This window comes from Pogoniulus pusillus, chromosome 27 (genome assembly GCF_015220805.1).
Source record: "Pogoniulus pusillus isolate bPogPus1 chromosome 27, bPogPus1.pri, whole genome shotgun sequence".
NCBI classification, from domain to species: Eukaryota; Metazoa; Chordata; class Aves; order Piciformes; family Lybiidae; genus Pogoniulus; species Pogoniulus pusillus.
Window position 1 is genome coordinate 18,554,404 of NC_087290.1, and position 140,284 is coordinate 18,694,687.

The 140,284-nt window shown below is 50.2% G+C and overlaps 2 protein-coding genes across 3 annotated transcripts; both read left to right on the forward strand.

Moving 5' to 3' along the window:
- The first annotated feature begins 9,287 nt into the window (after nt 1–9,287).
- On the forward strand, nt 9,288–42,495 carry TBC1D15 (TBC1 domain family member 15). 2 transcript variants are annotated; one of them, XM_064165991.1, is made up of 17 exons: nt 9,288–9,491; nt 17,017–17,115; nt 17,374–17,448; nt 19,112–19,250; nt 20,303–20,513; nt 24,638–24,740; nt 26,599–26,796; nt 27,716–27,844; nt 29,554–29,657; nt 29,951–30,045; nt 30,983–31,099; nt 34,314–34,414; nt 35,071–35,170; nt 36,082–36,179; nt 39,241–39,357; nt 39,837–39,923; nt 41,079–42,495. In XM_064165991.1, exons 1-17 carry the CDS (start codon nt 9,468–9,470, stop codon nt 41,283–41,285), a joined length of 2,004 nt encoding a protein of 667 aa, XP_064022061.1. In that variant the 5' UTR covers nt 9,288–9,467; the 3' UTR covers nt 41,286–42,495. The 2 variants fall into 2 exon arrangements, with proteins under 2 accessions (XP_064022061.1, XP_064022062.1); XM_064165992.1 differs by lacking the exon at nt 9,288–9,491 and adding an exon at nt 11,347–11,364.
- Nucleotides 42,496–48,649: 6,154 nt separating this feature from the next.
- TPH2 (tryptophan hydroxylase 2) lies at nt 48,650–112,307 on the forward strand. Its single transcript, XM_064166270.1, has 11 exons — nt 48,650–48,754; nt 51,555–51,707; nt 53,940–54,123; nt 55,162–55,262; nt 59,269–59,336; nt 69,498–69,694; nt 71,755–71,890; nt 79,148–79,274; nt 104,786–104,881; nt 111,022–111,155; nt 111,802–112,307. Exons 1-11 carry the CDS (start codon nt 48,650–48,652, stop codon nt 111,974–111,976), a joined length of 1,476 nt encoding a protein of 491 aa, XP_064022340.1. The 3' UTR covers nt 111,977–112,307.
- The last annotated feature ends 27,977 nt before the right edge of the window (nt 112,308–140,284 follow it).

A 140,284-nucleotide genomic window follows, 5' to 3' on the forward strand; every position in this document is an offset into this window, starting at 1 on the left:
CTACACCAGAGCAGAGGTATTCTCTAGAACAGAGCTTTCTGCAAGAATTAATGCTAGGTGTTTAACATCCTGTGAGCTGCTTGGGTCGAGGTTGGAAGGGACCTCTGGACAGTCCAACCTACTTGCCAGAGCAGGAGCAGAGAATCCAGCACAGGTCACACAGGAACACATCCCGACAGGACTGGAAAGGCTCCAGAGAAGGAGACTCCACAGCCTCTCTGGGCAGCCTGTGCCAGGCCTCTCTCACCCTTACACTCAAGAACTTCTTCCTCATGTTGATATGGAACTTCCTGTGCTGCAGTTTCCATCCCTTGCCTGTCCCAGGGTGCAAATGGGAAGAGGCTGTTCCTTCCTTTTTGACCCCCAGCCCTCATCTATTTAATTCAGGTGTTATATTTGACTGAAGTAGCAGCAGAGTGGAGAAAGCAGCTTTCTGCCTGCGGCTCTAGGAGTTTTTCCTTAGTGTGTTGTGTGGTAGGGGCATTCTGTGTGACTTCTGTCAGCTACAAAACAAAGCCATGATGCTAACTCTCCAAGTCTGTTACAAACCTGAAACTCTTAATACTACAGGCTTGGATGAGGGTGAGGAATCTGACAGGTTAGTATGATTGGAAAAGGTTCAGTGTGGTGTTAACAGCTGATAAGAACAAATTCTTAATTCACTTTTCTAAGCATGAAAAAATACTCTGGAAACTTTCCTGCCTAATCTGCAGTTCAGTTGGACTTCATTTATGGAACTTAAAACTTGTGCTTAGCACATGTATTATCTTACAAAAGAATTACAGCTTCATTAAGTCAGGGAAGTTGGTTTCAAAGGTACAAGAGAAAACATTATGAATTGCTTAGTAAGACTTCAGCTATTCATTGCTTGTTGACGAAATGCAACAGTTGCAGGGAAGAGCATCTTGACTGAAGCTATCTGGAGTGTCCTTTGCATTAAGTGTATTCACTACAGGCTGGGGACAGTGGCTGAGAGCAGCCAGGAAGAAAGAGACCTGGGGGTGCTGGTAGACAGCAGCTGAACCTGAGCCAGCAGTGTGCCCAGGTAGCCGAGACAGCCAATGGCACCCTGGCCTGTATCAGGAATAGTGTGGCTAGGGAGGTTATTCTTCCCCTGTACTCGATGCTGGTCAGGCCACACCTTGAGTGCTGTGTCCAATTTTGGGCTCCATAATTCAAGAGAGATGTTGAGGTGCTGGAAGGAGTCCAGAGAAGGGTGACAAAGCTGGTGAGGGGCCTGGAACACAAACTCTGTGAGGAGAGGCTGAGGGAGCTGGGGTTGTTTAGCCTGGAGAAGAGGAGGCTCAGGGCAGAGCTCATTGCTGTCTACAACTACCTGAAGGGAGGCTGTAGCCAGGTGGGGTTGGGCTCTGCTGCCAGGCAAGCAGCAACAGAAGAAGGGGACACAGCCTCAAGTTGTCAGGGGAGGTCTAGGCTGGATGTCTGAAGGAAGTTCTTTGCCAGAGAGAGTGATTGGCATTGGAATGGGCTGCTCAGGGAGGTGGTGGAGTCTCTGTGCCTGGAGGTGTTCAAGGAAAGACTGGATGAGGCACTTAGTGCCATGGTTTGGTTGACTGGCCAGGGCTGGGTGCTAGGCTGGATTGGATGAGCTTGGAGTTCTCTTCCAACCTGGTTGATTCTCTGAAGCCTGGGGTTGTGTTTGAGCAGGATCTTACAGAATCACAGAACTATGAGGGCTGGAAGGGATCATCCCCTTCCAACCCCCTTGCCATGGGCAGGGACACCTCACACTAGATCAGGTTGCCCAGAGCCACATCCAGCCTGGCCTTAAAAACATCCAGGGATGAGGTTTCCACCACTGCCCTTGGCAACCTGTTCCAGGCTCTCAGATTGGATGTTAGAAAGAATTTGTTCAGCACTAGAGTGGTGAGTCCACCCATTTCTAGCTTTGTTCCATCCTCCCCAGTCCTATCACAACCTTGATGGCCTAAGAAATCCCTTCCCAGCTTTCTTATAGCCCCCTTCAGATACTGGAAGGCCACAATAAAGTCTCCTCAAAGCCTTCACCAGGCTGCAGAGTCCCAACTCTCTCAGCCTGTCCTCAGAGCAGAGCTGCTGCAGCCCTCTCAGAGTCTTAGTGGTCTCCTCTGCACTGGCTCCAATAGTTCCTGCTTGTGCTGGGGACTCCAGAACTGCACACAGTACTCAGCGTGGGGTCTGAAGAGAACAGAGTAAAGGGGCAGAATCCCCTCCCTTCTCAAAACCGCTCTTTGGCAGCCCAGTGCAGTTGGTGAAGGAGCAGCAGTTGCTGCTGTACCACATTTGCCAGGCTGAGGATGACCCCAGGTGCACTGTGCATGCTAATGCAGCAGCAAAACAAAGGCAGGCATGGAGCCAGGCCTCAGGACTGGGACTTTTCTGTCAGCTACAGTGTTTGTGTCCTGCTACTGTCTTGCCTCTACAATGACTGCTTGTGCAGGCTTCCCTAAGTGAAAATTGCTTTTCTTCTGATGCTGTAGATTTGTGAGTGACAACAGCAAGGAAAGGGGAGAATCAGGGCAAGATAAGAGTATTTGCATAGTTCCTGCCTTGGCTGTTCTCAGCTCTTTAATTTTCACTTTTAGAAGTCAGCAGCTGCACCTCCCAGCAGGAGGCTGGTAGGATGTTACCTGTTTGCTGAGAAGTTTGGTTTTGTGAAGGAGCTACAGTCTGAACAGCTTTCTAGAGTGAATGTAGCTCTTTCACAGTCTCAGTCTTTCCAAAGTCTCACCATCTCATTCAAGGGGCTATATGAAAAGGTGAGGAGCAAGTGTGCCTGCCTGTAGTTGGATTCTAAAATCAGTCTTGGGGTGAATGTTGGCAACAGCCAGAGGTTACTCTGATTGCAGTCTGCTCTTCCATTGCCTTCTGATGTGTCTCCAAATCCTCACCATATCACAGAACCATAGAGTTTGGAAGGGACCTCCAGAGATTAAGTCCAGTTCTCCTGCCAAAGCAGCATCACCTAGGGTAGTCCACTAAGGAATGCATCCAGGTGGGGTTGGAAAGTCTCCAGAGAAGGAGACTCCACAACCTCTCTGGGCAGCCTGCTCCAGGGCTCTGGTACACTTTGGAGGTCACTTCCAGCCCCTGACATTCTGTGACTTGAGGATTTCAGCTTGTCTTGGAAGTAGAGCAGTCTCTGAAGTGGATTATGATGGGCAGTGAAGGAATGAGGTACTACTGAAGAGCTGGGGCTCTTCAGCCTGGAGAAGAGAAGGCTTGGAGGAGACCTTGGAGTAGTCTTCCAGTGTCTGGAGCTGGGCTACAGGAGGGCTGGGGAGGGACTATTGACAAGGTCCTGTTTCCTGCTCCTTCCAGGGAATGCTGCCTGTCGGTGGAGCTGCAGAAGCGAGGGGATTGCTGCTGCTTGTCTTTTGCTCCCTGCATTCCCAGCTCTGGCAATACCAGGCTGTGCCAATCGGCAAACAGCTCGGGTTCTGTTTAGTCATCACTCTGGGACAGCTTCCAGCTCGTCTCTCTGGAGGCTGATGCAATCCTGAATTGCTCCTTGCAGGACAAATGCAATCCTGAATCTCTCCCTGCAGGACAAATGCAGAGTATTTCATGCTGGTATCTGCCCTGCTGTTTAAATATATATATCTATCTTTAAAAACCCTCTGCTTCAGTTGAGTAGAACAAAAGTACTGTGAAGTTGTGATCAGTATCACCAACCATAGGCTTGCAGTGTCTGAAGTGGGCTACAAGAAAGCTGGGGAAGGACTTTTTAGGGTGTTGGGTAGTGATAGGATTGGAGGGGAGACTGATGTTAGATGTTTCCTGGAGGTGTTTAAGAAAAGACTGGATGAGGCACTTGGTGTCATGGTCTGGTTGACAGGGCTGGGTGCTAGGTTGGACTGGAAGAGCTTGGAGGTCTCTTCCAACCTGCTTGATTCTATGTTAGGAAGAAGTTCTTCATCATGAGGGTGGTGAGAGACTGGAACAGGTTGCCCAGGGAGGTGGTGGAATCCTCATGCCTGGAGGTGTTCAAGGCCAGGCTGGATGAGGCTCTGGACAGCCTGATCTAGTGTGAGGCATCCCTGGGCATGGCAGGGGGGTTGGAGCTGGCTGATCCTCAAGGTCCCCTCCAGCCCTGACAATTCTGTGGTTCTGTGCTGGTCTAACCCTTCAGCAGAAGGCAGCCAAGCATGGACCATGACTGTACCATGCTCAGCTTGTCCAAGTGTTTTCATTTCTTCCTTAGTGGAATAAGTTAGCAAGGCTACCACAGCTTCAGTCCTCAGTGTATTCACTGAGGTAAAGACAGACAGTGAGAGAGAAAATCCTGCCTGGTCCCAGAGGCTACCTTTCTGCTGGTGAATGGTGCATAAGGAGCTGTGGCTTTGAGAGCCAGTGGCAATGCACAGCTTTCTCCCAGGTGCTTACGTCCTTTAAAACATATTTACATGCTGCTTGCTTGGAGTGGCTGTGCTGTAGGTCTGAAGACTAAGACCACACTGGCACTCACCCCTTAGGTGTTTACAGCCATTGCTGAGATCACTTCTCAGGCTGCTCCTCTCCCAGTATCACAGCTCCAGCTCCCTCAGGCTCTCCTCATAAGGAAGATGTTCAACTTCTGTAATCATTTTTGTGGCTGTGCACTGGGTTCTCTCAAGCAGTTCCCTGAGGTCCTTTTTGAGCTGGGAGATCCAGAACTGGATACAGCTGCAGCCTCAGCAGGGCAGAGGAGAGGGCCAGGAGAACTGTGATACTGTGATACTGTAACCTCCCTCCACCTACTAACCACAGCCCTTCTACTCCACCCCAGAATGGCATTGCCCCTCCTGTCCACCAGAGCACACTGCTGGCTCATGCCCATCCTTCCATCCACCAGCACTACCAAGTCCTTCTCCCCTTTGCTGCTCTCCATCAGGTCAGTCCCCAGCCTATCCTGCTCCCTGGGGTTGTTCTTTCCCAGGTGCACAACTCTACGTTTGCCCCCATTGAACTTCATTCTATTTCTCCCTGCCCTACTCTCAGCCTTAGTCTCTGAATGGCAGCACAAGTCTGCTGTGGCAGCCACTCCACCCAGCTTGGTGTCGTACAAATGACACCCATGAAGCACAGAATCAACCAGAATGGAAGAGACCTCCAAGATCATATACCTCTTGTACAAATGACATACAAAAGTTGCTTCCAACCTATTGTATCACAGAATCACAAACACATCCAGGCTGGCAAAGCCCCGCAGCAGCACCAAGTTGAACCTAGAACCCTGCTCCACAAGCTTCACCTTAACCCATAGCCCTAAGCACCACATGCAGGCCACCCTTAAACACATGCAGGGTGGGTGGATGTGATCATAATAATTTTTATGATCATAAGAAAAAATAAAGACTCTCTCCAGTTGAACTGATAGCCAAGAAAAAATCCACCCAGGTACAACCAACACAACAGACAAGGAAACAATGATGCACCATAGAGGTCAGCACTGTCAGTGGTGGTTTAATTTATCTGCTTGATACCAGTTCTGGGGGTTCCTTTTCGAGCAAAAGGGAGGACAGAGTACAGAAAATTAATGAGGCAGTCTGGCACACTTCTAAAGGAGCTTTTACCCTCCAAGGAGTTCAGCTTAAGGAAAATACCAACTTACTGTGTGCAAATTTTACCAGAGTCTAGCACTGAGTTCATGTGATATGGAAGCTGGAACCTTGGCAGTGGGAAACAATAGTCTCAGAATGAGGAAGGACATTTTATATCAGGCCCTAAAGAGGGGGAGAGTTAGTAGATTGACAGGAGGAATTAAGTGAGAGAGTTCAAATGACATGAGCTAGACAAATGACCTTTGCAAAAGCAAGCTGCAGGAGTCTGAACAGAAAAAATGGTGGTGTGGTGTTGGTCACAGTCAGCAAATTGAATGCTGCAAGGGAAAACAAAGCCATGTTTAGGTGTGTGGTTAGGCAGGGAAAGCTGTGTTTGGGTGCTGCTGTGCAAGAAAAAGTCTGCAAGGGAGCAGACAGTGAAAGACAGAATCCAGAGAGAGCTCTCACACTGAAGCATCAACTGAGCTGTAGGCCTTGGAGACAGATGGTTATTGATATTGAAAAGAGATGGGTGCCAAGAGAGTCTGGAGGCAGATAAAACCTCCTTGTCCATTAGCTGCCTGCAGATGCTAAAAAAAAGACTTAAATTTGGATCAGGATTAATGGGTGCAGTAGAAATAAAGCAGTGAGTCATGAGGTATCTATTTATTGACACAATTGCCTGCATAGGAAGGGAGGCTTTGGGTGAACGATCAAGTCCAAGAGATGGGAGGACTAGAATATGGCAGGCATAGAATCAGGCAGCGTCAGAAAGGACCACAAGGATCATCCAGTTCCAGTCCCCCTGCTGGGGGCAGGGACACCTCACACTAGAGCAGGCTGCCCACAGCCTCATCCAGCCTGGCCTTAAACACCTCCAGGCATGAGGCTTCCACCACCTCCCTGGGCAACCCCTTCCAGGCTTTCACCACTCTCATGCTGAAGAACTTCCTCCTAACATCCAGGCTAAATCTACCCATTTCCAGTTTTGTTCCATTCCCCCCAGTCCTATCACTCCGTGGCAGCCTAAAAAAGTCCCTCCCCAGCATTCTTGTAGCACCTTTGAGCTACTGAAAGGTCACAATAAGCTCCCCTGGGAGCCTTCTCCTCTCCAGACTGCACAGCCCCAACTGCCTCAGTCTCTCCTCACAGCAGAGCAGCTCCAGCCCTCTGCTCATCAGCCATGCTAGTGAGGAGAGCAGATTTTAAGGGGTCCACTGCAGAAAAGACAGTGAAGCTGAGATGGGAATCTTAATTCTGAGCTTCTCCTAGGAAAGGAACTTCAAACCCAAACTTGACAAAGCAGTTTCAGTGGAGTGCTAGAGTAAGAGTGTGCAATGGAACTAAGTCTTCTTAAGGGACTTAAGGGAGCTGAAAGACATAAAGGAAGTGGAAATAGGAATGGGATTACACACGGGTGTGCAACTGATGTATGATTATATTGCAAGGAGAAAGAAAGGAAGGAAAATTGTAAGAAATGGGAAGGATGAAAGTGAACACACAGGAGACCAAAGGCACTGAAAGCAGTGGGGGTGTGCCAGCTGGCAATGGCAATTTCAGCTCTCAGAGGAGTCCATTTCTGCTGATGCATTTGTAAAGTGCAGACTTCTTCCTTGCATTCACCATGGCATTCAGTGGTGCTCTTACTCCTCCAGAGAAAGGGATCACTCTCGTTGTGATGTCCATTTTTGCCACACTCATACAGCTTCCCAAGCTAGATACTACTACCAGGGCTTGTGCTCCAACTTCATGACTGTTTACATCCAGAGTCACAAGAGGCTCTCACAACTTCGAAGCAGACCAGGACACAGGTATTGAGACCTGCAAATCTGGTTTGCCATGGCAGATAACCTAGACATGTAAAATTTCAGTTTGAGAAGGCAGGAAGCAAATTATAATGCTATTATATGACAGAGGCAAAGAAAGAACCAATTATCTTTGCTCCTTCAGAGAGACAAATCACTTCCCTGTGAGCATCTCATTAATCTGTTTCAAGTAAACAGTTATTTGGGGATAATTTATTTGCTAGATATATTTTAGGATAACAAATGCCTTAAGAAGCACCTTTATTCATGGCTCTCAGCAGCATCACATGTAGCAGTGATTAAGTGAAAGCTGATTTGTTAGAATACCATGCACTATGTGCTTTGCCAGGTCCAGAAAACCAATCCAAACCTCTTGACCACCATCAGTAAGTTTGCAGGTGACACTAAGCTAGCAGCAGATCTGGATCTGCTGGAGGGTAGCAGAGCCCTGCAGAGGGACCTGGCCAGGCTGGATGGGTGGGCAGAGGCCAATGGGATGTAACTGAACAAGGCCAAGTGCAGGGTTCAACACTTTGGCCACAACAACCCCAAGTAGCACTACAGGCTGGGGACTGAGTGGCTGAGAGCAGCCAGGCAGAGAGGGCCCTGGGGGTGCTGGTAGAGAGGCAACAGTGTGCCCAGGTGGGCAGCAGAGCCAATGGCATCCTGGGCTGGCTCAGGAGCAGTGTGGGCAGCAGGACAAGGGAGGTTCTTCTGCCCCTGTGCTCAGCACTGCTCAGGCCACACCTTGAGTGCTGTGTCCAGTTCTGGGCTCCTCCATTCAAGAGAGATGTTGAGGTGCTGGAACGTGTCCAGAGAATGGTGATGAAGCTGGTGAGGGTCCTGGAGCACAGCCCTGTGAGGAGAGGCTGAGGGAGCTGGGGGTGTGCAGCCTGCAGCAGAGGAGGCTCAGGGCAGAGCTCATTGCTGTCTGCAGCTCCCTGCAGGGAGGCTGTAGCCAGGTGGGGTTGGGCTCTGCTGCCAGGCACCCAGCAACAGAAGGGGACACAGCCTCAAGCTGTGCCAGGGCAGGTTCAGGCTGGATGTTGTTAGGAAGTTGTTGTCAGAGAGAGTGATTGGCATTGGAATGGGCTGCCCAGGGAGGTGGTGAAGCCAATCCTGGCTGGGGCACTTAGTGCCATGGTCTGGTTGGTTGGCCAGGGCTGGCTGAGCTTGGAGGTCTCTTCCAACCTGCTTGATTCTGCAAAACGTTTTACCAACCACACAACAGAACTCTGTGTATTAATGGTCAGTATGTTTGGGATTTTTTCTTTATTTAATAAGGTATTTGGTGTTTTTTGTATCGGCCTCATTACAATTCTCAGATTCAAACCCACCCCTCTCAACCGTGCTCCCACTGGGTAAACGCTCCGCTGCTGCCTTGTCCTCCTCTCACGGCCTCCTGACTTCCACAGGCCTCTTTCACAGGTGGGCAGGACCGAGCAGCGATGTGCCTGTCAGGCACGGCCTGCCGCCCTTGCCGCCCGGCGCACGGGCACGCCGCGGGAACCGGCTAGGCGCGGCGGGAGCTGCGTGGGAAGGATTCGAAATGAGCCGGAGACGGCCCAAGACAACAAACCCGGGCGCCTTCGGGAGAGGAGGAAACAAAGCGACCGCTTCCTCCTCTGCCCTGCGCCGCGCCGCGCCGCCCCGCTGGGGGTGCTTGGGCGCCTGCGCCCCGGCCCTCAGCACCCGGCCCGGACACGGCTGTGCCGCGCGGGCTCTCTCCTCTCCCGCGGGCGGCGCCGTGCCGGGCTGCGCGGGCGGCAGTGTCCCCCGAGCGTGCCTGCGCGGGCGCCGAGGGGCTGATGCGACTCGTGGAGCGGCAGCGGATGTCCGCCCCAAGTGCGCCTGCGCCGGGCGCGGATGAGCTGACGAGGCCTGTGGAGCGGCGGCGGAGTGTCCCCCTCAAATGCGCCTGTGCCGGGCGCGCAGTGGCTGTCAGGGCCGGCTGCGGAGCGGCGGCAGTGTCCGCCCCAGTGCGCCTGCGCGGGTGCGGAGGGCTGGCAGGGCCGGCTGCGGAGCGGCGGCAGTGTCCGCCCCAGTGCGCCTGCGCGGGCGCGGAGTGCTGGCAGGGCCGGCTGCGGAGCGGCGCCAAGCACGTGAGCGGAGCAACGTCATCATAAACACTCGTAGCAACATGGCGGCGCCGCCGAGTGGCAAGGTAACGGGGCAGAGCTGGGCCTGGGTCGCGGCTGCTGTCCCCGCCGCTGGCGGGCCCTCCTTTGCCCGGCGCTGGGCTCGTTCCGTTGATGGGAGGTGTGGGAAGGGGTGACAGAGACCGTGCGTGGCTGGGCGGGGGCCTTATTCCCCCGCCGTGCGCAGGTGCGAGGTCTTCTCGTGGGGGCCCTTGCGGGCGCGGGCCGTGCCGCCTCCCAGCGGGTGTGGCGGCGGTGGGAAGCCGTGCGCCCTGCCGAGCTTCGCTCTGGAGCGGGTCGCGGCCGGCGGCTGGGGCTCGGGCCCTGTCTGGGGTCGGTGCGGTGGCACGGCTCGGCGCCTGCGGCCCGCTTGGCGTTCCACGCCGCCCCAGCTCGCCTCAGGGCTGCGCGGGGAGCTGACCCCAGTGGAGCAGGAGGCCGCTGTCCGTTGCAAGCGGACAGCCCCGCGGCAGGGGTTGGCCTGTGCAGAGCAGACTTAGGTGGAGAAATGTGGCTTGTCCCAGCTACGTGGCCGTCGGTTCCAGAGGTAGTCGTAGACGTTCGTGGCCTGAACGCTGATAGTGTGCGGGTAGCTGAGCCGGAGTGAGTAAAAAGCCCTGTCAGGTGACAGTTTCACAATGTCAAGGGTTTTGCGTGACACAGTCTTTGCCGAGTGTTCTTGAAAGAAAAGGTAGAGCTCGACTGGCATTTAGATACCTGCCCTGGTTCGAGATCACGGGAGGAAAGGTGTTGACAACACTCTTCGCCTCCCCCTGCAGCAAATCTGAGTTGTGTCTTCATGATTTTATTGTGGAAGTAGTTCTGTTGCTTGACTTTGTCTTCTGAAAGTGTTACTTTGCAATGCTGGGTGCCCAGGGGTGTGGATCCTTCAGGATTTAAAACGTCAGTGCAGCATCTGACTGTGTGTAGCCAAGATTAGCCTGTCATAGACTTCTCTTTTCCAGTCTATGGCAGCAAATAATTGTTTCAGCTCATCTTGCCTGTGAAACCATGTCATCAGTCGTGTCTGTGCTTCTCAGAGGATCCTGAGCAGTGTGTTTAGCTAGGAGAATCGGTAGAGACTTTGCTGGTGGTAGTTTACCGTATCCATTTCAGCTAGAACTGGTGGAGCGGACAATTTGTTCAGCAGGCAGTTTGCTCTCTCAGCCGCGTTGTTAAGTGCTGTGAAGTCGACGACTGCCGTACTGTCCTCCCAGCTGATTTTAGCCATGCACATCCAGTTCTTATGCATACAGAAAGAAGTTACTCTTCTGGTTTTGTCTGTACTAAGATCTGTTGGGTGATGGTTAACACTTTCTTATCAGCATCATCCTGAAGTTTCTCCTTAGAGCAGCTGTGTTATAGTATTTTATTTATGAGGCTGCAAGTATTGCATGTATTTACAAATTTACTGTATAGTCGTTGATTTTTTGGGGGGAGGGAAATCTTTTTGTCTCAGGCCAAATCTCTTAAGTTCTTGTTAAACTAAATCTGTTTCAGTTATTCCGCAGCCACCATACTAAGGCATCTTGTTAATGCAGGTTCTGATTTAGTAGTGTTCTTTGACGTGTCCCTTTTGATAAGTAGGAAAAAAAAAAGGCAGTTGTATGTTTTCAAACTTAATGAAGGGGCTGGGCTGCTTTGAAGATTCCCTGCTCTCATTAGGAGCAGCTTCATCCTCCTCTAGATCTTCCCACCTGTGCATTGCACTTCTGCTCGCTCGGATACTGTACTCATTTGATCTCTGTGATTTGATTTAGCAAGCTGAAGTTACACATAAAACTGTGTCCTTATTTTTTGGCTGAGTTTGGTCTGTGGAGCACACTGGATCACAAATCATTTGGATGGCAATGGGCTCACAAAGAAGAGAAACTTCACTGCAGGGAGAATGAACACTGTGTAAGTTGGTACAGACTCAGCATTCCCTCTCAAAGCCTTTTGCCAGCTATGGGTGTCCTAAATCAATTAACATTTTTCCTTCTGGTTCTGCAGTGTTGTAATGAAGTGTTTCAGGTGGTAGATTTCTGAAAGAGTAGTAGGCATTAGTTTGTGAGATGCTTTAGTCTCATTTGACAGATCTTATTATGTGGAAGTGATGTATTTTGATGTATTTATTCTTCAAAATACTATACCAAGTCAGTCCCCTGTAATGCACATGGCAATGTAGTAAGCAGTTGGTGTAGGCTGCGTTGTCTCATCTTTCCTGAAATCTTGTTCCAGCAAACCATATAAGGTTGTGGTTTCTGTTACGTTTCTACTTTGTTTGCCTTCCCTTTCTGTCACATTTTACTTTCCAGGCATCATTAGCTTCATCAGTAGCCTCACTGCTCTGCTGTTTTAACCTGCCTGTGATTTCTGCTCCTTGCATTAATGGGATAGAAGTTATAGATGCGATAACCTCGTGCAACTGCATTACTGCTTTACTTGCATTTTTGTCCTGTTTGGGGTAGGGGATTTTGTTGGTTTGTTTTTCCTTACTGCCTCATATCTCATCAGGTTCTTTTCAGTGTTTTTTTCTCTATATGGTTAACTCGGTTCTGGAAAACTTAAGTTCATGTTACTGAGTTCTAGAGTTGTGACTCACTCTTTATTAATGACCATCTGCACTAGAACCAAACTTCATTTTTTTGCCCTTACTTAGAGTTGCCTCTTTTTTTCCTGTGTGTAACTTGGCAGTAAGGTCTTGTGCCTTCAGTGGTTTCGGGCATACACACTCTGTTTGTTGCTTAGCCAGTGGCAGTTTATTTTCATTATTTTCAGAGCACTGACTCTGGACTGGCCCATATAACAGAAAACCGTGTTAGAAAATGAGGCAAAGGGGGAGAAACAAACTTCCATTTTAGCCTGTTGGTGGATGGGCTGTTATTACAGCTGATCTAAAGACAGTAGTGATTTTTGTTCTGTGCTCTTGGAGTTCAGAGTATCTTCAGCACGCAGACTGTTAGGTCTTTCTCAAATTACCAGCTGGCACATGGGCTGTCAGAGAAGTTATTTTTCACTGGCCTCTGCCCTTGCTCTTGAAGTTAAAGCTTCAGAGCTTTGAATGGCCAAACATCTGAGCTTCAGAACTCAGCTCAGATGTACAGCGAGCTTGGCAGTTAGGAAATGTTAGCACTGTAGCTGCTACTAAACTGTAAATGCTGTAGTGTTGAAGTGTGGCGCTCGGGCTGTGTGCTGGCTGTTGAGGTTTTGTTTGGTGCTTTTTCAATGTTTTTTTTTTTTACTGCCAAGACCAGCCAAGAGATTAAAAACTTGATGTGTTTAAATGAGCCTTGCATCTTTTGGGTAGTTTGTCAGCACAGACATGGCAGATTATTTTAGATGTGTGTATATTCCACAGTGTAAGCAATGTCTTGCTGTACCTTCTAATACTTAAGTTTGAGGGCACAGAGACTCCTGCACTATGCATTGTTGTACCCATTTTATTAAACACTTGATTTAGAATCTTCATTCTAACTTCTTCAGCTCTTGTAATTTACTATGTGCATAATCATAGTCCTTATCCTTTCTGAATATTTTTTCTTTGTAGATTTTTTTCTTTCTGAATAGAAGCCTCTGCTCTCCTTGGATTTGGTTAAGATTTCATTATGCTTGAGTGTAAAGCAGTTCAGTATCTGTATATTCTGTTTTGTATTCATTAAGGCTTTCTCTTGCAAAAACATTCACAGTAGTAGTGTGCAACCACCTCAAGCTCTTACTCTTGGTACCCTGAGTAGACTTGTATTTTCCTTTGCTCTGTTGTTATGATAAGTAGCAGAACTACTTTGTGATTCAAAAGATCTTCAGTGCACCTAAGGCAGAACTTGAAAAACTTACTTTGTCTCTCAGGGCTCAGTACTGGGGCCACTCCTGTTTAACGTGTTTCTCAATGATCTGGATAAGGGAATTGAGTTTGCAGATGACACCAAGTTGGGTAGAAGTGTTGATCTGCTTGAGAGTAGGGAAGCTCTGCAGACAGGTCTAGACATACTAGGTCAATGGGCCAAGGCCAGTTGTATGAGTTTCAGTAAGGCCAAGTGCTGTCTTCTGCACTTTGGCCACAACATCTCACAACAGTGCTAAGGTTTTGGGGAAGAGTGGCTGGAAAGCTGCTCAGCAGAGAAGGACCTGGGGATGTTGATTGATGGTGGCTGAGCACAGGCCAGAAGTGTGCCCAGGTGGCCAAGAAGGCTCATGGCATCCTGAGCTGTAACAGGAGTAGTGTGACAAATAGGACCAGGAAAGTGATTTTACCCTTGTACTTGGCACTGGTGAGGCCACATCTTGAGTACTGTGTTCAGTTTTGGGCTTCTCACTGAAAGAAGGTCATTGAGTGTGCCCAGAGCTGGGCAGCAGAGCTGGTGAAGGATCTAGAGGACAGGTCTTACGAGAAGCATCTGAGAGAATTGGAGTGGTTTAGCCCAGAGAAAAAGGGACTGAGGGGAAACATCACTACCTGAAAGAAGGTTGTAGAGAGGTGGTAGTTGGTCTGTTCAATCAAGTGATGGGGAGATGGTCTCAAGTTGTACCAGAGGAGGCTTAGGTAGCCTTAGGTAGCATTTCCTTCCTGAAAAGGTCATCAGGTGTTGAAATGCCTTGCCCAGGGCAGTGGTTGAGTCCCCGTTTCTGGAGGTATTTAAGTGTTTAGGGATATGGTTTAGTCAGGGACTTGTCAGTGTTAGGTTAATGATTGGACTTGATCTTAAAGGTCTTTGCTAATTGATGCAATTCTGTGCTGTGAAGGAAGCCGTTGTTATGTGGTTCCTGATCTTGGCAACTTTCTTGTATTTATCACAGCATGAAGAGGATTTGGGTTTATTTTTTCCCCTTGCTTAGAAAACTGGTATTTGTAAGACTCAAGATTAGCAGGGGACATCAAATTTTACAGTCTTGGGAAAAGGGTTTAGCCTTAGGCTCAGCAAACAAAAGTGACATGAGATTATGTATTTGTATTTTTATTGAAATTCAAATGCCAGAAGCTGTAGCATATCTTCTGTGGAGCAGATGATCACACTGGGGAAATAATGTTAGTTTGATGCTTTGTAGAGCACTCAGATGGACTGGTGTATGGTCATTGAGGGCAGACCATTGGTGTAGTAGGCACTTGGGTGTGCCCAGGGAAATTCATCAGTGGGTGTGTGAATAAGGTCTGGGGAAACCTCAGCTATTTGAGAGGGGGAGATGGAAATTAAAGCTGCCTAACACAGATTTTTGAGTTACAGTTCTTAATTAAAGTACAGTTCTAAACTAATTTCTTCTGAGGATATAAGGTCTCTCAGGACAACCATTGCCTAAATGAATTGATTTTGCTGGCCTGTAGTTGTTTTCTTAGTGTATTGCATCTTTTGTTCTGTTTGCCTTCTGTCAGAATCTGAAAATGAGATGCTGCACAGCTGCTGTATCTGTTGCTAATGTTTGCAGACAGACTTCTTTTTCCTTAATTTGTAGCCTGTGGAACATTCAGATTTTCTTACTCATTCACTTTCTTGTGGGCATGCCTGCTTGCTGCTTCAGCTGTTGAATCCACAGTGAGATCCTTTACCTGATTCTCTAATATGAGGCAAAAAATGAAGCAATTGCTATTGAAAGGCTGCTTAGAATCATGATTTGCACAGTGGAGACATCAGTTCCTTAATGACTCCAGAGCAGTGGTGCTGCAGGCTGCATCTACCAAGAGAAGTTGGATGGCATCTTGGCAGAGCAGTGCTGGTCCTTAGCTGTACTCTCTGACAGATAAGGGGAGCTGGATGAGAACACAGGGAGAGAGGATGAAGTGTCTGAAAGATGTGACTGCCTAGCTAGCTGGGAGATTTGCAGTGCTTCTCCAGTTCTCTTACCTCCTGCATTTGCCAGTTTATTGGTGTGTGATAAAGAGCAAGAGTATATAGGACTGATCAGTGCACATGCCTGGTGCCTAGCACAGGCACTGTAGGAAATACATGGGTGAGGAGGGCAGGACCAGTCTGTTCTGTGACCTACCTCGTTGTCTTTGGGTGCAGTGTTGCTGTCTTTCACTAGCGGGTAGCACAGGACTGTGAATTGCCATCACAAGGCAAGTCTGCTTGTGTTCTGGCATATGTTGTTGTTGACGTGGAATGCTGAAGGCCTTCTGCTCCTCCATATCCCTGGCAATAAAAAATTACAAGCTTTGCCTGTTGACTGCTTATTTTAAGCAGCACAATGAGCTAGATACATGAATTGTCTGTGCTGTGTCCTTTATGGTGTTAAGAATGATGCTATTTATTTATCAGAAAATGTTACTGGGACAACACTGAGGCTTCAGAAAGTTATTTTCTGCTGGATATGGAATATAAATGCTCAAACAGTTTTCCAGAACATTAACTAGCATATGCCATGGCATGTAAACTAAGCCTACATTCTGCTGCTGTTTTTTATAATAGATGAGTAGACAACTCTTGCTGCTTTCAGATTCCCTGAAGTCTGTGCTGTGGTTCCCTGTTTTTGCAGATCTCCTGTCAGTATATAAGAGTAAAGAGCTGATGGGAATAAGTTGTGGGTTTACCTTTGGCTTCCTGAGCACCTATTGCAAAAAAATCAAGCCAGATCCAGGTGGTATAGCATTTCCGAAAGTCCTCTCTTTTACAGACACCTAAACTTTGAAGCCTATTCTTGCTCTGATTTGTTTTTGCTATGTGAAAGCTCTGTATTCACAGACTCCATCAGACTTTGAGATCATCAAGTCCAACCTATTATGCAACATTACCTTCTCAACTAAATGGTGGCATCAAGTGCCACATCCAGTCTCTTCTGAAACACTTCCAGGGACAGAAGTGTCTCGTTAAGCTTACACACCTAAACTGTCAGATTGTCAGGATGAGCAGAGGGCTGAAGCACCTCTTCTGTGAGGACAGGCTGAGAGAGTTGGGATCGTTCAGTCTGGAGAAAAGAAGGTTCTGAAGAGATCTTACTGTGGCCTTCCAGTACCTGAAGTGGCCTACAAGAAGCTGGGGAGGGACTTTTGAGGGTGTGAGGTAATGATAGGACTGGGGGGAATGGAACAAAGCTGGAAATGGTGAGATTCAGACTGGATGTTAGGAAGAAGTTGTTCAGCATGATGGTGGTGAGACAGTGGAATAGGTTGCCCAGGGAGGAGGTAGAAGCCTCATCCCTGGATGTTTTTAAGGCCAGGCTGGATGTGTCTGTGGGCAACCTTATCTAGTGTGAGATGTCCCTGCCCATGGCAGGAGGATTGGAACTGGATGGTCCTTCCTGTCCCTTCCAGCCCTGACTGGTTCTAGGATTCTAAGAAGTTCTGCATCATGAGGGTGGTGAGACACTGGGACAGGTTGCCCAGGGAGATGGTGGAAGCCTCAGCTCTGGATGTGTTTAAGGCCAGGCTGGATGAGGCTTTGGACAGCCTGATCTAGTGTGAGATGGCCATGGCAGGGGGCTTGGAACTGGCTGATCCTTGAGCTCCCTTCCAGCCCTGACAATTGTGTGATTCCGTGAAGGTAGAGGTATTCACTTCAACTTATGTACGTGGGTTAAGTACTGCATGGGAGAGAAACAATTGAAAACTACTAATTTATGTCATTACCTGTTTTGTTTTAGGTTATATATGAGCAAGAAGGTGTCTTCATTCATTCATCCTGTGGAAAAAATGATGACCAGGACAACTTAATAGCAGGAACACTACGTGTCATAGAAAAGGTATTTGCATAATAAAGTTATGGGAGCTTCATATCTTTGTAAGGCACATAATGTGTTTGACACATCTTAAATGTCTTTTTAAGGATAGGATTTTGTAAGTGAAGAAAAAAAACACAACTGTTTTTGATGTGCTTTGCATCTTATATATATACACATAAAAATGTGTGTATATGTAAGTTGTGCCATAATCATACCTTGAGTAAATATGGAGATATGTACTTTGTGTAGTACTGATTTTTTTTAATGATTATGTTGTAGGAAAATGAAGTAATAGTAGACTGGAGACCACTGGATGATACTTTGGATACTTCTAATATCCTCTGCGCTGGAAAGGTCTGTTTGCTTGCTGTCAGTGTTCCTCATTCTGTGTCCCCAGAAATTTTGTTTTGTGTTAACCTGTAGGAAATATTTCTTCACTCCAAGGGTTGTCAGACAGTTGGAATTGTCTGCCCAGGGCAGTGGTGGAGTCACTGTCCCTGGAGGTGTTCAAACAGTTTGTGGACCTGGTGCTTAGGGACATGGTTCGGTGTTGACACTTCAGTGCTGGGTCAGGGGTTGGACTGGATGATCTTTGAGGTCTCTTCGAACCAGATGTATTCTGTGATCTCATAACTGAAAGCAAAATCTATTCGTGTGGTTATTTTTAATATTAATAGCTACATATAAGAATCATATCTGTGGGTGCAGCCCAGTTCAGGCTATCTGGATACATGTGTGGGTTACTGTATTTAGTTTCCCTTGGCTCATAGACAGAAGAGGACTAAATGAATAGTAAGGTCCAACTGAGTCTAAGTTTACCATGATCACTAGTCCTGTGTCCCCCCCATATCTACTGGACAGTAGTCTGCTAATGCACTCTTAATAGACTAAAACCAGACAGATACTGTTCTAATGCAAAGTAAAGTCTGGAGGAGTTCAAGATGCAGAGATACATGGTATTTAAGCAGCATTAAGAGAAAAGAAGAAAGATTGAAGTTTCACATTGATCTGAAAAGTTTGTGTTGGTAGAGCCTGTGCGAGAGGCTAGGAGTTCTGGGCTCCTAGGTTCAAGAGAGACAGGGATCTGCTGGAGAGGCTCCAACAACGAGCTAGGAGAATGATTAAGGGACTCGAACATTGCTTCTATAAAGAAAGACTGAGAGAACTGGGAAAAGTGTGGCCAGCAGGTCTGGGGAGATTCTTCTCCCCTTCTCCTCTGTCCTGCTGAGACCACACCTGCAATAATGTGACCAGTTTTGGGCTCCACAGTTCAAGAGAGACAGGGACCTGCTGGAGAGAGTTCAACTGAGAGCCACGAGGATGACTGGGAGACTTGAACGTCTCCCCTGTGAAGAGAGACTGAGAGCCCTGGGGATGGCTAGTCTGGAGAAGAGAAGGCTGAAAGGGGATCTGAGCAATGTCTATCAATATTTGAGGAGTGGGTGTCAAGTGGAGAGGGCCAAGCTCTTTTTGGTAGTGCACAGCAATAAGCCAAGGAGCAATGGATACAAACTGGAACAGAGTTTGTATCCAGCAATGGATACAAACTAGAACTGGATCCTTCTCTGGAACAGAGAAGGTTTCTGCTCCACAGGAAGAGAAACTTCTTTGGAGTGAGGGTGCCAGAGCCCTGGAGCAGGCTGCCCAGAGAGGTTGTGGAGTCTGTTTCTCTGGAGCCTTTCCAATCTCACCTGGATGCATACCTGTATGGATTCCCCTGGCTGATGCTGCTCTGGCAGGAGTGTTGCACTAGACGATCTATGAAGGTCCCTTCCAACCCTTAACATTCTCTGATTCAGTATTTTAGTACCATGTTGAATTTAAGTAAAACCTTTTCTTAGTCATCCATTCAGCCTTACTGTGTTGAACTGTATCATGTTTCTTAGGATTTTAATGCAGATTCTTATACTCTGTAAGGATGAAGATGCTTATTTTTCATGCTGAATGTGAGAAACTAGCTCAGTTTTCATGCCACATGTTTTTTAATAGAAACTTTGGGTGTTGTTTTTATCCTCAGGATTCCAGTTCTGTTGTGGAGTGGACTCAAACTCCTAAAGACAAATGTTCCCGAGGAGCAGACCGTCCAAGTAGTTATGAAGCAGAATGGGACATGGTCACCACAGTCTCTTTTAAAAAGAAACCTCATTCAAATGGAGGTACTTAAAAGACAAGTGTGGGATTTTTGCCTGTGTTGGTTTGCCTTGTGGGTTTTTTCTTTTATTTTTTTTTCTTTATGGTAATTTGTAACTGAAGAATTGCCTTCTAGGTACTGTAAAATGCATTTTATTGGGAATTGAAAAGCTGGGAGTCCTTTATAGTAAGAGGCAAATCTCTAGGTGTGGAAAAAAAATCAAATGACCATGGAATAGTTGCTGCCTACAAATCTCTCTTCTTTTTTTTTCCCTTTTAAATTGCTAGTGGCTTGTATTGAAAGTAAATGTTAGCTCTGACTGCTTACTGTGACAATTATTAGATGATATGGCAGTTTTGCATCTTGTATTCTTTCGAAGAAATGGAATTTGAAGTAGGTGTTGGCTAAAGAGAGGCAATTTTAGAAGTGGTTTACCACTCAAATATGTTTGCGTAGTGCAGCAGCAGTGGTAGGTGGAATGTACACTGAGGAGGTGCAAAGGTCTTTTCTGTATGGTCTTTTAGCAAGATGGCTTTATGCCTACGTCATCTCAATAGCGATGTGCATCTGGGTTGGGACACCTACCCTGGATGGGTTTAAAGGTTGTTTGGATCTAGTGCTTAGAGATGTGGTTTAAGGTGAATCTTGTAGAGTAGGGTTCTAGGTTGGACTTGGTGATCCTGCTGTCTACAGCTACCTGAAGGGAGGCTGTAGCCAGGTGGTGGTTGATCTCTTCTGACAGGCAACCAGAAACAGGACAAGGGGACACAGTCTCAAGCTGTGCCAGGGGAGGTTCAGGCTGGATGTTAGGAGGAAGTTCTTCACAGAGAGAGTTACTGGCATTGGAATGGGCTGCCTGGGGAGGTGGTGGAGTTGCCATTGCTGGAGGTGTTGAAGCAAAGCTTGTCTGGGGCACTTAGTGCCATGATCTAGTTGATTGGACAGGGCCGGGTGCTAGGTTGGATTGGATAATCTTAGAGGTCTTTTCCAACCTGGTTGATTCTGTGACCTCCAGGGATGGAAGTCAGAGTAAAAATTGTGCATGGTGGTTTGTTTTTTTTTCTTTTTGTCTTTAAGATACTGCAACTCATGCAAATGGAGAAAGCAAGTGGTCATTCCTGTTCAGTTTGACAGATCTGCAGTCAATCAAACAAAACAAAGAAGGCATGGGATGGTCTTACCTGGTGTTTTGTCTGAAAGATGATGTGAAGCTTCCAGCTCTTCACTTTCATCATGGAGACAGCAAACTATTGATTAAATGCCTTGAAAAGCATGTTGCACTGAATGAGTAAGTACCAGACAGTTCTCAGTTCTGGTTTAACATATGGATTTATTGGGTTGCTTTCTCAATTCTGCAATGAATTTCAGATTAATGGTTCCTGATATGTTTTATCTTCCCTTCCTTATTAGTATGAATCAATTGGCAAGGTGACTGAAACTGTAATTCTGCTTATGCATTTGGAATGGAGGTTGAAGTCTTAAGCTGTTGGATGAAAGCCTTTAGAAGCCAGTGTTACTAGCTCCCTAATACCTCACTGGCTCCCTCTAGTGGGGACAGAAGCTTCTCAGCATTCGGTGTAAAGTTAAATCCTTTTTCATGAACCATTTCTCTTAAACCTCTAGTTTGCAACATGGGATATTGATGTTAAAGCAGGAAGTTTACCTTTGCTCTAAAGTCTGTCATAGACATCTTTTTTCCCTCTGTTCCTACTACCTCAAAAGTTTTCTTCTCTAAGCTTCCTTCCTTCTTTCTCCTCCTCTGCCCTTCTCTAACACCACTGAATTAATTTGGGCAGTTGGTGAGGCAGGAGTTATAAAATATGTAGTTACTTACATTTCTGAAAAGCCCCACCCACAGACTATGTACAGACTAGTAAAATTTGGCTTCTAATGCAGTTGGGAAAGTCTTCCCAAGGATGCTTATAGGCAATTCAGTAACTTAGGGGAATCAGAAAATTGGAAAGGTTTAGCCACAAAATGGCTCTGCCCCACTTATAAATAGGCAGCCTGGAGCCCTGGAGAAAGTCTGATCTGCTCACAGTGGTGGAGTAGAAATTTTGAGGTAGTCCCTGGCTCCTTTACAGTAGTGTTGGAACTGCTCAGCCTCTTGATAGCTGTTGAGAGGCTTCCAGATCTTCCCAGGATCTAGCAGGATGCTGGGAAAGAGACAAACAATCTCTGACCTAATCCTTATTCCTCTTGGCACGGAGGCTTGCAGAGGTGCAGGCAGGATCTCTTGCAGATGTGCAGAGAGCACAGTGTCGGTGGCACTTCTCACCGTGTCGTGAGGCACTTAATGCCTTCTCCTGGGAAACTCGAGGTTTCCAGGTACTTCAAGCCCAAAACATCAGGGCTAAGCTGGTCTGAGGCACAAGGCAGACCAGAACACGTCCAAGCTGAGAGCAGTGAGGCAAAGCACCTCTGAGCAGAGCAGAACAGTGAGGCAGAGGCAGCACAAATGCTTGCAGCTTAGAATTATAGCATGGTTTAGGTTGGAAGTGACCTCAAAGATCATCCGGTTCCATCTCCCCACCATAGGCAGGGACACCTCCCACTAGAATAGACTGCTCAGGGCCTCAGCCAGCTTGGCCTCAAGCACGTCCAGGGAGGTTGTGGAGCACAGAATCACAGAATGGGATCTTGTCATCTTCGATCACAGTGTGTGCTTCTGTGCTCCACAACCTTCCTGGGCAACCTGTGCCAGAGTCTCACCACCCTCACTGCAAACAACTTCTTCCTAATGTGCAGTTGAAGTCTCCCCTCCCAGTTTACACCCATTCCTCCTTGTCCTGTCATTACAAGACCTTGTAAATTGCCCTCCATTTCTGTTATTTGCCTGAGTTTAATGGCTCCTTTGGCCACAGAGATTCACCAGTCAGAGTGGCATTTGCCACACTGGCCATATTAGGTGAAACCAGGGCTTGCTTAGCCTTATTTAGGCAAGACACTCACAAATGTTTAAACACCTGCTGGTGCCTGTTTATCACTTTGGGAAGGGACATAATGGCCCAAGCCTTTGTTTTCCTCCAGCCCATCAGCAGAAGGATATGTTTTAGACTTATCAGCCTTCCACCACAACCATTCTGTGTAGAATGTCACCTCATTGCTGACACTGGGACATGTGAAGTGACTGAACCTGAGCTTTAAAGGTGATGTGCTTCCTAGTTTGGCACTAGGCTAGTGCTGAGAAAACCCCATGTGTAAGGATGGCACTTCCTAACTGGCAGAACTCGTTTAAAGTATCTAGTTCACAAGCCTGTTTTGAGCACTGCTCAAGCAGCTGTTGATACTCAACTGCCTGTCCATATAGAATGCTTAATTAAAATGGAGAGATGGTACAAAGTTTTGTTCTTCAAGTAGAACATAATACATGACTCGGCCTTCACCCCTGTGCTGAGGTACAGTGGAAGCCAGTTGAGGTTCATTAATTGTTGCTGCCTCAAAACTACGACTGTGGTGTCTGGTGGCCTCAAAGTGAGATCTCTTGTTGCCTTTCATATCCGTCAGTGTTAATAGCCTCCTGTCCTGTTGGAATGGCAAAGAGATAAGTCTTATTAAAGTTCTTATCTTTGACTTCAATAACGTGGTAGCTGATGCAGGTAGTAATACAAATAAAGGTAATTCTTCTTTCAGGGGCTATAAACAGTGGCTTTAAACTTTGGGAGAGAGCAGTAGAGAGGTGTTTTAGAAGTCTGCGTGATGGATTAGGCAAATGGTAAAGTGTTTGGCCCTGCCTAGCTACCAACTCAGGCTTGAATGTCAACCTGGCTTCTTAGCTGTTCTTTCTTCTGTCGTCCTTTGAGCTGTTAAGTGGTGATTCCAGAAGCTGCTTAACAAATTGATGTATCTGTGCAGGGGGTGGGAGGGAGGGGTGAAAGATGAGAGCAAAAGAACAGGTTAAATACTAGGAGCAGCACAGCTCTCCTGTCTCTTACTGTTTTCATCTGCCTATGCAACCCTGTCAGAGAAGCAAATATTGCACTGAGGAATAAGAGTGTACAAGTGCAGTGAGTTAAGCCAAACTGGGTTTGTGTTCGTTTTCCTTTTGAAGTCTACACAGAAATACATTTGCAGGCCTCTGCCGTTCTGATTCACAAAACAGTGGCTCCTGTCGGGAGGGATCTTAGAGTTATTTTGGCAGTAGCTGTTGTAATACTCTTGGTTAGATATTTGTTTGCTTTCATCTGCTGAAAAGCAGTTTGCATTCCTTTTCATCTTTTCCAGGTAGCCTTGCTGTAATTTTTGCTAACTGGTAGAACAAAATTGCTTACCCATATATGGTGGCCTGGGCTCTTTTCACTTCCTCTGCTTCACTAAAGGACTTTCAGCATATGCTGTGCTGAGGCTGCCCATGTCTCGCCAGATTTCCTGTCCTGTGTCATCTCTCTGTGGTGTCAAACAGAAAACTGTAACTGAAGAAAACTTGCACCTCTGGGTGACAAAAGTTATCTGCCAGGGTAGCTTGTCAAAAATTGCTCGAAAGCATCCTGGCTTTTCAAAGAATGGAAGACTACAGTTCAGAGTGAAGATGGTGGTGACTAATCTTTTTGAAAAGAGCAGCATAGCAGAGAGGGACCTGACTGTGCTGGGTGACAGCCTACTGGGCATGAGCCAGCAGTGTGCCCAGCTGGCACAGAAGGCCAATGGTGTCTTGGCCTGTGTCAGGAGCAGTGTGGCAAGCAGCACCAGGGCTGTCATTCTGCCCTGCACTGGCACTGGAGAGGCCTCACCTGCAGCACTGTGTGCAGCTCTGGGCACTCACTGCAAGATAGGTCCTGAGGAGCTGGAGCGGGGCCAGAGGAGAGCAATGAGAGTGGGGAAGGGACTGGAGGAGAAAGCTACTGAGGGAGCTGGTCTGGGTTAGCCTGGAGAAGAGGAGACTCAAGGGGGACCTCAGCTCACTCTACAGCTACCTGAAGGGAAGGGGTAGTCACGTTGGGGGGGGGTCAGGCTCTTCTCCCAGACAAATTGTGACAGGCTAGGAGGACATGGCCTGAAGCTGTGCCAGGGAGGGTTAGGTTGGATGTTAGGACGCACTTCCTGATGGAAAGGGGAATTAAAGCCTGGAATGGACTGCTCAGGGAGGTGGTGGAGTCATTGTCCCTGGAGGTGTTTCAGGCAAGCATGTCTGTGGCACTCAGTGCCATGGTCTGGTTGCTGTGGTGGTGTTAGGTCCTAGGCTGGACTGAATGATCTCAGAGCTCTGTTCTGGCCTCAGTAATTCTGTGGCTCTGTGAAAATGGAGGTCCTGTTTTGTAGTGTATTAACTTGTGAACCTGTGCCTAGAGCTAAGAGCGGTCTTGCATCAAACTTGCTTTCTTTGCACAGAACCTGACATGTGACTTCCAAAGTCAGTAAATGTTCTGAAAAGATTTTCAAGAAAAAAATGCTCTTTTAACAATTTTGTTGCAGATCTTCACAGGATAAACGGATCCTTCTTGTGAACTCTCAGAACAAGTCTCTGTCTCAGTCTTTTGAAAATCTCTTTGATGAACCATCCTATGGCTTGTTACAAGTATGTATGCCTTTTGAATGGTTTTGTTCTGAAGCACAATGCACCTACCCTATCAGACAAATGTTTCCTCAATCTCTGTCCTTGCAAAAGGCATTCAGGATTAAGTGCAGGGTCCTGCATCTGGGTTGGGACAATCCCAGGCATCATTATAGGCTGCGGAGTGCCTGGCTTGAGAGCAGCCCTGAGGAAAAGGGCTTGGGAGGTGCTGGGGGAATGAGAAGCTCAGCATGAGTCAGCAGTGTGGACTTGCAGCCCAGAGACACAACCAGAGCCTGGGCTGCAGCAAGAGCAGGGTGGCCAGCAGGACAAGGGAAGTGATCCTCCCCCTCTACGCTGCTCTGGTGAGACCCCACCTGGAGTACTGCATTCTATTCTGGAGCCACTGTTACAAGAAGGATCTGAAGGTAGTGGAAGGTGTTCTTGGAGAAGGGCTGTGAGGACAGGCTGAGAGAGTTGGGGCTGTTCAATCTGGAGAATAGAAGGCTCTGAAGAGACCTTGTTGTGGCCTTGCAGTATCTGCAGGGGGCTACAGGAAAGCTGGGGAGGGACTTTTTAGGCTGTCAGGTAGTGATAAGGCTGGGGGGAATGGATCCAAGCTAGAGGAGGGGAGATTCACATTGGATATTAGGAAGGTGTTCAGCATGAAGGTGGAAGCCTCATCCTTGGATGTTTTTAAGGCCAGGCTGGATGTGGCTCCGGGCAACCTGATCTAGTGTGAGATGACCCTGCTCATGGCAGCGGGGTTGGAACTGTGTAATCCTTGAGGTCCCTTCCAACCCTGACAACTCTGTGGTTGTATTCTACAATGAATGCTTACCATGGAAAGCACATTTACTTAAAGATTGTTTTCTTTGTTCTGGTGATTTTTTGACTTTTCTTTGGTACTATTTCAAGCCTACTCAACTTAATTTTGATTCTATACATTTGGGTTCAGGTAGCTGTAGAAAGGAGAAAACATTTAGGAGTTACCAAAACACTACTTAGAATTTCCTAATATTCCCTGACTGAATATTCTTATCTTGATACTTTCAGACAGTTTTGAAGAGATGCTGGAAATACAGCAGCAAAAAGCACAATATTGTCTAAAAGAGCTGTTTTGGTTTTCCCTGCTAAAACTGCTTAGCATTTGGTGGAGTTTATGGACTCTATTAAAGTCAACAGCAAAATTCCCAGTGGCTTGAATGAGGCCAGTGGTTTGACTGGCCAGTTTGTTTAATTAAAGAAAGCCTTGCTGAGTGAATTACATTATCAAGTCAAGTTTTGTGTGAGGTTCCTAGCAGAGTTCATGATCATTCAGGAGTGTTTTTCCTGGGAAGGTAGAGAAGATTAGGAAGAAGTTCTTTACAGTGAGGGTGGTGAAACACTGGCACAGGTTGCCCAGGGAGGTTGTGGAGCACAGAATCACATAACGTGATCAAAATGATGTACTTCACAACCTCTCTGAAGGTGTTGAAGGCCAGGTTGGAGGAGGCCTTGAGCAACCTTTTCTAGTGGGAGGTGACCCTGCCTATGGCAGGGGATTAGAATTGGCTGAGCTCTGAAGTCCCTTCCAATCTAAACCATTCTAGAATTAAGCTAAGCATAAAGAAAACCTTGTGTGGCATTAATCACTGGAAATCAACTGGTGGTTCTGATCCATAGGTGAAGCTTACTGAGCACACTGCTCTCCAGTCTTGCAAATCAGTCAATGGTATTACCTCAACAGTTAAGATACTATTTTAATTGTAATTAATTTAATTCTGATCCATGAAACTTCACTAACTTTTGAGACTTGCACCACTTACCCTGCTCTTTTGCTTTCTGTGAGCACAAGAATTCCAAATAACTCCAATTCTACTTCTGTGCCTTGTTATAACAGAAATTGAAGAAGGATCCATACACAGTAACAATGGGAAGATTCTCTAAAGTCACCAACTACATCTTTGACAGCTTCCGTTCGAGCGACCCTTCACATCAGCGGCGCCCGCCCTCGGAGATGGCAGACTTCCTCAACGATGCCATCCCAGGGCTGAAGATCAATCAGCAGGAAGAGCCTGGATTTGAAGTCATCACACGGGTGAGTGTGTCACAGAATTAACCAGCTTGGAAAAGACCTCTGACATCATCAACCTATCACCTAATTAACCCATGGCACCAAGTGCCCATCCAGCCTCCTTTTAAACACCTCCATGGGTGGAGACTCCACCTCACTGGGCAGCCCATTCCAATGCCAGAAACTCTTGCTGTGAGGAACTTCTTCCTAACATCCAGTCTGCACCTGCCCTGGCACAGTTTGAGGCTTTGTCCTCTTGTTCTGTCCCTAGGTGCCTGGCAGAAGAGACCAGCTCCACCTCCTTGCTGGAGGGGAAATTGAAACTGGATGTTAGGATGAAGTTGTTTGCAGTGAGGGTGGTGAGACACTGGCACAGGTTGCCCAGGGAGGTTGTAGAGCACAAAATCACAATGTGATCAAAGATCCCATTCTGTGCTTCTGTGCTCCACAACCTCCCTGGAGGTGTTCAGGGCCAGGTTGCATGAAGCCTTGAGCGACCTCTTCTAGTGGGAGGTGTCTCTGCCTGTTGTGAGGGGTTGGAACTGGCTGAGCTTTGAGCTCCCTTTCAACCTAAACCATTCTATAATTCTCTTTTTCAAGAGGCATGGCATAATTACTGGAACCTTTTAGGTGTTATTCATCATACTGTTAATACTGGGTAGGGTTGGGGGATAGGTTGGACTGGATGATCTGGGAGGTCTCTTCCAACCTGGTTGATTCTATGACTCTATCTGTAGCTGTCCTCAGCACAGAGATCTGAAGATCTTATTTTGTTGCTAGCATGCACATCGCCCTAAATCTTTAGAGTTGTTGCCTGAGGTATGCACATGTGAAAATGTAGCCATACAGAGTATCAAACTGGCAAGCTTAGTGCTGCTTGTGCAGTTGTTTCCCTCTAGTGACTTTAAGTGAGGTTTGTATAAGATATTTGCTTCTGTTTCAGATCGATCTGGGGAGACAGCCTGAAGTTAGCAGAAGAGAGCCTGTGTCAGCTGAAGAATGGGCTAAGAATATGGATTCTGAAGGAAGAATTCTAGACGTGGACTATATAAAGCGCTCAATATTCAAAGGGGTAAATAGTTTGTCTCAAGTGGGCAGCATCTGTGGCTTCATTCTTCTTTCCTCCCCAAACCATGGTGTGCTCTTCTCCTTGTAATGCTTTGTGCAGGACTTCGAGCCTGTCATTATTATTGGAGAGACTTCATAAAGCACAGTTCTATGCTTCTTAAATACCTTGCAGTCTTGCAGCCATACAAAGTGCTCTGTGAGGAGTGGGATCCTCTATGAGTGGAGGAGCTGAGAACACAAATGCTTAAGTAATAAAGACTCATAGAATCAGTTGGGGTTGGTAGGAAGGTGTTACGTGATAGATTGGACTTGATGATCTTGGAGATCTTTTCCAACCTGGTTAATTCTGTGACTGTGTGATTCCGTGAACCACAAGGATCATCTAGTGCCAACCCTGCTGCCATGGGCAGGGACACCTCGCACTGGACCAGGCTGTCCAGAGCCTCGTCCAGCCTGGCCTTAGACACCTCCAGGGATGAGGCTTCCATCACCTCCCTGGGCAACCCCTGCCAGGACTCTCACCACCCTCACGCCAAAGAACTTCTTAATGTCCAGTGTGACTCTCCCCATTTCCAGCTCTGTTCCATTCCCCCCAGTCCTATCACTCTCTGACAGCCTGAAAAGTCCCTCCCCAGCTTTCTTGTAGTCCCTTTCAGATACTGCAAGGTCACAATAAGTTCTCCTGGGAGCCTTCTCTTCTCCAGACTGAGCAGACCCAACTCTCTCAGCCTGTCCTCATAGTAGAGGGGCTCCAGCCTTCTGATCATCCTTGTGGCCTCCTTCTGGGTGTGTTCTAGTCCTCAAGGTCAAGTTTGACAGCAGTTTGTAGTTTATCTATTTAAACAAAGATTTTTTTAATTTTGCTTCCTAAAATCTCTATCCATAAAGTGTTTATTGCAAGCTGTGAAGCAAAAAGGAAGAGAAATATTTGTAAAGTTTCTTTATTCTTTTTATTTTCTATGGCTGAATCCAACGCTTCTGGCACCAGGAGAGACCTCATAATGGCCCTCCAGTATCTGAGGGAGGCCTATAAGAAAGCTGGGGAGGGATTATTTGCACAGTCATGTACTGTTAAGGACAAGGGGCAATGGCTTTCAACCTAAGAGGTGTACATTTAGACTGAACATTAGGGCAGATTTCTTCACTATGAGGGTGGTGGAAAACTGGAACAGGTTGCCAAGGAATGTTGTGGAGGCCTCTTCACTGCAGACATTCTAGGGCTGGCTTCATAGCTCTCTGCAGCCTCACCTAGTTGAGGATATCCCTACTTACTGCTGAGGAGGTTGGAGTAGATGACCTCTAGATGGGCCTTCCAACTCAGTCCATTCTGTGATTCTGCAGTTTTTTGCTTCATGGGACTCTTCACAGGACCAGAGGCTGCTAGGGGTTGGAAGGGACTTCTGGAGATCTTCCGGTCCAACTCCTCTGACAGAGCAGGAGCAGAGAATCCAGCGCAGGTCACACAGGAACACATCCAGACAGCGCTGGAAAGGCTTCAGAGAAGGAGACTCCACAGCCTCTCTGGGATTTTCCTACAGTTTCCTTCCAGTGTGATACGTAGTTGGCAGGGAAGATTTGGCTACAACGTAAAGGGAACCTCACTTGTAAAGATTATCTTCTTACTTGAAGAAGCTTTGTATCACTAAAGGAAAGTTTCCCCAGGAAATGGAAGTAGTCTTTTATTAATGTTTCATATCTGTTTTTTTCCCTTAGGGTCTCTGCCATACTTTGAGAAAAGAGGCATGGAAGTTTCTTTTGGGATATTTTCCTTGGAACAGCACTAAAGAAGAGAGAGCAAACCTGCAGAAAAGGAAAACGTGAGTATGCTGGGGTTTGGGTTACAGAGGAACAAATCAAACCCTGCTTTTTATTTTCTTAAGGCATATAGTGATGTTGAAAGCTTTTTTTGAACATTTAAAAGACAGCTGCTAAAGATTATTGAATGCAGTGAAGTCTGTGAGGCTTGCTTAGAAATTATTTGCATGCTAAAGTTAAAATAAACAGGGTCTTACCCCATTTGTGGTAAGGACAAGTTGAATGAATGAACGAATGCTTTAAATAAATAAATAATTGAGCACCTTTCTGTTTCAAAATGATTTTTCTTCTTCAGGGATGAATATTTCAGGATGAAGCTGCAGTGGAAGTCTGTCAGTGAGGAACAGGAGAAGCGAAATTCAAGACTAAGAGATTATCGGAGCCTTATAGGTAAATGTAGATGCAGAAGCATACCCAAGTGTACAGATCACCCTTTTACAGCTGAGTGGAACTATGTGAGCAGGCACTAAAAGCTAACAGGTTGCCAATTTCCAAGGTGTCTGAACTTTGTTATATTATTAATACTGAAACTGTCTAAACCAGAGTAAGTCAGAGCCTGGCTGGGGTTCTTAGCTTCCTTAGCACTAAAAAGTTCTTTATTTCCTTACTTCATGATGTTTTGTGAATTAAAATAATGACACACCACAACAATGTGGATAAACATCCCAGGATGTTAGGGGCTGGAAGGGACCTCTGGAGAGCTTCCAGTCCAACCCCTCTGCCAGAGCAGGAGCAGGGAATCCAGCGCAGGTCACACAGGAACACATCCAAACAGGGCTGGAAAGGCTCCAGAGAAGGAAACTCCACAGCCTCTCTGGGCAGCCTGTGCCAGGGCTCTGGCACCCTTACACTCAAGGAGTTCTTCCTCCTGCTGAGCTGGAACTTCCTGTGCTGCAGTTTCCATCCCTTGCCCCTTGTCCTATGGCAGGGCACAAGTGAGCAGAGGCTGTCCCTGTCCCTTCCTTCCTGACCCCCAGCCTGTTAATAACCATTCATGGTCACCCTCAGTCTCCTCCAAGCAGCAGAGCCCCAGCTCCCTCAGTCTCTCCTCATAAGGAAGATATTCCACTCCCTAAGTAATTTTTGTGGCTCTGTGTTGGACCTTAGTTCCATGAGGTCCTTGAACAGAGGGGCTGAGAACTGGACACAAATACTTTTACTGCAGACAGGGAGGATTTTCTTTTGTTTAAAACACTCTTTTATTTTGAAGTGACATTCAGCTATGTAGTTGTTTGAAACACTTCAGAGTTTTGCAGCAGTGCTTGAGGAGGAAAGCAGCAGCCTAGAAACCATTCTGAATTCATCTGTTGCTGTCCTGTTTCCTTAGAAAAAGACGTCAACAGGACAGATCGGACAAACAAATTCTATGAGGGTGAAGATAATCCAGGACTGATTTTACTTCATGATATTTTGATGACCTATTGCATGTATGACTTTGACTTGGGTAAGTTGCATTCTTCTCAGTGTAAAAACCTGTTTAACATCTGCTGTGCAGCTTTCACAGAATCACAGAAATATCCAGGTTGGGCAAGATCCTCAGGATCACAGAGTCCAACCTATTACCCTACTCTACAAGATAATGTTAGGCTTGTTACTCAACTCCTATTGATTAGTGTGCTTTGTAAATGTCAAGATTCGTATTCTAATAATGTAGAGAACTTTGTTCAGTTTCTTAACCCTGTTTCTTGTTTTATCTGATGCCTCTCACAGGCATCTGAATCCATTAACTGAGTTGGGATTGGAAATTAAGTGGCACTTTGCCTCCACCATTGCCCTCCTTGTTGTTTGGTTGGGGTTTTTTTTAGCATTGAACAAGTTTGCTTTTCAGAGTTTTAAATGCATTTGAGTCCTTGGAGCTTGAGCTTTACATCCACTTTTAAGATGGATGTATCAATAAAAATGATACAGCAGTTGTCAGTGCTGTAATTAAAGCACAGCATGCTGAACCAGCTGTTTGTAGTGTGGGTGTTCTTAAGTGTAAGAAGCAGCTTTTAAAGTATTCATAGCACTCTGTCAGAACTCTCTTCAGCCTATGCATCTGTTGCAGAAGGAAAAGCAAAGAACATCTTCCTCTAATCACAGAATAAGCAATCATATAGTCAGTGTGGCTGGAAAAGGACTCTGAGATCAAGTCCAGCAGAGGACCTAACACCACCACATCAGCTAAACCATGACAGCAAGTGCCACACCCAATCTTTGCTAAAGATCTCCAAGGATGGTGACTCCACCACCTCCCTGGGCAGCCCATTCCAGGCTTTAATTCCCCTTTCCATCAGGAAGTGCTTCCTAACATCCAGTCTGACCCTCCCCTGGCATAGCTTCAGGCCTTGCCCTTCTGTCCTGGCACAAGTTGCCTGGCAGCAGAGCCTGACCCTCATTTGACTACAGCTTCCCTTCAGGTAGGTGTAGAGCTCAGGTCCCCCTTGAGTCTCTTCTTCTCCAGGCTAACCTAGCCCAGCTCCCTCAGCCTCTCCTCAGCAGCCTTCCCCTCCAGTCCCTTTCCCATTCTCGTTGCTCTCCTCTGGCCCTGTTCCAGCCCCTCAAGATCTGTCTTGCAGTGAGTGCCCAGAGCTGCACAGTGCTGGAGGTGAGGCCTCCCCAGTGCCAGAGCAGGGCAGAATGACAGCCCTGGAGGTGCTGGCCACACTGTTCCTGATACAGGCCAAGATACCACTGGCCTTCTGTGCCAGCTGGGCACACTGCTGGCTCAATTGAAACAAGCTTTATTCTTCAGGAGACATTTAAACTCTTGAGCAGAAATTCCTCTGCATTGATTTTTAATTTGCTGTATTGTGAAATGTGTGGGGAATAAAACATCTGCTCTCATTTGACCTTTTAATTATTTTACCTGAGTGTTGCCCTCATTTGGTTTTTCTCCATATTTTCAGAGTCATTGAGGCCAATCCTCTTTTCAGTTACTCAGTTACAATTACCTCGTTAAGAAATGGAATCAACCAAGCTTAGGTCTACCCAAGCAATCTCATGTCATGTTGAACCAGCCACTAATGGTAGACATGCACATAAATCATGCCCTCCCTTAGGAGGGGCAGCAGCAGTAGGGCAGCAGATAAGCTGACTTGAGCATCAGTGAAAAGCTAGATTGGAAGAGTCAGGAAGAGAGGAGAAAATGAGCTCTATAAATCCTTGTCCTCTCTTCTTATTTGTGCTGTTAATTGCAAATAAGCTGGCAGAAGCATTTGAAAAAGCTACAGAATTGTGAAAATGTTTTATATGCAACTAAACTGTGTTGGATAGTCTGGAGGTCAGACTCTCTAAAGAGAGATATTTTATTCTGATGCTAGATAGAATCATAAATCATAGAATCAGTCAGGGTTGGGAGAGACCACAAGGATCATCTAGTTCCAACCCCCCTGCCATAGGCAGGGACACCTCACTCTAGATCAGGCTGTCCAGAGCCTCATCCAGCCTGGCCTTAAACACCTCCAGGGATGAAGCTTCCATCACCTCCCTGGGCAGCCTGTTCCAGACTTTCGCCACCCTCCTGCTGAAGAACTTCTTCCTAACCTCCAGGCTTAATCTACCCATTTCCAGCTTTGTTCCATTTAGATACTCAAAAGCCACAATAAGGTCCCCTGGGAGCCTTCTCCTCTGCAGACTGAGCAGCCCCAACTGCCTCAGTCTATCCTCACAGGAGAGGTGCTCCAGCTTTTTCTTAGAAGGGATGTGAGTGCTTTTTAGGACCTAGGAATTTGATTCCCTGTTTCTGGGCATAGAAACCTAAAGGCACTTCCTTGAACCAGGTCTGGATATGTGTTTATTTCATGATTCTCAAGGAAGATTGTGTTGTTAATACCCTTAGAATCAGCCAGGCTGGAAGAGACCTCCAAGCTCATTCAGCCCAACCTAGCACCCAGCCCTGGCCAGTCAACCAGACCATGGCACTAAGTGCCCCAGCCAGTGTTGTTTTAACACCTTCAGGGTCAGTGACACCAGCACCCTCCTGGGCAGCCCATTCCAATTCTCCTGCAGTTTGAGCCTTTATTGTTGGCTCTTTGGTGATGTGGATGGTGTCTTGCTTGAGTGTATTTAAAACACCATCCAAGCAGAACAGTCCTTCCTGTCCTAAATACAGAAATTCTTAAAGCATATTCAATGCCTCTCCCTCCCCCCCCAAAAAAAAAAAAAGCAAGGTGAGGTGTGAAATGTCTCCATGAAAGCTTTTGTACCATCTGTTTCCCTGGGATTGAGACTCAACTGCTCTTCTTGAGACCTATTTGGAAAGCAAATCTTCAGCTGGGGTGGGGGAAAGAGGGAAGTCATGATAAGGTTTTAAATATGTGGAAGAAAGCAACCAATTACACATGGAGAAGATAATAAATATGAGCCTGTGATGGTGAAAGGTGTATTTTTTAAGCTTAAGTATCAATATATGCTTCTGAGCACTAAATGGGGACTGCTTTAGTTAGAAATGTGTTGTGCCAGCTCAGTTCCTCTGTAGTTTAACTACGAGACCAATGTGTTTTCTTTCATGTTCTCCTGAGCCTGGCAGAAAGAGCTGCTGGATCTTGGTAGATCTACTGGATGCTGGTGGTTATTAATACAAAAATGTCTCTAGTGGTGGTTGAGTTGGAAAATGATCTGCAGAAGCTTGGAATACCAATATTATTCCCCACCCACCACCTTTGTTCTCCCCCAAGGTTATGTCCAGGGGATGAGCGATTTGCTGTCGCCGGTCCTGTACGTCATGGAGAACGAAGTCGATGCCTTCTGGTGCTTTGTATCATACATGGATCAAATGGTAAAAGAAGGCTCTTTTAGATAAGCTGTGGATAGCATTTGGGCTTAATTTTCATTGGGTTTTAAATTCCTCTGCAGCAGTCATCCTCTGTTCAATGTCAGTGTGCTTGTTCTGCTTGACCAAGGTTATGGTGGGTTTGCAGTGCTGTTGCTGTGCAGTACAGACACATCTGGCTCCTTGGAAATTCCAAGGTAACTCGGAGCCATCACAGACAATTTTGTTTGAATCAGGAGCCCTCTAGCAGAAATTTGCTCAGGATAGTGGTTTCCTGTGATTTGCTAAATGCAATTTAGACCTCACACAAAGTGAAGCTTTGAAGGGTGGTGCGAGAATGGAAACAAAGTCGCCTGTTTGGTTGGAGTGCAGTGGTGCTGCGTGGAGATACAGAACATAGGCTGAGGTAAAATGCCATTTATTACATGCAGAAGTGTTGTTGGAAGAGACACAGGTCAGTGCTTCAGTTAAACCTTCCAGTAAAAGACTTCTCATTGGGTAGAAGTGCAGTTAAATATCCATATGTTGCGTATGCAAAGGATGAGAACCACTGTTGCAGTAATAAAACTTCATTTGGGCATTTACAGCTGGGTCAAAAGTATTTCTTTTTTCTTATCATTGAGTTAATAAAAATGACAGTGCTGTTACTTTCTTCCATCCAGCACCAGAATTTTGAAGAACAGATGCAAGGCATGAAGACACAACTAATTCAGCTGAGCACTCTGCTTCGTTTACTAGACAGTGGATTCTGCAGTTACTTAGGTAGGTGCATTGCTCACACACAGTAACTACAACAGCTTGCTGCATTCTCTGGGCATTGATATCCTCCCCAGTCTTGAGACATAATTCCTTTAGTCATTTTATACAAACACAGGACTTGTGGATGAATAACACCTAAAAGGTTCCAGTAATTATGCCATGCCTGTTGAAAAAGAGAATTATAGAATGGTTTAGGTTGGAAAGGAGCTTAAAGCTCAGCCAGTTCCAACCCCTCACCATAGGCATACACCTCCTGATAGAACAGGTTGCTCAAGACCTCATCCAACCTGGCCTTGAACACCTCCAGGGAGGTTGTGGAGCATAGAATGGGATCAAAGATCCCATTCTGTGCTTCTGTGCTCCACAACCTCCTTGGGCAACCTGTGCCAGTGTCTCACTATCCTCACTGCAAACAGCTTCTTCCTAACATCCACTTTCACTCTCCCCTCTGCCACTTCAAACCCATTCCTCCTCATCCTCTCATTACCAGACCTTGTAAATAGTCCCTCCCCAGTCCTCCTGGAGCTCCCTTCAGATCCTGCAAGGCCACTCCAAGCTCTCCTCCAAGCCTTCTCCAGGCTGCAGAGCCCCAACTCTCTCTGCCTGTCCTCATGGCAGAGCTGCTGCAGCCCTCTCAGCATCTTGGTGGCCTCCTCTGGACTGGCTCCAATAGTTCCATGCCCTTGTGCTGGGGACTCTGGAACTGCACCCAGTTTAAACCCTCTTCCACCTGAAATTCTCCTGCTACTGATTTTAGCTGTGTGGTATCCTCACAGTCTTTGATTCTTAAAAGAGGCTGCCAGCTTAAAAATCAGTGCTATGGGTCTGTACCTGTAAAGTGTGTTGGGTTTTCCCCCCCTTCTATTGTCCTCACTAAATCTGGTGTTTGTGAAATGTAACAATCTTATTCCTAGAATCTCAAGACTCAGGCTACCTTTATTTTTGCTTCCGATGGCTTCTTATCAGATTTAAAAGGGAGTTCAGCTTCCAGGACATCCTTCGACTCTGGGAGGTAAGGAGATCTTTCAGCACACAAACTCTTATCAGCCTTTGGACTTCAGAACAAAAAGCATGGCTCCTGGTTTTGTTTTTTTTAACCTGGATAAATGCAATGGGGTGAGGACATATTAGCACACCCTGACTATTCTGTGATTCTCTGTCTGTTAGATCTCTTCAGCCAAAACTAGAACTTGGGGAGTTAATGGAAACAAAATGCTTCAGAGCTGATGGGGGTAAAGTGGCTTTTTGAGAAAGGTTTGGACAGGATTCTTCAGATGTGGCTCTTAAGTGGAAGAAGTAAGGGGAGAGCAGCTTATGCTAGAAGTAATACCATTTATGTCTAATTCCTTGCTATTGATGGAATTAAATGCTTGGAAGGCAGGTTTCACTGAATCACAGAGTGTCAGGGGCTGGAAGGGACTTCCAAAACTCATCCAGTCTAACTCCCCTGCCAGAGCAGCATCACCTACAGCTGATCACACAGGAACACAGCCAGGTAGGCTTTGAATATCTCGAGAGGGAGACTCCACAGCTGCCCTGGGCAGCCTGTGCCAGGCTTCTGTCACAGCAAAGAAATTCTCCTCATGTTTCCATGGAACTTCCTATGCCTCAGCTCCCGCCTATTGCCCTTCATCCTGGCACTGAGCACCACCCAGCAGAGCCTGGCTCCAGCCTCCTGGCACTCACCTTTCCATTGTTTAGCCAGAACTATAACCAGGATGATGTCAGAGGATGAGCTTGATGATCACAGAATCAGTCAGGGTTGGAAGGGACCACAAGGATCAGCCAGTTCCAACCCCCCTGCCATGGCCAGGAATACCCTCCCCTAGATCAGGCTGCCCACAGCCTCATCCAGCCTGGCCTTAAACACCTCCAGGGACGGAGTCTCAACCACCTCCCTGGGCAACCCATTCCAGCCTCTCACCACTGTCATGATGAAGAACTTCCTCCTCACTCCTGTCACTCCATGAGAGCCTGAAAGGTCCCTCCCCAGCTTTTTTGTAGGCCCACTTCAGATAGTGAAAGGCCTACTACTGATGTAGCCTCATGATGTCAAATGCCATAATGTACAATATCAAAATCTGGAAGGTCTGCTAACTTCAGGGTAATGAAATCTGGTTGTGATTTAGATGGTCTTGAGATCAGATGGAGTAATTAATGTGGACTAACATTGACTGATCTTCAGTTCATTGTTCAAAGAGAATGGAGAAGCACATCAACAGCACAGCTTCCAGGTCTAAGATGCACTCAGCAAGAGCACCACTGCAATCTCCCAAATGGGAGTAAATGTTCAGGGGACTGGAATTTGGAATTTCTAGGACATAACATCACAGAGCTGTGCTAGGAAGCAGAAGGGTAGCGGAAAGAGAGGGACTCTAGTGCATAAAATTTGTACTGTATTGAAACCTAAGGTTTCTGATCTAATAAAAAATGATGCTGCTGTTCTATTGGCTTTTTCCACTAATGAGGAAGGAGTCACATAAAGAGGGGGAACAGTATTTAAAGCTGCCTAAAGTAAATCTTTTTTAGGCTTTTTGTCACCAGTTGGTGGAATTTAGTATCACAGAGTACTGAAGTGATGCTTGTGTTAACTGAAGAGGACTAAAGTTTATTCAGAAATGAGGGAACCAAAAGAATTCCCTCTTCCAAAGGATAAATTACAATGATGGGGCTGAACTTGAAGCTCTCCAAAGGTGCTTTCCAGCTCCTAACATCCTGTGATTTTGAGGAGGGGTGGGAAATCACAGTACTTTAAGGCCATTTGTTTTTAAATGGATGACAGCAGTATTTTTTCCGAGGTTTTAGTCCCAGGTAAGACTGTTCTTATCTCTTCTGCTGTATTGCATGCATGCAAAAAAGGAACATCCTGTGTTTCCAACTCTCCACTGTGATTTCTTCTGTCTTAGAAAGGTGACAGAAACCTATTCATGTGATAGTCGTGCAGGTTCCTTCTAGCATCTCATAATATGGTTTAGGTTGGAAGGGACCTCAAAGCTCATCCAGTTCCAATCTCTGCCATAAGCAGGGACACCTCCCACAAGAACAGGTCAATCAAGGCCTTGTCCAAGGCCACTGAACACCTCCAGGGAGGGAGCAGCCACAACCTCCCTGGGAAACCTGTGCCAATGTCTCACCCCCCTCACTGCAAACATCTTCTTCCTAACATCCACTTTCACTCTCCCTTCTGCCACTTCAAACCCATTCCTCCTCATCCTTTCATTACAAGACCTTGTCAGTAGTCCCTCCTGCAGCCCCTTTCAAATCCTGCAAGGCCACTCCAAGGTCTCCTCCAAGCCTTCTCTTCTCCAGGCTGCAGAGCCCAAACTCTCTCAGTCTGGGCTCAGAGCAGAGCTGCTGCAGCCCTCTCAGCATCTTGGTGGCCTCCTATTCTTGTCTGGAAAGTCTGTCATAAGTCTTGTCTCTACACAACAAAATTCTACCTGACTATGGACAGTGAATAGTTGCTAGCAACGATATGGCATTCAGCTCTCTTTTAGAGGTTGCGAACATTTGCCCAAGATAAAACTGGTTATTTATTATGTCCAATGATGTTGTGGAGGCAGGGAATTAATATGTGGCCGAGTCAGGAATTTTATACTCTGGACTGGCTCCAACACTTCCATGTCCTTCTTGTGCTGGGGGCTGCAGAACTGCCCCCAGGACTGCAGGTGGGGTGTGAGGAGAGCAGAGCCAAGGGGCGGAATCCCCTCCCTTGCCCTGTGCCCACACTGCTCTTGCTGCAGCCCAGCACAGGGTTGCTTCCCAGTGCAGGACTGCACATAGCCTTGTTGAACCTCATTAGGTTCCACTGTGCCCAGCACTCCAGTCAGGGCAGAGGGTGCAATGCAGAGCTACCTTCTCGGATTCCAATACCTCTCAGGATTTCATTTTGTTTTTTATATCTAATTTGTGTGGTAAAAGAAAAGAATTCATATAGCTGGAGAAGTACTTAGTTGCCTTCTAAATTGTACATTTAACCACTTGGCTTGAGGGCTTCCTTGTTTTCCAAGAGGTGCCTTTCTTTTCAGGCAAAAAGCAGAGGCATTTCCAAAGCACTTCTCCTATTTTAACAGGTCATGTGGACGGAATTGCCTTGCCAGAATTTTCATCTTCTCCTTTGTTGTGCCATCCTAGAATCTGAAAAGCAGCAAATAATGGACAAGCACTATGGCTTTAATGAAATATTAAAGGTACTCAATTCTTAATGCTTTATTTAAATACTGATTAACTTCTGGAAGTGTTTCATGTTAGGAAAAGAGCCTACAAGGCTCAAACGTGAGCTGCACGTCTGTCCTGTGTGCTTTCAGAGTGCTCATTTGATACCTGTGTTTAGTGACAAGATCATTAACAAATGGAAGTCTTTTCTCCCCCACGGACTACTGCTTAGTATGTTCAGAGAGGAAAAATGAAGTTTTGTCTTCTTATCTCTTTGGGGGTACCCAGGAGGGCCACATTGTCGCATTAGGAAGTATCACAGTTTTCTCCTGCAGCTCTTGGGTGCTGGTGCAAGGCAGCTCTTGGGCAATGCAGGGTTGTACTACCCATTTGTCAAAGCAAATAAAGCATATTCAGCACTTATTAACTTAAGGGGGAAGCTTGCAAGTTGATGCTTATTAGCTGTGTGTTTACCATTTATGACACTTACTATTCTTTGTGACTCTGGTTTTAGCATATTAATGAGCTGTCAATGAAAATCGATGTGGAATATATACTCTGCAAGGCAGAAGCAATTTCCATGCAGATGATGAATTGCAAGGTAAAGATACTTTGAGTGTAGCTGCTGTGAGCATTTCTAGACAGTGCAAGCGTGTTGTTGGCTGTAATTGTACATGGGTGACTTGAGAAATCTCTAAATGCCTGGTTCAAGGTAAAGGATGTGCTGTGGCTCTGCAGCAGATACCTTCTTAAGAGTCTGTAAGCAAGAGTCAGTGATTTTGTTGAGTGATATTGCTCACTGGGGTAAGCTGGGTTGTGCTTTTGGCTGTGATTTCTTAACTCATACTAGGTCACCAGTACAGAGCCACAGAATTGTCAGGGCTGGAAGGGACCTCAAGGATCAGCCAGTTCCAATCCCCCTGCCATGCCCAGGGACACCTCACACTAGATCAGGTTGTCCAGAGTCCCATCCAGCCTGGCCTTAAACACCTCCAGGGATGAGGCTTCCACCACCTCCCTGAGCAACCCCTTCCAGGCTCTCACCACCCTCATGCTGAACAACTTCTTCCTAACATCCAGGCTGAATCTCCCCATTTCCAGCTCTGTTCCATTCCCCCCAGTCCTATCACTCCCTGACAGCCTGAGAAGTCCCTCCCCAGCTTTCTTGTAGCCCACTTAATATACTGAAAAGCCACAGTAAGGTCACCAGGGAGCCTTCTCCTCGCCAGACTGAACAACCCGAACTCTTTCAGCCCATCCTCACAGCAGAGCAGCTCCAGCCCTCTGCTTATCCTCCTGGCCCTTCTCTGGATGCCATCCAGCACCTCCATATCCCTCTTGTACTAGGAACTCCAGAACTGGAGACAATAACTACAAGTAGTGTTTAAGTGAAACTAAGGCTGAAAGAGTTGATTTCAGTGCAGCTACATGTGGGTGAGAAATCACTTGGGGGAGGAGGATCCTTATTGTTCATAGAATGGTTTAGGTTGGAAGTGACCTCAAAGCTCAGCCAGTTCCAACTCCCCACCATAGGCAGGGACACCTTCCACTAGAATGGGTTGCTCAAGGCCTCATCCAGCCTGGCCTTGAGCACCTCCAGGGAGGTTGTGGAGCAGAGAAGCACAGAATGGGATCTTTGATGTACTTCTGTGCTCCACAGCCTCCCTGGGCAACCTGTGCCAGTGTCTCACCAATGTTCTGCATTTAATTACAACGGGTTTTAGTGTTTGTGGTTTCTTTTTCTTCACCTTTCTAGGAATTGCCTCAAGCAGTCAGTGAGATCCTGGGGATAGAAAGCAGTTCTGTAACACCGGATTCAGACCCTGGAGAGGATGAAAGCGGAGCTGTGTTGAGTTGTCCTTCATCCTTATACCAGAGTATCTCCACCCCTGCAATTGCTGCCAATGGAACAAGAGACACCACTCAGCAGCTGTCTGAGGCACACAGCTTGACTCCTGCATAACTACAGTTGGGCAGAGTGAAGAAGGACTTTTCCTGAGCACGTTTTTTTTCCCAAGCACTTGAGAGATGGATATTTAAATTTGGTGTTGATTAAGCTTTAAGGTTGGAAAGAAAATCTGTACTGTAATGCTCTTGCATTAAAGCTTTACAACATGACTCAACTTTAACTATTTTTGTAGTTTCTTCTACCAAAACAGCCTTTTTGGTTTCAATAACATTCCTTAATATTTTTGTAGCCAAGTGCATTTCCCTTTTGTTGCAGAAGAACTGGAACTGGATGGTGATTGAGGATGGATTTGGAAGCCATGGCTCCTCGCTGAGCTTTTGCACCTCGCGACCTGAGGCGGTGTGAGCTCTGCGAGCACACTCGCACACCAGGGCTGCTGGAGCTGCTGCAGGCAGCTCTCAAGCCCAGGAGAAGCTGGTGTGTTAGAGGAGGATTGTTTTGTAGATGAATGGGGGTTCTCCCCCCCTCAAAATGTTTACAAAAATACTTCTGAGTATTTCTTGCTGGCTGAATGTAGATTTGAAATGGACATTTCTGCTCGAGACAGTTCAGTGTCCACGTACTGAACTCTCTGTAAGTGGGAGTGGACAAGCAGTCTATTTTTTACATGAACATATCTTCACTTTCTATCTGCATAGATATTTACACACCCCCATGCTAGAGACACAAATGTGTGTGAATACTGAAAAGGAAAGTTGTATTTTCACCAGCTGAGTGAACTTGGCTCTTTGTTCAGATCAGTTTGACCAAACTCATTCACAGCTCCAACCTGGGCTCTTCTGTCCAGAACTTTTCTAACTGAAAGTAACTTTCACATCAGGCCTACACCTGAGGTCATTTTGCAACTGATTTCTTGCAGACTTTACTAATGTTTTATCTTTGCTAATGTATTGACTGATCAGTTAACTACTTTAACACTGTTTTTATGCCAAGATGATTTGGAGAATGATTAAGCAGGTTATAAAACCCCAACCAAACCACAACCCAAACCAGTAATCACAGTTAACATGAAATGCCTTTTTGTTTTGTATATGCAGAAGGCAGTGTGAGTTTATTCCATGCCATGCTGATGTCCTTGGACACGATGTGAAGTTTAACATAACTGAATCAGTGTATCCATAATTTGGTAACTATTGTACATAGAGAAAATAAAAATGGAAGCTGATGTAGTGTTTTTAATTAAATCATATTTAGAGAAAAAAAATCTGCTTGTCTGGTGGTTGTTGTGAGAACCTGAGCAGGAGGGGACAGCTCACAACAGTTGTTAGTGCATCGACAGGAAATGGTTGTGTTGGTCAGGCAGAGCAGTGGGGATACTTCTTTACTGCACAGTGGAACCTACCTTGCCTCTCCAGGCTGTTGAGGTGTGGAATGTGGCAGAGCTTTCTTCTGGAGCAAGCCTACTTTTATCAGTGGTGCTTGTGTCACCTGAAGCAAACCCACCACTGGTGCTTGTGCCACCTGAAGCAAACCCACCACTGGTGCTTGTGCCACCTGAAGCAAACCCACCACTGGTGCTTGTGTCACCTGAAGCAAACCCACCACTGGTGCTTGTGCCACCTGAAGCAAATAGAAGTACCACGGAAAGGTTTGACAGGGCTCTGGGCAGCCTGATTGTAGTTGAGGGTGTCCCTGCTCTTCTCAGTGATGCTCAATGATAGGCCAAGGGGCAATAGGTGGAAGTTGAGGCATAGGAAATTTCATGTAAACAGGAGCATTTTTTTCCCCATGGGGGTGACAGAAGCCTGGCACAGGCTGCCCAGAGTGGTTGTGGAGTCTCCCTCTTGAGATACTCGAATCTCCCTGGCTGTGTTCTGTGTGATCTGCTGCAGGTGATGCTGCTCTGGCAGGGAGGTTGTACTGCGTGAGCTTTGGAGGACCCTTCCAGCCCCTGACGTTCTGTGGTTCTGCTTACTGCAGAGGGGTTGGACTAGATGACCTTCAGAGGTCCCTTCCAACCCAGACCATTCTATCACAGAATTGTCAGGGCTAGAAGGGACCTCAAGGATCATCCAGTTCAAACCCCCCTGCTATGGGCAGAGACACCTCACACTAGCTCAGGTTGCTCAGAGTCTCTTCCAGCCCGACCTTAAAACACCTCCAGGGCTGAGGCTTCCATGACTGCCCTGGGCAACCTGTTCCAGTGTTCTACCACCTTCATGCTGAACAACTTCTTGTTAACATCTGCTCTCAGTCTACCCGCTTCTAGTTTTGCTCTGTTCCCTTCAGTCCTATTCCTACCTGACACCCTAAAAAGTCCCTCCCCAGCTTTCTTGTAGCCCACTTCAGACACTATGAAAAAGGCATCAGTAGATAAGTTGTTACAACAACTGGAGGCTGAATGAAACTTCTCTCACCAGCTGCAGACAGACACTGGAGAGCTGAAGCAGTCCAGATTTGGGGTTTAATATTGTCCATGTGTTATCTCCCATCAGTTAATAAGAAGAGTTTGTGTGGTGGCAGTCAAGGATTCACAGCTCAGCATAGCTGTAGCCTTTCATTTCCTGTCCAGGAAATGACTGTGGAGCATCAATGCCTTTGTTGGCTGCGGAGCATTGTGCTTTCTGGCAGCTGATTTAATGTAGCATGGAATACATCAAGGCACCAGGTCTTATATAATCACCACTTTGGTTTGAAGATCCTAAGCAAGCCAGTGTCTGTCTGCTTTTTTTTTGAGCGCCTAATTCACTTTGAAGTGTAGTTGCAAAATGTTTTTGTCCAAAGATGATGTTGAAATGGAAGTAGAGGAGGGGAGAAGGGAAATGTCTGAAACTGAGCAGTGCAATGGGCAAGTTTGTCAATTAACCCTGCATGGGTCTGAGCTGCTCAGGATAGGCACAAAAAGAGGTGAGCAACATATTAAGAGCCTGGAAAAAAAATCCTACCTGGCTGCTTATTGAGCATTCAGGTGGTTAGGGAAAGCATAGGGCAGTGGAATTGGTCATTCCTCACAGTTACAGCTCTGGCTGTAAGCAAACACTGCCAGCCCTTAATGTCTGCCTTTCCTTTTGGAGTGTAGTTGACATCGTCCCTTTGAATTAAGATATCAAGGAGGAGAAGTTTGCCCTTGCTGGGGAGGGACCTGGAGCACAGCCCTGTGAGGAGAGGCTGAGGGAGCTGGGGGTGTGCAGCCTGCAGCAGAGGAGGCTCAGGGCAGAGCTCATTGCTGTCTCCTGCTACCTGAAGGGAGGCTGTAGCCAGGTGGGGTTGGGCTCTTTGCCAGGCACCAAGGGACAGAAAAAGAGGACACAGCCTCAAGCTGTGCCATGGCAGGTCTAGGCTGGATGTTAGGAAGAAGTTCTTCACAGAGAGAGTGATTGGCATTGGAATGGGCTGCCCAGGGAGGTGGTGGAGTCCCCATTCCTGGGGGTGTTTAAAAGGAGGCTGGATGGGGTACTTAGTGCCATGGGTTAGTTAAAAGGTGTTAGGGGATAGGTTGGACTCGATGATCTCAGAGGTCTTTTCCAGCCTGGTTAATTCTGAGACGCCAAGCCCGGTGCTTGAGTGCCATAAAGATGAACGACATGAGTGGTTTTGCCTTGGTCTGCAGGGCTGCCATAAGAGGAAATGAGATTTGCTTGCCTCAATTTGTTCTCAGCAAGCACATCTTGAGTGTTTAATCATCTCTTATCTTCTCAGTCTTCACAAACGATTGTGATACTTCTGTTTGCTCCAACAAACAAGATTAGATTGCTCCGTGGTTCTCCAGCCTTTTCTCCTCCTCCCTCTCTTCTTGGAAACAGGTAGAATGTTGGCCTCCTCCCAGTCTTGTCACTTATCCTTCCCCTGAGGTCTTAAAATAGTTACTGATGGCAGAGATTTAATGAGCCTGCTCCCCAAGTGGGGTGTCTGTGCCAAGGCATTTGCTGTGATCAGGCTCACCCCAAGTGCTCTCCAGCGTTGTTTGATCTCGTTAAGAGCTTACCTCCCTGTCCTTGCTATCAGTTGTGACAGATCCCTGGGTCACAGCCGATTCTCCCATCAAAGAATGATGAGGGGAGGGAAAGAGGGGACTAAAAGAAGACATTAAACACTTGGATCACGTTAAGTTGTTTTCTGTGTTGTCCTTCCCCCGCGTTCAGCACTGATCTAAAGCTTCAATTCTTTGGGCTGCTGCTATATTTGTACCAAAAATTGCTTTTGATGCCCTGTACTAATCTCTTGGAATTTTGTACCACAGCCTTTGTCTGTGCATGAAATGTGTTCATGCTGCCTGTGCCTGGGATTTTTGTCCTAGTTCTCGTCTCCTGTGAGCTCCTCTTTTGAACTGAAGGTAATGACAAACCGATGCCTGTGGAGCTCCCGCGAAGCGCTGTAGCAGGCTGCACTTCCTCTACAGCGAAAGGTTTCTGATGAAATGGGATTTGTTTTGCTCCTGAAGCAACCAAAGAATTGTCTTTCTCCTCCAGATTCCCTCCCTCCCCCTTGGGAGTTGTTATAACTGCATTTGTTGAAGTCCTCTTCAATAGCCAGTTTCTGGTTTGGTCTCAGAACTGTTTCTGACCAAAGACTCTGAACTCATGTTGTGTTCTCTCGCACACATTGCACCTTCTGCATAATGCCTTCAGCCAGTTCCTCTCTACCACAGCTGCTTCTGCTTATTCTTTTCTTCCAAATCCTGGGGCAGAGTTTATCATTGCTATTCCCACCTCTTCCTAGCCAGGAGGCTGTGACTCTGACCTGGGGCTGCTTAGGCTGCAGAGGAGAAGGCTGAGAGGGGATCTGAGCAATGCCTGTCAAGAGCTGAGGGCTGGGGGTCAGGAAGGAAGGCACAGGGACAGCCTCTGCTCACCTGTGCCCTGCCACAGGACAAGGGGCAAGGATGGAAACTGCAGCACAGGAAGTTCCAGCTCAGCAGGAGGAAGAAGTTCTTGAGTGTAAGGGTGAGAGAGCCCTGGCACAGGCTGCCCAGAGAGGCTGTGGAGTCTCCTTCTGTGGAGCCTTTGCAGCCCTGTCTGGATGTGCTCCTGTGTGACCTGTGCTGGATTCTCTGCTCCTGCTGTTGCAGGGCGGTTGGGGACTGGAAGCTCTGCAGAGGTCCCTCCCAACTCCTAACATCCTGTGAGCCTCTGCCTTCCTCTCCAGGGAGAAGCAGTCTCTCAGTGGGACTCAAGGCAGGCAGCATAGTTTAAATAGTTGACTTTTAGTCTCGCCTGCCTGTTCTAAGTGCCTGCTGACACCATGTACCTTTGTTTGCTTTGCATTCAGGAGTTGTTCTGAAGAGGTTATGTGAGACAGAAAACCTCTGCCACGCTCTGGTGCCTGCACAGAGCTGTAATAGATAGCGAGGCTGTGGGGTACCAGGGTCATTGATTTGTGTGATGTTGCAGCTGTAGAGCTAGCATCTAGCAGGAGATATAATTATGCTCCATCGTGCCAGTAGGAGAAAAGCCTGCTCAGTAGAGCTTGAGTTCATCACTGGAGCATTAGCAGAGTGCTAAGCAATCTCATTCTTGTAAATTGTTCAGCTGCAGGAACTGTGTCTGGGTACCTCAGGCAGAGCAGGCTGCAATATCAAAGTTCAGAGGCTCTGATGTGCTTCTTGGCATTAAAGATGCTGAATAAACATGGCAGAGAATATTTCTTGATAACTTAAGATAAGAGACTGAACACAGGGAGATGCATTCTCCTAACTGGGAAATGAAGCAAACCTTTCTGGGTTAGCAGGATGAGAATGGTTGATGTGCATTGCAGGAGCCAGTGGTGCAGCCAAATGTTAGCACAGTCTTACTGCCAAGCAGAAGAAAGGATCCTAAGTACATTTCACACATAGGGAACTGGAAAACTGAAGGTAAAAGGATTTGCTTCAGGCTTTCCACCAGCTCTGAGAATGCTGTCCCAGTCTTGAACACAGATTCATAGAATCAGTCAGGGTTGGAAGGAACCACAAGGAGCAGACAGTTCCAACCCCCCTGCCATGGCCAGAGACACCTCACACTAGAGCAGGCTGCCCACAGCCTCAGCCAGCCTGGCCTGAAACATCTCCAGGCGTGAGGCTTCCACCACCTCCCTGGGCAACCCTTGCCAGACTCTCACCAAACTCATGCTCAACAACTTCTTAACCTTCAGGCTGAATCTCCCCATTTCCAGCTTGGTTCCATTCCCCTCACTCCTATCACTCACTGACACCCTAAAAAGTCCCGCCCCAGCTTTCTTGTAGCCCCCTGCAGATCCTGCAAGGCCACCAGAAGGTCCCCTGGGAGCCTTCTCCTCTCCAGCCTGCACAGCCCCAACTGCCTCAGGCTCTGCTCACAGGGAGGTGTCCCTGCCTGTGGCAGGGGTTGGAACTGGATGATCTTTGAGGGCCCTTCCAACCTAACCCATTCTGTGATGATTCCATGATGTGTCTGTGTACCAAGCTAAGCACATATGCTGCCAGCTGTCACAGTCAGCCAGGTTGCTCCTTGAGGTTTATGGAGTGTGGGTGAGATGAATGGGCAGTGGGGCAGACTGGAAAGTGGCTGAAGATCATTCAGAAGGTCGTGGTTAGTGGCACAGTCTACTTGGAGGTCAGTAACAAGTGGGGACACAGTCTCAAGCTGTGCCAGGGGAGGTTTAAGCTGGATGTTAGGAGGAAGTTGTTGGCTGAGAGTGTGATTGGCATTGGAATGGGCTGCCCAGGGAGGTGGTGGAGTCACCATCCCTGGAGGTGTTCAAGAACAGACTGGATGGGGCACTTAGTGAGGGCTGGGGGTCAGGGGGAGGGGGGTGGGGCAGGCTCTGCTCACTGCTCCCTGGGATAGGACAAGGAGCAATGGATGGAAGCTGCAGAACAGAAAGCTCAACACAAGGAGGAACTTCTTGAGTGTAAAGGTCCCAGAGCCTGGCACAGGCTGCCCAAAGAGGCTGCGGTGTCTCCTCTGGAGCCTTTCCAGCCCTGTCTGGATGTGTTCCTGTGTGCCCTGAGCTAGATTGTGTGGCCCTGCTGTGGCCGGGGGGGTTGGACTCGATGATCCCTTTGGCTCCCCTCCCACCCCTGGCATCCTGTGACCTCCGAGCTGGAGGCGGGCACGGCTCTCTGCCCTCCTGGCCCCGGGAGGCAGTGCTGCGGGGTCCTGCCGGGGCGGGCGCGGCGAGGTCGGCGCTCCCCGGGACCCCGCTCCCCGGGACCCCGCTCCCCGGGACCCCGCTCCCCGGGACCCCGCTCCCCGGGACAGCGCTCCCCGGGTCAGCGCGGGCGGTGCGCGGCAGGCTGCGGTAAGCGGGCGGCGTGGGCGGCTGCCAGCCGGCGGCTCTCGTCACCCGCAGACAGGGCTCCCCTAATCGGGCTGCCATCAGTCTCGGCGGGGGCGTATAAAAGCCGGCGCGGCGGGGCGAGGCGGGCAGAGCGCGGCGCTGCCCCCCGCCCGCCCGGCCCCATGCAGCCTGCCATGATGATGTTCTCCAGTAAGTACTGGGCACGGAGAGGCTTCTCGCTGGACTCGGCCCTGCCGGAGGAGCGCTCCGCCGGCGGCAGCCTCACCGTAAGTGGCCGCGCTGGGAGCGCAGCTGCTCCGCTGGGCACAGCCCCCGGCGGGCGCCGGAGGGGAAAGCTTCTGGGTCAGGGCAGCTGCGGGGTGGGCCGGGTGCGGCGGGCGGGGGAGGGTCCCCGGTCCGGGGGGCTGGCCCCGTTCCTTTCAGCTGCTCCGGCTAAGTGAGCGCTTTCCCAGCAGTTCCTGCAAGCCAGCTTTGCGGCCGCATCGGTCCTCGCTACAGGAGCAGCCGTAAAGGTGTCTTGAAGCAAAAGTGTGATCGAGGAGACAAACCTCCCCCCGAAGTGAGCCGCGCTGCTGCTGCGCTGCGCTCCGCGTAAGGGCTTCAGTTCTGAAGGGCTTCGGTTGGCCCCGCGGAGTGCCTGTGCCGTGGGGATCTGCCTTCCCGAGGCGCTCGCAGACCGCCCGGCACAGTGTCAGTGCCTGCTCTCACACCGCCTGGGTGCCCGTGGCTGAGCAGCTGCTTTGAAGGGTCCCAGCTTCTGCCTCCCAGCAGGGCTGCGAGAATGTGCGAGAGCATCGTGCAAGGAGTGTGCAGCTTCCCTGCCGGGAGGCAGAAGCCCTTCTGTGCGCGATGATGATGTGGGTGCCACAGTTGCTTGGGGTATCGCAAGCACAGGGCCAGCTTCTCTGAGCTTACAGGTGGATGTGAATGAAAAGCTGCACCTTAATACCAGTGAAGGATATCAGTGGTGTGATCTGCTCCGAGTATGTGAAGTAGTCAGGACTGTGAAGGTTTGGCCTCCTACCAGGCTTTGTAACACGTTCAGGTCCCTTGAGTTGAAGCAATAGAATGTGCCAGTTTGTACCAGCTGTGAGCTGGTTTACTGTCTTCAGAGTAAACCTAAACCATTCTATGATCCTATGATAAAATGTGACATGTCCCTGTTTGTACTGGAGCTATGGAATTAAGCAGGATCAGTTTGGTTTACTGTCTTTGAGTTACTTTCTTCACTGAGTTTTGCTATAGGTGACTTTCACTGATGCATTAGGCTGTCAGGACTAGGGGGAGTGCAACAGAGCTGGAAATGGGTAGGTTCAGACTGGATGTTGGGAAGAAATTCTTCAGCAGGAGGGTGATGAGAGCCTGGCAAGGGTTGCTCAGGGAGGTGGTGGAAGCCTCATCCCTGTAGGTGTTTCAGGCCAGGCTGGTTGAGGCTGTGGGCAGCCTGCTCTAGTGTGAGGTGTCCCTGGGCATGGCAGGGGGGGTTGGGACTGGCTGCTCCTTGTGGTCCCTTCCAGCCCTGACTGATTCTGTGATTCTATGATGCTGTAATTCTATGATTTCTTGCACTTGGTCCAGATAATTAATTTTCATTAGGGAAGATGATCTGCTAGCCATTATTTAATTATGAAGTGTACTAATGATCCTGCCTGATGAGATTGGAGTTCTTGCAGTCTTTTCTGCTGGACTCACAGCAAATAAGTGTTCTGGTTTGCATGTGCTTGAGAGGGTCTCTCAGGCATCACTTCAGGTAATGCTCAGAGTGTTAGGGCTCCAGTGGCAGTGCTGGAAAGTGACAAATGCTCCAGTTACTCAGAAGAACCTGTGGTGCTGGCATCTCAGACACTCAGCTGACTACATGATCCTCACTGCTTAGCTTCCAGAAAGCAGCACAGAGTAAAAAAAGTCCTGGGTGCTGCAAAAACAACATCTGTGTCACTTTGTGTGCAGCATAGCCTGTGGGTGACAAGAGCTTACCCACAGCCCAGATGTTTCTTGAAGCTAGGAAACAAAAGTGACCTTCCCCTGAAGTAGTCCTGAGCAAAGCTCCTGGCAGGCAGGATCAGATAAACTCATACTAAAACAATAAGCACATTTGGAAGTCTCCATAACTGCATTTCCAGGTTGTTTCTGTGTAGTCTAAAGAGGCCACAGAGCCTTTGGAGTTCCGTGAGGAGTTCCAGTGTGGCTGGTGTAAGCCTGTGCCGTTTGAGGCACTCTCTTTTGGTAAGAATCACAGAATTAGCCAGGTTGGAAAAGACCTCTGAGATCATCGAGAAGGCAGCTTGCAGAGGTTACAGATGGAGGGTTGTGAGCATGAAATCCAGAGAAAGAGTCTACAGTTTCTGGAGGAAATGAAAGCTCACAGAATGTGAGAGTGAATGAGGTTGGAAAAGACCTCTAGGAACATCGAGTCTAACCTATCACTTAACACCTTCTAATTAACTAACCCTTGTGCTGGCACTGGGCATCACCCAGCAGAGCCTGGCTCCAGCCTTCTGCCACTCACTTGCACATCTTTAGAACCATTCCTGAGGTTCCCCCTCAGGCTCCTCCTGTCCAAGCAGCACAGCCCCAGCTCCCTCAGGCTCTTCTTCTGGCAGAGATGTTCCACTGCCTTCAGCACCTTTGTGGCTCTGTGCTGGACTCTTTTAAGCAGTTCCCTGAGGTCCTTCTTGAACTGAGGGGTCCAGAACTGGACACTATATTTGTGTCCAGGGCAGGTTCAACCTTCCACCAACTAGGACCCTCAGGTCCTTTTCCTCTTCACTGCTCTCCACAGGGAAGTGGTGGACAACTTTAAGAAGCAGCTGATGAGGATGGCATTTTATCCTGGATCACATTCTGTGATTCTGTGCTCCAGTCTCCCTGATGGTGAGCAAAGCCAGGCTGGATGAGGCCTTGAGCAACCTGTTCTAGTGGGAGGTGTCCCTGCCTATGGCAGAGGGTTGGAACTGGCTGAGCTCTGAGCTCCCTTCCAACCTAACCCATTCTGTGATTCTATGACTTCATATCAGTAAGAACCTCTTTTACATCTGAGCTGATCTGTACTTTGTCCATTTCTAGCTGAACAGGTCAGGTTCTGGGAAAAACGAGGATAAAAAAGGGAATAAGGGAAATGGAAAAGGTGAATCAGCTGCTGAAAGTGGAAAGACAGCTGTGGTGTTTTCTTTGAAGAATGAAGTTGGAGGATTGGTGAAAGCTCTCCGACTGTTCCAGGTAAGGAGTACAAATCCCTCTGCTGACTGACTGAGGAAGGCTGATGGGGTCAGGTCCTGCAGCTGGGTCGAGGCAATGCCAAGCACCAATACAGGCTGGGCAGGAACTGGCTTGAGAGCAGCCCTGAGGAGAGGGACTTGAGGGTGCTGGTGGAGGAGAAGCTCAGTCTGAGCTGTCAGTGTGCTCTGGCAGCACAGAGAGCAGCAGAGCCTGGGCTGCAGCCAGAGCAGGGTGGGCAGCAGGGCAGGGAAGGGATCCTGCCCCTCTGCTCCACACTGCTGAGACCCCACCTGGAGCACTGCATCCAGTGCTGGAGCCCCTGGGACAAGAGGGCTGTGGAGGTGCTGGAAGGGGTCCAGAGTAGGGCCACGAGGATGAGCAGAGGGCTGGAGCTGCTCTGCTGTGAGCAGAGCCTGAGGCAGTTGGGGCTGTGCAGGCTGGAGAGGAGAAGGCTCCCAGGGGACCTTCTTGTGGCCTTGCAGGATCTGCAGGGGGCTACAAGAGAGCTGGGGAGGGACTTTTGAGGCTGTCAGGGAGTGATAGAAGTGGGGGGAATGGAACAGAGATGGGATGTTAAGAAGAAGTTGTTGAGCATGAGGTTGGTGAGAGCCTGGCAGGGGTTGCCCAGGGAGGTGGTGGAAGCCTCATGCCTGGAGGTGTTTCAGGCCAGGCTGGCTGAGGCTGTGGGCACCCTGCTCTAGTGAGAGGTGTCCCTGGGCATGGCAGGGGGATTGGAACTGTCTGCTCCTTGTGGTCCCTTCCAACCTTAACTGATTGTATGATTCTGTGTTTGCTGGTGTAAATGCAGTGGGCCCTGGCAGGGGGAATGGGATGCAGTCCTGCCCTGCAGTATTGAATGAAATATAACTGGAAATGTTATGGACTGTTCAGCAAAGCATCTGGGGCTCGAGAAGCCTTCTCTGGCATAAAGCTCAGCAGTGATGCTGATGTTCACTCTGTCCACTGTGGATTTCTGATGCAATTCTCAGCAGCATAAATTGGGTTGAAGTTGTCTGTGCAGGCACTTCAGAGAGCAGAGCAGAATGTGAGTTATGTATATGCCCAGGACGAGGGGCAATGGGTGGAGGTGTAGGAGGTGTAGGAGGTTCCATGTGAGCCTGAGAATTTTTTCACTGTGAGGGTGACAGAGCACTGGAACAGGCTGCTCAGGGTGGGGCTGTGATCTGCTGTGGGTGATCCTGCTTTGGCAGGGGCGCTGGACCAGATGATCTTTGGAGATCCCTTTCAGCCCCTGACATTCTATGATTCTGTGATAAACAGATGTTGGTGACAACCTTGCAGCTTGACAAGATTTGGTTATGAAGCTGGATGCACCTTGAAGTGCTGGCAGGGTCAGTGGTTTATGTGTCTGGAATGTAAATGGTGAAGTGTTGGTCCCCAGATAGAGCACAGGATGTTAGGGGTTGGGAGGGACCTCTGCAGAGCTTCCAGTCCAACCCCCTGCCAGAGCAGGAGCAGAGAATCCAGCACAGGGCACACAGGAACACATCCAGACAGGGCTGCAAAGGCTCCACAGAAGGAGACTCCACAGCCTCTCTGGGCAGCCTGTGCCAGGGCTCTCTCACCCTTACACTCAAGGAGTTCTTCCTCCTGCTGAGCTGGAACCTCCTGTGCTGCAGTTTCCATCCCTTGCCCCTTGTCCTGTGGCAGGGCACAGGTGAGCAGAGGCTGTCCCTGTGCCTTCCTTCCTGACCCCCAGCCCTCAGCTCTTGATGGGCATTGCACAGATCCCCTCTCAGCCTTCCCTCTGCAGCCTAAGCAACCCCAGGGCTCTCACAGTTATCCTCCCAGGAATATTTTGTTCCTCACAAGTTCCTAAGCGATGCTGAAGCAGTCCCTGTTTAATGGCTTTGATTTAAAGCAGCACATTCAAATCTGCTTAACACTGCCTAATAAAATTGCATTAGAATTCAGTATTTATAGCCAAGGTAAATATAAAATTGCATTAGATTATTTTTCCCCCTTCTTTTTAAGAATTAAAATGTTTTACTGTCCTCTGTGAGGAATGGTTCTTGGTAGATAAAACTTTTATTGTTGCTTTCAGCATGCAGATTATTTTTGGTCTTTATTTATTAAGCATCAGTAGCTGGCTGTGTAAATACTTACAACTAAACCACCTTTTAACAGCTGGGAAAAAAACTTTTCCTGAGCAATATGCCCTCATTATTGCCCTTCTAGCTGATGTGTCTCTGTTCCATCCTCTGCCCACAGGAGAAACATGTGAGTATGGTTCATATTGAATCACGAAAATCCAAGAGGAGGAACTCAGAGGTGGAAATTTTTGTGGACTGTGACTGCAGTAAGAAAGAATTTAATGAACTAATCCAGTTACTCAAGTTTCAAACTAACATAGTTTCTCTCAACCCACCAGAAAACATCTGGACTGACGAGGAAGGCAAGGCTGCTTTTGTTGCTTTTGCATCACTGTGTTCAGACACTGACAGGTGTTTTGCTCAGGGTTCGGTGCTGGGACCACTTCTGGTTAACTTCTTTGTTGAGGATCTTGATGAAGGCACAGAGTGTGTCAGAAGATGGCACCAAGTTGGGTGGCAGAGTTGATCTGCACACAGGCTCGACTGAGGGACTTGGATATATTGGATCTGTGGCAGACATTAATGGGATGAGCTTAAACAAGGCCAAGTGCCAGGTCCTATACTTGGGTCACAACAATCCCAAGCAGTGCTACAGGTCTGGGGCAGTGTGGCTGGAGAGCTGCTGGCAGAAAGGGACCTGGGGGCTGTAATAGACAGGAGCTGAGTGTGAGCCAGCAGTGTGCCCAGGTGGCCAAGAAAGCCAATGGCATCCAGGCTGGGATCAGAAATGCTGTGGCCAGCAGGAGCAGGAAGGTGACTGTGTCCTTGTACCCAGCTCTGGTGAGGCTACAGCTTGAGTGTTGTGTTCAGTTTTTGGGCATCTCAGTACTAGAGAGCTGTGGAGGTGCTGGAGCCAGTGCAGAGCAGGGCAAGGAAGCTGGGGAAGGGCCTGGAGAATAAATCTGCTGAGGAGAGGCTGAGGGAGCTGGGGATGGGCAGTGTGAAACAGAGGAGGCTGAGGGCAGAGCTCATGGCTGGCTGCAGCTACCTGGAGTGACATTGTGGAGAGGCTGCTGCTGGGCTCTGCTTACAGGTCATTAGACATAGAAGAAGAGGGAATGGCCTCAAGCTGCCACTGGGTAGGTTTAGACTGGACATTAGGAAACATTAGGAGTGGTGAGGGAGTGGAATGAGCTGCCCAGGGAGGTGGTGGAGTCCCCAAGCCTGGCTGTGTTTCAAGGTGGTTTGTCTGTGGTGCCTGGGGCTATGGTTTAGGATGCAGCTTACAGAGTAAGGATGTAGGAGGGACTTTGCCAGCCTGGTTGTTTGTGTGCTTCTGTTTTGTGTAGCTCTCTGCATGGTCTCAGCACCCCCATACATTCACTTTCTGGCTTCTACAGATCTCGACTGTGTCCCTTGGTTCCCCAGGAAGATAGCTGAGCTGGACAAATGCTCACAGAGAGTTTTGATGTATGGATCTGAGCTGGATGCAGATCACCCTGTAAGTGTTAACATAAACCTGTCTGGAAGATAATTTGTTCAGGTTCTTTGCCAGTCAGATCCAAAGCCTGTGGACTGCTGAGTGCTTTGTTGAGCATGGGTGGGGATTTAATTCTCTTCAGTGCTTTCAGTGAGATGATTTTCCTTTGCTCTAGTAGGACACCCGAAAATGAGCCACAAAACATGCTCACTGTTTAACATCTAGGTCCTCTTTTGTACTTGCTTTCAATTATTAATAACCAGCTGGTAGCAAAGTTTCAAACTCTGAGGAGTTTAGATCAACCTGACCTTGGTTCTGCCACAAGTAGCTCCTAGGGAAGGACCGATACTAACCTGGGTGTGAGGGAAGACTTTCTTGGTGCCTCAGGAGTTAATGACAAAATAAACCAGAGCTGCAACATGTTCCTGCTTCTGCATGAGTTGGAAGGTGTCTCACACGTGCCCTGACTTGGTGCCAGCAGACAAGGCTGCCTTTCAGACCAGCTGCATCTTCGCTGCTGCCAAATGCTCAGTGCAAAAGGCAGAACAATCTGTCTGGTGTTGTTTCAGTCCTTTGGCCAATGCCTATCAGTGCTCAGCCTCTGAGTCCTTCCTGGGGTGGCAGGGATTTGTGTTACAGCATTTCCACTTGGTGTAAACCCAGATTTCTGCTCTGGGCCACTTGGCTGGAAGAGGCTGGAGGCAGGCAGTTTGCATCCAATCCTGAAACAAGGTGGATTGAGCTGGTGTTGTGGGGAGCCTGCCTCTGAAAGGGAAAAATGAGAAGGAACTACAGTGTCTAACCATGAGACTGTCTGTAACAGTCAGATGAAAGTCTAGCTGGAGGTGGTAGTCACCTTCTTTGCTTTGATCACACACTTTTGTTGGTTGGTGTTGACCAAGGCAGTGAGAAGTGGCCCCAGAGAAGTTTGTGGCTGCAGAAAGGTCAGCTTGGTGCAGGGAGCTGTACAGTGATGCATCATCTATCCACCATATGGAAGCTCAGACAAGTACTCCAAACCAGACCATGTTACCTGGCCACTCTCTTCAGTGAGTTGCACTTCTGTTTGTCACCAGGAAGCACAAAAATGCATTTTACTCTTCAGCAGTGACTAAGGGAAACTCATGTGCTCCCTGGTGCTTGCCTTGGCTGAGGAGAGGCAGGTTTCCTGCTGGCCCTGGGGCTCTATGTCAGTGCAGCAGTGGCACTCAGAGCTCTGCCTTTTGTCCTGTCCTCTCCACGGGCTCCTACAGTGGCCATGCCATGGTGGGGACTCGGGAGCAGACCCTCACACCTGTGCACACAAGCAAACCTATCTTCACGATGCCCCCTGGCAGTCCCACGTCCCTGACCTTGCTGTTGTCTGCCTGTGTTACCAGCCACCACCATCATCCTCACCTCCTTTGGCTCCCTCTACCATGTGGGAGCCCTTCCCACACTTTTGGCCCCTGGCTGGGGAGCACATTCCTGGATCCTGTGCACATCCTGATGGCAGACTGGGATTTAGCTGACATTTTCTCAGAGCCTGTCGACTACCTTCAGCCATGAGCAGTAATTTGGGTCAGCCAGGGGCTGTAGTGGCAGCTCATTCTAGTCGTGGGCTGGTGACTGTGACAGCCCATTTGACACTGCTTTATGCTCTTGAGCTGCTGCCTTCATTAAATACCTGAGTGCCCTGCTGAAAGTCTGCCTTCAGTTTTACAGGCAAGGCAGAAAAGGCATTTGCATGATATGAATATCTACTTTACACTTGGGGGAGCTCTTATAAACCTAATTCACACACCATTTGATAGCCTATGCAGCATGCCAGGCACTAGGCATGGGGGAAAAAACCTGTCAAACCTGGGACTGGCCTTTCAGAGGCCACTTCTGGTGCCTTGCTCTCTCCCTTAGCAGTGGCACGTAGGTGCCAGAGGACCAAAGGGAATTGCCCTGCTGCAGAACCACTGTAGCACCACTTCAGCAGCACAGCCCTAACCCACTCCACGTTGGCTGAGGGCTTCAGTTTGGCTATGCCTGGCAGGCTTTTAAATCCCTCTGCTGCCATCCAGCAGTTCTCAGCTCTTGAATAGCCTGCAGTGGAGTAACTCAGTCCCTGTGTTGTGTTATGAATGCTGCAAAATTAATAGTCAGTATTAGTTTTGATGCCCAGGCAAAGACTGCTCATAGCTATGACATTTGTTTATTAACTTTGCATCTCACCACAAGACTTCTCTGTAGTGTTTGAGACACATGGCTTGGGTGTTTATACACACGGGGAACAGGCAGCCTAGAACACTTAAGAAACAAATACAAACACTAAACCTAGAACTGGAAAGAGGTTCTGGTGCCCAATGATGCCACTCGGGCACTTGAGAGGATCCTTTCTGCTGCTAGGGCAGAAGGCACAATAGAATCTAGGTACAGAAATTCTTGCAGAGAGGCTTTGGATATTTACACACAAAATGGGGTCAGACAGTACCCAAACACTTGAAGGGAGTTCTGTGGGTGTCTTGAGGGTTGTTGGCAGGCAAAGCAGAAGCCAAAGCAGGCATGTGGCAAAAGCCTGTTCATTGTTTGCCTGAACGTAATGGCCAAACCTGACCCTGTTAGGTGGAGTCAGGAGCTTGCTTTGCCTTATTTGGGGAAGAACAAATCCAGGCAAGTCTGGGACCCTCCAAGTGGCTGTCTCCAAGCCTTTTGTCTTCTCCCTGTGCTCTACTTCCACCCCCCACACCCTAGCAGAGGGAAGGGGACCGTGGGATCATGCCTGTGCAAGCCAGGACATGGATCTACCACGACACGTTGGAAGGTAGTAAGCAGGCAAGGAGGTTCCTCCAGATTGCTGCAACTTTTCTGCAAGCCAAAAAGCTTCCCCCCCCCCCTTTTTTTTTTTCCTTAAGGAAAGGAGGCTTGAAGGTTTCCTGCACTCCTTTGACATCCTCCCTTACTTTATTGCTTCTTGGCCTTTTGGCTAAGATCAAGTGTAGTGTGTAGTGAGTACTCTGGCCAGAAGCACAGCTTTGGCTGTGGGGCAGTGAAATGCCTGCTGAGTTTTCTGGGAGCTCATACAAATACTCCCAATCAAACCACGTTGCCTGGTGATTCCCTTCAGTGATTTGCATTTCTGTGTGTGGTCAGTAAGCAAAAAGGCATTTTACTTTGCAGCTGTGGCTAAGGGAAACTTAAGTGCACTTTCTGGGCTACTAACTGCAGGAAACAGATAACTCTTCAGCTTTTTTTGTCTCCTAGAGGTTGGCAGAGTTCTGCCTTGAAAATAGATAACTCTTTGTAGTCCAGAAGCTGAAGTGTCTCTGTATTTTATAGGCATAGAAGAGCTGTAGCTGGCTGATGTGTACGTGTTCCACAGCTGGTTTGCACTTGCCCTGGGAAAGGCAGAGCCCATCCTCTGTGACTCAGTGCATGGATTGACAGCTGGCAGCTGAGTGGGTCTGTTAGGATGGCAACCACTGAAGTAGCATCATCTAAAACGAGTTGTCTGTGAGCTCTGAGTGCTTGATTCAGCCAGTGAAGAGCATTGTAAAGACATGAGCCTGCTGTAGTCCAGGAGGCAGAGCCCATCCTCTGCAACTCAGTGCACTGACTGGCAGCTGGCAGCTGATGGTGCAGCCCCGATTGTGTTTGTTATGGTGCTGAAGTGGCATCACCAGAACGAGTTGCCTGTGAGCTCCGAGTGCTTGATTCAGAGCTGTGTAAGGGTAAAGTATTCTGCCCTGTGCCTGTGTGGAGATCTCCTTTCAGATTAAAGTCAACCTCAGCAAGACAAAATGCCAAGGAAAAAAGTTTGCCTGATTAATGACTGTACCTATCCACAAACCCCTCCTGAAAAACTCCTGTGGGGCTTTGCTGTGGAGGGGGGAAAAGCACAGTGAAGAAATCTCATGTCTTCCCTAGCACTCCTGTAGATGGTGTTAATCAAAATGCAATCTAATTAGGCACTAAATAAACACTCTAATGATTTACTTTGTGATTCCTACAAGCAGTTTTCTGTCCTCACTGCAAATGACTCTCTTCTTCCTTGCTTAAGGGATTTAAAGACAATGCCTATCGACAGAGAAGAAAGTACTTTGTGGATGTTGCCATGAGCTATAAATAGTAAGTACTGGCATAATTCTTGCCCATGCTGCTGACGAGGTGGAATTCATGCTCTGCTTAATTCTGTGGGATGAAGTTCAGCAGTAAAGTCATTCTTTCAGCTGGGGCTGGTTTAAGTTTGGCTGTGAGTAGCACTCCTGAGGTTTGAACTCCGTTAGGGCTTTGGTGCCGATACAGGCAGGTGAAGGGTTTGAAAGCTGAGTGCTATCAGCATTTTACTCATAGCTCCTTACACCTAAGGAACTCTTTCACAAGTGCTTGCATGTCCTGGTGGCAGACACACTGGTGCACTGCTGAACCCCAGGGATCTGGCAAGGCTATGCACTTGAATGAGCTCACTGAAACCCCAGATAGTTTTATTTTCAGGAGCTTACTGTCCTGGATGCTGCCAAGAGCTATTTGGCACTTTTGCCAACCAGGCTCTGTACTTCTCAGGATTCAGGCAGTGGATGCTGCAAAGGCAGGCTGAGGGAGCTGGGGGTGTGCAGCCTGGAGAAGTGGAGGTTCCAAAGAGACCTCACAGCAGCCTGTCAGTACCCAAAAGGGGCTACAAGAAGGCTGCAGAGAGGCTGTTTGCAAAGGGCTGCAGGGACAGGATGAGGGCAATGGCTTCAAACCAGAGCAGAGCAGAGTGAGATTGGATGTTAGGAACAGGTTCTTTGCCATGAGGGTGCTGGAACACTGCAACAGGTTGCCCAAGGAGCTGGTTCTTGCCCCATCCCTGGAGATATTGAAGGTGAGGCTGGAGAGGGCTGTGAGCAAACCTGCTCTAGTTGAGGATGTCCCTGCTGAGTGCAGAGGGGGTTGGACTGGATGAGCTTTGGAGGGCCCTTCCCTCCCAGCCCATTCTGTGCTTCTCTGTAGCTGGTGGAGCTGCTGCCTGTGCACAAATCCCCTGCATGTGTCTTCTCCTTTTTATTTCATTTCCCTGAGCCAAGTCAGTACCTTCAGTTCACTTCCATCCCTGGAAGTGAGGAAGCTTTCTGTGCTCCCTGCAAACAGCTACTGTGCTGCAATTTTCTTGTCAGGGAAGCATTCAACTAATTCCAACCACACTCCAGGTGTTATTTGCAACAGGCCTAAGCCCTCATTCCCGAGGGAAGGAACATGCTAATTTTATGTTCTTTTCCATTTTGCTGCACTTCTTCAGGCTTTTATTTTTTGTTTTCCTCCTCTGAGGTTTCTATCTACGTTGTTTAAAGACACAACCACTTCTCTCCTTGCACAGAAAGCAGCTCTTGTCAGGAAGCAGTGCAAAAAAAGGGAGTTGGGAAGACCTTAGGAGGAGAGCCTGAGGGAGCTGGGGCTCTTTAGCTTGGAGAGGAGAAGCCTGAGGGGTGACCTTGTGAATGGTTGTAAATCCCTGAAGGGTGAGTGCCAAAGGATGGAGTCAGGCTCTGCTGGGTGATGCCCAGTGCCAGGACAGAATCACAGCATGTCAGAGGTTGGAAGGCACCCCCAGAGATCATCCAGTCCAATCCCCCTGACAAAGCAGCATCACCCAGGGCAGTCCACACAGGAATGCATCCAGGTGGGATTGCAAAGGCTCCAGAGAAGGAGACTCCACAGCCTCTCTGGGCAGCCTGCTCCAGGGCTCTGGCACCCTCACTGGAAAGAAGTTTCTCCTCCTGTGGATCATAGAATCGTAGAATCAGTCAGGGATGGAAGGGACCACAAGGATCAGCCAGTTCCAACCCCCCTGCCATGGGTAGGGGCACTCTACCATAGATCAGGCTGGCCACAGCCTCATCCAGCCTGGCCTTAAACACCTACAGGGACCCCCACCCCTCAGCTATTGACAGACATTGCTCAGATCCCCTCTCAGCCTTCTCTTCTGCAGACTAAACAGCCCCAGGGCTCTCAGTCTCTCTCCAGAGGGGAGATGCTCAGGTCCCCCAGTCATCCTCATGGCTCTCTGCTGGACTCTCTTCAGCAGGTCCCTGTCTCTCCTGAACTGGGAAGCCCAAAACTGGACACAGTATTGCAGCTGTGGTCTCAGCAGAGCAAAGTAGAGGAGGAGCAGAACCTCCCCAGACCTGCTGGCCACACTTTTCCTGGTGCCCCTCAGGCTGCCATTGGCTCTCTTGCCCACAAGGGCACATTGCTGGCCCATGCAGACCTTGCTGAAAGACCTCACACTTTGTACTTACATAGTTATGTATTTTTTTCTTTTTAGTTTTAATTTCTTCATTTCCTCATTTTCCCCTCTCAGCCAGGTGTGACTTTTTCAGCCCACACAGTGAGCTGCTGAGGATGTCTGGTTACTGCTCCAAGCAGAAATGACAAAGGGTTGGTCATGCAAAGACAGGTTTCAGTGCAAACAACACAGTCCAGTTTGGAGGCTTTTGTTTTTTAACCTCCTTTCTCCCCCACCTCATTCCTTTCCTCTCCATCTCCTGTTTTCCCCCAATTTTCCTCCTTTCTTTTTATCCCCTTCCTTTCCACTCCATCTCCTACTGTCTCCCATCTTTCTCCTTTCCATCTCCTTCCTTTTCCTCTATCTTCCTCCTTTCCTCTCCATCTCCCTCCTTTTCATCTCTATCTCCTTTCAGCACCACCTCTCCTTTCCCACCCTATCTGCCTCTTTCCCAGCCCACATTTACCCCAAACCCACAGCACCTGGGTGCTGCTGGAGTCTCCTCCCAGCCCAGGTGTCACCACTTTGCCTTCCCTGCCCACTCCCTTTTATAAGGGCCCCAGGAGAGGCAAGCCCCAAGCTTGCCCACTTGGGCAGAGGATCCTCCTCGGATCATCACCGGTGAGTGCCCCTGGGGTGCACTGGGTGAGTGGTGGAGGGGATCAAAGGCCGGGGGGCCTGCTGGCCCCCCGGTTTGCTAGGGTAGAGAACTGATGCTCGCTCTTACATCATCACCCACGGGTGCTGGCTGAACCTGCTGCCTGAGGCTGAGCTGCTCTGTGCTTAGCTGCTGCTCTCTGCTCACTTGTAGAGCTGTAGAAGTGGCAGGAATGGAGCTGTGAGGTGTTTTGAGAAGGCTTGGCTTAGCCTGGAGGGAATGTCTGGGAGTCCCTAACAAGGAACGTGGAATAAAGAGCAAGGGGCAATGGGTGGCAGCTGAGGCATAGGAAGTGCTATGGAGACATGACAAAGAGTTTTTTCCCTGTAAAGGTGACAAAACCCTGGCACAGGCTGCCCAGGGGGCTTGTGGAGGCTCCTTCACTGGACTTAGCCGAGCTGGAAATGGAAGAATGAAGGTTTGTGTTCACAGCTTAGCACAAGATCCAGGCAGGTATTCACAGTACCTACAGCTATAGACAGCAATAGGCAAGTTCAAAGTGATACAGAAACACAGCAGCTCGCCCAGAAACCAGAGTCCCCAGGAGGGGCTCCCAACCACCCTTACACCTCCTTCCCACCCCTCTGCCTTGGCCCAGACTTTGCCTTACATCCAAGGTGAGTTTGGAGAACTGGCCAGGGGGGTTAGGCAGCAGAAGGATTAGTTACACAGACAGCAGGTTAGAGAGAGAGAAGTGCAGCCCAAAGCCAGGCAGCAGCTCTGTTACCTGTGTTTGTGTTCTTGTTTTTCTCCATCTCAGCAAGCCTATGAGTGCAGCAGACATCACCACTGTTTCCTTTCCACAGGCTCAAACTAGCACAGTAACTCAGGTCCAGGAAGAGGCTGTCAGTTGCCCTGCCTAAGTGCTGGAAAGATCATGCAGCAGGCTCAGCAGGCAGTGGTTGGTTCTCTGAGGTGCAGGTGGGATTGCCTTTTGCCCTGGAGCCAGCAAGAAGTGGCCTTTCACAGAGCTCATGTAAAGTAATCCTGCACCCCTCCAGAAAAACTGATCAATTGAGTTAGGAGAAATGTTTCCCTTTCTCTACACGTTGAAGGCTCAGCAGGAACCTTTTCTGCAAGCATGTTATAGAAATCACAGAATCAGGCAGGTTGGAAGAGAGCTCCAAGCTCATCCAGCCCAACCTAGCACCCAGCCCTGGCCAGTCAACCAGACCATGGCACTGAGTGCCTCATGCAGTGTTTGCTTGAACACCTCCAGGGATGGTGACTCCACCTGTCCCAGTTTGAGGCCACAAGCTACCTGGGACTGGAGGACAAATGATGGTTGGCCAGGGCTGGGTGCTAGGTTGGACTGGATGAGCTTGGAGGTCTTTCCCAGCCTGGTTGATTCCAGGACTCTTGGTAGAATAAGTACAAAACCCATTAGGCCCAAAGTGACCTTCTAGAATCCTCCACCCCCCTCAGCCAGTGAGATCTTATGTGGGGGCCAGCTCTTGTGCTTCAGCAGAATGGCTCAGAAGTACTTCTGCAGCCCACTGAGCCTTTGAAACTCCTAAAAGGTTGCAAACTCTTCCCACTCTCAAGCACTTCCAGTCAGAGGGCTCCCAGTGGCTGTGAGGTCAGTGCTTAGGGCCATTCCCTCAACTCATGCTAACACTCCTTAGGGCTCCTGCAGTGGTTATCATAACCCCGGGGATTATGAGGGGATTGTCCCCTTGGGCTTGGCTTTGGTGAGGCCACAGCTCAGTGTTGTGTTCAGTTTTGGGGCACTGCAATACAAGAGAGCTGTGGAGGTGCTGGAGCAAGTGCAGAGGAGGGCAGGGAGGCTGGGGAAGGGCCTGGAGGATAAATCTGCTGAGGAGAGACTGAGGGAGCTGGGGATGGGCAGTGTGAAACAGGAGGCTGAGGGCAGAGCTCATGGCTGGCTGCAGCTGCCTGAAGGGACATTGTGGAGAGGCTGCTGCTGGGCTCTGCTCACAGGGGATTGGAGGCAGATCAAGGGGGAATGGCTTCAAGCTGAGGCTGGGCAGGTTCACATTGGACATTAGGAAGAAGTTTTTTACAGAGAGAGTAGTGAGGGAGTGGAATGAGCTGCCCAGGGAGGTGGTGGAGTCCCCCAGGCTGGATGTGCTTAAGCATGGTTTGGCTGTGGTGCTTGTGGCTCTGGTTGCAGGTGACTCTTAGGTGATCACCACTCTTTGAACTCTATCTTGTAAGCAGCTCCTCATCCACCTCCCTGCCTGCTCTTCCTTCCCACACTTCCTGAGCCTGCTCACTAGGATGCCATGGGAGATGGTGTCAAAGGCCTTGCTAAGGTCGAGGTAGACTACATCCACTGCTCTCCATGAATCTAGCCTAAGCTTCTCTTAGGCATAAATTCATTGCCTCCAACCTCTCAGTGCCTCCCAGGTCAGTGACCTTCCTGTCACTTGCTGAGGCCTGATGCATTTCTACTTTTAATTTTCCAGTGTTTGAAAAAAAACCCAACCCAAACCTCCACACTTGTTCCCTTTAAACAGTAACAAAGAGGTCTGGCTGCAAAGAAATGGCTGCAAGGAGTTGGTTCTGCTCAAAAAGAAGTGAGTAGAAACTCTCAGAGCATCATTGCTTTTATGAGCTGCTGCTGTTCTACAGTGGGAAGTGTCCCTGCCCGTGGCAGAGGGCTGGAACTTAGGATGGTCCTTGAGGTCCTTCCCAGCCCTTACAGTTCTATGATTCTGTGTTCTACTTTGTTTGAACATAAAGAGGTCTCTATAGTGATGAGAGATGGAAAAGCACTTAAGGAGTTGTCTTGGGAGAGCAAATATTTGCTGGTTCTGGTTGCTAGAGGGAAAGATGTTAACAGAGCCTGGCAGTGAAGATCAGCTGTGTGAACTAAATGGGCAAAAGCAATGAATTCCTCCCTCCTTCGCTTAGCTTCCCTCCTAAAGATAGTGAAAATGTGTTAATCTTCCTAATTAGCCCTTTGAGGCTGATTAGGGGTTGAAAAAGGAGTGAGGAAATTAGATCTGGAGGAAAAATATGCTGCTTGAGAAGGACCCCATAATGTGAGCTGACAGCTCGTGACCAGGGCCAAATGGAAGTGACTGCCTTGAATAAGGGGGGCTGGAAGCTCAGGGTAGGCTGGCTTGGGGAATCAGCTTATTTACCCACCAAAAAGTGTGGCTCTGCAGGCTGGGCCAAATTTCTGGTTTCTTGAGATGTCTGAGCAGGAGGTGGTCCTGATGCTGAAATAAAAATGAGATTTGCAGAGCTGAGAAAGGCATAGGTGCTCCCTTGAGTCAGGCTGCCCTGGTCCTCTGGATAAAGGAAGCAGTGTCTTGGGCAGCTCTCCCAGGCATAAATCCTACTAAGGAATTAAAAGTTCACTGAACCTTACTTGAGTAGTATAGAATTAATTGAAGCCATAACTAACTTATAAACCTTATAGTGAGCAGCGACTGAGCTTCAGCTTCTTGATTGTGTTTATAGCTCTCCAGTGGCAGTCTACAACTACCTGAAGGGACACTGTGGAGAGGCAGCTGAATATGAGCCAGCAGTGTGCCCAGATGGCCAAGAAAGCCAATGGCATCTTGGCTGGGACTAGAAATGTTGTCCCCAGCAGGTGCAGGGAGGGGATTGTCCCCTTGGACTCTGCTCTGGTGAGGCTGCACCTTGAGTACTGTGTTCAGTTTTGGGCACCTCGATACCAGAGAGATGTGGAGGTGCTGGAGGCAGTGCAGAGGAGGGCAGGGAGGCTGGGGAAGGGTCTGGAGAATAAATCTGATGAGGAGAGGCTGAGGGAGCTGGGGATGGGCAGTGTGAAACAGAGGAGGCTGAGGGCAGAGCTCATGGCTGGCTGCAGCTACCTGAAGGGACATTGTGGAGAGGCTGCTGCTGGGCTCTGCTCACAGGGGATTGCAGACAGAACAAGGGGAATGGCCTGAAGGTAAGTCTGGGGAGGTTGAGATTGGACATTAGGAAAATGTTTTTCCTGGAGAGAGTGGTGAGGGAGTGGAATGAGCTGCCCAGGGAGGTGGTGGAGTCCCCCAGCCTGGCTGTGTTTCAGGGGGGTTTGGCTGTGGTGCTTGGGGCTATGGTTTAAGGTGACTCTTGCAGAGCAGGGCTCTAGGCTGGGCTTGGTGACTCTGAAGGGCTTTGGCAGCCTGCATGGTGCTGTGGTTCCATTAATAGAAACCTGAGTTTTTTCCACTGGTGCACTCTTCTCTTCCTCTTTGCTGGGCCAGTGCTGACCCACAAATGTAAAATCATAGACTCTACCAGGTTGGAAGAGAGCTCCAACCTCAGCCAGCCCAACCTAGCACCCAGCCCTGCCCAACCAACCAGACCATGGCACTAAGTGCCCCAGCCAGGCTTGGCTTCAACACCTCCAGCCACAGCCACTCCACCACCTCCCTGGGCAGCCCATTCCAATGCCAATCACTCTCTCTGACAACAACTTCCTCCTTACATCCAGCCTGAACCTGCCCTGGCACAACTCAAGACTGTGTCCTTGTTCTGTTGCTGGCTGCCTGGGACAGTATCTGTTGCAGAGGTCAGGCCTAAGGAAGAGGGCTGAGGCTGCTGCAGGGTGTTGTGGCAAGCCCAGGTGCACCAAGTGCCAGCCTGCCTGTATCTGTCATTTAGGGTCCAATTTAGAGTAGCTGTGTTGTGCTTGCTGTGAGCTGTCAGGCAGCTTAAGGCTGATAAAGTGTAAAGGTGGAGACAGAGCAGAGCTGGAGGACTGCCTCCCTCTGCAGAAGAGGCATGGAGCCAGTGCTGCTGCTGCTGCTGGGAAGTGCTGCACTCAGTGTGTTGCAATTTGTGTCGTGCCTGCATGAGAGCGGCTGGAGGGGACCCTGCAGATGTAGTCCTGTGTGAGTGCCTCATACAAAGCAGCCTTTGACTGACAGATAAGTGCCAGGGATCAAAAGCCTTTAATGCAGGGAAAGGTAAGAGGATTAAACAGAGAGCTTTAATAAAGATGAGGGGACAGCCACAAGGAATGTAGGGCAGGTGGTCAAGTGAGCCTCTCGTGCATGTAGGGACTGCAGAGCAGCAGCTGTGTGTGACAGGAGGCCTCATTCCCTCTCACCTTGTACAGTGTCATTAGAGATCACCACAAATACTCACAGAATGGGACCTCAGAGATCACAGAATCACAGAATGTGCAGGTTGGAGGACACCTCTGGAGATTGAGTCCAACCCCCTGCCAAAGCAGCATCCCCCAGGGCAGTCCACACAGAGATGCATCCAGGTGGGGTTGGAAAGGCTCCAGAGAAGGAGACTCCACAGCCTCTCTGGGCAGCCTGCTCCAGGGCTCTGGCACCCTCACTCCAAAGAGGTTTCTCCTCCTGTGGAGCTGAAACCTTCTCTGTTCCAGTTTGCATCCATTGCTCCTTGGCTTATTGCTGTGCACCACCCAAAAGAGCTTGGCCCCCTCCACTTGACCCCCACCCCTCAGCTATTGACAGACATTGCTTGACCCCCAGCCCTCAGCTATTGACAGACATTGCTCAGATCCCCTCTCAGCCTTCTCTTCTGCAGACTAAACAGCCCCAGGGCTCTCAGCCTCTCTCCACAGGGGAGATGCTCAACTCCCTCACTCATCCTCATGGCTCTCTGCTGGACTCTCTCCATCAGGTCCCTGCCTCTCCTGCACTGAGGAGCCCAAACTGGACACAGTATTGCAGCTGTGGTCTCAGCAGGGCAGAGTAGAGGAGGAGCAGAACCTCCCCAGACCTGCTGGCCACACTTTTCCTGGTGCCCCTCAGGCTGCCATTGGCTCTCTTGCCCACAAGGGCAAATCTACTCCAGTCTCCCTGCCATGGGCAGGGATGCTTCTCACCTAGACTCAGCTGCTCAAGGCTTCATCCAGCCTGGCCTTGGACACCTCCTGGGAGAAGGCAGCTGCAGCCTTCCTAGGCAACCTATTCCAGAGTCTCACCACCCTCATACTGAAGAATTTCTGCCTGAGAGTCAGCCTAAACCTACTGTCCCTCAGCTCATTGTGTGGCAGGCTCTGTTTAACAGTGACAGGAAATAAAGGAACTCAGTGCAAAGTAGCAGCTGGCAAAGAGAAGGCAAATGTTTAAGAGGGTACAGTGAACCAGGCAACAGCTGAGAGAGAGAGCCAAAACCCAGCACTGCAGTTCCTCTGCTCCTTTGGGGTGCCCTGTGCTCAATGCACTGGTGCAGCACTGTGCTGGGGGTGCCAGTGTTGCCAGCCCTGTGGCATGGGCATGGTGCTGGGCTTTGGGCTAGAGGAGGATCCTCTGAATCCTTTTTCCAACCTGTGCCTTGAAAGAGGCTACCTGAGGAGAAGGGAGATTGCAGATGAAGGCTTGTGAACATGAAATCCAGAGAGAGTCTACAGTTTCTGGAGGAAATGAAAGCTCACAGAATCTGAGTGAATTAATCAGCTTGGAAAAGACCTCTGAGACCACTGAGTCCAACCTGACACCTTCCAATTAACTTACCCATGGCACTCAGAGTCTCATGCAGCCTCCTCTTAAACACCTCCAGGGATGGGCACTCCACCACCTCCCTGGGCAGCCCGTGCCAATGCCAATCACTCTCTCTGCCAACAACTTCCTCCTAACATCCAGCCTGAGCCTGCCCTGGCATAGCTTGAGACTGTGTCCTGTGGTTCTATCTCTGGGTGCCTGGCAGCAGAGCCCAACCTCACCTGGGTTGTAGACAGCAATGAGCTCTGCCCTGAGCCTCCTCTTCTGCAGGCTGCACACCCTCAGCCTCTCCTCACAGGCCCCTCACCAGCCTTAGAGCCCTTCTCTGGACACCTTCCAGCACCTCAACATCTTCCTTAAACCGAGGGCCCCAAAACTGGGGGTGTGTGATCTTTGATCCCATTCTGTGCTCCACAACCTCCCTGGGCAACCTGTGCCAGTGTCTCACCACCCTCACTGCAAACAACTTCTTCCTAACAGCCACTTTCAACCTCCCCTCTGACACTTCAAACCCACTCCTCCTCCTCCTCCTGTCATTACCAGACCTTGTCAATAGACCCTCCCCAGCCATCCTGCAAGGCCACTCCAAGCTCTTCTCCAGGCTGCAGAGCCCCAACTCTCTCAGCCTGTGCTCAGAGCAGAGCTGCTGCAGCCCTCTCAGCATCTTGGTGGCCTCCTCTGCACTGGCTCAAACACTTCCATGTGCTGCTTGTGCTGGGGGCTCCAGAACCACCTCCTTGGGCAGCCTGTTCCACCCTCATGGTGAAGTAATTCTGAGGATAAGCCTCTTGGTGTCATTTCAAAGCAGTTTCAATGCTCTCTGCCTGCCTTTTCCCTATTGAAAGAGCATTTTCCACAGGAGGCTTTGCCCTCCGCAGTCTGTCTGGAATCTCCTTGCATTCCAATGCTTTTTGTGCTGCTTTTGTTCAGCTGTCTTCTGTATGTATTTATTTCTGCAGTGGCCAACCCATCCCCAGGGTGGAGTACACAGCTGAAGAGATTAAAACGTGGGGGGTGGTCTTTAGGGAACTCAGTAAGCTCTACCCCACCCACGCCTGCCGGGAGTACTTAAAGAACTTCCCTCTGCTGACCAAGTACTGTGGCTACAGAGAGGATAATGTGCCTCAGCTGGAAGATGTTTCCGTGTTTCTTAAAGGTAAGGTTTGTGTTTGGTTTGTCCAGAGAAGGGCCACGAGGATGAGCTGGAGCCACAGAGAGTTGGGGGTGTTCAGTCTGGGGAGGAGAATGCTGCGAGGAGACCTTCTTGTGGCCTTCCAGTATCTGAGTGGGGCTACAAGAAAGCTGGGGAGGGACTTGTTAGGGTGTCTGGGAGTGGTGGAATGGGGAGCAATGGATCCAAACTAGAGGAGGGCAGATTTAGGCTGAATGTTAGGAAGTTCTTTAGCATGTCCTGCCACAGGACAAGGGGCAAGGGATGGGAACTGCAGCACAGGACGTTCCAGCTCAGCAGGAGGAAGGAGTTATTGAGTGTAAGAGTGAGAGAGCCCTGGCACAGGCTGCCCAGAGAGGCTGTGGAGTCTCCTTCTCTGGAGCCTTTGCAGCCCTGTCTGGATGTGTGACCTGCACTGGATTCTCTGCTCCTGCTCTGGCAGGGGGTTGGACACAATGATCTGTGGAGGTCCCTTCCAACCCCTAACATCCTGTGATCTACTGTTAACTATTGAGAGAAAGAATGCAAAGCTTTTTGTCCCCCAAATGTATGGAAAGTCTCTAAGGGAAGTACAAAGTTTCCAGCTAAAGGCTTGCCTCAGTCTCTGCTTTATCCAGAACTCATGTGTGAGCATCTGCAGTTGTTGGTGGCTGATTCATCACACTCTGATCTTGGTTGTGTCCTTCTGGGTCTCTCATTTGTTGTCCTATGGCCTCTAAGGAATGAATCATAGAATCAAGCAGGTTGGAAGAGAGCTCCAAGCTCATCCAGTCCAACCTAATACCCAGCCCTGTCCAATCAACCAGACCATGGCACTAGGTGATGCCAAAGAATACAGGTTTGTTCTTCCTAATTTGAAACTCAAAACCAGAAATGTGTTTTCAGGCTAAAGACAGCAGTAGTGGAGTCAGAACATTCTCCTGTGAGCACTTGAAAAGAGTAGAGAATGAATTTGTAAGAGAAATGTGCTTTTCAAAGTCACCAAAGTATGAAATGGTTCCCCTCTGGGGCTAATCTGACAAAGCAATGTTTTGTTAAATATTGAAATGAGGACCTCATCTGTGCAAGTCACTGTTTTACTTTCACTGCCAGTGTTTTGGCTGCAGAAAATAGAGACAGACTTGATTGGATCCTATTCTCTTCTGTAGGGTTTTAATATGCTTTACAGAAGTCATCTTCTGTTTTGGAATCTTCCCTCCTATTTGGTACCAGACATAAAAATCAGTGGCTCTGTGTTTTGGGGACATCACTTGTGATACCTTAGTGTCTTGTCTAGGCAAAAGGTATTCAAACCAAGCTTAAAAAACCTCCATTTGATTGCATAAAATACACATGAGCAATGCAAAGTAGTTCTTGCCTGTAACAGGTGAAAATTGTATGTGATGGTCTTCAGCCAGGATCCTCTGAATTCTGCTTGTAGTAGAGAGCTCTGGAGAGCTTCCAGTCCAACCCCTGCCACAGCAGGAGCAGAGAATCCAGCACAGGTCACACAGGAACACATCCAGACAGGGCTGCAAAGGCTCCAGAGAAGGAGACTCCACAGCCTCTCTGGGCAGCCTGTGCCAGGGCTCTCTCACCCTTACACCCAAGAACTTCTTCCTCCTGCTGAGCTGGAGCTTCCTGTGCTGCAGTTTCCATCCCTTGCCCCTTGTCCTGTGGCAGGGCACAGGTGAGCAGAGGCTGTCCCTGTCCCTTCCTTCCTGACCCCCAGCCCTCAGCTATTGATGGACATTGCTCAGATCCCCTCTCAGCCTTCTCCTCTGCAGCCTAAGCAGCCCCAGGGCTCTCAGCCTCTCCTCAGGCAGTGCTGCAGCCCCTTCAGCATCCTTGTAGCCCTCCCTTGGACTCTTCCCAGTAGATCTCTGTCCCTCTTGAACTGGGCAGCCCAAAACTGGATACAATATTCCAGGTGTGGCCTCACTGGGGCAGAGCAGAATGGGAGGAGAACCTCCTTTGATCTCCTGGATGCACTCTTAGTGCAGCTCTCCTCAGAGTGCCAATAGTGATGTGTGTAACTTGGTGTTTTGTTATCTCCTTCACTGCAGAGAGGTCTGGCTTCACAGTGAGACCAGTTGCTGGCTACCTGTCTCCACGAGATTTTTTAGCTGGCTTAGCCTACAGAGTGTTCCACTGCACTCAGTACGTGCGGCACAGCTCAGACCCTCTCTACACACCAGAACCGTAAGTTGCTGCCTTTGCTTTAGTGCTGGATAAACAATGTCACTGATTCCTACACTTCACTGGGTTTTACCAAAGCTGAAGAATCACAGAATCAGCCAGGCTGGAAGAGAGCTCCAAGCTCAGCCAGCCCAACCTAGCACTCAGCTCTGGCCAACCAACCAGACCATGGCGCTAAGTGCCCCAGCCAGGCTTGGCTGCAACACCTCCAGGCACGGCCACTCCACCTCCCTGGGCAGCCCATTCCAATGCCAATCACTCTCTCTGCCAACAACTTACAACATCCAGCCTCAACCTCCCCTGGCACAACTTGAGGCTGTGTCCCCTTGTTCTGTTGCTGGTTGCCTGGGAGAAGAGCCCAACCCCACCTGGCTACAGCCTCCCTGCAGGGAGCTGTAGAGAGCAATATTCATCAATGACCTGAGTGAGGGCACAGAGGGCACTGCCAGCAAGTTTGCTGATGACACCAAACTGGGTGGAGTGGCTGAGACACTGCAGGGTTGTGCTGCCGTTCAGCCAGAGTTGGACAGGCTGAGAGGTGTGCAAGGAGAAATGGAATGAAATTCAACAAGGGCAAGGGGAGAGTCTGGCCCCTGGGAAAGAACAACTCCAGGGATCAGAGAGCAGTAAAGGGGAGAATGCCCTTGGGGTCCTAGTGGATGGGAGGTTGAGCATGAGCCAGCAATGTGTCCAGGTGGCCAAGAGAGCCAGTGGCATCCTGGCCTGCATCAGGAATGGTGTGGCCAGCAGGAGCAGGGAGGTCATTCTGCCCCTGTACTCTGCACTGATTAGACCACACCTTGAGTACTGTGTTCAGTTCTGGGCCCCCCAGTTTAGGAGGGACATTGAGATGCTTGAGTGTGTCCAGAGAAGGGCAACGAGGCTGGGGAGAGGCCTTGAGCACAGCCCTACGAGGAGAGGCTGAGGGAGCTGGGATTGGTTAGCCTGGAGAAGAGGAGGCTCAGGGCAGACCTTATTGCTGTCTACAACTACCTGAGGGGAGGTTGTGGCCAGGAGGAGGTTGCTCTCTTCTCTCAGGTGGCCAGCACCAGAACGAGAGGACACAGCCTCAGGCTGCGCCAGGGGAGATTTAGGCTGGAGGTGAGGAGAAAGTTCTTCCCTGAGAGAGTCATTGGGCACTGGAATGGGCTGCCCGGGGAGGTGGTGGAGTCGCCGTCCCTGGAGCTGTTCAAGGCAGGACTGGACGTGGCACTTGGTGCCATGGTCTGGCCTGGAGCTCTGTGGTAAAGGGTTGGACTTGATGATCTGTGAGGTCTCTTCCAACCCTGATGATGCTGTGATGTGCTCTGTCCAGTAAGAGCAGCACGAAGCCAGTTAGCTGGTGTTGAAGGAGTTGTTACCGAAGGCTGAGGCTGCAAGCAGAGGAGTGAGGTTTCCCAGCGGACTGGCCAGCCGGCGGTCGGTGAGGAGCTGCAGGTGGTGTGCGGCCAGCTCGGACGTGCGCGCAGGGCTCACACGCACCTGGCTGGGCTCCTGCGGGCGTTTGGACCCTGCCTGACTCGGGGCTCATGAACGCACTGCCCAAACCGCGGGGCGATGCTTTGCTCTGGAAGGATCGATGGCAGCGCGCAGTAAGCTGTGTCTGAAGCTGCTGCTCGCATCGTTCTGGCAGGAGGCAGCAGATGGTGCTCTCATACACTCATCTGCTTAGCTCTTTCTCTCTGCATGGGAGCTGGGAAGAGGCTGTGCTGAAACGCCAGGAGGCTACTTTGGCACATGTGCTGTTGTCTCTCGGGAAGGATGAGCACCCCTGAAGGAGTTCACTCCTTTCTGCAAGCTCTTGAATGGAATCACAGAGTGGCAGAGGCTGGAAGGGACCTTGAAAGATCATCTGCTGCAGCCCTGCTGCCAGAGCAGCATCACCTACAGCAGATCACACAGGAGCACATCCAGGCAGCTCTGGAACAGCTCCACAGAGGGAGACTCCACAGCCCCCCTGGGCAGCCTCTGCCAGGCTTCTGCCACCCTCACAGGGAAAAAAACTCTTCCTCAGGTTCACGTGGAACCTCCTCTGCCTCAGCTCCCACCACTGCCCCTTGTGATGGCACTGGGCATCCCCCAGCAGAGCCTGGCTCCAGCCTCCTGCCACTTGCCCTTACCTATTTATGAGCATTAATCAGGTCACCTCTTAGTGTCCTCCAAGCCCCAGCTCCCTCGGGCTCTTATCATAAGGAAGATGTTCAGCTTCCTTAATCATCTTTGTGGCTCTGTGCTGGACTCTCTCAAGCAGCTCCCTGTCCTGCTGCTGGGGTTGGACAGGAAGCTCTCCAGAGGTCCCTTCCAACCCCTGGCATCCTGTGAGCCTGTGGAAGCTCACTGTAGTAATAACTGCTCCTTTAGAATTAAGATTTGTGTTCCTTGTTTGGGCTCAGTAGAAAAATCCAAGTTATGGTCTTAACACCTCAGAATATGGTTCAACAAAGGGGTTGGTGCTAACACCAGGAAACTGCAACCCCTCCTCTTGCTGATCTCCCTGTTCACAGAAATGAAATCATCTGCACTGACTAGAAGCAAGTCCAGAGGAAAAATTTGGAGACCTCTTTTTGAAGTGTGCTTAATTCTTTTGATAAGGCAGAGCATGTGGGAAGTGTTATCAGAAATGGAGAGTGGAGCTCTGGTTTTGCCTTTTGTTTTCTTTTAAATCAATGGCACAACTAAATTGACTTGAGTGGGGACAGCTCTTCATCTTCTGCAGTAGCTGCAGTGCCCTGAGATCTGCTGGTTGATGTATGAGGCCATAATGAGGTTTGCTGCAGGTCCCTGGCTTGGTGAATATTGCATTTCAATGATATAAACCTGGTAAAAAAGACTCCCTTTGACTTCAGTGGGGCTTTCCATCAGGTTTAACACCCAGGCTATAGAGCTAGATACAAATTAGGGAGCTCATTTGGTTTGATCTGTATCACCACTATATGCATTTTAAAACATTTCTGCCTGACTTTCATTATGCCTCTGCTCCATTCACAGAGCTCTATAGATTTCCTCTGTTCTGCTAACTAATTTACTCCAAGAAAAAAAAAAAATCTTTGGCTGTGAAAAGTGCCTTGCAAAGAAAAAAAATCTTATTTTCTCTGGGCAATGTGTGTGAAGAAATTAAAGGAACTTAATTATTTCCTTCTTTTTTTCCCCTGAATAAAACAACACACAAAGAATCCAACCTTGGTAGTTAAGTGAAGAATTATATTGTGCAGGCTATCTCCAAGGGGCCAGGCTGGCAGGGCCATCTGAGAGATAACCATGACAAGCCCAAAGGCTGGGTTCTTTGTTCTGCCTGGAAGGTTTTGGGGTTCATTTCACTTGGGGTTTGCCTTTTTGTTTCAAGCTCCCCTCATCAAAATACTGCTTTGGTAGTTTTAATGGAACAGTTTACATGTTAAAGGCACAAGAGAAGTATCTCCTGCCTCCTCATCTTCCTCTCCTTGCTAGGAAGGGCAAGCTAATGCAGCTAGGCTTTGTCTGCTCTCATTTTGCCTGCGAGGGTGGCAGTGAGACACAGAGCCTGTGTGGCAGTGCAGAGCTAGAAATAACATGTCTGCACTCGTTTGCTGCTGGCACTTGTGGCTTCAGCATGAGAGACTAGAGATGCAGACACTCACACAGGTACCAACAGTCATGGCACTGCTGTAGGAGTCTGCCTGGAGCCAGGCATGCTTACCTGAAGTTGGGAACTGACCATAGAATCCACCAGGTTAGAAGAGACCTCCAAGATCACCCAGCCCCTATCCAGTCAACCAGACCATGGCACTAAGTGCCCCAGCCAGGCTTGGCTTCAACACCTCCAGGCACAGCCACTCCACCACCTCCCTGGGCAGCCCATTCCAATGCCAATCACTCTCTCTGCCAACAACTTCCTCCTAACACCCAGCCTAGACCTCCCCTGGCACAGCTTGAGGCTGTGTCCCCTTGTTCCGTTGCTGACAGAAGAGACCAACCCCACCTGGCTGCAGCCTTCCTTCAGGTAGCTGTAGAGAGCAACTTGAACCCAATCCTGCTCTATCTTGTTGCTTTTTCACTTGCATCAGGCTGCACAGGAGCACTGTGGACACACAGGGATCTGTGGGTGTCCAGCTTGTCTACCTGGATCTCTGACCCAGTCCTTTACTAAGGGAGAGCCTTCCTTCCTCCAGGCTTTCTCTCATACCTCCAAGGGCTGAGGGCCAGCCTGAGCAGTAAGGGCTGAAGCAGAGAAGGCAAGCAGTACCCTGCCAGCCACAAAGAGTATTGGTTTACCTCCCCTGCATCAGTGGGAAGTACATAAGCCCAGGAAGGAAGGAAATTAGATTTGTTAATTACTTTTTGTGCTGTTGAATGGATTTCTTATATAAGAAACTGGCTTCAGCTTATCATGCATGATTTCAGGGTGGTGCACACCTCACCAGAAAGTGGTGGTGTTGCTGAGCACGTCAGGGAGGCTGTCTACAGAGAATCATTGAGGCTGGAACAGAGCTCTGAGATCATCCAGTCCAGCCTAGGACCTAACACCACCACAGCCACCAGACCATGGCACTGAGTGCCACAGCCAAGCTTGCCTGAAACACCTCCAGGGGCAGCAACTTCACCACCTCCCTGGACAGCCCATTCCAGGCTCTAATTCCCCTTTCCATCAGGAAGTGCTTCCTAACATCCAACCTAACCCTCCCCTGGTACAGCTTCAGGCCATGCCCTCAAGTTGCCTGGCAGCAGAGCCTAACCCCAACCTTACTGCACTGTAGAGTGTGCTAAGGTCCCCCCCTGAGTCTCTCTTCTCCAGTGTGATGGTTTGGGTGTTCCCTGCCCCCCCTACTCTTATGAAATCACCCAGACTAGACTCATCCCAGCTGGAAGTTAAGGAATGAAGCTTCATATTTACAGCTTAGCACAATATCCAAGCAGGTATTCACAATCCATACAGCTGTCGACAGAAATAGACAAGTTAAAAGTAATAGAGAAACACAGCAGCCCTCCCAGAGTCCCCAGGAGGGGCTCCCAACCACCCTTCCACCTCCTTCCCACACCTCTACCATAGCCCAGACTTTGCCTTACATCCAAGGTGAGTTTGGAGGATTGGCCAGGGGGGTTAGGAAGCAGAAGGATCAGTTACACGGACAGCAGGTTAGGGAGAGAAGGGAGGCAGCCAGAGCCAGAGAGCAACTCTGTTATCTGTGTCTGTGTTCCTGTTTTTATCCATCTCAGCAAGCCTATGAGTGCAGCAGCCATCACCACTGTTTCATTTTCATAGCCTAGCATCTAATTCTTCTCACCAGAATATCCCAGCTAGCTTCAAACCATCACATCCAGACTAACCCATCCCAGCTCCTTCAGCCTCTCCTCAGCAGCCTTCCCCTTCAGTCTCTTCCCCAGCCTCTGTAGAGAGTGATCAGGTCTCCTCTTCTGAGAAGAGATCCTTGCATGTAATCCTCTGGTACTGGAGCTGAATTTGATGAGCTTCTGGCTGAGCAGACGAGGGATGCCCCAGATGGTGACTTCATCTGCATGCTTTCAGAACCAGCTAACTACTGTCATCTACCTAGGCACAGCTGGGCCACAGCAGTGACTCTGCCCTCTTCTTGGGGAACAGGACTGAGTAAGAGGACTTGAAATTACAGAGAGTGTTGTTTTTCTCTTTGTGATTTATCTGAACTGTCAGCTTCTGTGTCTCTTCCAACGAAAAATAGTATAAAAGACAAATTGGATGATTTTGGATAGAAGGCAGAAAACTTGATGTTTTCTCCTTGCCTTTAAAACATTTGTTTACAGCTTAGGAAAAAGGAAGGGGGAAAAAAAAAGGCAAACCCAAAGAAAAAAAAAAAAAGAGAGAGAGAGAGAAAGAGAAATGTCTTTGAAGAGACAAAAGCAAAGGAAATGTCAGCTCCGATTTTTAAAGTGAACTTTACTCCCAGGTCCATTATTTTCTGCGAACAAATGTGCCCAAACTTTCAGGATTGTTTGAGAGCTTTTGTGGATGATGCATGTGCACTTTGCTTAGCTTGCTTAGCAGCCCTCTCAGCACTTCCATCTGCACTTTGTCATGGCTAATCACGCACTTAAGAGGTGTGGGCAGCAGTTTGAGCTCTCCACTTTGGCCGCAATCCGCCCGGTGAAAAGTGTAGCCGCTGTAGCCAGGTGGGGTTGGGCTCTGCTGCCAGGCACCCAGCAACAGAACGAGGGGACACAGTCTCGAGCTGTGCCAGGGGAGGTCTGGGCTGGATGTTAGGAGGAAGCTCTTGGCAGCATTGGAATGGGCTGCCCAGGGAGGTGGTGGAGTCTCTGTGCCTGGAGGTGTTGAAGCCAAGCCTGGCTGGGGCACTTAGTGCCATGGTCTGGTTGATTGGCCAGGGCTGGGTGCTAGGTTGGGCTGGATGAGCCTCGAGGTCTCTTCCAACCTGCTTGATTCTATGATTCTATGGGCTGTGTGGCAGAGTGCCCAGGGGTTGTGTTGGCAACTTTGGACCAATGAGAAACTTGGCACACAGAGTCACAGAGAGTGCTGCAAGGGACTTTGGAAGGTCATCTGGTGTGACACACACACACCATACGCCCCCCACCTTGCCAGAGCAGGAACACCTAGAATAGGTGTAGTGGTTTGGATGTTACCCACCTCACCTCGAATTCACCAGGCTGAACTCAGCTGGCTGGAAGTTAGGGAGTGAAGCTGTATTTCTACAAGTTAAATATATGCAACATGTGCAGCTGTAGTTACAACTATGTACAGTAATGTGCAAGTTAAAAGTAATAGAGATACAAAACCCCTGCCACCAGCTGGACTGCCCAGGAGAGCCCTTCCACCAAGCCTGCCCTTCCACCCTCTCTCTTGTCTCAGAATCCCCCTTAACCTGCAGGGTGAGCTGGGAAAGGTCAGCAAGAGGTGTTAGAAGCAGAATGATTAGTTGAGAATATGCAGGGTCAGGGAGAGGAGTTAATATGCACATGGATGCATTCCTGTGTGGACTGCCCTGGGGGATGCTGCTTTTGGCAAGGGGTTAGGCTGGATGATCCTTGGGGTTCCTTCCAACCTCTGCCATGCTGTGATTCTGTAGAAAACATAGAATCATAGAATGGTTTAGGTTAGAAAGGACCTCAAGGATCATCCAGGTCCCACCTTGTGCCAGAGGCATGGACATCTTCCGCGGGAAGATGCTCATTTTCATGGCAAGGCTTTTAAGGGTGAGGTGAGACCCATGTGGAGTGCCTGTAATGAAGGGTGGAACGATGGTGGCAGTAACTCGAGCAGTCACTCTTGTTTGCCTTTCCTTCCCCTAGGGACACATGCCACGAGCTCCTGGGACACGTGCCTCTCCTTGCTGACCCCAAGTTTGCACAGTTCTCACAAGAGATAGGACTTGCCTCGCTGGGAGCCTCTGATGAAGATGTTCAGAAGTTAGCCACTGTGAGTCAAAGCCTCTGTGTGGCATGCTCTCTCATTTGGCCTCCTCTTTGGCTGCTGGAGTGATGTGCTTTGCCTCATCAGAGCTGACTGTTTTCAGGGTGCAAGTGACTGTGATGTGACTGTCACAGAGCTTTTGGTATCTTCCAGATGTATTTTATAAGAGCAGAGCTGAGCACCCCTGGGCTTCAGGGAGTCAGTTGTACTTTTGTCACATGCAACAAACCACCAGTGTTGAGGGCTGGCTGAGGTGGGTACTGTGTACATGAACGTGTTTAAGGGAATGGAGCATCTCTCTTATGAGGAGAGACTGAGGGAGCTGGGGCTGTGCTGCTTGGACAGAGGGAGCCAGAGGGGTGACCTCATTAATGTGCCAGGAGGCTGGAGCCAGGCTCTGCTGGGTGGTGCCCAGTGCCAGGGGCAATGAGCAGCAGCTGAGGCATAGGAAGTTTCTCTTAAACATGAGGAGGAATTTTTTCCCTGTGAGGGTGACAGAAGCCTGGCAGAGGCTGCCCATGGGGGTTGTGGAGTCTCCCTCTCTGGAGCTATTCCAGAGCTGCCTGGGAGGTGGTGGAATCACCATCCCTGGAAGAGTTCAAGAAAAGACTGTATGGGGCATGTTGTGCCATGGTCAGGTTGACTGGACAGGGCTGGGTGATGGATTGGACTGGATGATCTTGGAGGGCTCTTCCAACCTGCTTGATTCTGTGTGTTCCTGAGTGATCTGCTGTAGGTGCTGCTGCTCTGTCAGGGGTGGGGGTGGGGGGTGGACTGGATGAGCTTTGGAGGTCCCTTCCAGCCCCTGCCATTCTGTGATTCCAAATAACTTGCATGCAGCCCTTTGCATCGTGATGTGGATTAGAGACCTCTCTGTACAACTTGCTGTGTTCAGTTGTTTTAAACTCTGTGATTCCTGATGTGGGTCCTGTTAAAACCAATGCTGCAAATGGCTTAATCAATGATCTTGGGCTAGGAAACAACTCCATGCTTAAACATTGCATCTCATGGAGGAGTCTGTGAGAATTGGCTCCTTCAAAATCTGTCCAGCATACTACTGCTTCTCTATGCAAGAAGTGCAGAGGGGGTTTAAAGGGCTGGAGTTAACTTGGACATAGGCTTGAAGGTGGATTCAAACTGTGATGGTTTGTCTGCTGAGGAGAACCTGTTGCTTGTGTTTGCTGTGTCTCTTTGCACATTTGCTAGGGATGGACTTGGTATGAAGCAGATGAACTTTGTCAGGACTTGCAGCCTCAGAAGAAACTGGCTGTCCCTGGAGATGCTTTGAGGAAAGTGCTATGGCCAGGATTTTCACCCCAGAATCACAGAAGGTCAGGGGCTGGAAGGGACCTCCAAAGCTCATCCAGTTCAAGCCTCCTGCCAGAGCAGCACTGCCTACAGCAGATCCCACAGGAGCACATCCAGGCTGAATGACAGGGACCTGTTGCAGAGGACAGTGTTTGGGGGCAGACACTAATACAGAGTGACCTCTGAATATTCTATAAATGCCTTTCCTCCTCCCCCCCCAGAAGTTCCCAGTTATGCCTGTCTGTGTCATCTGAACAATGAGCTGCTCCTGAATCACAAAGCCCAAAATAAAAGAAGACAGCTGAATCACTTTCCCTTATCACACTGAGAATTTGCTATCTGAGTCAAAGTTGATTCCTCCTCCCATGCTGGAAATAGCTCTCTCAGGTGGCAGAGACATGTAGAGAGACACTTGAGGTAGTCCAGGTGGTGGTGTTTTGTGTTGAGGCACAGCGAGGGGCTGGAGTCCCCTGGGGAAGGTGCTTGACAATTAGGGATGTTACTTGCCCTAAAATTTGCCATGTAAACAGCCACCTTGAGAGCAAGTAGCAAGACCATGTCTGAGAACTGAGGGTAAGGAGGCCAAGGAATTGATCCAGCCGGGCAGCAAACGTCACCCCAGGTGCCGGTAACTGACTCGTGCGACCTTCGGTCCCATTTCCAGCCTGGGTACAAAGCAGGGGCACAGCCAGCTGAGGAATGCCAGCCAAGAGCCTTAGCACAGAAGAAGCAGGGTCCAGCGAGGGGTCCAGCAGTGAGCAGAGAGAGAACATGCACATTAATGAGCCAGAAGCAGTATGCCCAAACCCAGCTTGCCACTAGCCTGACCCACTTCAAGAGGTGGTGAGGATAACAGCTGAGCCTCTGCAGGCGGGACAATGGCCTTAGGAAGAGAGCAAAACACCTCTTAGGAATTCATACCAGAAAGGGAAGAATCATTACAAGTGATTTTGTAATCCTCTGCTCCTGTTCTGCTCTCAAAAGCCTTGATAGATCTGCGCTTTGTGCCCCAGCAGCCCTGAGCTGCAAAGCAAACTGCTGGTTTTGTCCCCGCAGAGCTGACACAGTTGATGTAGAGCAAAGCTGGAGCCTGGTCCCTGGGCAGACCTGAAGTGTTTGCTAAATTGCAATTAGTCACATCTGTGCAGCCCCACCGACAGCAGGGATTAAACTGGGGAGCGTTGCAGAGAGCCTGGTGCTGGCCTGCTGCAGGGGGGAGGAGGAGGAGGAGGAGGAGGAGGAGAGCTGCAGGGCAAGAGGGCTGAAGGGAAGGCTGTGAACTCCTGGCGTCCTCTTTGATTCTGATAGTCGGGTGGGAGTAAGGGAAGAGGAATCATTTCTGCTGCTGTTAAAGCTTGGTCATTCTTAGCCAGCAGACTGGAAGGCTGAAAGAGCCCAAATGCTGTTTTTGCAGTGTTTGGGGTTTATTTCTTTTGAGAGGAACCATTTAATTTGCAGTGTTATAGGAGAGTCAGGAAGAGGAAAGACCCCCCCAGAAAAAGACCCCAAACCCAAGAGATACATTGCTGAAACAAACCTAAATACTCTCACCATGCTGGACCTGATGATCTCTCCAGGCCCCTTCCAGCCCCTCACACTCTGTCATTCTTTGCCTAGAGTATGGTGCAATGCAGTGGCTAGTTGAGGCAAAAACGATACTGGCTTTTCCTGCCTAGGGGACACAGCCTCAAGTTGTGCCAGGGCAGGTCTAGGCTGGATGTTACGAGGAAGTTGTTGTCAGAGAGAGTGATTGGCATTGGAATGGGCTGCCCAGGGAGGTGGTGGAGTTGCTGTGCCTGGAGGTGTTTAAGAGGAGGCTGCATGAGGCACTCGGTGCCATGGTCTGGTTGATTGGATAGGGCTGGGGGATAGGTTGGACTGGATGATTTTGGAGGTCTCTTCCAACCTGGTTGATTCTATGATTCTAGGTGCTAATAGCTATCATCATCATCATCATCATCATCATCACCACTAATGGCTTGTGCTGCTTTGTACGACTTGCTGAAGCCACTGGTGGGTTGGTGTTTCAGGTGTGCTTGGTCTTTCTGCTTTCACCCAGCACAAAGAACCAGAGGCTGCCTTGGCTTACCTGTCAGACCATAAGCTGCAGGGAGGACTTGACATGAGGTGTTCCAGCTGATTTATGGATCGTTTACAACAGGTTTAACAGCACAGAACCTGAGATTTTGTCAGGAAAATGGTACAGAAACCATCCCTTGGTGGTTGACATTTCAGCATTCCCTTGTAATTTGTGGGCTTGGGAGCACAGAGAGCTGCTGCCTTTGTGAGGCTGCAGATTGATAAGCAGGATTCTGTCACTTGTTAATGGCACAAACGACTCCTGTTGACTTGTTTCAGCACAGCTCAGGTCACTCCTTTGTGATGTAGTGTATTTGGCACAGAAGGTTATGGGGTGGAAGGCACCTCCAAGGCTCATCCACTCCAACCCCCCTGCCAGAGCAGCATCACCTACAGCAGATCACACAGCAACACATCCAGGCAGCTCTGCAATAGCTCCACAGAGGGAGACTCCACAGTCCCCCTGGGCAGCCTGTGCCAGGCTTCTGACACCCTCACAGGGAAAAAAATCCTCCTCCTGTTTCCATGGAACTTCCTCTGCCTCAGCTGCCACCCATTGCCTCTTGTGCTGGCACTGGGCATCACCCAGCAGAGCCTGGCTCCAGCCTCCTGCCACTCACCTTTACAGCTTTAGAACCATTGCTGAGGTCCCCCCTCAGGCTCTCCTCTCCCAGCAGCACAGCCCCAGCTCCCTCAGGCTCTTCTTCTAACAGAGATCTTCCACTGCCTTCAGCATTGCTGTGCCTCTGTGCTGGGCTCTCTCAAGAAGTTCCCTAAGGTTCTTCTTGAACTGAGGGGCCCAGAACTGGACACAACATTCCAGCTGCAGCCTCAGCAGGGCAGAGCAGAGAGGCAGGAGAACCTCTCTTGACTTACCACAGCCTTTCTAACCCACCCCAGGATGCCATTGCTCCTCTTGGGCCCCAGAGCACATTGCTGGCTCATGCTCAGCCTCCCATGCACTAGGACCCCCAGGATGTGTTTGTGGCTATGAAATGAAGTGGGGCACATGAGCTGGTGGTGGCTCAGAAGAGAGGTTAGCAGAGTATCTTTGTGTGCAGTGTATCACAGACTCTTTCCACCCAAGAATTCACTCATGTGGGCCTAGGTCACAGCACTGTTTTTTATTCCCCCCCCATCATTTCACACTGGAAATGTGAACTGTGAAATGGTCACCTTATGATCTTTCTTGGTTATGTCTGTTCTGGTATTGTAAGAGTTTGAGGCAGTAGAAATCTAGAAGCTTCTCTTGGTTTTGCTGTCCTTTGTGCAGAAACCCACAGCAGTGAATTGCTTCTGCATTTGAAGGCATCATGGTGCTGAGGGCTTGGGAATGCATTTCAGGCTCATTTCCACAACTACCTGCAGGGAGGCTGTGGCCAGGTGGGGTTGGGCTCTGCTGCCAGGCAACCAGCAACAGAACAAGGGGACAGAGTCTCAAGCTGTGCCAGGGGAGGTCTAGGCTGGATGTTAGGAGGAAGTTGTTGTCAGAGAGAGTGATTGGCATTGGAATGGGCTGCCCAGGGAGGTGGTGGAGTGGCTGTGCCTGGAGGTGTTGAAGCCAAGCCTGGCTGGGGCACTCAGTGCCATGGTCTGGTTGACTGGCTAGGGCTGGGTGCTAGGTTGGGCTGGCTGAGTTTGGAGCTCTCTTCCAACCTGCTTGATTCTATGATTCTGTGAACAGAAGCACTGCAAGTAAAGACTGAGCTGCATCTGGTGACTTAGGGTAGGCACAGTGCTTGTGGTCTCACGAGACAGAGCAGACTGTGGCAGTCTCTTCATCTTTGGCCCAGGAGAGCTGTTTGGTAGTGCTAGGCCATAAGTACAGCTCATGAACTGGATTGCTGCCTTCCCCCATGCATGAACAAATGGGGCTGAGAAGGAGGTGATGAAGATATCTGAGATTTGGAGCATTCCCATGGTGCACCCAAAAAATCCAGAGTGCTGGGGAGCTTCTCCTTACAGCTGCAAAGTGACAGGAGTGAACTAACCCCTGGTGGCAGGCTGTGGTCAGCTGCCCTGCTGGAGGAGCTCTGCCATGTGGAAGCAGCTGCTTGTTGGGCAGCTGGGACCTGCTGTTACAGCCCCAGAGCTCTGGTGGCCACTGGCATGTCAAAGTTTGATGTCCAAGTCTCTGCACCTCCTTTTCTTCAGTGTCCACATCACATCCTGTGGCTGTGTGACCACCAGGATGAGTGGGGAGTTGAGCATCTCCCCTCTGGAGAGAGACTGAGAGCCCTGGGTCTGTGTAGTCTGCAGAAGAGAAGGCTGAGAGGGGATCTGAGCAATGTCTGTCGATAGCTGAGGGGTGGGGGTCAGGTGGAGGGGGCCAAGCTCTTTTGGGTGGTGCACAGCAATAAGCCAAGCAGCAATGGATGCAAACTGGAACAGAGAAGGTTTCAGCTCCACAGGAGGAGAAACCTCTTTAGAGTGAGGGTGCCAGAGCCCTGGAGCAGGCTGCCCAGAGAGGCTGTGGAGTCTCCTTCTCTGGAGCCTTTGCAGCCCTGTCTGGATGTGTTCCTGTGTGACCTGTGCTGGATTCTCTGCTCCTGCCCTGGCAGGGGATTGGACTGCAAGCTCTGCAGAGGTCCCTTTCAAACCCTAACATCCTGTGGTCACAAAATCACAGAGGTCCTTTTGAATCAGGGGAGAAGGGAAAGCTGCTGATGGATTGGTGAGGTGTTGCTGGGCTGACTGCTGTTTCAAAAGCTGTCCCTAATTCATGAGCTTCAAGAAGTGTCCTAAAGGAATTAACAGCAGGCCATGGTCTCCTTTTTTTTTGTCTTGTAGGGGTTTCTTTAGCTGTTAGTTCTTGATGAAGTGGCAGAAACGCTGCTGTCAAGCCCTTCCTACAGTGTGTGTAAGCAAATAGACACATACATCACACAACAGGACTGAAGGGGGAGAAAAAACCCAAACTTGCAGATTCCAGGGATCAATACTTAATATTACACAATCCTGCAGCCTTTCCCTGCAGTGTGTTTCCATGGTCATCACATCAGAGATGGATGGCACCAGAACAAAGCCTCAGCAGTGATCTCTAACTGAGTTTTTAGCTCTATACTACCTAAAAATAAGCTATCAGTCCAGAGAAGTCACTGCAGAGAGAAGTCAGAGAGTTCAGCTCCTGCAGTAGGAGCAAAGGCTCGGTGTTTTCTGCAGGAGTTGTGGCACTGTTGCTGCCTTTGTTCTAGCACTGGAGAGAGTTTGGTTCCATGTCTGGGTCTGTAGGGACTGCTGCCCTCGTAAGGCCACATGGCTGCTGCTTCATGCCCAGCTGCAGCTGTGAACAGCTGCCTAAGAGGTGTGCAGAACAGGATGAGCATATCTGGCTCTTCTCTAATGTTTGCCTTATTTCTGACCACTCAGAAACTGGGAAAGCTCTGGAGCTGAATGTGGTTGTGTTTGTCCAGAGACAGCTCTTTATCTTTGTAGACAGAGATTTCTCACTCTGCTCTCCCCAGCCCCCTCCTGCTGTCCTGGGTGCAGTTCTGGAGCTCCCCTTCTGTCCCACAAGGACATGGAAGCGTTGGAGCCAGTGCAGAGGAGGCCACCAAGATGCTCAGAGAGCTGCAGCAGCTCTGCTGTGAGCACAGGCTGAGAGAGTTGGGGCTCTGCAGCCTGGAGAAGGCTTGGAGGAGAGCTTGGAGTGGCCTTGCAGGATCTGAAGGGGGCTGGGGAGGGACTATTGACAAGGTCTGATAATGACAGGAGGAGGATGAATGGGTTTGAAGTGGCAGAGGAGAGATTTGAATTGGATGTTAGGAAGAAGTTGTTTGCAGTGAGGGTGGTGAGACACTGGCACAGGTTGCCCAGGGAGGTTGTGGGGCACAGAAGCACAGAATGGGATCAAAGATTTTGTGCTCCACAACCTCCCTGGAGGTGTTCAGTGCCAGGTTGGATGAGTCCTTGAGCGACCTGTTCTAGTGGGAGGTGTCCCTGCCTATGGCAGGGGGTTGGAACTAGCTGAGCTCTGAGCTCCCTCCCAGCCTAACCCATTCTGTGACCTCTGTGCTGGGGCCCAGCCCCGTGGTGAGGAAGATAGATGCGAGGGGGAGCCGAGTTGATTTAATTGGGAGCAGGGAAGAAATTAAGACACTTTGCTATAGGAACAATTTAGCTGCTTTTAGACAGGGTAGAATTGATGAAGATCAAGCCTCCAGCAGTTGGAAGCACTAAAGGCAAAGGCTGTAATAAAATAACAAATTGCAGGCAGGCAGTGGATTTGTTTTGGTCTCTCGGAGCGTGCTGGCTCCAGAAGCAGTTAGATCATCGGCAGCGAGGGCACTCAGCTGCAAATGCAGAGTTATGTGCACACAAGTAATAGATTCTGACATGGAGGTTAACAAGAGAATGGTGCAGATTTCACACAGTGCTGGCTCCCTAATTATGCTTGTTTATTTGCAGTGGCAACTTCATTTCCATGAAGGAGCTGCAGCTTCTGCAGCGGTGCGCTTTGCTGGGGGCTCAGCAGCTCACGCTCCCCACACGTGCTCTGCTCTCACACTGCTGAAGAGGAGGCTCAGAAAGGAAAAGAGCTGGGGAGGAAGTTGTGGAATGTGGGAGTGCAGACCTGTGCTGTTCCAGTGCTGCAGCTGGTTGAGATGGGCTGAGGAATAGCGGAAAGGAGATTAGGAATTTTGGTAGGGTTTTGGCTTTGTTTGCAGTTTTGGTTTTTCTCTTGGTCTGGAGTGGGAAATGTGCCAGCAGGAAAGCAAGGAGTGTCTTTTACCACAGAAACATTCAGACTGGCAAAGCCCCTCAGGATCCCCAAGCCCAACCCATGTCTCTACTCTGCAAGCTGCATCCTAAACCATAGCCCCAAGCACCACAGACAAACCACCTTGAAACACAGCCAGGCTTGGGGACTCCACCACCTCCCTGGGCAGCTCATTCCACTCCCTCACCACTCCTGCCAGGAAAAACGTTTCCTAATGTCCAGTCTAAACCTACCCAGTGGCAGCTTGAGGCCATTCCCTCTTCTGTCCCTAATGACCTGTGAGCAGAGCCCAGCAGCAGCCTCTCCACAATGTCCCTTCAGGCAGCTGCAGCCAGCCATGAGCTCTGCCCTCAGCCTCCTCTGTTTCACACTGCCCATCCCCAGCTCCCTCAGTCTCTCCTCAGCAGATTTATTCTCCAGGCCCTTCCCCAGCTTCCTTGCCCTCCTCTGCACTGGCTCCAGCACCTCCACAGATCTCTTGTATTGAGGTGCCCAAAACTGAACACAGCACTCAAGGTGCAGCCTCACCAGAGCAGAGTCCAAGGACACAATCCCCTCCCTGCTCCTGCTGGACACAGCATTTCTGACCCCAGCCAGGATGCCATCGGCCTTCTTGGCCACCTGGGCACACTGCTGGCTCACATTCACCCAATGTCCACTGTAACCCCCAGATCCCTTTCTGCCAGCAGCTCTCCAGCCACACTGCCCCAAGCCTGTAGTGTTACTTGGGGTTGTTGTGCCCCAAGTGCAGGACCTGGCACTTGGCCTTGTCAAGTTCATCCCTGTATTCAGCACTGCTCAGGCCACATCTTGAGTGCTGTGTCCAGTTCTGGGATCCTCAATTCCAGAGAGATGTTGAGGTGCTGGAAGGTGTCCAGAGCAGGGCAGCAAGGCTGGGGAGGGGCCTGGAGCAGAGCCCTGTGAGGAGAGGCTGAGGGAGCTGGGGGTGTGCAGCCTGCAGCAGAGGAGGCTCAGGGCAGAGCTCATTGCTGCCTGCAGCTGCCTGCAGGGAGGCTGTAGCCAGGTGGGGTTGGGCTCTGCTGCAGGCAAGCAGGGACAGAACAAGAGGACACAGCCTCAAGCTGTGCCAGGGCAGGTTCAGGCTGAATGTTAGGAAGAAGTTCTTCCCAGCAAGAGTGGTTGGCATTGGAATGGGCTGCCCAGGGAGGTGGTGGAGTCCCCATCCCTGGAGGTGTTTCAGAGGAGGCTGCATGAGGCACTTGGTGCCATGGTTCAGCTAATTAGCAGGTGTTAAGTGCTAGGTTGGACTGGATGATCTCAGAGATCTCCTTTCCAAGCTGCTTAGTTCTGTGAGTGTGTGTAATGAAAAAAGGCCTCCAACCATGCCTTGATGTTTTTATTGCCTGCAATATCTCAGGGTGTAATTTTGCTTGCAGAAGGCACAGTCACAGTCGTGGCTGCTGTGCATGAAATGCTGGAAGGAGTCTTAAAATGCCTGTCTGTACAGAGCTGGAAAGAGCTGCAACCCCAGCCTAGCCTAAGCTGTGATAAACACTGACTCAAGGACTGAGGGCACACAAGGTCAGCCCAGTTCCCTCTCCCACCACGTTCCTGCTTGTTTCCTTTCTTTGCACAGCCAAGAGGATGGAAGGAAGACAAAATATGACTGTGTTTGTGAAGAGCTAACTCTGCCCAGGGCTTAATTACTTAATGCTGCAGCTTTGGAAGTGATTCTGATGCTGGTCCTCATCTTTCCATCAAATGGCCTCCATAAATTTTCAATTGGGACATTTTTGGGTGGTCTGCCATAATTGAGTTGTAAGTGTGGCTTAATTAGAGATGGGTAGGTCCAGCTTGGATGCTGCAGAAGGCCAAGGGAAGCTTTGCTGTTGTTCTCAGTGAGTTGAGGTCTGTGGGCTGAAACACCTTCGTTTCCATCCAGCCCTCCAAGAAGTCAGCAGGGCTGTGCACATGCAAATGAAAGCAGAGTTTGGAGCTGCAAAATGAATGCTGATCACTGACTTGCCAAAACCTGCTGGGTAGTGAGAGAGGGTTCTGTGCAGAGGGAAGCAGCTGCAGAGGACAGATGATTCTGCAGCCCTGTCTCTTCCTCTCTCCAAACCAAGTTGTGTGCTGCAGCAGACCACACGTTTTGGTAGCTGTTTCCTAGAGCTGGCAGCCTTCCTGATGGTACTGGGAAAAGGAGTTGGAAAGGACCCTCAGAGGTGCCTGCCTGCTGAGGCACAGGTTCAAGCTGCCCTGAGCCCCTCTGAGTGCTGAGGGCTGGTGAGAACAGAAGGGGACTTATCTCTTACCAAGTTAGCCCTTCAGTGAATGCAGCATGCTGCAGTGACACCACTGGGAGAAGTGAAGCCACATCTTCATTACCACTGCAAGTTCCTGTGCTCTGCATCTTGATGGACTTGGCCATTTCCTTCTGCCTCCCTGGAGGACTGCTTGGACCACAGCAACTCTCCAGGTAGGACTGGGACAGCAGGTCTGGGCTGACTTGTATCAGGCTGCACTGGCAGCACCACAGGGAGACCTTGGCTCTGCCCATCTTACAGTCTTCACAGAGTCACAGGACCTTAGAGGTTGGAAGGGACCTCCAGAGATCATCCAGTCCAATCCCCCTGCCAAAGCAGCATCACCCAGGGCAGGCCACACAGGAAGGCATCCAGGTGGGGTTGGAAAGTCTCCACAGAAGAGGACTCCACAGCCTCTCTGGGCAGCCTGCTCCAAGGCTCTGGCACCCTCACTCCAAAGAAGTTTCTCCTCCTGTGGAGCTGAAACTTTCTCTGTTCCAGTTTGCATCCATTGCTCCTTGGCTCATTGCTGTGCACCACCCAAAAGAGCTTGGCCCCCTCTACTTGACCCCCAGCCCTCAGCTATTGATGGACATTGCTCAGATGCCCTCTCAGTTGTCTTTTTCCTTTTTCTTTTTGAAGTTAAAGCAAATACTCAGAACCTGAGAGCATCTTTGAAGCCAAAGAAAAGCCTACAGAGAAAAGGCTTTGTGTCTTTGTTTTGGTTGACTTTGGTTGTTTTGGTTTGATTCCAGCTATGGCTGAAGTGGTTGCAGTTCAAGGTCAACAGAACATCAGCACACTTTGAAAACCTCTCCACTCCTTCAGTCTCTTTGTTAGGTCCAGGCTTGCTTTGGGATTTTACACTTGCATTGGATAGTTGCAGTTGTAAGCTTCAGATCTTCCTGTGTGATCTGCTGTAGGTGATGCTGCTCTGGCAGGGGGTTTGGGGTGGATGAGCTTTGGAGGCCCCTTCCAGCCCCTGACATGCTGTGATTCTCTGTGTTGTAGAGAACTTTCTGTATGCCAGTGAGGTCCTGGGGGCATTAAGAGGAGTGTGGCCAGCAGAGCAAGAGAAGTTCTCCTTCCCCTCTGATCTGCCCTAGTCAGGCCCCACCTGGAATAGTGCATCCAGTTTTGGGCTCCCCAGGTCAAAAGGGACAGGGATCTACTGGAGACAGTCCAAGGGAGGGCTGCAAGGATGCTGAAGGGGCTGCAGCACTGCCTGAGGAGGAGAGGCTGAGAGCCCTGGGGCTGCTTGGGCTGCAGAGGAGAAGGCTGAGAGGGGATCTGAGCAATGTCCATCAAGAGCTGAGGGCTGGGGGTCAAGAAGGAAGGGCCAGGGACAGCCTCTGCTCACCTGTGCCCTGCCACAGGACAAGGGGCAAGGGATGGGAACTGCAGCACAGGAAGCTCCAGCTCAGCAGGAGGAAGAACTTCTTGAGTGTAAGGGTGAGAGAGCCCTGGCACAGGCTGCCCAGAGAGGTTGTGGAGTCTCCTTCTGTGGAGCCTTTGCAGCCCTGTCTGGATGTGTTCCTGTGTGACCTGTGCTGGATTCTCTGCTCCTGCTCTGGCAGGGTTGGACTGGAAGCTCTCCAGAGGTCCCTTCCAACCCCTAACACCTGTGAGCCTGTGATCATTGGAGGACTGATAAAGATGGTACCTACTACCAGTGCTAAATGAACCAGTTTGTTCAAGACCTACTGGAAAGAGGGAGTACTCCCAGATTATCCCTTTATCCCCACAATACATTTTGCTCTCATTCTAAAGGTCTCTCCTCCCTCCCTGGAATCAGTAGCCTGTAATTGTTACAATTATATTGTTTGGCTATCTAAAAGTGGCTGAAATTATAGTTTAAGAAGACAGTTTGCATTTCCAGAGCATAAACAGCTTTGTAGGATTGATGTTTCATCTTTGAACAGACAGAGCAGCTTACAAACAGATCCATATTGTGCCTCTGCAGTCAGTCTGGGGGCTGGACTGGTGACCTTCAGAGGTCCCCTCCAATCCAGACCATTCTACGGCTCTAGGAGCCGTATGAGCACAGCAATCTTGCATGTCAGTGGGAGCCTGATCACTGATTACTTGAGGGTGATCTTCATCTTTGGTCACTTCTAGAGCACAGAGACTGTACTTTGCAGAATCACAGAAGTGCCAGGGCTGGAAGGGGCCTCAGGGATCATCCAGTTCCAATCTTCTGCCATGGGCAGGGACACCTCACATTAGATCAGGCTGCCCAGAGCCACATCCAGCCTGGCCTGAAAACCATCCAGGGATGAGGCTTCCACCACCTCCCTGGCAACCTGTTCCAATCTCTCATCACCTTCATGGTAAAGAACTTCTTCCTGACATTGTTCTTCCCCTACCCTTCTTCCTCTTAGTAGTTCCTACCATAAAAACACAGGAGAAAACAGTCATAATTGAGTTTCACATGCAGCAAAGTGAAAGGAACTCACTGAAGGCACAGCCACTGAACACACACAGAGGAAGAAGTTGTTAAGCATGAGGGCAGTGAGAGCCTGGAAGGAGTTGCCCAGGGAGGTGGTGACCTCCAACCTAGCACCCAGCCCTGGCCAAGCAACCAGACCATGGCACTAAGTGCCCCAGCCAGGCTTGGCTTCAACACCTCCAGGCACGGCGACTCCACCACCTCCCTGGGCAGCCCATTCCAATGCCAATCACTCTCTCTGCCAACAACTTCCTCTTAACATCCAGCCTGAACCTGTCCTGGCACAGCTTGAGGCTGTGTCCCCTTCTTCTGCCCCTGGCTGCCTGGCAGCAGAGCCCAACCCCACCTGGCTACAGCCTCCCTGCAGGTAGCTGCAGAGAGCAATGAGCTGTGTTCGCTCTGTTGCCAGGTACTTGCTCATTATACCTTCCCCTGCCTTGCTGAGTCCATGCTCCTGTGATTTGCTTTCTGTTTACAGAGTTCTGGCAGGTAACTCAGTGGTGACTCAGTTGACTGCTGTGTGGTTATGATAGATTGATTTTTACAAGCCCTCACTGCTTAATATCAGGGGAGCTACAAGGAGATGCTCGACTCTACTTGAAAAAGGTTTTGTTTGGGGGCTGTGAAAAGCATCTTCAATTTGGATATATTTTTAGTAGCAAAATTAAGAGATATTTGAAATTCCCTCAGCTGCTTTTCTCCTTTGATCTGTCTGACAGCTTGACATGAGTAGAACTTTTGTGCTGATGCCTACTACCTTTTCTTTTCTTTTTTTGGTGGTGATGTTGGGTGTTTTTGTTTTCCAGGCAGGTTCAGCAGATGCAAAGAGCCACAAAAGCTTTTGGGAGTCCCTTTGCATTTATGTGATTAAAAGAGTGTTGAATTTCAATGCAGTGTTGCTGTTGGAAACTCTGCTGTTTGAAAACAAGGCCCAGCTATTAAATGAGTTGTCAGGAAATAGATGCCAGAAGTTTATTTATTTATTTGAAGTGGTTGTGACTGTGAAACAGTGCTCTGGGAGCCCAGGGAGCAGCAGAGCCTGGGCTGCAGCCAGAGCAGGGAGGGCAGCAGGGCAGGGAAGGGATCCTGCCCCTCTGCTCCGTGCTGCTGAGACCCCACCTGGAGCACTGCATCCAGTGCTGGAGCCCCTGGGACAAGAGGGATGTGGAGGTGCTGGAAGGGGTCCAGAGCAGGGCCAGGAGGATGAGCAGAGGGCTGGAGCTGCTCTGCTGTGAGCAGAGCCTGAGGCAGTTGGGGCTGTGCAGGCTGGAGAGGAGAAGGCTCCCAGGGGACCTTCTGGTGGCCTTGCAGGGTCTGCAGGGGGCTACAAGAAAGCTGGGGAGGGACTTTTGAGGCTGTCAGGGAGTGATAGGAATGGGGGGAGTGGAAGAGAGCTGGAAATGGGGAGATTGAGCCTGGATGTGAGGAAGAAGTTGTTGAGCATGAAGGTGGTGAGAGCCTGGCAGGGGTTGCCCAGGGAGGTGGTGGAAGCCTCCTGCCTGGAGGTGTTTCAGGCCAGGCTGGTTGAGGCTGTGGACAGCCTGCTCTAGTGTGAGGTGTCCCTGGGCATGGCAGGGAGGTTGGAACTGGCTGATCCTTGTGGCCCCTCCCAACTCTGACTGATTCTATGATTATTCTTTTTCCCTTTGGAACAAGAGTGTTAAAACTTCCTTGGCTCCTTCTGAGATCCTTCCAGCCCCAGGAAGCTGATTTCACAGGGGTTGGAAGGAACCCAAAGAGATCATCCAGTCCAACCCCCCTGCCACAGCAGGACCTTACAATCCATCTCAGGTCCCACAGGAACACATCCAGACAGGGCTGGAAAGTCTCCACAGAAGGAGACTCCACAGCCTCTCTGGGCAGCCTGTGCCAGGGCTCTGTCACACACTCAAGAAGTTCCCCCTTGTGTTGAGGTGGTGCCTTCTGAAGACAGAGCTTCCCTTAGCACATCCTTTGGACTTGTGCTGCTGACCAGGCAAGGTCCTCATGGCTCTCCTCAGCTGAAATGTCATGGAAGGCTCAGTGGCTCCTGTGCATCACTCCCTGCAGTGCAATTGCCATATGCAGTAATTGGCTTGGTGCTGAGCGGGGTACAGCCTGCTCCAGGGAGCCATGGGAGAAGATGAGAAGCACTACATGTGCCTGGTGCCTTTCCCAGGGGATTGCCTCTCAGAAAGGACATGAGGGGTCTGTTGCTGGGCTGGCCAAGAGTACTTCTCACTGCAGTGCTTATTTCTGACAGTGGACTGGCATTGGGCACTGATTCAGTCAACACTCTGCTTCTGACAGGAAGGTCGCCTGGGCTGTGCTGTGCTGCTGCACCTTTGCTTCTTGTTAATCTGTGCATCTACCTTCTGCCAGGAGCTTCTCCCAGCACGGGTGGCAGAGAATCTGGTGCCAGGTTTCCCCTGAGGCAGTTCCCTTAGAGCGTTGCAGCCTGTTTAAAGGGTCAGACTCTGCCTTTGCAGCCTGAAGAGGTGTTCTTGCTGTTTGATGCCTTCTGAGCCCTCTTTTTAGCATGCCTGCTGAGGAGTGGAGTTTGGCCTTTTTAGAGAAGGGGTAGCTATTTTTGACCACTGTGAAACAGGTCCTGAGGGCTGGGCCAGTTTTTTGTGGAGCTGCTGGCTCGGGCTGCCAGAGGAAGAAAGGCATCTGAGGTTGTTCTTGGTCTCTGGTTGTTCTTCAGAGCCATGCACAACCGGGGCAATCCTCCCAGCACAGGTAACTCCCCTTACAATGGGAATGCTGTCAGGTGAAGGACAGATAAGTGGTCTCTTGTATGTGTGTTCCAAATTCTGCTCTTCCTTGGCTCATGCCAACCTGTCAGTGTTCAAGTCTCTGTCTCTGCTAGAAGAGTCATACTCTCCAAGCTCTATTATAAGCAGCGGCGTTGAGGGACCACTTCTGGGGTGCCACCCTTGCCTGTGCAGCATATCAAATCAGTGCTGGAGCCCCTATTACAAGAAGGATATGGATGTGTTGGAAGGTGTCCACATCACATCCCCAGAAGGGCCATGAGGATGAGCAGAGGGCTGGAGCTGTTCTGCTGTGAGGAGAGCCTGAGGTGGTTTGGGCTGTGCAGCATGGAGAGGAGAAGGCTCCCAGGGGACAGAGTACTGAAACAGGAAAGCTGGGGAGGGACTTTTTAGGCTGTCAGGGAGTGACAGGATTGGGGGGAATGGAACAAAGCTGGGTAGATGCAGCCTGGATGCATGAGGGTGGTGAGAGCCTGGCAGGGGTTGCTCAGGGAGGTGGTGGAAGCCTCCTGCCTGGAGGTGTTTCAGGCCAGGCTGGCTGAGGCTGTGGGCAGCCTGCTCTAGTGTGAGGTGTCCCTGGGCACGGCAGGGGGGTTGGATCTGGCTGATCCTTGTGGTCCCTTCCACTGATTCTATGATTCTATGACTGGGTTTTTTTAACACAAAGTCCCATCAGGACAAAGATCTGGGAAGCAGGAATGGCAGAGCCCCAAAGACAATCCCTGCTTGCAAGCTGTGAGGTGTGAAGGTTGGTGGTGGATGGTGTGCTACGTGAGGCAGCACAGACTGGACAGTGGTGAGGCTTTCTCTTTAGTTTGACTTTCAAAGCTCCCAGTGCCTTGGTGTCCCAGCTAACATGTCGAAAGACTTGACTGTGCCTCTGATGTTAACTGTGCCAGGTCTCCAGGTGGCTGGAATGTGAAGCAGTGGATTGAGAAAGAGATTAGCAAACACTCACTTCAGCTGCCACGGGGAGCCCTGAGCATGAATTCCTGTTACACGTTGTAGAATGAAGTGGAGAAGGAATGGCTCATCCTTGCACATCATTTGTTCTGAACACCATAGGAGAGGAACAAACCTTCAACCCTCAAGGTTTAGAAGTTGTTTGAGATAAGAGTCAAATGATGAAGAAGGGGAAAGCATTGGGGCACCAGTGCCTGATGTTTAACAAACAGAAAGCAGCCTAGCTGAGAGGGACCTGGGGGTTGTAATGGACAAGCAGCTGAGTGTGAGCCAGCAGTGTGCCCGGGGGGCCAAGAAAGCCACTGGCATCCTGGCTGGGATTAGCAATGCTGTGGCCAGCAGGAGCAGGGAGGGGATTGTGTCCTTGGACTCGCTGCTCGAGTGTGCAGTTTTGCAAAGCACCCTGAAACACAGCCAGGCCTGGGGACTCCACCACCTCCCTGGGCAGCTCATTCCAGTGCCTGACCACTCCTGCCAGGAAAAAACTGTTTCCTAATGCCCAGTTTAAACCTGCCCAGTGGCAGCTTGAGGCCATTGCCTCTTCTTCTATCACTCATAACCTGTGAGCAGAGCCCAGCAGCAGCCTCTTCACAAGCTCCTTTCAGGTAGCTGCAGCCAGCCATGAGCTCTGCCCTCAGCCTCCTGTTTCACACTACCCATCCCCAGCTCGCTCAAGCTGCTCTTCATCAGATTTATTCTGCAGGCCCTTCCCCAGCTTCCTTGCCCTCCTCTGCACTGGCTCCAGCACCTCCACAGCTCTCTTGTATTGAGGTGCCCAAAACTGAACACAGTACTCAAGGTGTGGATCTTCCAGTCCAACCCCCCTGCCACAGCAGGAGCAGAGAATCCAGCACAGGTCAACCAGGAACACATCCAGTCAGGGCTGGAAAGGCTCCAGAGAAGGAGACTCCAGAGCCTCTCTGGGGAGCAGATCTTATTCCAGAGGATGCAGTGCACCTGCAAGGTAGGCAGCTGCCATGTAACACTGTCTTGTCTCTGCTGGAGCTGCAGAACTGCCTCCCTGCTGATGCCACTGTAGCCTTGTGTTGCTTGAGGTGTAATTTTCTGCCTCCTTACAAATGCAGGATGATGTTTCTGGGGTTTGGTTTACCATGGTCAGTTTTCTTTACAAAGTCCTGAAAAAGGAAGATATCATTGCAGGGCCTTTGCAGGGGGCTAAGCCCCACTGTGATCTCTATCATCCCTGTCACCTCTATCATCTCTGCCATCCTTATCACTTCCATCATCTCTACCATCCCTGTTATCCCTATCATCTGTATAATCCCTATCATATCTGTCTCTATCATCTCTATCATTTCTAAATCATCTCCATCTCTGTCATCTGCATCATCTCCTCCATCTCTCACCTGTGGCTAGTAGGACAAGGGAGGTTCTTGTGCCCCTGTGCTCAGCACTGCTCAGGCCACACCTTGAGTGCTGTGTCCAGTTCTGGGCTCCTCAATTCAAGAGAGATGTTGAGGTGCTGGAAGGTGTTTGGAGAAGGGCAGCAAGGCTGTGGAGGGGCCTGGAGCACAGCCCTGTGAGGAGAGGCTGAGGGAGCTGGGGGTGTGCAGCCTGCAGCAGAGGAGGCTCAGGGCAGAGCTCATTGCTGTCTGCAGCTGCCTGCAGGGAGGCTGTAGCCAGGTGGGGTTGGGCTCTGCTGCCAGGTACCCAGCAACAGAACATGGGGACACAGCCTCAAGCTGTGCCAGGGCAGGTTCAGGCTGGATGTTAGGAAGAAGTTCTTCCCAGCGAGAGTGATTGGCATTGGAATGGGCTGCCCAGGGAGGTGGTGGAGTCTCTGTGCCTGGAGGTGTTGAAGCCAAGCCTGGCTGGGGCACTTAGTGCCATGGTCTGGTTGATTGGGCAGGGCTGGGTGCTAGGTTGGGCTGGGTGAACTTGGAGCTCTCTTCCAACCTGCTTGATTCTGTGATTCTCTGCTTATGATTCCCTGCAACAGAGGTATTTGTATGCAGGGATCCTGTCTGCTGCAGCCACCAAGGGAAATGCAAAGGCTGGTGCACATCTCCCTCTAATGAGCAGCACCACAGCTATTCGAGCTGCTGCTTTTACAAAGAGGTTGTTCCAAGCACTCACCCTTAGTGAAAGGTCTGAATGCAAAGCAGTCAGACGAGGGGGGGAGAGGAGAATATTGTGCAATATATGCAACCAACCCCCCCAGTTTCAGCAAACCTAACTAGACTTCCAAGTGGCAGGAGAAACCAAGTGCTTGAAGAAGGTAAGTGAAAAATTAAGCTCTTGTTTCCCTCTTTAGAGAGGTTGTTGGCTGTGAGTAGGGTCAGTGCCTCTGTTGCAGGTAGATGAATCCTCTGTAATGAAAGGCTCAGCTCTTGAATTTGGCTTCTTTTCTTCTGCCTTTTTTCCATCTCTTCACGAGCTCATCGTGAGATTTATTTGTTGTTCACAAAGTCTCCCTGCATTTCTGCTCCATAATGTTCCCCCCATGAATAGCTGTCAAATAGCCTCTGTCTCTGAAAGCCTGGGCTCCAGCGCTGGGCTGCGCTGCCTTAGTTGCCTGGGTTACTACCTGTGCTCCATCTATCTGCTTCTTGGAGTGCAGCATTCCTGGGGCTGCTCAACAGGCTGTGAATTTTGGGTAATTCAGCCCAAATGTGAAATGCCAACTCCTCTTTAAACCTGTTGATGGCCTCGAGATGGAAAAATGAGCAGCTGTCCAGAGGGCTGCAGCTCCTCTCCTGTCAGGAGACACTGAGGCAGTTGGGGCTGTGCAGGCTGGAGAGGAGAAGGCTCCCAGGGGACCTTCTTGTGGCCTTGCAGGATCTGCAGGGGGCCACAAGAAAGCTGGGGAGGGACTTTTTAGGCTGTCAGGGAGTGATAGGACTGGGGGGGAATGGAACCAAGCTGGAAATGGAGAGATTCAGCCTGGATGTGAGGAAGAAGTTGTTGAGCATGAGGGTGGTGAGAGCCTGGCAGGGGTTGCCCAGGGAGGTGGTGGAAGCCTCCTGCCTGGAGGTGTTTGAGGCCAGGCTGGCTGAGGCTGTGGGCAGCCTGCTCTAGTGTGAGGTGTCCCTGGGCATGGCAGGGGGTTTGGAACTGGATGATCTTTGAGGTCCCTTCCAACCTAAACCATGCTATGATTCTGTGATCCTTGCGGTCCCTTCCAATCCTGACTGATTCTATGTTTCTATATTCACATATTCATTTGCACCAACTCTGGATGAAGAAAGCAGGCACAAATGGGAGTCACTGGTAGCTCTGAATCAACACTGGCCTGCTGCTTGAGCAACTGGTAGGGAGAGGAAGAAAACAACTTTACTTCATCAGTTCTTAGTAATAATTTCTGACTGGCATTTTTGGAAGTCACAGAGTCACAGAATGGTCTGGGTTGGAAGGAACCTTTGCAGGTCATCTACTCCAAACCCCTCTGCAGCAAGCAGGGGCAGTCCTCAACCAGAGCAGGCTGTCTAGAGCAGTCAGTGGTCTGTAACTTCTCCTCACAATGTAATTACAGCTAGGTGAGAGATGTGGCCCCTAGGAGGATAATTTTAGAGCTAAAATATTAGAGGTCTCCTAAAGAAAAAGCAGTGAACCTTTTCATGTCGTGGAGATGTCACAGGCAGCTGAATTGAGAGTGGTCCATTTCACTGCTCTGAGATCTTAAATGCAGTAGGAAGAATGTGAAGGTGTTTTCTTCAGGATATTTATTGGGCAGAGGTGTTGCAAGTTCTCACAGGTGTTAGTGGTATTGTCTTTGTAGCAACTGATTTTATCTATGTATAAAGTGATTGCTTCTGCCTCTACATAGCAGCCTGGGGCCACAGCTCTGCCCATAGCATTTCCTCTAAGGGGCAGATATTCCTGTCTGTGTGCTAGGGTTGCTGTCAGCACAGGCTCACAGGATGTTAGGGGTTGGGAGAGACCTCTGGAGAGCTTCCAGTCCAACCCCCCTGCCACAGTAGGAGCAGAGAATCCAGCACAGGTCACACAGGAACACATCCAGACAGGGCTGCAAAGGCTCCAGAGAAGGAGACTCCACAGCCTCTCTGGGCAGCCTGTGCCAGGGCTCTCTCACCCTTACACTCAAGAACTTCTTCCTCCTGCTGAGCTGGAACCTCCTGTGCTGCAGTTTCCATCCCTTGCCCCTTGTCCTGTGGCAGGGCACAGGTGAGCAGAGGCTGTCCCTGTGCCTTCCTTCCTGACCCCCAGCCCTCAGCTCTTGACAGACATTGCTCAGATCCCCTCTCAGCCTTCTCCTCTGCAGCCTAAGCAGCCCCAGGGCTCTCAGCCTCTCCTCCTCAGGCAGTGCTGCAGCCCCTTCAGCATCCTTGCAGCCCTCCCTTGGACTGTCTCCAGTAGATCCCTGTCCCTCCTGAACTGGGGAGCCCAGAACTGGATACAATATTCCAGTGCCTCACTAGGGCAGAGTAGAGGGCAGAAGAACCTTCCTTGCTCTGCTGACCACACTCCTCTTAATGTCCCCCAGGATCCCATTGACCTCTTTGCCCACCAGGGCACATTGCTGTGCCATGGATGTTCTCCAGCAGCACTCCCAGGTCCCTCCCCACAGGGCTGCTCTCCAGCACATCACCTCCTAACCTGTACTGCTGCAGTTTCTTGTTCCTGGCCAGGTGCAGGACTGTGCATCTGTGCCTGCAGTTCATGCAGTTACTCAGTCTCTCCTCCTTCCCCCTGTGACAGGCAGCAGAAGTGCATCAGCCCCTGACGTGGTTGCTGTTGTCAGGACTCATCCCGAGCGAGCAGATAGTCTTGTGGAGTACATCGTGCTGGAAACTGCCAAGTGAACACAAATGTCAGTCTCTAAGCTCTACCTGAAGAAAATTAAGCAAAGTGGGAGGGCTTGAAAGGCCTTTCCATAGACAAGTCAGGTTTTGAAGTCGTGGCTCTGTGATCTTAGCACCTAACGCCCTGCGCCAGCTCTTCAGACGGCTCCCAGGAGGAGCACTCCCGAACGCAGAGGGATGTGGTGTGAGGAGTGATTTTCAAAGCCTCACAAATCACTCAGATGAGGAGAGCTGAGCTTATCAAACCTTCCCCCCCCCCCTTTTTTTTTTCTGCCTTTGAAATTTTCTAAGTACCCTTCAGTGCAGTTCTTTAGAAAGAAGTTGTTGAGCAGGAGGGTGGTGAGAGCCTGGCAGGGGCTGCCCAGGGAGGTGGTGGAAGCCTCCTGCCTGGAGGTGTTTCAGGCCAGGCTGGCTGAGGCTGTGGGCAGCCTGCTCTAGTGTGAGGTGTCCCTGGGCATGGCAGGGGGGGGTGGATCTTGGTGATCCTTGTGGTCCTCTCCAACCCTGACTGATTCTGTGGTTCTAATTATTTGACTGAGTGTTTTTACTAAGTCCAGTTTAAAATGCAGGACAGTGCCTAAATGTTAATGCTGAAGGGACTGAGCACTGCCTGAGGAGGAGAGGCTGAGAGCCCTGGGGCTGCTTAGGCTGCAGAGGAGAAGGCTGAGAGGGGATCTGAGCAATGTCTGCCAAGAGCTGAGGGCTGGGGGTCAGGAAGGAAGGGACAGGGACAGCCTCTGCTCACCTGTGCCCTGCCACAGGACAAGGGGCAAGGGATGGAAACTGCAGCACAGGAGGTTCCAGCTCAGCAGGAGGAAGAACTTCTTGAGTGTAAGGGTGAGAGAGCCCTGGCACAGGGCTGTGGTGCTTGGGACTCTGGTTTAAGGTGAGTCTTGTAGAGTTCTAATGCTGGACTTGGTGCTCCTGAGGAGCTTTTCCAGCCTGGGTGATTCTGTGCTTCTGATCATTGATTGGATCTCCTCTCAGAGCAGTGCAGGGTGCCACAGCCAGTGCAGCTTTGCATGCAGAGACAGGCAGATGGCATCTGCTCGTCAGAGTGTCTTCATAGTTAATACTTAACTGCTTTGGTGTTAGTAGAGTTGGGAGCACACCTTGCCAAAGCCTGTGGAGTCTCCTAATGCACCCAGCTGCCTCTGTGGGTGGGTGGGAGGGACTGTGTGCTGCTGACTGAGGAGCTGAAGATGGCAGCATTGGGTGAGCTATCTCATTTTCATAGCTAAGCAGAGCTCTCTTCAACGCAGGAGTTGTAAATATTGAAAGGTGAGTGGCAGGAGGCTGGAGCCAGGCTCTGCTGGGTGATGCCCAGTGCCAGCACAAGGGGCAATGGGTGGCAGCTGAGGCAGAGGAAGTTTCATTTAAACTTGAGGAGGAATTTTTTCCCTGTGAGGGTGGCAGAAGCCTGGCAGAGGCTGCCCAGGGGGGCTGTGGAGTCTCCCTCTGTGGAGCTATTGCAGAGCTGCCTGGATGTGTTGCTGTGTGATCTGCTGCAGGTGCTGCTGCTCTGCAGGGCGACTGGACCAGATGATCTTTCAAGGTCCCCTCCAGCCCCTGACATTCTATGATTTAAACTTGATGAGGATTTTTTTCCCTGTGAGGGTGACAGAAGCCTGGCACAGGCTGCCCAGAGGGGCTGTGGAGTCTCTCTCTCTGGAGATATTCCAAACACACCTGGATGTGTTGCTGTGTGATCTGCTGTAGGAGATCCTGCCCTGGCAGGGGGTTTGGTGTGGCTGAGCTGTGGAGGTCCCTTCCAGCCCCTGACATTCTGGGATACTGTGAATTGCTGCATCTGTGTGACTTAGCAGAAAATCAGCTCCTCACTGGAAGGGCCTTTCTTAATGCTGCCTCTTAAGAGCAGAAGTTAGCAGTGGGCAGAAGTATTTTGTCATCTGGTCGGTGGTTTGTGTGTGTTTTATTTGGGTGAGATATAGTGAGAGCCTTAGCAGGTGCTGAGGAAGGGCTCCCATCAGCAAGGGTTGACTCATAACTCCCTTTTATAACAGGAACAATTATAATAGCTTTTGAGCTGAGGTTAAAAAAAACCCCAAACTTCCTTTTCCTGTGCTGCTTTTCCATCAGGGAGGAAGGGAAATGAAGGTCTCCCTCTCTGATGAGCACCCTACCCCTGAGCAGCCCTGCTTTGCTCTCTCCTGTGCCATTGTTAGCTCTCCACCACCTGCCCTTCCATCCCCAGCTGTACTCACACTCAGGAGCAGGGCAGAGCATTTCTCTTCCCTCCCTCTGCTGGCCCTACAGGCTGCTTGAGTGGGCATTGTCCTGGGGGCAGCATGACACTGCCTTGGTCCTCCTCAGCCCGACTGCTTTACTGGACACTGTCACTGCCTTGGTCCTCCCTGGGCAGCTCATTCCAGTCCTTGACCACTCTCTCCCTGAAAAACTTATCCCTAATGTCCAATCTAAAGCTAAACTTTTCCCTATTGTCCAATCTAAGCCTAAACTTGTCCCTAATGTCCAATCTAAAGCTAAACTTAGTCCCACAGCACATCTTTGTGTGGCCAGAAGGAAGCTCCTTCACCATCTAACCAGACCACCAAGATTCACCTTAAACCATAGCCCCAAGCACCACAGCCAACCCCCCCTGAAACACAGCCAGGCTGGGGGACTCCACCACCTCCCTGGGCAGCTCATTCCACTCCCTCACCTCTCTCTCCATGGAAGACTTCTTCCCAATGTCCAATCTAAACCTCCTTAGCCTGAGGCCATTCCCCCTTGTTCTGCCTCCAGTTCCCTGTGAGCAGAGCCCAGCAGCAGCCTCTGCACAGTGTCTGGGCAGGCAGCAATGAGGTCTGCCCTCAGCCTCCTCTCTTTCACTCTACAGCTTGGCTGTAGGACTCTCAGCTTCACTCTTCACTCCCTTAGTGATGCTTTTGTCATTTTCTATACCAAGCTGCCTCACCCTGAGATGTCTTGGGGTTTTTTTGGACCCCTTTTAAGTGGTGACCTGAACCACTGCAGCTAATGAAAACTTTTCTGCCAGCTTGGTTTATGAGAGTCAAAGGCAAGGCAGAGATGCAGCTTTGAGCTGTATTTATTTGTTGTTTGGCAATGTTGTGCTCTCACCTGCTCTGGTGGATATCAGTGCCTTTGACTGCTGTGATGGGATCTGACATTTTGAAGTCTCTGCAGCCCTTTTCTTCTTCCCCAGCTGAGTTGGCAGGTTTGGCTCAGACGTGGGGCTCATGTTTTTATTCTTTGTTATCAGGTCCTGCTGCATTGTGCCCTGCTGGGTGAATCACCAGCCCTGCAGGAACTCCTGACAGGCAGAGAAATGAATCATTTCTCCCATTTCTAAGCATTTGTTAAACATAAAAGAGCTGCTAATTTCTGCTCTTTTGCATCTGGTATGATGTTCAGCCTGGGAGAGTAGGGGTTTAAAGAGGAAGTAGACCAAAAAAACCCACCCCCAGCCCCAGCCCATCATCGTGTTAAGGTCTCTTCTCAAGTTACTCAGAAGAGCACTAGAGTTAGTACCAAGGACTGGGTTGTTTCTCATCTTAGATTCATATTTCCTGCAGAGATATGTCAAGGTATTGGGCTCAGTGGAGTTGAGTCCCTTTGCACAAAGCCTTGAGTTGTCAGGCAAGGTAATAAATGCCCACAGATATGTGTCACAGGATCACAGGATGGTAGAGGTTGGAAGGGACCTCCAGAGATCATCCAGTCCAACTCCCCTGCCCAAGGAGTGCATCCAGGTGGGTCTGGAAAAGCTCCAGAGAAGGAGACTCCACAACCTTTCTGGGCAGCCTGCTCCAGGCTCTGGCACCCTCACTGGAAAGAAGTTTCCCTTCTAACCTCTAAGGTTCTGTGATTCTGACCAACCCCACCTGGCTACAGCCTCCCTGCAGGCAGCTGCAGACAGCAATGAGCTCTGCCCTGAGCCTCCTCTGCTGCAGGCTGCACACCCCCAGCTCCCTCAGCCTCTCCTCACAGGGCTGTGCTCCAGGACCCTCACCAGCTTTGCTGCCCTTCTCCAAACACCTTCCAGCACCTCAACATCTCTCTTGAATAGAGGAGCCCAGAACTGTACACATATATATCTCAAAGACTTGAAGTCCTGGCCAAGTGGGGCAGTTGAGTGGCTGGGACACCAGTTGCCACTGCTGAAGTGCCTGTTGCCAGCTGCCCTCTCTGTGTCTGTGTCTTTTACAGTGCTATTTTTTTACCATTGAGTTTGGCCTCTGCAAGCAAGAAGGACAACTCCGTGCTTATGGGGCAGGGCTCCTGTCATCTATTGGTGAATTAAAGGTAAGTGCCCTTGAAGCAGAGACAACCTCCTTTGCATCTTGGTAGAACAGTAGTTAGATGTGAAGGGTTTTTTGACTTTCAAAAGCCAAGGAAGTTCCCCAGATTTAAAAAACCAACCCAGCTTTTAATATGTGGTGTTTGACCTAAAAGCTTCCTTTAAGATGTTAACTGCCACTTAAATGATGAAATAGGTCTGTAAGGGCTGAAGTAGAATCACAAAATCAAGCAGGTTGGAAGAGAGCTCCAAGCTCAGCCAGCCCAACCTAGCACCCAGTCCTGGCCAATTGACTAGACCATGGCACTAAGTGCCCCAGCCAGGCTTGGCTTCAACACCTCCAGCCACAGAGACTCCACCACCTCCCTGGGCAGCCCATTCCAATGCCAATCACTCTCTCTGACAACAACTTCCTCCTAACATCCAGCCTAGACCTGCCCTGGCACAACTCGAGACTGTGTCCCCTTGTTCTGTTGCTGGTTGTCTGGCAGCAGAGCCCAACCCCACCTGGCTACAGCCTCCCTTCAGGTAGTTGTAGACAGCAACAAGGTCATGGAACTATAAAATACAAACTTATTTCTGTTTGAACTTCTTAGTGCCATGGTCTGGTTGATTGGCTACTCAAGATGAGGTCTCCCCAGGGCAGAGTAGAAGGGAAGGAGAACCTCCCTCCATCTTCTGGACACACTCCTCTTAATGCCCCCCAGGACCCCACTGGCCCTCTTGCCCAGCAGGGCACATTGCTGTGCCATTGATGTCTCCACCAGCACTGCCAGGTCCCTCTCCACAGGGCTGCTCTCCAGCAGTCACCTCCCAGCCTGTCCTGCTGCAGTTTGTTATTCCTCACTGGAGGCAAAGTTTGTTAATGCAAAGAGAGGAACATGTCTCACTTGTTTTGCTCTGGCCAACCACACATAGTGCTGAGTCCCAAACTCTCTGCAGGGTTCTGTAGAGCTCCAGGCCTTTGCTTTAAACTAACAGCATCATCAGAGGATGACCCTGAAAATGCCCATCACATCATTTGCAATATCTCAGGGCAGAAAAGTAAGGCAATGGATCTTCAGGAGCACAATAAATCTGCTGCCACCAGTGTCATAAACACATCAGTCTTGTCTAGTCATATCTTCTTACCACACCTTTGTGCTCCCACATCTGCTCTTCACTCTGTGATACTCTTGGAGTGTAAATGCACAGAAGAATCCTTTTGAACAGCAACAACAAAAAAAGTAAATATCCTGCACAGCACCTCCAGATCTTCCCTGTAATAGAGGCTCCAGAGCTGGGCACAGTGCTTCAGGTGGGATGTCACCAGAGCAGTGTACAGGAGGAGGATCACCTTCCTTGCCCTGCTGGCCACACTTCTCTTGATGCAGCTCAGGAGTCACACTCTTTCCAGGGCAGAAGTGGCCAGCAGTATTTGGGCCTTGCAGGTGACCTTATGGCTTGTTCAGTCCTCCCTGTTTCCATATTGCACTGCTCCACTCAGCCAATCTGCTCACCAGCTTCAGCAGCAAAGAAACAGACAAGCTAGAGGAATGTGGGCACCAGCCTCAGTATAGGCTTTCCTTCAAGGTTTTTCTCCCCCTCCCACTCAGCATTTAGCTTTTGGATGGTGCAAAATGCAGCTGCTGCTGTGCATGCTATGGAAGCATCAAGAGAAAAGGAACACTTTAAAAGCACAACAAAATAAGGAGAGAGAGAAGATTAAAAATGAAGCCTGGGGGGCAAGGAATAATACAGTAAGTAGTTACAAAATGTTCTGCCTAATACAGTCAGGTTAGCTCTGGCTAACTCTATTACACAGTGTGTATTTGGGGCTTTGAGATAAGGCAGGAGTAATGTACATTTCAATTATTAAAACTGCTTCTAAAAGGCAGCCCAAATATCTTTGGGAGCTTTAATCCATTTACTTCATGGGATGCTCTCCTGAACTCTGGCCTTAAAGGAGTCTCCTGTCAACTTCAGCTGCCAGTAGATGGAATCATGGAATGGTCTGGGTTGGAAGGGACCTCCAAAGCTCATCCAGTCCAACCCCCTCTGCACTCAGCAGGGACATCCTCAGCTAGAGCAGGTTGCCCACAGCCCTGTCCAGCCTCGCCTTGAATATCTCCAGGACTGGCCTCATTCTACATCCACCTCCCTGGACAACCTATTGCAGTGTTCCACCACCCTCATGGTACAGAACCTGTTCCTCACATCCAATCTCAGTCTGCTCTGCTCTGGTTTGAAGTTTTCCCCTGTGCTCAGCACTGCTAAAACCACCCCTTGAGTGCTGTGTCCAGTTCTGTGCCTCTCAATTCAAGAGAGATGTTGAGGTGCTGGAAGGTGTTTGGAGAAGGGCAGCAAGGCTGGGGAGGGGCCTGGAGCACAGCCCTGTGAGGAGAGGCTGAAGGAGCTGGGGGTGTGCAGCCTGCAGCAGAGGAGGCTCAGGGCAGAGCTCATTGCTGCCTGCAGCTGCCTGCAGGGAGGCTGTAGCCAGGTGGATTTGGGCTCTGCTGCCAGGCAGCCAGCAACAGAAGAAGGGGACAGAATCTCAAGCTGTGCCAGGGCAGGTCTAGGCTGGGTGTCAGGAGGAAGTTGTTGTCAGAGAGAGTGATTGGCATTGGGATGGGCTGCCCAGGGAGGTGGTGGAGTCTCTGTGCCTGGAGGTGTTGAAGCCAATCCTGGCTGGGGCACTTAGTGCCATGGTCTGGTTGGTTGGTCAGGGCTGGGTGCTAGGTTGGGCTGGCTGAGCTTGGAGCTCTCTTCCAACCTGACTGATCCTATGAAGCCATTGCCCTCATCCTGTCCCTGCAGGCCTTTGCAGTCTCTCTGCAGCCTCCTTGCAGCCCCTTTTAGGTACTGGCAGGCTGCTGTTGGGTCTCCCTGGAGCCTCTTGTTCTCCAGGCTGACCACCCCCAGCTCCCTCAGCCTGTCAGGTCACATATTCCTGTTCTGTGCTTCTATATTTAACAGAGAGGTAGATTTTGAATCTTTAGCTGTAGGTTTTTGAAGCCAGATGCAATATGCAGGCAGGTTTTGTTTTAATGGTGCTTTATGTTAAGAAGAGGCAGCTTCAGGCTGTAGAACCACAAAGATTCCAAGGCAGGTTTTTGCTCTGCTCTCTGAAGCAGGTCCAGAGCTGGATCCCAGATGCTCCTTTTAGTGCCCTTTTTAAGCAGAGGGTCTTCTCCTTGTTGGCCTGGGCACTATTTGCAGTTATGCTGAGGAAGCAGTAAAAGCTCTGGTGAAATGAGGACTCTGTCAGGTTGGCAGCCTCTGCTGTAGGTAAGCAGGAAGACACTGAAGAGCAGGTTTTGGAGCCTCTGTGTTGCCCCCTGGGATGACAAGGAGATGAAATCAGTAGTGACACACAGGCAGCTTCTCACCTGTATCCTTATTCTGCCCTCCTGGACTCCTCAGATGGTGTAGTAGCTGTAACTCCTCTCAGTTCCCCCCTTGCTAGCTGAAGAATTTGCCTGTTCATTTCTTTTTAAGCTTTATTTGATTTTAAAACCTGAATAGCTCCAAATGTTGGCTTTGTTACAGTTGATTAGGGGTTTTGTGGTATTTGGTTTGTTGTTTGGTTGTTTTTTGTTGCTGCTGTTGTTGTTGTTTAATATTCAGAGTACAACCTGGGAGCCCAAACTCTTTTATTTCATGGGTCAGTACTGGTGTCCCTTAGGAAGTGGTTTCCAGTTGCTCACTGTGAATGCTTGGTGCCATCTGAGGGGCCCCAGTGTATCTGCCCAGCTCTTCAGCTGCCACTCCAGAAGCGTGTATGAGACTGGCACAGACAGAGCTGGGCACAGAGGAGCCTCATGAGGTTCAAGGGTGCACCTGGCCAGGAACAAGAAACTGCAGCAGTACAGGTTAGGAGGTGATGTGCTGGAGAGCAGCCCTGTGGGGAGGGACCGGGGAGTGCTGCTGGAGAACAGTTCTGTGTGGGACAGCAGTGTGCCCTTGGGCCAAGATGGCCAATGGCATCCTGGGGGGCATTAAGCAGAGTGTGTCCAGCAGATTGAGGGAGGTTCTCCTCCCCCTCTACTCTGCCCTAGTCAGGCCCCACCTGGAATATTGCATGCAGGTGGATGCAGTCCACTGAATTCTCTGCTCCTGACGTGGTGGGGGTTGAACTGGAAGCTCTCAGAGGTCCCTTCCAGCCCCTAACCATCCTGTGATCTTTAAGTCCTGTGTTGTAGAGGGTCTTGTGTCCTTGTGCAGAGGCATCAGACATCCCAGAGGTAGCTGTGCTTAGATACCTGAGTCGCTGTCTTCACAGCCAGACCATTTCTGGGTTTGCTTTCCAGCTCTGGTGGCTGGAAACAGCCTTGTGAGCAGGCAAATCTGCATGCACTCGAGAAAGTGATTTCCCTGGTATTGAGGATGCCATGCTGCCTTCTTTCAAGCATTTGTTTTTGGGGGGAGAGAGGAGGTGGAAGGGAGAGGTTCTCATTCCAGTTTTCCATCCTTGTGTTTGGACCCCTCAGCTTGAGAGCCAGTCTGATATTTTCTGAGCCTTTCACAGGAGTTTGGGATTCAGTTTGGATGAAAGATGTGGTGAACACCTTAAAGGTTAATAGCTTCCTCTGCTTTAAAGGATGGCTATGCAGAAAGTAAGGGGCACCTTTGGGCCTCAGGGATCTGCTCCCTCTCTGTCATTTCTTTCTGCTTTTCATGCACATCTTTACTCTGGATAGATGTTAGGGGACCAAAGAAGGTTGAACACTGACCTAAATGTCCTCTCCTTCCTTACCTTGTGCTTTTGCACAGAGCACTGAGACTGAATATCTGTGTGTCCTAGAAAGGCTGGATCCAGGAGCTAACACAAGCATCCATGTGGAAAGGGGAGCTAGAAAAAGATGAGGTTGGAAAATGCCTGCACTCCTGGTTTTCAGTTCTGAGAGCTCCCTGTGCCAGCCATGCAGACAGAGAGGCTATTGGGCATCTCCTCTCTGGGTAGCCTCATCTGTCCAGTGTCTGCTCTGGGGCTGCTGGTTTGGTGGTGGAGTTTGTGTTTGCAGAGTTCTGCTGCTCAGGTCTGTGTGACAGCAACAGGCAACAAACCAGCAGTAGTTAATGGGTTAACAGTTTTGATCACCAACTCACTGCCAAGAAAACAGTGCAGAGTTTTGGCATGAGAATGGACAGCACAGGAGTGCTTTGGCCAGGCCCAGTTCACTCAGCAAGACAGTCACAGAACCAAGGAAAGGTTCAGGCTGGCAAAGCCCCTCAGGGTCACCAAGCCCAGCCCAGATCCCTGCTCTACAAAGTGCACCCTAAGCCATAGCCCCAAGCACCACAGCCAAACCACTTTGAACCACCCAACCCCACCACCATCCTGGGCAGCTCATTCCAGTGCCTGACCACTCCTGCCAGGAAAAAAATGCTCCCAATGTCCAGTCTGAACCTGCCCAGTGGCAGCTTGAGGCCATTCCTTCTTGTTACAGAATCACAGAATCAACCAGATTGAAAAAGACCTCTGAGATCACTGAGTCCAACCTATCACCTAACCCTTCTAATTAACTAACCCATGGCACTGAGTGCCTCAGCCAGCCTCCTCTTAAACCCCTACTACTAATGACCTGTGAGCAGAGCCCAGCAGCAGCCTCTCCACAGTGTCCCTTCAGGTAGCTGCAGCCAGCCATGAGCTCTGCCCTCAGCCTCCTCTGTTTCACACTACCCATCCCCAGCTCCCTCAGTCTCTCATCAGCAGATTTATTCCCCAGGCCCTTCCCCAGATCTGTTGCCCTCCTCTGCCCTGGCTCCAGCACCTCCACAGCTCTCTTGTATTGAGGTGCCCAAAACTGAACACAGCACTCAAGCTGTAGCCTCACCAGAGCAGAGTCCAAGGACACAATCCCCTCCCTGCTCCTGCTGGCCACAGCATTTCTGGTCCCAGCCAGGATGCCAGCGATCACTTCTGCCAGGTAAGTGACATTTTAGGGCAGTACATATTTGCAGCTGTACTGATAATTTTTTTTTGGGGGGGAAATCCTCTCCTCAAAAGAGCTGTTTAGAGTTGAACCTGAAAAAAGCTCACTCTGCAGAGCAAGGGAAGCTACCAGCTAAGGGGAAGCAGAGAGCAGAGGGGGGTGAGAGCCGTGGTGCAGACAGACGGCGGTGCCCTAATCCCACTCAGCAGGTGCTGTGGTGTGTTTTGCAGCATGCTCTCTCTGACAAGGCCAACGTGAAGACATTTGACCCAAAGACAACCTGCTTGCAGGAATGCCTTATCACTACTTTCCAGGATGCTTACTTCGTCTCAGAAAGTTTCGAGGAAGCCAAAGAAAAAATGAGGTAAATTATGTCCCTTGGCTCCAGGAGCCCCCAGAGCTCCTTCTCTCTCCTCCAGCAGTTGGGAAAGAAGAGCTTGTGCTGGTTTAAAGGCTAACTGGGGTATGTTAAAGAGAGAAATTAGATCATTAGATAGATTAGATAATTAGAAATTAGAGTGAAAAGAAAACCAGTAGGGAGGCTGTAGCCAGGTGGGGTTGGGCTCTGCTGCCAGGCAGCCAGCAACAGAAGAAGGGGACAGAGCCTCAAGCTGTGCCAGGGCAGGTTCAGGCTGGATGTTGTTAGGAAGTTGTTGTCAGAGAGAGTGATTGGCATTGGAATGGGCTGCCCAGGGAGGTGGTGGAGTCTGTGCCTGGAGGTGTTGAAGCCAAGCCTGGCTGGGGCACTTAGTGCCATGGTCTGGTTGATTGGGCAGGGCTGGGTGCTAGGTTGGGCTGGCTGAGTTTGGAGCTCTCTTCCACCCTGCTTGATTCTATGATTCTATGAACAGAAGCACTGCAGGTAAAGACAGAGCTGCATCTGGTGACTTAGGGTAGGCACAGTGCTTGTGGTCTCACGAGACAGAGCAGACTGTGGCAGTCTCTTCATCTTTGGCCCAGGACACCACAGAGGTGTCCATTCCTTTTCTTTCTTTATTTCTTTCTTCTAGGGACTTTGCCAAGTCAATCAACCGTCCCTTCTCCGTGTATTTCAATCCCTACACGCAGAGCATTGAGATCCTGAAGGACACCAGGAGCATAGAGAACGTGGTCCAGGACCTCCGCAGCGACCTGAACACCGTCTGCGATGCCTTGAGCAAGATGAACAGATACCTGGGCATCTGAGCTGTGTGGTGCTGTCCCTTGCTGTCACTTGCTTTTCTGTAGCCAGCCTAGGAGCATCCCCTGATGTGGCTGACTCCTCAGACCCGTGGGTGCTGCCTGTAGGGCTGGCCTGTGGCTTCTGTCGTTGTGTAGCTCTGTCTCGTTGTGCTGTGCAGACGACCCAAGGCGACGCCAGGTGGTCGGCGCAGCCTGGAGTGTGCCAGAACGTGCTCAGCAGTCCCCCAGCACAAAGTCTTGTCCAAGCACACCATTAAAAACTTGCCTGGCAGTGGTTTTGTTTCTGTGAGCTGCTTGGCCTCAGTGTGTATAAGAAGTGGTGTTGCTGGTTTCATTAAGTCTCGAGGTTATTTCTTTACGTTCCCTTTTCTCCACACAATCACAGAAGCATCCAGGCTGGAAAAGCCCCTCAGGATCACCAAGTCCAACCTCACAACTCTACAAGACTCACCATAAACTTAGGGCTTCAGCCATAGCCCTAAGCACCATATTCAAACCACCCTTAAACACATCCAGGGTGAGTGACTCCACCGTGTCCCTGGGCAGCTCATTCCAGTTTATCTCTTTATAATCCCTTTTCTCCACACAATCACAGGGACACCCAGGCTGGAAAAGCCTCTCAGGACCACCAACCTATGAGCTCACTCTACAAGATTCACCTTAAACCGTAGCCCTAAGCACCACATCCAGACCACCCTGAAACTCAGCCAGGCTGGGGGACTCTGCAGCTCATGTAGAAAGGTAGAGAGATCTAATTCATGCCTGTGTTACCTGTGGCAGTCCTGAGCACATCTCCTCTGCAAGGGCTGCCTGGCAGTAAGAGAGGGATTGCTTGTCTCAGTTCTGGGTGGGTGGATGGCAGTATAAAACTCTTCTCCACCAGTGTGTGCCCTCTGAATTCCCCTTGGCTTTTGCAACACTTCTCTTGCATTTCATGCAGAATTGGCCCTTCTTTATTATGCCACTTTCAGCCTCAGCATGCCTGGATCAGGATCAGCACAGATAAAAGGGTGAATATGGAATTTGTTTTGTTAATTACAGCCCAAGACCATTATCAGTTAGGAGATTACTTGTGGGGTGATTAAATCATAGAGAGATACAAGCTGCCTGGCTGCTGCCAGATGGATGCAGGTGATGCCTGAGTTAATAAACTCTAAGTTAGCAAGCTTTGACAGAAGAACAAGCTCAGGCTGAGCAGCACAGTGCAGATACGTTTGAGGCAGCTCTTATCTGGAGCAGTAATTACACACATCTCCCTTTTATCTGGGTGATTCTGGTTTCCTGTTAGCCAAGGCAGAGGAGAGTTGCCTGCGTTGTGTGGAAACCTCATGTCTTACCCAGGTCATGTCAGTGTGGCTGGAAGTGTCCTAACCTGTGAGAGCAGTGAAGGGGAAAAGGCCCTGGGGGTCCTGTGGATGGGTGATTGAGCATGAGCCAGCAATGTGCTCTGGGGGCCAAGAGGGGCAATGCCATCCTGGGGTGGATTAGAAGGGCTGTGGGTAGGAAGGTGAGAGAGGTTCTCCTGCCCCTGTACTCTGCCCAGCTGAGGCTGCAGCTGAAGTACTGTGTCCAGTTCTGGGCCCCTGAGTTCAAGAGGGACATAGAACTGCTGGAGAGAGTCCAGCACAGAGCCACAAAGATGCTGAAGGCAGAGGAAGATCTTCCTTAGGAGGAGAGCCTGAGGCAGCTGGGGCTGTGCTGCTGGGAGAAGAGAGCCTGAGGGGGGACCTCAGCAATGGTTCTGAAGATGTGCAGGTGAGTGGCAGGAGGCTGGAGCCAGGCTCTGCTGGGGGATGCCCAGTGCCAGCACAAGGGGCAATGGGTGGCAGCTGAGGCAGAGGAAGTGCCATGGAAACAGGAGAAGGAATTTTTTCCCTGTGAGGGTGGCAGAAGCCTGGCAGAGGCTGCCCAGGGGGGCTGTGGAGTCTCCCTCTGTGGAGCTATTGCAGAGCTGCCTGGATGTGTTGCTGTGTGATCTGCTGTAGGTGATGCTGCTGTGGCAGGGGTTGGAGTGGCTGAGCTGTGGAGGTCCCTTCCAGCCCCTGACACTCTGTGATTCTGTGAACCAAACTTTACTTACAGTACCTGGATTCATCCTTGCCTTTGCCAAACAGATCAGGTGAATAATGTCAGGGCAGTAAAGCAGTGGAGGCCTGCCCATGTTTTGGCTTGTGCTGTTAGAAAGTAAATCTTATTATGGATTAGGGAAGAAACCCTTGAAATCCAATAGTCATTTTAGGACTAATGATGGTGAGGAAACTGTCTGCAATGAAGATATAATGTCAATGGAACAGAACATTGTCAAAGCATAATGGGCTCCTGCTGCTGGATGTATGCTTAATCCAATGATTTTATTCCTATTATACAGCATGATTAAAAATAAATTAAATATAATGGGCTGAGGAGTAGCAGTGATTTAGAGAGACAATTGCTCACTGCTCTGCCACAGCAGAGCTGCCTCCTCGCAGGCTGCAGGGCAAACTGGCTTTGGGCTTCTAGCCAGGCGGGAGCCAGGGCTGGGAAGGAGTGCTTCAGAAAGTGCACTGTTGCACTTTTATCAGTCAAATACTCCCAGCTCAGCTGGGATCCTCTGCATTTGGTTTGGTTTTGTTGTGGTTTGGGTTTTAATCAGCAAATGAAGCTCAGCCATGCAGCAGTCTCCTTGGATGACAGACTCGGTTGGCTCTAATGAGGGAATCATTGACAGTCATCAGCTTGCACCAACCTTGCATTTCCAAGAGGCTCATCTTTATCTAAGGTGCTTGTTTAGCTTGGCTTTAGCGAGCTGGACTCTGGGAACTGCAGCCAGCTCTGGAGCCACTGTTACAAGAGGGCTGTGGAGATGCTGGAGAGTGTCCAGAGCAGGGCCAGGAGGATGCTCAGAGGCTGCAGCAGCTCTGCTGTGAGCACAGACTGAAAGAGTTGGGGCTGTGCAGGCTGGAGCAGAGGAGGCTCCCAGGTGACCTTCTTGTGTCAGTATCTGAAGGGGCCTCCAAAAAAGCTGGGGAGAGACTTTTTAGTCTGTCAGGGAGTGCCAGGACTGTGGGGAATGGAGCAAAGCTGGAGGTGGGGAGAGTGAGGCTGGAGGTGAGGAGGAAGTTGTTGAGCAGCAGAGTGGTGAGAGGCTGGAATGGGTTGCCCAGGGAGGTGGCTGAGGCCCCATGGCTGGAGGTGTTTGAGGCCAGGCTGGCTGAGGCTGTGTGCAGCCTGCTCTAGGGTAGGGTGTCCCTGGGCATGGCAGGGGGGTTGGGACTGGCTGATCCTTGTGGTCCCTTCCAACCTCAATTGATTCTGATTCTGTGAGTTGGACTTCTGGTTTAGGCTCATTTGTTTCCTGTGTGGTTCTGAGCTGATGCTTTCTGGGTCTGAGCCATGTGCACCTGCTTTGCCTGCCCTGGGTAAATGGGGCTGAGCTCAACGAACGTAAAGCACTGCAGTGTTTACTGCCATGCAAAGTCTGAAAGGAGAACCAGCACTGGGACACTGCAGCAAAGGCAAACACAGGTTTTAATTGCAAACCCAGGGGTGGTTCATGCATTGCAACTCATTTCCCAGCAGAGAGGATGGAGGGGAGGTGGTGTTAACACTAAATATTGTCTGTTCCTCTCTCTTCTCTTTGAGATGAAGCCTGCTGTTGAGTTTAGCCCCTTGAAACGCTGGCACAAAGTGAGGTGTCCTTTCCTTTCTTCTTGTTATCATATCCTGGTGTGGTGGAGACATTTCCAGAAGTTTCCTGCTGGAATGTGCATTTGCTGATGTGCTGGAATGGACTGCAGGAGGAAGTTGTACCTCGTTGAGAGGACAGCCGTGCTTAGAGAGCTGCTGCAGGGTTTCACCTCTAGGCTGCTGGTACAAATCCAGCCCAGTCAGCAGCTGCTGAAAGCTATCACCAGCCAGCAGCAGTCTGGCCTCCGTGTGATGGGCTGAGAAGCTGGGATTGCTTAGTCTGGAGCAGAGGAGATAGAGGGGAGACCTGATAACTCCTTTTCAAACACAGAGGAATAGCTGCAAATTGGAAGGAACAAACTCTCCTCCAGCCTCGAGAAGGGATGGGCTGAAAGTGCAGGGAAAGAGCATTAAGGTTTGTGACAGTGCCACAGGGGGGGCAGATTGCCTGGGCAGACAGCAGAGCCTCCATCAGGTTGGAAGAGAACAGATTAGGCTGCTGAGCCTCAGGACTGATATTAGCACAGTTGGTCCCAACTGGAGATCAAGGGACAGGCTGTAGGATGTCTCAAAGTCCATTAGAGCAACTGCCTAGGGAAGGCTTCAGCTGGCTCACTAAAGCAGGGATGGCCAAAAGCCCCCACTGCAGAGCATCACCTGCACCTCTGCCTTCTTCTTCAGCCTTGGAGTAACACTGCACAGTGCTCCCTCATCTTTCTGCCTTCTCTTAGGGACCCCATGGCACCCATAGTCTGAGTGTGGCCTCAAAGGCTCACTCTGATGTTCTAACTGTGGCCCCACATGCTCATTCTGATGTCCTGCAGCTGGGTCGAGGCAATCCCAAGCATCAGTACAGGCTGGGCAGGGACTGGCTGGAGAGCAGCCCTGAGGAGAGGGACTTGAGGATGCTGCTGGAGGAGAAGCTCAACAGGAGCCAGCAGTGTGCACTTGCAGCCCAGAGAGTAACCAGCAGGAGCAACCAGCCTGGGCTGTAGAAGGAGCAGTGTGGCCAGCAGGTTGAGGGAGGTGAGTCTGCCCCTCTACTCCCCTCTGGTGAGACCCCACCTGGAGTCCTGCATCCAGTTCTAGAGCCACTGTTACAAGAGGGCTGTGGGGATGCTGGAGAGTGTCCAGAGCAGGGCCAGGAGGATGCTCAGAGGCTGCAGCAGCTCTGCTGTGAGCACAGACTGAAAGAGTTGGGGCTGTGCAGGCTGGAGCAGAGGAGGCTCCCAGGGGACCTTCTTGTGTCAGGATCTGAAGGGGCCTCCAAAAAAGCTGGGGAGGGACTTTTTAGTCTGTCAGGGAGTGCCAGGAGTGGGGGGAATGGAGCAAAGCTGGAGGTGGGGAGAGTGAGGCTGGAGGTGAGGAGGAAGTTGTTGAGCAGGAGAGTGGTGAGAGGCTGGAATGGGTTGCCCAGGGAGGTGGTTGAGGCCCCATGGCTGGAGGTGTTTGAGGCCAGGCTGGCTGAGGCTGTGGGCAGCCTGCTCTAGGGTAGGGTGTCCCTGGGCATGGCAGGGGGGTTGGGACTGGCTGCTCCTTGTGGTCCCTTCCAGCCCTGGCTGACTCTGATTCTATGATGCTCTCTCAGCAGGAACTGTGGCCACATTTCCAAGAAATGTGCCAGGGAAGTGGTTCTGGTATTGATCCAGGAGGGGACTGCTCTGTGGTATCAATCACTGCAGCTCTGGAGATGCTGTACAGGTTCCTGCCTTCTCAGTGAAATGGATCAAGAGTGACAGATTCCTCACCTGGGCTTCAGCTCAGACATGGAGCTGGGAGAGAGGTTCTGGTTGTACTGGCAAATATTTAGTGGTAGTGAGTCCCTCTAGCTGATGGAGTTAGGGCTGTAGAGATTTCCTTGGCATCCTTACTGGCAATTTGCTGTAGCTTAAACTGAACTTAGAGGCTAAATAATGTCCTCCTGGGTTGAAATAATCCATGAGGCCTGAGCTGTTTCATTTTGTAGCTGGTCCTGGGGAAAAAGGTAAGAAAACACAAAACAATCAGTAATAGACTGCAGCAGTACAGGTTAGGAGGTGATCTGCTGGAGAGCAGCTCCCTGGAGAAGGACCTGGGAGTGCTGGTGGGCAACAAGTCCTGCATGGCACAGCAATGTGCCCTGGTGGGCAAGGAGGCCAGTAGGGTCCTGGGGGGCACTAAGAAGAGTGTGTCCAGCAGGTCAAGAGAGGTTCTCCTGCCCCTCTACTCTGCCCTGCTGAAGCTGCAGCTGGAATGTTGTGTCCAGTTCTGGGCCCCTCAGCTCAAGAAGGACCTCAGGGAACTGCTTGAGAGAGTCCAGAGCAGAGCCACAAAGGTGCTGAAGGCAGTGGAAGGTCTTCCTTAGGAGCAGAGCCTGAGGCTGGGAGAGGAGAGCCTGAGAGGGGACCTCAGCAATGGTTCGTGGCAGGAGGCTGGAGCCAGGCTCTGCTGGGTGATGCCCAGTGCCAGCACAAGGGGCAATGGGTAGGAGTTGAGGCAGAGGAAGTTCCATGGAAACAGGAGGAGGAATTTTTCCCTGTGAGGGTGGCAGAAGCCTGGCAGAGGCTGCCCAGGGGGGCTGTGGAGTCTCCCTCTGTGGAGCTATTGCAGAGCTGCCTGGGTGTGTTGCTGTGTGATCTGCTGTAGGTGATGCTGCTGTGGCAGGGGCTGGAGTGGCTGAGCTGTGGAGGTCCCTTCCAGCCCCTGGCATCCTGTGCCTGTGTGCTCACCATGTCAGCACACAGCCTGGCGTGCCTGGGGCCCGTGTGAATTTGGCTGTGCTATGCCATGCCTCAGAAAGCTCAGGAGACTCAAGAGGGGGCTCTGCAGCTGGACAGGCACAGGGGCCTCTCTCTAATGGATGCTCTGTTCTTCCCTGCCATTGCCTTATTTCCAGAGGCAAGGAAGAGAGCTGTGCTCAGGAATGCCAGGGAAGAGCTGCTTGCCTTCCACCAGCGGTGGCTCGGTCTGTCGTAGCTGGGAAGGAAAAGGTGTTTAGAGGGAGTGAATTAAATCTCAGCTGTGATGCCTGTGATTTGCAGAAGGGAAAGGGGAAGTGCTAAGTGGATCTGGGGAGCTGCAGCATTATGCATGGTGGGAGCAATGCTCTCCCTGCTTGCAGCTAATGGACTGAGCAGAAAGGGAACCATTTGTTTCCAGCAGGGTTTGCAGTGCCGAGCTCAGCTTCGTGTTCAGCTCCCTGTGTGCCAGGGACACAGTGCAATCAGCTGTCGGCCTCTTAGGCTTTAGAAACAAGGCTGTGGAGTTGGAAAAGAGTAAGAAAAAAGAGCTGTATGCATCCTGGTTGTCCAGGGAGGAGGGGGGGAAGGGAAATGAAGCCAATGTTATCTTGCCAGAGGTCTCCTGGAATGCTCCTCTGGAAATGGAGTTACATTCCCTGGGAAATCAGGGTCCACCAAAACAATGCCAATGGGACTTAGCTTCCAGTTTCATGTTTTTTCCCCCATCCAGCTTTGGGAAAGGAAATCACAAAATATTTCATATTCATAGTATCATGGAATCACAGAATCAGGCAGGGTTAGAAGGGACCACAAGGAGCAGCCAGTTCCAACCCCCCTGCCATGCCCAGGGACACCCTACCCTAGAGCAGGCTGCACACAGCCTCAGCCAGCCTGGCCTCAAACACCTCCAGCCATGGGGCCTCAACCACCTCCCTGGGCAACCCATTCCAGCCTCTCACCACTCTCCTGCTCAACAACTTCCTCCTCACCTCCAGCCTCACTCTCCCCACCTCCAGCTTTGCTCCATTGCCCCCAGTCCTGGCATTCCCTGATATCCTCAAAAGTCCCTCCCCAGCTTTTTTGTAGCCCACTTCAGATGCTGGCAGGCCACAAGAAGGTCCCCTGGGAGCCTCCTCTGCTCCAGCCTGCACAGCCCCAACTCTTTCAGTCTGTGCTCACAGCAGAGCTGCTGCAGCCTCTGAGCATCCTCCTGGCCCTGCTCTGGACACACTCCAGCATCTCCACAGCCCTCTTGTCCCAGGGGCTCCAGAGCTGGCTGCAGTCCCCTGGTCCAATTGCAGGTAGTAAAGTAGCCAGGACTGTTCCAGCCGAATTGGCCACATAAAGCTTGGGTGAGAAGGGGGAGGCCTCTCCCAGAGGCAGTTGGTAAATGTGCTAAAGCTGCTTTACAAGCCAGGGGCCATTTCTCAGCCCCAGTTCTATTGAGAAAAGAAATCCCTTGGACTATAAGGGGTTGTTAGGCTGGAAATGTTTGTGAACACATTTCTCACTCATGGGATCAGAGTGTTAGAATGAGGGGAAAAACTAGGAACAGCCTTCCAAGAAAGTGCAGTTCCCCACTCCTTGTGTGGTCTGTGCTGCTGATCAGGGCTGTCTGGGAGGAGATTACAGACAAATAGAGCTGAAGAGGGCAATTCCTGTCCCAAAGTATAGATCATAACATCACAGAAACATGGAATCCCAGGACATTGGAGGATGTTCTTTAGAGTTAGGGGAAGACCCTGGGCCCCATTGCCAGGAGAGCACTTTCACTGGCAGTGCAGAGACTTAGAATCATAGAATGGGTTAGGTTGGAAGGGAGCTCAAAGCTCAGCCAGCTCCAACCCCCACCATAGGCAGGGACACCTCCCACTAGAACAGGTTGCTCAAGGCCTGATCCAAGCTAGCCTCGAAGCTCTCCAGGGGGGTTGTGGAGCACAGAATCAGGGCAGAACACAAACAAGTGTCTAAACATGTGCAGCTTCCCTGCAAACAAGTTTAGACAGACAGGCAGGCATCAGGGGACCTTCTGTCTTCCTCCCTGCAGATGCTTCTCCCATCAGCAGAAGGAGGGAGAGCAGAAAAACATGCCTGAACCAGCCAGGACATGTTTGGCCTGTTTAGCCCTTCCTCCACAGGGTTTAGGGTTCTTGCTTCAGCCCCAGATATGAAAAGCTGCAAGTCAGCAGCAGCAGCTGTTAGTCGTTGCAGCCCCTTCGGCTGGGCGGTGAGGCCACTGCCCCTCCATGGCAGAAGCTGAGTCTAACTCTCATACTCACCACAAACAATGAGTGTAAAGTTCATCACAGGCTCACAGGATGTCAGGGGTTGGAAGGGACACAAAGAGATCACTGAGTCCACCCCCCCTGCCACAGCAGGACCACACAATCTACGATGCTAGACCTGCTTTTAATCTGAGAGCTGCTTCAACTGCTGGCAGCAGCAGCAGCAGTCCCTGTGGGCACTCAAATTTAGGACCTTTCCTGAGGAATCATAGAACCAATCACAGATTCATAGAATCAAGCAGGCTGGAGGAGAACTTCAAGCTCAGCCAGCCCAACCTAACACCCAACCTTGTCCAATCAACCAGACCATGGCACTAAGTGCCCCAGCCAGGCTTGGCTTCAACACCTCCAGGCATGGTGACTCCACCACCTCCCTGGGCAGACCATTCCAATGCCAATCACTCTCTCTGCCAACAACTTCCTCCTAACATCCAGCCTGAACCTGCTCTGGCACAGGTGAAAGGAAACCTGTGGTTTTTTTCCCTCTGTTGGTAAGTAAATGGTGCAAAGAGAAACCTATCCAGCCCCACCGAGCTGAAGTCAGGGACCACTCTGCTTCCAGCCTCCTCGACGCTCTCACCCCAGAAATAGGCAGCATTTGTTTCCTGTGATTCCCTCTTACAACCTTATTTTCATCTGCCTGAAGCAGAAGAGCTTGGTGAAAGATGAGTCGTGGTTCCCTTTCAGGAGGTGGCTTCATCAGTGCTGCTGCAGAAAGGACCTTGAGGTCTCGCAGGTGCCTGAAAGGTGTTCTGTGGTAAGGAGCCAGAGGCTGCACATCTGCTTTCAGCCCTGTGCCTAAATGCTTGCAGCCTCCACATATCCTTTACTGTTGGACATTTCCCAGTACTGGCATCACAGGACCACAGGAGTCCACTTCCAGTCCAGGCCCCCCTGCCAGAGCAGAAGCAGAGAATCCAGCACAGGTCACACAGGAACACATCCAGACAGGGCTGCAAAGGCTCCACAGAAGGAGACTCCACAGCCTCTCTGGGCAGCCTGTGCCAGGGCTCTCTCACCCTTACACTCAAGAACTTCTTCCTCCTGCTGAGCTGGAACCTCCTGTGCTGCAGTTTCCATCCCTTGCCCCTTGTCCTGTGGCAGGGCACAGGTGAGCAGAGGCTGTCCCTGTGCCTTCCTTCCTGACCCCCAGCCCTCAGCTCTTGACAGACATTGCTCAGATCCCCTCTCAGCCTTCTCCTCTGCAGCCTAAGCAGCCCCAGGGCTCTCAGCCTCTCCTCCTCAGGCAGTGCTGCAGCCCCTTCAGCATCCTTGCAGCCCTCCCTTGGACTCTCTCCAGTAGATCCCTGTCCCTCTTGACCTGGGGAGCTCAGAACTGGCCGCAATATCCCAGGTGAGGTCTCGTCAGGGCAGAGTAGAGGAGGAGGAGAACCTCCTGTGCTTTGCTGGCCACACTTTTCTTAATGCCCCTCAGGATCCCATTGAGCTTTTTGGCCACAAGAGCACAATGCTGTCCTGAAGGATCTATAAAGCCCTAAATAAAAACTCCTGCTCCAGTATTTTTAGAAGATTAAAGCAAACAACCTGGTGTAGTTACCCCCAGCCAGCAACTAAGCCCCACCAAGCTGCTTCCTCACTTCCCCCTCTTGCAATAGAGAGGAGATCTGGAAGAGTAAAAGTGAGGAAAGCTGTGAGCTGAGCTAGAGTTTAGCAGGTAAAGCAAAAGCTGGGCATGGCAGCGCAACAAACCCAGGAACTGCTGGAGCACTGTGTCCAGTTCTGGAGCTACTGCTGCAGGATGCTGGCGGGCAGTGGTCAGTCATAGAGCTGCAAATCAGTCAGGGCTGAAAGGGACCACAAGGAGCAGCCAGTTCCAACCCCTGCCATGCCCAGGGACACCTCACACTAGAGCAGGCTGCCCACAGCCTCAGCCAGCCTGGCCTTAAACACCTCCAGGGATGAGGCTTCCACCACCTCCCTGGGCAACCCCTGCCAGGCTCTCACCACCCTCATGCTGGAGAATTTCTTCCTCACATCCAGGCTGATCCTGCCCATTTCCAGCTCTGTGCCATTCCCCCCAGTCCTACCCTACCTGACAGCCTCCAAAGTCCCTCCTCAGCTTTCTTGTAGCCCCCTTCAGATACCAGAAGGCCACAGTAAGGTCTCCTGGGAGCCTTCTCCTCTCCAGACTGAGCAGCCCCAAACTCCATTTGCCCTGGTGAGTGCTGTGTGTGGCTCCCGAGTGAGGCCACCCAGGTTCCTCCCGTGGGCTTGTGCAGCATGTGCACGACAAAGGGGCCAGCTTTGCTTTCTGAGCAGAGCTCTTCCCCCAGGTGAGGAATCGCTGCCCAGGGCTTTGCAGAGCTGCATGTGCAGAAAAGAGAGCAAACCTGTCAGAGCTAAGCCATACTGACTACCAGATGTCTCAGAGTGTTCAGGACTAGTGAAAAATGGCTGCTTTCTGTGGTCTGTATCCACTCTGCCTTCTGATGGTTTTTGCCCTGTAGTGCCCTGTGACCTGAGTGTGGCTGTGCTGCCTTCTGCTCCGTGCTGGCACAGGCAGATGGATCACGGTGCCAGCAAGGGGAGCTCCACAGTCAGCCCACTGGGCTCTGACTTCTCATTCCTCAGAAGGATGCTAACTGATTAGCCAAAGGTAATGGCTTCTGACAAGTGCTTAACTAGACTTAAAGGAATACCCTCTCTGTGAAAGCAGAGGCCTGTGATGGATATGTGAAGCTTCCCTTCTCTGCCTGTGCGTTGTCAGTGTCTGTGCTTCACCAGAGGATCACAGCTCATCATCGCAGTTCCTTCCCCCAGCCCCGAGAGCCAGCACAGCTCATGTGCCCAGGGACTGAGCAACTGCTCTGCTTCCCTCCACAGGGGATGGGCAGCCACTAAGAACGTGAGAACTGCAGCCCAGGAAAGGTGGTGCAGTGAGGTTGGGCTGGAACTTCAGCACATAAATAAACAAGAGGGGATTCTGCCCCTTGGCTCTGCTCTCCTCACACCCCACCTGCAGTCCTGGGGGCAGTTCTGCAGCCCCCAGCACAAGCAGGACATGGAAGGGTTGGAGCCAGTGCAGAGGAGGCCACCAAGATGCTGAGAGGGCTGCAGCAGCTCTGCTCTGAGCACAGGCTGAGAGAGTTGGGGCTGTGCAGCCTGGAGAAGAGAAGGCTTGGAGGAGACCTTGGAGTGGCCTTGCAGGGTGTGAAGGGGGCTGCAGGAGGGCTGGGGAGGGACTATTGACAAGGTCTGGGAATGAGAGGGTGAGGAGGAGGAATGGGTTTGAAGTGTCAGAGGGGAGCTTGAAAGTGGCTGTTAGGAAGAAATTGTTTGCAGTGAGGGTGGTGAGACACTGGCACAGGTTGCCCAGGGAGGCTGTGGACTTAGAGGGGATCTAATCAATGTTTACCAATAGATGAGGGCTGGGGGTGAAGAGGGCAGGGGCCAAACTCTTCTCAGTTGCACCCTGTGACAGGAGAAGGGGAGATGGGTACAAACTACAGCATGGTAATGGGTATAAACTGCAGCACAGGAGGCTCCAGCTCAGCAGGAGGAAGAACTCCTGGAGTGTAAGGGTGAGAGAGCCCTGGCACAGGCTGCCCAGAGAGGCTGTGAAGTCTCCTTCTCTGGAGCCTTTCCATCCCTGTCTGGATGTGTTCCTGTGTGACCTGTGCTGGATTCTCTGCTCCTGCTGTGGCAGGGGGGTTGGATTCCATGACCTGTGGAGGTCCCTCCCAACCTCTAACATTCTGTGATCCTGTGATACCAACCTCAATCTCTGCACCCGTGGGCACCCATCTGCTATGGACCAAAGGACTTGCTCCTTGCTGTATACTTTATATTCAAACAAGCTGGGATTAATTTTATGCCAGGAGAACAGATTTCAATGCTCCCTCTCCAGGCATTAAACTCCCAGCATTGACTTTCTATGCTTAACTCTTGGGGTCTGCCAGGCAGTGGTGTGAGCACATTTTCCAGCAGGTATATTGGGATATGAATATAAATCAGGTAGAGAGATGTAGACAAATGAATACCAAACTAGGATGTGTGCTGTTTTACAAAGGGGGGCTGGGGGGAAGAACCAAATGAAGCTCCAGCTACATTTTTTGTTCTCACAGTGTGAGTATTTGGGTGTTTGAACTGAATACTGTGGGTGGATTGCTTGGAAATAGCAGTGCAGGAGTTGGAGGGCTCTCATGTCCCACTCTGAGGCACAGAAATCTCTTTGCAGTGCAAGTTTTACCATTCATCTGGTTTGTTCCTGTCTGTGAGCTGTGTTCCCTTCCTGCCCTCCTCTCCTCCTCCCCTCACAGTTGTTGAAAAATGATGCTGCCTCTCACCTTTGCTGATTGGGATGTCTAATGTACAATGGTGTGTTTCTTATTTACAGGCTGAGCTCTGAGCAGTGAGATGTAGATGAAGAATGGAAGTGATCCTCCACCTCTGCTCTGCACTGCTGAGACCCCACCTGCAGCACTGCATCCAGTGCTGGATCCACTGTCACAAGAGGGCTATGGAGGTGCTGGAAGGTGTCCAGAGAAGGGCCATGAGGATGAGCAGAGGCCTGGAGCTGCTGTGAGGACAGCCTGAGAGAGTTGGGGCTGCTCAGTCTGGAGAAGAGAAGGCTCCCAGGTGACCTTATTGTGACTTTTCAGCATCTGAAGTGGGCTAGAAGAAAGCTGGGGAGGGATTTTGTAGGGTGTCAGCAAGTGATAGGACTGGGGGGAATGGAACTGTGCTAGTTTGAAGCAAGCTGGAGTGTTTTGGTAACAGAACTAGATAACGGGCAGTGGAATTAAAAACAACTGTGTCTACTTCTCTCACAGTCACGCTGAGAACTCTGGGAAGAAGAAAGACTTTTTCTCCATTTTGTTTCTCACTCTTGCTTTTGCCTTAGACCTGGTCACATCTCATTAACCCTGCTCCTACTAACCTTGCTCCCTAACCTCTTGGCTGCACCTCTTTTCTTCCTGAGAACTGGGGTAAGGTTGAGAGGGCCGGGGGGAGGTGTTGGGGTGGTTTGAGAGCCCCTCCTGGGGACTCAGGTTTCTGGGAGGGGAGTTGTGTTTTCATATTGTTTATCCTTTGTATATTTCTGTATATAATTGTATATAACTGTATATATTGTAAATAGCTGCTTGTAAATTCTGCTAGCTGTAAATAAATTGCTTCATCTATATTCCCAGGGTCCGTCTGAGTTAGCTGGGGCAAATTCAAAAGTGTGGGGGGGCGGGGTAACCCCCAAACCATCACATTTTTTTATTGGCGCCCAACGTGGGGCTCGATATTTCAGTGAGTGGAAATCAGCTCTGGGAATTAAGATGAAGCTAATCAAGCAGCTATTGTACTTGGTGGGGATTGCTGTGTGGCCTGTTTTCTGGTTTTTTGTGTACAACTGGATCAAAGATCAAATTGGTTATTTCTTACTTCATGTAGTTTTTAAGAAGGCTAAAGTTAAGCTTTCAAACATGTTCTGGAGCTGGGGTGATTTTATTCTTGGTTATGCTGGTTTTAGTGTCACTGAGAATATTACTAGTGATATTACAAGAGTTTTTGTCAATAATGTGACGATCAGTCAAAATGCTGCTTTATCTACTGCTCTCATGAGGGTCATCCAGCCCCAAACTGAAATGCCAAGTCCATGCAAGGATTTTTACAGAAAAGAGATTGTGGCGGGGTTGGTGTGCAGTAATCTGGCTCTTATGATTTTAATTTTCATATTAATTTTGATATTATTTGTGAAAAATTCAAAACCAGCTTCTGTAAGAGCTAGGAAAAATTCTGTGTCTCAGAAGCAGTCTCTTTCACAGCAAAACAAGGGAACACAGTTATCGGCTTCCCCCTTGCCAGCCTCTGCCCCTCCTTCTCCAAGTGCTGGGACCACAGCCAGTGTTCCTGCCACTAACGTAAACAATGATAACGGGCAGAGTTCAGCAGGAGCCCTAGGAGGACAGGCAGGTACCCAAAATCAGAATGTTCCCAGCAAAAATGATAACACCTCAGGGTTGGCAGGCATCCCAGGAGGACAGGCAAACAATACTACTAATGCTGGTAACGCTAGCCCAGTCAGTCCAAATCCTAATGACACCAGCTCAGCCAATTCGAACCCCCAGCCAGCAGACCAGAACCAAAATCCTCCTGTTAAAAGCAAGGCAGATCTGAACTCAAATGCTCCAAGTCAGACCTCCAATAATTCAAATGCTCCAGGTCAGACTCCTAAGGATTCAAACCCTCCAGGTCAGACACCTAAAGATTCAAATCCTCCAGCAAACACATCCAAGTCTGTTGCTGCTCAGGCCCTTCTGGCACCTGCTAAGGCAAAAGCTAAGATGAAGAGTGGTTCGCAGGAGGATGTAAGAGATGGGACCTCTAGTGATCAGCAGCAAGGAGAGGAGGAGGAGGCAGTTAGTCTGCGAGACCTTGTAGATGTGCTGAGACAACAATACTCAAGTGAGAGGAGTGCTGTGAGGTTAGCTGCCAAGAGAGAGGATGGTTCCCATGAGTTTAGGAATGCTATGAGGAAGATTGTGTTAGGCCCGGCGCCACCAGAACAACAGGAGGAAGAGGAGGAAGATGACATCCAAGGCTCCAAGGATCCACTCAGAGAGGTCAGGGAAGTTAGGAAGGAATACACAAGGGAATCAGCAAAGGAGTGCAGGCCTCAGTTTGCATTCACCTGGAGAGGAATCCAGTACCAGTTCAATCGTTTGCCTCAGGGGTGGAAACACAGCTCAACCATCTGTCACTCAGTCATCCACAATGCACTGGAGAAAGGTAAAGCTCCAGAGCACATCCAGTACATCGACGACATCATTGTGTGGGGCCAAACTGCTGAGGAAGTCTTCGAGAAAGATGGTTCCTGTCGTCTTGTTGGGAACAAGCGAAGATGGAAGTCAGCGGTTTGGAGTCCAACCAGGAGAGTTACCGAAACGAAAGATGGCGAAGGAGAATCCAGTCAGTTCGCTGAGGTAAAAGCTGTTCAACTTGCTCTTGATGTGGCTGAACGTGAGAATTGGCCTATCCTTTACCTCTACACCGACTCGTGGATGGTAGCCAATGCTCTATGGGGTTGGCTGAAGGACTGGAAGAAGAATGGTTGGCAGAGGAAAGGAAAGCCTATTTGGTGTGCTGATCTATGGCAGGACATTGATGCACGGCTGGAGAAAACTCCAGTGAAGGTGCGGCACGTAGACGCACACATGCCTAAGAGTAGATCAACTGAGGAACATCAACATAACCAGAAGGCAGATCAAGCTGCTAAGATTGCTCAAGTTGATACCAACTCTGATCTTGACATTGACCTTGATTGGAAACACCGAGGTGAGCTGTTCTTAGCTCGGTGGGCCCATGATTCATCTGGACATCAAGGCAGAGATGGAACATACCGATGGGCTCGTGATAGGTCAATTGACTTGTCCATGGACGCTATCACCCAAGTCATCTATGACTGTGACATTTGTGCTGCTATTAAGCAGGCTAAGCGAATCAAGCCCTTATGGTATGGTGAGAGATGGTCAAAGTACAAGTATGGAGAAGCCTGGCAGATTGACTACATCACTTTACCTCGATCTCGTTCTGGCAAGCAGTATGTGTTGACGATGGTAGAAGCCAGCACTGGATGGTTGGAAACCTATCCAGTTCCACATGCTACTGCACATAACACCATTGTTGGTTTGGAGAGACAGATCTTGTGGAGACATGGAACTCCAGAAAGAATCGAGTCAGACAATGGTACTCATTTCAAGAACAATCTTGTGAAAAACTGGGCCAAAGAGCATGGTATTGAATGGATCTATCACATACCCTACTATGCACCAGCTTCAGGGAAGATTGAACGCTACAATGGTTTGCTGAAAACCACCCTAAAAGCCATGGGGGGTGGAACTCTAAAAAACTGGGACAAACATTTAGCACAAGCTACCTGGTTGGTAAATAGTAGAGGTTCAGTAAACAGAGCAGGACCTGCACAATCAGATTTAGTCCAAACAGTAGATGGTGATAAAGTTCCTGTTGTACGTGAAAAGAATCTGTTAGGGAAAACTGTTTGGGTATTTTCTCCTTCGGGCGAAGGGAAACCTGTCCGAGGGGTGGTTTCTGCTGAAGGTCCTGGTCATACATACTGGGTAATGCAGGAGAATGGTGAAATCCAGTGTATTCCACAGAGAAATTTAACTTTAGCTGAGAGAGTTTAAATTCAAGTTGTTAGGAGTTTTCTGTTCTAGATAACATCGGCGCCCAACACTGAGAGAATCTACGATAGAATCTACAGTATGTGAGCACGAACCCAACATCACCTGGGAGTCCCTGTTCTGAGCTTTTGAATCACCTACATCTGATTGAAGTGTGAACTGAACTTGTATATATTGTTTTAGTGTAAATATTGGTTTAGATTAGATTGGATGATTCTTAGCGATACTCTGAGCGAAGTAGACAAGGGGTGGATTGTGCTAGTTTGAAGCAAGCTGGAGTGTTTTGGTAACAGAACTAGATAACGGGCAGTGGAATTAAAAACAACTGTGTCTACTTCTCTCACAGTCACGCTGAGAACTCTGGGAAGAAGAAAGACTTTTTCTCCATTTTGTTTCTCACTCTTGCTTTTGCCTTAGACCTGGTCACATCTCATTAACCCTGCTCCTACTAACCTTGCTCCCTAACCTCTTGGCTGCACCTCTTTTCTTCCTGAGAACTGGGGTAAGGTTGAGAGGGCCGGGGGGAGGTGTTGGGGTGGTTTGAGAGCCCCTCCTGGGGACTCAGGTTTCTGGGAGGGGAGTTGTGTTTTCATATTGTTTATCCTTTGTATATTTCTGTATATAATTGTATATAACTGTATATATTGTAAATAGCTGCTTGTAAATTCTGCTAGCTGTAAATAAATTGCTTCATCTATATTCCCAGGGTCCGTCTGAGTTAGCTGGGGCAAATTCAAAAGTGTGGGGGGGCGGGGTAACCCCCAAACCATCACAGGAACCAAGCTGGAAATGGGGAGAGTCAGCCTGAAGGTTAAGAAGAAGTTGTTGAGCATGAGGGTGGAGAGAGCCTGGCAGGGGTTGCCCAGGGAGGTAGTGGAAGCCTCCTGCCTGGAGGTGTTTAAGGCCAGGCTGGATGAGGCTGTGGGCAGCCTGCTCTAGTGAGAGGTGTCCCTGGGCATGGCAGGGGGCTTGGAACTGGCTGCTCCTTGTGGTCCCTTCCAGCCCTGACTGATTCTGTGATTCTTTGAATAATCATAGAACCATAGAATGGTTTAGGTTGGAAGGGACCTCAGATCTTTCCAGCTCCCAAACACTGCCTGCACACCTGATCTTTACCACTGCTATCCCTCAGCACTGCAAAAGCCTCGTTAGGTTTTCTGAGGTACTCATAGAAAGAAGTCAAGAGAGTGCAGGGAATTTTACCTCTCTGTTCAGGCTAAGGGAAAAATCTCCCAGAGCTTGAAGCCCTCTTCAGCAGAAATCACTGCAAGCAGGTCCTGCTCGCTCTTAAATTGGCCAGGTGACAGCTTGAGCACATCTGCTGAGCGCCACTGTGACAGCCTGAGCACCTGGGGAGAGAAGTGTCTTGCAGAGGAGCAGATCCCAAGCCCTGGTGATAATTGTAGGTGAAAACTAACAGCTTGCCAGTGCAGGCTCTGGGGTGCCCCAGGCACGGGCTGACAGTAGGAGCTTCCGCGGCACAACTGCTGCGCTCAGTCACTCCGCGGCAGCTCAGCCAGGGGGGTGCTTAGAGGACTCCCTGGGGAAAAGTGAGTTGTAAGTAGAATAATCAGGAGATAATAAATGCAATGGACAGGAGCCCTGCAAGCTCCTGGCCAGCTGATGTTGAGAGAGCCCATGCCAGCTAGAGCAGCTTCATGATTGTCAGATGCTGGATGGGCATCCAAGCAGAGCTTGGGTTGCAAACCAAAGTATTGCTCCTGCTAGCAAAAGGCTCCTTGGAGTGTGCCTTGATTGCTTCTCACAGCAACATTTGCATCTTCCACAAGCCTAATCTTGCCTGTTTGCTGTCTTTCACCAGGAGCTGAATAAATTACCAGTCTCATTATGGAAGAGATAGGCACTAACTATCAACCTTGATGTCACCAAGCATGACATCAAGCTGTCAATTTTCTGGTAATGTGGGAGTTAATTAAGTACTATCCAGTTGGCAGGAGAATACCTGTGTCTGAATGTGGGCATCAGTGCCAAATTGAAGGGGATGAAAATATGGTTTAGGCAAAGTGCAGACACCTGACTTGGTGGATGAGAAGCTCAATATAGAATCACAGAATCAGCCAGGTGGGAAGAGACCTCCAAGCTCACCCAGCTCAAACTAGCACCCAGTCCTGTTCAATCAACGAGACCATGGCACTAAGTGCCCCAGTCAGGATTGGCTTCAACACCTCCAGGCACAGCCACTCCACCACCTCCCTGGGCAGCCCATTCCAATGCCAATCACTCTCTCTGACAACAACTTCCTCCTAACATCCAGCCTGAACCTGCCCTGGCACAGCTTGAGGCTGTGTCCCCTTGTTCTGTTGCTGGCTGCCTGGCTGCAGAGCCCAACCGATCCTGCCCCTCTGCTCCGTACTGCTGAGACCCCACCTGAAGTACTGCATGCAGTGCTGGAGCCCCTGGGACAAGAGGGATCTGGAGGGAGGAATTCTGTGTATATATTTTTCACTGTAATTGCATGTAAAATAAATTCCTTGTGTCCAAGACTCTGCCAGAACACCAAACCTAAGCTCCTGATAAAACAAATGAATTTCTAACCATTCTGCTTGCCCAGAAAATCACAGAATCATAGAATCAACCAGGTTGGAAGAGAGCTCCAAGCTCACCCAGTCCAACCTAGCACCCAGCCCTAGCCATCTTCCCAAGGTGTATTTTGTTTGTCTGAGTCTGCAGACAGCCTTAACAGAAAGGCATGAACCTTTCCAGCCCATTCATCTCAATGAAGTTCCATCTCTGCACTCCTTGCTTTCACTCAGCATCACTGCCACTTGCTTTATGGCTGAGTCTTTTAGCCAAAGGATTGGAAAGGCTGTGCTGGGATAAGCAGGGAAGGAAGAGCACAGGAGGGAAGAGCACAGGAGAGGAAAGCAATGATACAGAAAAGGAATAAGGAAGCATCAGCTCTCCTCTGCAGGCAGGTGATGGATTGAGCTCCTCTGGTAAATGTAGAGCAAACAGTAGCTGGAGCTCTGGAGAGCTCACTCCTTGCAACCTCATAGAATCATAGGATCAGCCAGTCCCAACCCCCTGCCATGCCCAGGGACACCTCACACTAGAGCAGGCTGCCCACAGCCTCAGCCAGCCTGGCCTAAACACCTCCAGGCAGGAGGCTTCCACCACCTCCCTGGGCAACCCCTGCCAGGCTCTCACCACCCTCATGCTGAACAACTTCCTCCTTACATCCAGGCTGAATCTCCCCATTTCCAGCTTTGTTCCATTCCCCCCAGTCCTATCACTCCCTGACACCCTAAAAAGTCCCTCCCATGCGGGCTGCCAAAGCCCCTCAGGAGCACCAAGTCCAACCTAGAACCCTACAAGATTCACCTTAAACCATAGCCCTAAGCACCACAGCCAAACCCCCCTGAAACACAGCCAGGCTGGGGGACTCCACCACCTCCCTGGGCAGCTCATTCCACTCCCTCACCACTCTCTCCACGGAAAACTTTGTCCTAATGTCCAATCTCAACCTGCCCAGCCTCAGCTTGAGGCCATTCCCCCTTGTTCTGTCTGCAATCCCCTGTGAGCAGAGCCCAGCAGCAGCCTCTCCACAGTGTCCCTTCAGGTAGCTGCAGACAGCCATGAGCTCTGCCCTCAGCCTCCTCTGTTTCACACTGCCCATCCCCAGCTCCCTCAGTCTCTCCTCATCAGATTTACTCTCCAGGCCCTTCCCCAGCTCTCTTCCCCTCCTCTGCACTGGCTCCAGCACCTCCACATTTTTGAGGTGCCCAAAGCTGAGCACAGTTCCCAAGGTGCAGCCTCCCCAGAGCCGTGTCCCAGGGGTACTCTGCCTTTCCCCCCCTCCTTTGCTGTGTGATGGAGATGCAAGCTGCTGTGAGTGGCTCCTGGCAGCATATGCCAGCAGAAGCATGCCAAAAATAACAGTCTGCAGCAGCACACAGGATGCAAGGCTTGCATGCTTCTCCCAGTTAGAGAGATCATTGGAACAACACATGTCAGATGCTATTACTGTCAGCTTGTTTGGGCCATCTGTTAGAGCCCAAGATCAAGATCTGCTGCTTTTCCCCGGCGCAGCAGCTCCACAAAAGGACTGTGGCAAATTAAACCAGAGCTGCTCGGGCCCAGGGAGTTCATCTGAGGGTTTGGCTTGTTGTTATTTCAAGATTTCATCGGGGTAAACCAGCAGTGTATTTTGGAGCTTGCTCCAGGGGGAGCCTGGGGAAAAGCTTTTTGTTAATTGGCTTTGTTTGGTTGGTTGTTCAGGGAGTAAGCAGCAGGTTAGGAGGTAAAGACTGACGTGTCGGGCTGGGAGGTGTGTGTGCCATTTGCACCCACACCTGTGCTGCCTGGGCAAATCTGTTGATGAACAGAGGTTCATACAGAGTCACAGAACGGGCCAGGTTGGAAGGGACCTCAAAGATAATCTACTTCCAGCGCTCCCTGTGCACATCCAATTCCTCACAGCTAAGAGACGAGAAGCTGACGGCAACCTGCAGCCATATCTAACGAGGGATTAATGCAGGTCGACCACACAGCCAGAGAGTCTCAAAGCAAAGACTCCTGAAGCTCCATATGGGCTTTGGATGCCCAGATCCTGCTGGCAGCGTTCAGTGTGTCAGCTAGCACACCTGCAAATCTGCTCCTTGTGAGTGCCAGGTGGCTCCCTGGCGGTGTGGCTGCAGAGCAGTGCAGCTGGCAGCGGTGGGCTGGCTTTCCACATGCACTTGCTGTATGTCTACAGCCCCCTGCCCACCATGTATGCACACACAGAGATGTGTATTTGCAGCAGTATTAACATCAGGGCACAGCTTCTAGCTCCACTGCCTGCATAGGGGTTTATGTAATGGGCATATGTTAGGCTGTTTCGTAACGGCGCTAAGTGGTGTCCTTACGGACACTGAGGACGCTGAGGAGTTGGCTGTGCAAGAGAGAAATCTCTACTGAGTGTTGGGCTCCCAGTTCAGGAGAGGCAGGGACCTGATGGAGAGAGTCCAGCAGAGAGCCACCAGGATAGGTGGGGAGTTGAGCATCTCCTCCCTGGAGAGAGACTGAGAGCCCTGGGGCTGTGTAGTCTGGAGAAGAGAAGGCCGAGAGGGGATCTGAGCAATGTCTGTCAATAGCTGAGGGGTGGGGGTCAAGTGGAGGGGGCCAAGCTCTTTTGGGTGGTGCACAGCAATAAGCCAAGGAGCAATGGATGCAAACTGGGACAGAGAAGGTTTCAGCTCCACAGGAGGTGAAACTTCTTTGGAGTGAGGGTGGCAGAAGTCTGGCAGAGGCTGCCCAGGGGGGCTGTGGAGTCCCCCTCTGTGGAGCTATTGCAGAGCTGCCTGGATGTGTTGCTGTGTGATCTGCTGCAGGTGATGCTGATGTGGCAGGGGGTTGGAGTGGATGAGCTTTGGAGGTACCTTCCAGCCCCTGACTCTCCGTGGTCTCTATGATGCTGTGGAGGTTCAGGACACAATTATACTGGTGAACTTCTTTTAGGTTCACCAGGAATGAAGATTCAGCATTCTGTGATTCTGTGCAGAGCAGGGCAAGGGAGCTGGGGAAGGGTCTGGAGAATAAATCTGATGAGGAGAGACTGAGGGAGCTGGGGATGGGCAGTGTGAAACAGAGGAGGCTGAGGGCAGAGCTCATGGCTGGCTGCAGCTACCTCAAGGGAGGTTGTGGAGAGGCTGCTGCTGGGCTCTGCTCACAGATCATTAGTGATAGAACAAGGGGGAATGGCCTCAAGCTGAGGCTGGGTAGGTTCAGACTGGACATTAGGGAGAATTTTTTTCCTGGCAAGAATGGTCAGGGAGTGGAATGAGCTGCCCAGGGAGGTGGTGGAGTCCCCCAGCCTGGCTGTGGTTTGTCTGTGGTGCTTGGGGCTATGGTTTAGGGTGCAGCTTGCAGAGCAGGGATCTGGGCTGGGCTTGGTGCTCCTGAGGGGCTTTGCCAAGCTGACCCTTTCTGTGCTTCTGTGGAGTCTGGACACTGGCAGAGGGTAGGTAGTCAAACCACAGGCACTGTGGAGTTATTTGCCACCCTTGAGAAGAGCTTGCCTGAAGGAGAAGCTTCCACAAGATGAAACAGCCTCCTCTCCCCTCCCTCTGCAGTTCTGCTCTCGATGTTATCTGGAGTAGAAGCATTTTCTTTCCATGTTTGAAACCCATGCCAGACGAGGAGCTCCCAGGACAGGGCATTCCAGCTCAGTGAGACTGATGTTCTTGTCACTGCTGCTGCCACCTCCAGCACAAAGAGGCAGCCATGCCAAGTTCCTCAGGCAGCTGCTGGCGCCTGCCTCCAAATGGGGCTCTGGGGGGATCCACCAGCAGGCTGGCTCCAGCTGAGGGACCACACAGATTCCAGCATCTCCAGCCTGGGGCAGGTGTTCCTGCAGCCAGTGTGACTGATCTCAGAGGGCTGCCTTGGATTAGGCAAAGGCTTGAGATGCACTGAGTGGCACATTTTGGGTTGTAGAGGTGATGCTTTTTGGACTACTCTTAGTTTTGATAGCACATTCAAACAGCCCTCAAGATTTCCCACAATCTAAGTGCTCATTCCCTCTTCACTGGCACTTCAGAGAGTCTCTCCAATTTCATTTAATATCCAGCCTGCATGCAACCAGAAAAGCTTTCAGCTCCCCAGGTCCACTGTTAAGGTCATGGAGAAAGAGCAGTGACCTCTTTGAGAGGCTGACCAGCACTGATGCAATCCCTGGGTATTTCATACTAAGTGGCAGTAGAAGACTTCCATAAAGAAGACCCTAAAGCATCCCAAAGTGTCATTTCCATGAGTCAACCCAGATGCAAAACCTGCCTGGGCTCTGCAGGTCATCCAATTCTGGAGCCTCTCTTACAGGAAAGATCTGGAGGTGCTGGAAGGGGTCCAGAGAAGAGCCATGAGGATGAGCAGAGGGCTGGAGCCCTCAGATATGGTGCCCAGCAAGTCTGAGCTGCTACTGCTGCAGCTTCTGCTGTCTGGGTTCAGAGGTAGAAAGAATCACAGAATCACAGAATTAACCAGGTTGGAAAAGACCTTCAAGAGCAAATCCAACCTATCACCTAACACCTGCTAACTAACTAAACCATGGCACCAAGTGCCTCATGCAGCCTCCTCTGATACATCTCCAGACACAGACTCCACCACCTCCCTGGGCAGCCCATTCCAATGCCAATCACTCTCTCTGACAACAACTTCCTCCTCACATCCAGCCTGAACCTGCCCTGGCACAGCTTGAGATTCTGTTCCCTTCTTCTGTTGCTGCTTGCCTGGCAGCAGAGCCCAACCCCACCTGGCTACAGCCTCCCTGCAGGCAGCTGCAGACAGCAATGAGCTCTGCCCTGAGCCTCCTCTGCTGCAGGCTGCACCCCCCCAGCTCCCTCAGCCTCTCCTCACAGGGCTGTGCTCCAGGCCCCTCCCCAGCCTTGCTGCCCTGCTCCAAACACCTTCCAGCACCTCAACATCTCTCTTGAATGGAGAAGCCCAGAACTGGACACAGCACTGCAGGTGTGTCCTGAGCAGTGCTGAGCACAGGGGCAGAAGAACCTCCCTTGTCCTGCTGCCCACACTGCTCCTGAGCCAGCCCAGGATGCCATTGGCTCTGCTGCCCACCTGGGCACTGCTGCCTCCTGTTCAGCTCCTCTCTCCCAGCACTCCCAGGTCTCTCTCTGCCTGGCTGCTCTCAGCCACTCTGTCCCCAGCCTGTAGATTGTGTGATCTGCTTTGGGGTTTGCTTTTGGCTTGTGTTTTTTCCCCTGGAGAAGCACTGCCAAGCCTGCAGTGTCGTTGGGAGAAGCTGTGGGGAAGACTCCCAGTGCTCACTGTGCAATTCGTCAGCTGAACCCATTTCCCACTGCTGCTGCCACTGCCTTGAATCCTGCCTTTAATGAAACTGTATGGATGTATTTATAGGCCAACAAAATAATATAACAACCAAAAAAAAACAAAGGGAGGAGGGAGGGAGAGATCCTGAACCAGCACTTTTCAGCTGCTGAAATGCTTTAACCGCGGCTTTGTGGCTGGGTTTGATTTGTTTTTGCTCACAGAATGGGATGGAAGAAACTGGATAATTAAGAAGCCACTAATGAAATGGCCTCTGGGTCATGGCATTTAAATCTTCTTAATTGTTTTGGATGGGGTTTTTTTTGTGGTGTGGTTTTTTTGTGTTGGTTTGGTTTGGTTTGCTGCTGCCTCTCCTTTAAATCCGATGCCCTTCATTTTTACCACCTAGGAGGGAGCTGGTGACAATATCTGGGGTCCTCTGCCCACACTGTTATAGTTTAGAACCATAGAATGGGTTAGGTTGGAAGGGAGCTCAAAGCTCAGCCAGTTCCAACCCCCTGCCATAGGCAGGGACACCTCCCACTAGAACAGGTTGCTCAAGGACTCATCCAACCTGGCCTTGAACATCTCCAGGGTGGTTATGGAGCACAGAAGCACCCAATGGGATCAAAGATCAAAGATCAAAGATCCCATTGGGTGCTTCTGTGCTCCACAACCTCCCTGGGCAACCTGTGCCAGTGTCTCACCATCCTCACTGCAAAGAACTAGGGTGTCCCTGCCCATGGCAGAGGGGTTGGAACTGGCTGATCCTTGTGGTCCCTTCCAGCCCTGACTGATTCTACTTAGACTTACTTGCTTGAGTGCAGTTCTGGTTTTAGCAGTGGGTGAAGTGTCCTTGTTGGTCATAATTCATTTTTCTTCTGCAAAGTCATGCAGGGCCTGGAGAATAAATCTGGTGAGGAGCTGGGGATGGTTAATGTGAAACAGGAGGCTGAGGGCAGAGCTCATGGCTGGAAAAAGACATCTCAGGGTGAGGCAGCTTGGTATAGAAAATGACAAAAGCATCACTAAGGGAGTGAAGAGTGAAGCTGAGAGTCCTACAGCCAAGCTGTAGAGTGAAAGAGAGGAGGCTGAGGGCAGACCTCATTGCTACCTGCCCAGACACTGTGCAGAGGCTGCTGCTGGGCTCTGCTCACAGGGAACTGGAGACAGAACAAGGGGGAATGGCCTCAAGCTGAGGTTGTGGAGAGGTTGGTGCTGGGCTCTGCTCACAGGTAATTAATGATAGAAGAAGAGGGAATGGCCTCCAGCTGCCACTGGGTAGGTTTAGATTGGACATTAGGGAGATTTTTTTGCTGCCAAGGGTGGTCAGGCACTGGAATGAGCTGCCCAGGAAGGTGGTGGAGTCTCCAACCCTGGATGTGATTTGTCTGTGGTGCTTGGGGCTACGGTTTAGGGTGCAGCTTGTAGAATAGGGGTCTGGGTGGGACTTGGTGACCCTGAGGGGCTTTGCCAGTCTGAATGTTTCTGTGCTTGTGTGCAAATGATCCGAGCGAGAGCTGTGTGTTCGCACTTCATTCGCACAAAGCATCCAGCTGCTGTATCCAGCTCAATTTACATCTGAATTGGCTTTCATGGGGGAAAAAAACACAAATCTATTGGTTCTGTCCCAGAGGTCACAGCAGACTAAGAAAATAAAGGTCAGGTTATGTCTTGAATTCAGAACGAAGATCAAATCTGCAACCCAGAGGGGGAAAGGGAGGCATATTCGCAGCTCTGCTGCGTGCATGTAAATGGTAGCAGGTGATTTACTGCTGGAAGTCTCTGCTATCCTTTCTTATTCGGGTTTGTTGTTGTTTAAACAAAACAGTGTCATAAAAAGAGACAGACACACACGGAGAAAAAGCCCCAGCCCAAAACCCAACTCCCAGACGGACCAGTGAATAACAACACCTCCTCAATCACTCCTAAAGATGAGGCTGGGGGAATGTATGCTGCTTTCTTTAGGATATGGCCAGCAAATATATAGATGCTCAGTGGCAGATCTGGCTTCTCAGAACATTAGTTCCTATATCACAGCTGAAAATAAGGATATAAACGTCAGAAACAGAGAAGAGAAACAATGCAGGTACCCATGGGACCTCCGCAGGATCCGCCTCAGTTGTCTGCATTCAGGGAATTCCAGGAGGGAGGTGGAATAGAAACATCTATAACCTTTCAGCTCTGAGTCTCATATTCCCTTTCTTTGGGGCTTAATCTAGTTTGATTTCCTAGCAGCTGTGCTTTTCCCTTTGCAACTCACCATGCATAGCCCAGACACAGGCATTGGGAACGTACCCGAGGCAGAAGCCTTGGTGCAGTTTTTGCCCCTGCTGTAATTTCATCCTGCTTCACATTTTCAGACTACTTCTCCTGCTGTGACTTCTGGCTTGGGCTGAGTAACTTCAGAGTTCACCGTGTTTGAGACACAGAACCACAGAATGGGTTAGGTTGGAAGGGAGCTCAAAGCTCAGCCAGCTCCAACTCCAGCCTCAGCTTGAGACCATTCCCCCTTGTCCTGTCTGCAATCCCCTGTGAGCAGAGCCCAGCAGCAGCCTTTCTACAATGTCCCTTCAGGTAGCTGCAGACAGCCATGAGCTCTGCTCTCGGCCTCCTCTTCCTCACACTACCCATCCCCAGCTCCTTCAGTCACTCCTCATCAGATTTAAGAGCATGACAGAAGCATCCAGGTTGGGAAAGGTCCTCACATTAGTAGTGTGCTGGAGTGCTGCCTTTGGCTCTCAGTGCTGCATGCTCTGTTCAGTCTCACAGAGAGCTGCAGCTCAGATGGAGTAAATGAGATCCCTAAGGTCACATAGGATGTTTGCAGTAGGAAGAGAAGCTGCACTGAGCTGCTCTGATAAATCAGGAAATGTGAGACTGTCCTGCCATGCTTTTGCCTCAGTAGCAGTCAGGGCAGAACATGAGCATGTTTGCAGTGCTCTGTGTGCATGTGTTCAAATCACTGAATGTCAGGGGCTGGAAGGGACCTTCACAGCTCAGCCACTCCAACCCCCCTGCCACAGCAGCAGCACCTGCAGCAGATCACACCCAGGCAGCTCTGCAATAGCTCCACAGAGGGAGACTCCACTGCCCCCCTGGGCAGCCTCTGCCAGGCTTCTGCCATCCTCACAGGGAAAATATTCTTCCTCAGGTTCACATGGAACTTCCTCTGCCTCAGCTGCCACCCATTGCCCCTTGTGCTGGCACTGGGCATCACCCAGCAGAGCCTGGCTCCAGCCTCCTGCCACTCACCTGCACATCTTCAGAACCATTGCTGAGGTCCCCCCTCAGGCTCTCCTCCTAAGGAAGATCTTCCACTGCCTTCAGCATCTGTGTGGCTCTGTGCTGGACTCTTTACCTGTGACAAAACTTAGCCTAGCTACAACAGGATGAATAAATTGCTCTTGGTCACCTACCAGTGCACATTCCTTTACACAGCATTGCTTTGAAAGGAAAGCCCCAGAGGTGAACTTGGTGTTGCAGCTGAGAAGAACAGCAGTGACTTCGAACCGAGGAGCTGATTTCTGTGCTCTCCTGGTTGAACAGCCTGCAGCTTTGGGTAGCTGCAAATCTATGCTGAGTGCATAAGCAGCCCGTGGTGAAGCCAGCACGAGTTCCACATCTGTCCGGGTAAAGGCAGCTCTTAAGCAGGGTACCTGCAGGACAGCGACACACAGAGCTCACCACACAAGCTGGCAA

What these genes read in the sequence shown, in the direction of transcription:
- TBC1D15 (XM_064165991.1), top strand. Translation starts at nt 9,468, where the DNA reads ATGGCGGCGCCGCCGAGTGGCAAG. An exon ending in CACTACGTGTCATAGAAAAG is followed by an intron (nt 17,116 to 17,373) that starts GTATTTGCATAA and finishes ATTATGTTGTAG; the next exon opens with GAAAATGAAGTAATAGTAGA. An exon ending in CATCCTATGGCTTGTTACAA is followed by an intron (nt 24,741 to 26,598) that starts GTATGTATGCCT and finishes TTGTTATAACAG; the next exon opens with AAATTGAAGAAGGATCCATA.
- TPH2 (XM_064166270.1), top strand. Translation starts at nt 48,650, where the DNA reads ATGCAGCCTGCCATGATGATGTTCTCCAGTAAGTACTGGGCACGGAGA. An exon ending in AAGCTCTCCGACTGTTCCAG is followed by an intron (nt 51,708 to 53,939) that starts GTAAGGAGTACA and finishes CTCTGCCCACAG; the next exon opens with GAGAAACATGTGAGTATGGT. An exon ending in GAAGCCAAAGAAAAAATGAG is followed by an intron (nt 111,156 to 111,801) that starts GTAAATTATGTC and finishes TCTTTCTTCTAG; the next exon opens with GGACTTTGCCAAGTCAATCA.